Genomic DNA, 144,179 nt, shown 5'->3' with positions numbered 1-144,179 from the left:
AACGCAAGACAACGCATGTCCATGCGCCCCCCATGTTAAATATAGGGGTGCATGACGCATGCGTCGCCGCAGATGAGCCCGACGCTGCCCCGCACAGCGCTAATGTGAACGTAGCCTAAGAATGTTAACTCTCACACGCCTTGACTCTTTAAACTACATTGTATTTGACTGAGAATCAATAACTTCCATCCTGTTAACATCATTATGTGTAAATGTTACGTTTTTTCTGTGTAAATAATTAATAAAAAGATGTTTAAAACAAAAAAGAAAAACTGAAATATCACATGGTCATAAGTATTCAGACCCTTTGTTCAGTATTGACTAGAAGCACCCTTTTGAGCTAGTACAGCCATGAGTCTTCTTGGGAATGATGCAACAAGTTTTTCACACCTGGATTTGGAGATCCTCTTCCATTCTTCCTTGCAGATCCTCTCCAATTCCGTCAGGTTGGATGGTGAACGTTGGTGGACAGCCATTTTCATGCCTCTCCAGAGATGCACAGTTGGGGTTAGGTCAGGGCTCTGGCTGGAACAGTCAATAATGGTCACAGAGTTGTTCTGAAGCCACTCCTTTGTTATTTTAGCTCTCTGCTTAGGGTCATTGTCTTGTTGGAAGGTGAACTTTTGGCCAAGTCTGAGGTCCAGTGCACTCCGGAAGAGGTTTTCATCCAAGATATCTCTGTACTTGGTCGCAGTCATGTTCCCTTCAATTGCAACTAGTCATCCTGTCCCTGCAGCTAAAAAACACCCCCATAGCATGATGCTGCCACCACCATGTTTCACTGTTGGGATTGTATTGAGCAGTGCCTGGTTTTCTCCACACATACCACTTAGAAATACCACAAAAAGGTCTATCTTCGTCTCATCAGACCAGAGAATCTTATTTCTCATAGTCTGGGAGTCCTTCTTGTGTTTTTTAGCAAACTCTATGCAGGCTTTTATACGTCTTGCACTGAGGAGAGGCTTATGTTGGGCAACTCTGCCATAAAGGCCCAATTGGCGGTGGGCTGCAGTGATAGTTGACTATGTGGAACTTTCTCCCATCTCACTACTGCACCTGTGGAGCTCAGCCACAGTGATCTTGGGGTTCTTCTTTACCTCTCTCACCAAGGCTGTTCTCCCACGATTGCTCAGTTTAGCTAGATGGCCAGGTCTAGAAAGACTTCTGGTGGTCCCAAAGTTCTTCCATTTAAGGATTATGGAGGTCACTGTGCTCTTAGGAACCTTGAGTACTGAAGAAATTCTTTTGTAGCCTTTGCCAGATGTGTGCCTTGCCACAATTTTGTCTCTGAGCTCCTTGGCCAGTTCCTTTGACCTCATGATTCTCATTTGGTCTGACATGCACTGTGAGCTGCGAGGTCTTATATAGACAAGTGTGTGCCTTTACAAATCAAGTCCTATTAGTTTAATTTAACACAGCTAGACTCCAATGAAGTAGAACCATCTGAAGGAGGATCTCATGGAAATGGACAGCATGTGACTTAAATAGAAGAGTCTGAGCAAAGGTCTGAATACTTATGACTATGTGATATTTCAGTTTTTCTTTTTTAATAAATTTGCAAAAAATTCTACATTTGTTTTTTTCAAGTCAAGATGGGGTGCAGAGTGTACATTAATGAGAAAAAATGAACTTTTTTGAATTTATCAAATGGCTGCAATGAAACAAAGTGAAAAAATTAAATGGGTCTGAATACTTTCTGTACCCACTGTATATCAGCAAATAAAATAATGAAATGCATATTATACACACGTGGTCAAAATTGTTGGTACCCCTCATTTAATGACAACAAACCCACAATGGTCCGAGAAATAACTTGAATCTGACAAAAGTAATATTAAAAGATCTATGAAAATGAACAAATGAAAGTCAGACATTTCATTTCAAACATACTTCCACAGAATAAAAAAAAACAAAAAAAACAACTCATGAAATAGTCCTGGGCAAAAATCATGGTACCCCTGAAAATAATGTGACAAAAGGGACACGTTAAATCAAGGTGTGTCCACTAAATAGCATCACAGGTGTCTACAATCTTGGAATCAGTGAGTGGGCCTGTATATAGGGCTACAGATACTCACTGTGCTGTTTGATGACATGGTGTTCCTGTGACTACAGTTGCACATATTATTCAGAAATGTAAGATCCATGGGACTATAGCCAACCTCTCTGGATGTGGCCGCAGGAGGAAAATTGATTACAAATCAAAGAGACGGATAATACAGTAACAAAAGAGCCTGGAAAAACTTCTAAACAGATTAAAGGTGAACTTGAAGCTTAAAGGGAACCTGTCACCTGAATTTGGCGGGACTGGTTTTGGGTCATATGGGCGGAGTTTTCGGGTGTTTGATTTACCCTTTCCTTACCCGCTGGCTGCATGCTGGCTGCAATATTGGATTGAAGTTCATTCTCTGTCCTCCATAGTACACGCCTGCACAAGGCAAGATTGCTTTGCGCAGGCGTGTACTATGGAGGACAGAGAATGAACTTCAATCCAATATTGCAGCCAGCATGCAGCCAGCGGGTAAGGAAAGGGTGAATCAAACACCCGAAAACTCCGCCCATATGACCGAAAACCAGTCCCGCCAAATTCAGGTGACAGAGTCCCTTTAAGGAGCATCAGTGTTAGATCGCACCATCCGTCGTCTGAGCCAAAGTGGACTTCATGGGAGACGACCAAGGAGGACACCAATGTTGAAAAAAAATCATAAAAAAGCCAGACTGGAAATTGCCAAACTACATGTTGATAAGCCATAAAGCTTCTGGGAGAATGTCCTATAGACAGATGAGACAAAAATGGAACTGTTTGGCAAGGCACATCAGCTCTATGTTCACAGATGGAAAAAAGAAGCATATCAAGAAAAGAACACTGTCCCTACTGTGAAGCATGGAGGAGGCTCTGTTATGTTCTGAAGCTGCTTTGCTGCATCTGGCACAGGGTATCTAGAATCTGTGCAGGGTACAATGAAATCTCAAGACTATCAAGGGATTCTAGAGAGAAATGTGCTGTCCAGTGTCAGAAAGCTTGGTCTCAGTCGCTGGTCATGGATCTTGCAACAGGATAATGATCCAAAACACACAGCTAAAAACACCCAAGAATGGCTAAGACGAAAACATTGGACTATTCTGAAGTGGCTTTCTATGAGCCCTGGCCTAAATCCTATCATTTTGGAAAGAGCTGAAACATGCCATCTGGAAAAGGCAAACACGAGACAACTGGAGCAGTTTGCTCGAGGAGTGGGCCAAAACACTGTCACCCCTTTGATTAAGCAGGCACACGAAACGCACGTCAGGAGCCGCAAGGAGGGGGACAGTGGTCGAGACCTATTATGGGTTAGCAGATATGATTCCTTTATGGCAGGCTTGACTTTTGATGCACACTATGCACTTTACTTTTGAGTTCACTTACATGCTGCCGCTGATGCTGTACTGGCATATGCCACAGTGACTTTGATGATCTGCTTCCTTTGGTCCTACATTGTATTTCTGTCTATTCCCTCTCCTTGCCTACTTCCATGTCTCCCCCACACGTTTCTATTATATTCTTGTATATGTTTTCTATTTTAACATGTTTCTTATTTTTGTACTAATAAAATTTGCCTTGCGTACAATTTTAAGCAGTTTATGGCTTACTCCACTTTTCTAGCCTTGCACTGATAATAAGTAGCCTGCTTAAAACTTCTTCTGAAAGCTAGGAGTAGGAGTCTAAGAAAGCCCCAGTGACTAATGTGAAAATTGCAAGATTACCATTTCAAAATTTATCCAAAAACACATGCCATACGAAAACCTGATTTAAACAATACATCATTTTCTGATGATAGCTTCTTACATTTGCTGTGATCTCTGGGGGTTTAGAAGTCATGCCCATGGTGAGCAGATTGATGCGCAAACTTATACTGTGTCTGTTAATTGCCACAGTGTGATTGTGCACTTACACATTGTCTATTTTGTTAGTTTTGCTAAACTTATACTGTTGTTCATTGCTGCTCCACACATTTGCCTTCATGCTGCTTACTCTGTTAAATTATAAAATGTAATAAATAGAAGATACAGTGGCATGTAAAAGTTTGGGCACCCCTGGTCAAAATTATTGTTATTGTGAACATTATGCAAGTTGAAGAAGAATTGATCTCTGAGAGGCCTAAAGTTAAAAATGACACATTTCCTTTGTATTTTAGGCAAAAAAAAATATTGTCATATTTTACATTTTAACCCCTTTACCCCCAAGGGTGGTTTGCACGTTAATGACCGGACCAATTTTTACAATTCTGACCACTGTCCCTTTGTGAGGTTATAACTCTGGAACGCTTCAACGGATCCCAGTGATTCTGACATTGTTTTCTCGTGACATATTGTACTTCATGACAATGGTAAAAATTCTTTGATAGTACCTGCGTTTATTTGTGAAAAAAAACGGAAATTTGGCGAAAATTATGAAAATTTCGCAATTTTCCAACTTTGAATTTTTATGCAATTAAATCACAGAGATATGTCACACAAAATACTTAATAAGTAACATTTCCCACATGTCTACTTTACATCAACACAATTTTGGAACCAAAATTTTTTTTGTTAGGGAGTTATAAGGGTTAAAAGTTGACCAGCAATTTCTCATTTCTACAACACCATTTTATTTTAGGGACCACATCTCATTTGAAGTCATTTTGAGGGGTCTATATGATAGAAAATACCCAAGTGTTACACCATTATAAAAACTACACCCCTCAAGGTGCTCAAAACCATATTCAAGAAGTTTATTAACCCTTCTGGTGCTTCACAGGAATTTTTTGAATGTTTAAATAAAAATGAACATTTAACTTTTTTTCACAAAAAATTTAATTCAGCTCCAATTTGTTTAATTTTACCAAGGGTAACAGGAGAAAATAGACCCCAAACATTGTTGTACAATTTGTCCTGAGCACGACAATACCCCACATGTGGGGGTAAACCACTGTTAGGGCGCATGGCAGAGCTCGGAAGCGAAGGAGCGCCATTTGACTTTTCAATACAAAATTGACTGGAATTGAGATGGGACGCCATGTTTCGTTTGGAGAGCCACTGATGTGCCTAAACATTGAAACCCCCTACAAGTGACACCATTTTGGAAAGTAGACCCCTTAAGGAACTTATCTAGATGTGTGGTGAGCACTTTGACCCACCAAGTGCTTCACAGAAGTTTATAATGTAGAACCGTAAAAATAAAAAATCATATTTTTTCACAAAAATTAACTTTCCGCCCCCAATTTTTTATTTTCCCAAGGGTAACAGGAGAAAATAGACCCCAAACATTGTTGTACAATTTGTCCTGAGCACGACAATACCCCACATGTGGGGGTAAACCACTGTTTGGGCGCATGGCAGAGCTCGGAAGCGAAGGAGCGCCATTTGACTTTTCAATGCAAAATTGACTGGAATTGAGATGGGACGCCATGTTTTGTTTGGAGAGCCACTGATGTGCCTAAACATTGAAACCCCCCACAAGTGACACCATTTTGGAAAGTAGACCCCTTAAGGAACTTATCTAGATGTGTGGTAAGCACTTTTACCCACCAAGTGCTTCACAGAAGTTTATAATGTAGAACCGTAAAAATAAAAAATCATATTTTTTCACAAAAATTAACTTTCCGCCCCCAATTTTTTATTTTCCCAATGGTAAGAGAAGACATTGGACCCCAAAAGTTGTTGTACAATTTGTCCTGAGTACGCTGATACCCCATATGTGGGGGTAAACCACTGTTTGGGCGGATGGGAGAGCTCGGAAGGGAAGGAGCGCCGTTTGACTTTTCAATACAAAATTGACTGGAATTGAGATGGGACGCCATGTTTCGTTTGGAGAGCCACTGATGTGCCTAAACATTGAAACCCCCCACAAGTGACACCATTTTGGAAAGTAGACCCCTTAAGGAACTTATCTAGATGTGTGGTGAGCACTTTGACCCACCAAGTGCTTCACAGAAGTTTATAATGTAGAACCGTAAAAATAAAAAATCATATTTTTTCACAAAAATTAACTTTCCGCCCCCAATTTTTTATTTTCCCAATGGTAAGAGAAGAAATTGGACCCCAAAAGTTGTTGTACAATTTGTCCTGAGTACGCTGATACCCCATATGTGGGGGTAAACCACTGTTTGGGCGGATGGGAGAGCTCGGAAGGGAAGGAGCGCCGTTTGACTTTTCAATGCAAAATTGACAGGAATTGAGATGGGACGCCATGTTGCGTTTGGAGAGCCACTGATGTGCCTAAACATTGAAACCCCCCACAAGTGACACCATTTTGGAAAGTAGACCCCCTAAGGAACTTATCTAGATGTGTGGTGAGCACTTTGACCCACCAAGTGCTTCACAGAAGTTTATAATGCAGAGCCGTAAAAATAAAACAAAAATTTTTTCCCACAAAAATTATTTTTTAGCTCCCAGTTTTGTATTTTCCCGAGGGTAACAGGAGAAATTGGACCCCAAAATTTGTTGTCCAATTTGTTCTGAGTGCGCTGATACCCCATATGTCAGGGGGAACCACTGTTTGGGCGCATGGGAGGGCTCGGAAGGGAAGGAGCTCCATTTGGAATGCAGGCTTAGATGGAATGGTCTGCAGGTGTCACATTGCATTTGCAGAGCCCCTAATGTACCGAAACAGTAGAAACCCCCCACAAGTGACACCATTTTGGAAACTAGACCCCCTAAGGAACTCATCTAGATGTGTTGTGAGAGCTTTGAACCCCCAAGTGTTTCACTACAGTTTGTAACGCAGAGCCGTGAAAATTGAAAAAAAAAATCTTTCCCCCAAAAATTATTTTTTAGCCCCCAGTTTTGTATTTTCCCGAGGGTAAGAGGAGAAATTTGACCCCAAAAGTTGTTGTCCAATTTGTCCTGAGTACGCTGATACCCCATATGTTGGGGGGAACCACCGTTTGGGCGCATGGGAGGGCTCGGAAGGGAAGGAGTGCCATTTGGAATGCAGACTTAGATGGAATGGTCTGCAGGCGTCACATTGCGTTTGCAGAACCCCTAATGTACCTAAACAGTAGAAATCCCCCACAAGTGACCCCATATTGGAAACTAGACCCCCATGGAACTTATCTAGATGTGTTGTGAGAACTTTGAACCCCCAAGTGTTTCACTACAGTTTATAACGCAGAGCCGTGAAAATAAAAAATCTTTTTTTTCCCACAAAAATTATTTTTTAGCCCCCAGTTTTGTATTTTCCCAAGGGTAACAGGAGAAATTGGACCCCAAAAGTTGTTGTCCTATTTGTCCTGAGTACGCTGATACCCCATATGTTGGGGTAAACCCCTGTTTGGGCACACGGGAGAGCTCGGAAGGGAAGGAGCACTGTTTTACTTTTTCAACGCAGAATTGGCTGGAATTGAGATCGGACGCCATGTCGCGTTTGGAGAGCCCCTGATGTGCCTAAACAGTGGAAACCCCCCAATTATAACTGAAACCCTAATCCAAACACACCCCTAACCCTAATCCCAACAGTAACCCTAACCACACCTCTAACCCAGACACACCCCTAACCCTAATCCCAACCCTATTCCCAACTGTAAATGTAATCTAAACCCTAACCGTAACTTTAGCCCCAACCCTAACTGTAGCCTTAACCCTAGCCCCAACCCTAACTTTAGCCCCAACCCAAACTGTAGCCCTAACCCTAGCCCTAACCCTAACTTTAGCCCCAACCCTAACTGTAGCCTTAACCATAGCCCTAACCCTAGCCCTAACCCTAGCCCTAACCATAGCCCTAACCCTAACTTTAGCCCCAACCCTAACTGTAGCCTTAACTCTAGCCCTAACCATAGCCCTAACCCTAGCCCTAACCCTAGCCCTAACCCTAGCCCTAACCCTAGCCCAAACCCTAACCCTAGCCCTAACCCTAGCCCTAGCCCTAACCCTAACCCTAGCCCTAATCCTAGCCCTAACCCTAGCCCTAGCCCTAGCCCTAACCCTAGCCCTAGCCCAAACCCTAACCCTAGCCCTAACCCTAGCCCTAACCCTAATGGAAAAATGGAAATAAATACATTTTTTTAATTTTTCCCTAACTAAGGGGGTGATGAAGGGGGGTTTGATTTACTTTTATAGCGGGTTTTTTAGCGGATTTTTATGATTGGCAGCCGTCACACACTGAAAGACGCTTTTTATTGCAAAAAATATTTTTTGCGTTACCACATTTTGAGAGCTATAATTTTTCCATATTTTGGTTCACAGAGTCATGTGAGGTCTTGTTTTTTGCGGGACGAGTTGACATTTTTATTGGTAACATTTTCGGGCACGTTACATTTTTTGATCGCTTTTTATTCTGATTTTTGCGAGGCAGAATGACCAAAAACCAGCTATTCATGAATTTCTTTTGGGGGAGGCGTTTATACCGTTCCGCGTTTGGTAAAATTGATAAAGCAGTTTTATTCTTCGGGTCAGTACGATTACAACGACACCTCATTTATATCATTTTTTTATGTTTTGGCGCTTTTATACGATAAAAACTATTTTATAGAAAAAATAATTATTTTGCATCGCTTTATTCTCAGGACTATAACTTTTTTTTTTTTTTGCTGATGATGCTGTATGGTGGCTCGTTTTTTGCGGGACAAGATGACGCTTTTAGCGGTATCATGGTTATTTATATCTGTCTTTTTGATCGCGTGTTATTCCACTTTTTGTTCGGCGGTATGATAATAAAGCGTTGTTTTTTGCCTCGTTTTTTTTTTTTTCTTACGGTGTTTACTGAAGGGGTTAACTAGTGGGCCAGTTTTATAGGTCGGGCCGTTACGGACGCGGCGATACTAAATATGTGTACTTTTATTGTTTTTTTTTTATTTAGATAAAGAAATGTATTTAGGGGAATAATATATATATATTTTTTTTTCATTATTTAGGAATTTTTTTTTAATTTTTTTTTACACATTTTGAAATTTTTTTTTTAACTTTTTTACATTGTCCCAGGGGGGGACATCACAGATCAGTGATCTGACAGTGTGCACAGCACTCTGTCAGATCACTGATCTGACATGCAGCGCTGCAGCCTTCACAGTGCCTGCTCTGAGCAGGCTCTGTGAAGCCACCTCCCTCCCTGCAGGACCCGGATCCGCGGCCATCTTGGATCCGGGGCTGGAGGAAGCAGGGAGGGAGGTGAGACCCCCGGAGCAACGCGATCACATCGCGTTGCTGCGGGGGGCTCAGGGAAGCCCGCAGGGAGCCCCCTCCCTGCGGGAAGCTTCCCTATACTGCCGGCACATCGCGATCATCTTTGATCGCGGTGTGCCAGGGGTTAATGTGCCGGGGGCGGTCCGTGACCGCTCCTGGCACATAGTGCCGGATGTCAACTGCGATAAACAGCTGACACCCGGCCGCGATCGGCGGCGCTCCCCCCGTGAGCGCCGCCGATCGCGCTGGACGTACTATCCCGTCCGTGGTCATGGGGGCCCACCCCACCTCGACGGGATAGTACATCCCATGTCAGAAAGGGGTTAAAAATTACAAAAAGGAAAATGGGCAAATGCAAAAGTTTGGGCACTTGTGCACCCTTGGAGATTTGTGTGCTCGGATAACTTTGACCAAGGTTTCAGAACTTAATTCGCCTGTTAGGGTTATGGATTGTTCACTATCATAGCTAGGAAAGGATAGGTGATGAAAATGTCCCAGCTTCATAAAATCCCAGCCTCCTCTAACCTTGTGCCAAAATCAGCAGCGATGGGTTCTTCTAAACAGCTGCCTAGCACTCTGAAAATGAAAATGGTGGGAGCCCACAAAGCAGGAGAAGGCTATAAGATGATAGCAAAGCGTTCTCAAAATTTCCCTTTCAAAATGTAATTAAGAAATGGCAGTTAACAGGAAAAGTGAAGGCCAAGTTAATGTCTGGAAGGTCAAGCAAAATTTCAGTGACAGCTGCTCATAGGATTGCTAGAGGCAAAACAGAACCCTATTTGAAAGTATAAGACCTTCACAAATATTTAGCAGACTCTGGAGTTGTGGTACATTGTTTTATTGTTCAGAGACACCTGCACAAGTATGGCCTTCATTGAAGAGTCATCAGAAGAAAACCTCTTCTGCGTCCTCATAAAATTCAGTGTCAGAAGTATGCAAATGAACAGATAGGACCACAGAAAAAGAAACGATGATCAAAACGTCAGTTTTCATCAAAAATCTATATAAATTTTATTAAATCACAAAGTTTAAAACACATATCACCAATTAGGGAAGAAGGTGAAATAGAACAGCTTGTTCACATTGTGCAGTACATAGTAAGCGGCGCCATCGTCTGGACCCACGGTTTACTTAGGTGATATAACAATCGGGTAATGCTAAATATATATATATATATATATATATATTTATATATATATATATATATATATATATATACTGCTCACAGCCACAATTATTGAATTATAAAATTCAGTGTCAGAAGTATGCAAAAGAACAGATAAACAAGCCTGATGCATTTTGGAAACAAGTGCTGTTGACCCATGAGGTTAAAATAGAACTCTTTGGCCACAATGATCAAAAGGTATGTGTGGAGAAAAAGGCATAGAATTTCAGGAAAAGAACATCTCGACAACGATTAAGCATTGGGGTTGATCAATCATGCTTTGGGATTGTGCTGCAGCCAATGGCACAGGGAACATTTCATGGGTAGAGAGAATAGATTCAATGAAATTTCAACAAATTCTTGATGCAAACATAACACCATTTGAAAAAATAGGTATTAGTCCTACCGGTAATTATGTTTCCAGGAGTCCATACTGACAGCACCCTGGAGGACGTCCTTCTCCTCCTTGCAGGGACAGGAAACACACGAGAGTTCAAATATCCGGTTCCACCCACCAATCCTCAGTGTTGTAACAAGAACCAAATCATGGAATAATGCAAATAAAATATTTTAATGACAGAATCATATTACAAAATAGTATATAGGCACAAATCTGAATATACCTGAGTTTATTACATACATGGGGGGGAACTACCGGTGCTGTCAGTATGGACTCCTGGAAACATAATTACCGGTAGGACTAATACCTATTTTCCAGGACGTCCCTCCTGACAGCACCCTGGAGAGTACCAAAGCACCTCCTCAGGGTGGGATTACCGCTTGGAGAACCTTCCTCCCAAAAGCCGTGTGCTGACCAGACGTAACATCGAGCTTATAATGTTTACAGAAAGTGTCAGCCCTGGTCCGGTCCATGTTGCGGCCTTACAGATCTGTTCTACAGAAGCTCCTGCACACTCCGCCCAGGAGGCAGACACCCCACGGGTAGAGTGGGCTTTTAAGCCTAAAGGAGGGGACATACCATCTGACTGATAAGCATCTAAAATCACATCTGTGATCCAACATGCAATTGAGGCCTTAGAGGCCTTCTTACCCTTATTCTTTCCCCCGAACAGAATAAAAAGGTTTGGATCTGTACGCCAAGAGTCTGTGGCTTTTAGATAGTCCAAAACCCTGTGTCTAACATCCAGTGAATGGAGGACCCTTTCTTTCTTGTTAGCAGGGTTATTACAAAATGAAGGGAGTATTATTTCCTGATTCCTATTTTTAATAGAGGCTACCTTCGGGATAAAAGCTGGATCTAATTTCAGAATTAGGCAGACTTCCCTGATCTGTAGATAAGGATCTCTGATGCATAGAGCCTGAATCTCTCCAACCCTCTTGGCCTTAGTGATCGCCACTAAGAAAGCCGTTTTACGAGTGAGAATAGAAATAGGCATATTATCCCCCGAAGAGTAGACGCCCTTACATAGGGCCCTAAGAACCAAGTTAAGGTCCCAGGATGGGGACAGCTGTCTAATGAGTGGCCCGAATAAACCTTATTTTCCATGGGTGAGATGCCAAAGGATAGTCTAGGAATGAGCTTAGCGCAGACACCTGGACTTTTAATGTGCTGGGACGAAGACCCAAGTTAAACCCTTTCTGTAGAAAGTCTAAGATACCAGGGATGTCCGGAGAGCCTGATACAACATCAGACCTGCCACCCTCTAGACAAAAACGTTTCCAGATTTTTTGGTAAAAGGCTGAAGTAACGGGTTTTCTACTACCCTGGATAGTAGATATGACCTGGTCTGATAAGCCTTTTGACTTCAAGATGTCCCTTTCAGTATCCAGGCTGAAAGACAGAGTTTGCTTGGGTCTGGATGATACACTGGACCTTGGTGAATGACTCTTCCCCTGATGGGCAATTCAACTGGATTGTCGATTGCTAACATCCCCACACAGAAAACTAGCTTCTTCTTGGCCAATGCGGGACGATCAGGATGACCGTTGCCTGATCTTCCTTGATCTTTCAAAGCACAGCTGGAATTAATGCCAGGGGTGGAAATGCATATGACAGAGGTTGATCCCATTGCTGGCTCAGAGCATCTACCCCTTCTGGCAGATCCGAGGGGTTCAGGGAGAAGAATCTTGGGGTCTTCGCGTTCCTCCTGCTTGCGAATAGGTCGATGTTGGGTGTTCCCCATCTGTGACATAATCTTCGGAAGATGCTCTGCTCCAATTCCCACTCTGTTGGACACAGGTTCCGTCTGCTTAAGTAATCCGCTATCACGTTCTGGGATCCTTCTAGATGCATAGCCGTTATAGATAGCACAGTGTCCTCTGCCCAGCTGAAGATCATCTCTGCTAGATCCTGCAGTGGTTGATATCTTGGTCCTCCCTGATGGTTCAGGAATGAGACTGTTGTTACATTGTCGGAGAAGATTCTTACATGGTGATCTGAGAGCATGAGCCGATTGTGTCTCAATGCTTGCCATACGGCGTAGAGCTCTCTGAAGTTGGACAATCTGTTTCTTATGCTTTCTGGCCACTTGCCTTGCAAGATTCTGCCTTTGAATCAAGCCAGAACATATAAAAAAATAATATATTACTTTTATTTTTGTATAGTAACAGACAGTATAGTAACTGATGAAGGAACTTTTTGGGTCCGAAATGCGCGTCGGGGTGCACATAGTCTCACATTGGCGGTCCTGGAAATATCTCCCCCAGCTCTATAAGTAGCATTGGATCATATATTCATTTAATATTTCTTCTATGGAGATTATGCATGGCATACATAGCAAGCCGTCCCCTATATAACCTGCACATTGCACCTTCAGGTTTGCATTTCTTGCATACTCTATATACATAGAATTTGCATAGCAACTCATTCCTTATACAATTTGCACGTAGCACTTTCTTTTTTGCATCCTCTGCATGTTATATGTTATATTTAGCACAAATAAAATCACTTCACTTGTGGGGTAATATACACCTCTATAATATTTTTCCTGTTTTTTACTTACATTTTTTTTTTATACATTCAGGTTCTGCTTTGTATTTTCATATATATATAAACTTTTATATATTTTTTACATATGATCCCTACTTTTATACAATTTTATTTACTGGGGTATCCAGTTTATCTAAAGAAAATATTTTTTGACCTGCCTAGTGCAAATTGGAAATTGCACTAATATATATATATATATATACTAGCTGAAGAGCCCGGCGTTGCCTGGGCATAGTAAATATCTATGGTTAGTTATAGCACGTCACTTCTCTTATTTTCCCATCACGCCTCTCATTTTCCCAATCACAACTTTAATTTTCCCCCTCACATCTCTCATTTTCTCCCTCACACCTCTCATTCCCGCCTAACACTTGTCATTTCGACCTCACATCTGTCATTTTCCGATCACTACCCTATTTTCCCTCACTCCTCTCATTTTGCACTCACACCTTTTCATTTTCACCTCACACCTCTCATTTTCACCTCAGTATATACATGTTTGTCATCTCCCTTATATGTAGTATACACCTGTATGTCATCTCCTGTATATAGTATATACCTGTATGTCATCTCCCCTGTATATAGTATATACCTGCTGTGTGTCATCTCCCCTGTATATAGTATATACCTGTATGTCATCTCCTCCTATATATAGTATATACCTGTATGTCATCTCCTCCTATATATAGTATATACCTGTATGTCATCTCCTTCTATATATAGTATATACCTGTATGTCATCTCCTCCTGTATATAGTATATACCTGTGTGTCATCTCCCCTGTATATAGTATATATCTGTGTGTCATCTCCTTCTGTATATAGTATATACCTGTATGTCATCTTCTATATATAGCATATACCTGTATGTCATCTCCTCCTGTATATAGTATATACCTGTAGGTAATCTGCTCCTGTATATAGTATATACCTGTGTGTCATCTCCTCCTGTATATAGTATGTACCTGTATCTCATCTCCTCCTTTATATAGTATATACCTGTGTGTCATCTCCCCTGTATATAGTATATACCTGTGTGATCTCCTGTATTAGACCTCGTTAACACGTTATTTGCTCAGTATTTTTACCTCAGTATTTGTAAGAAATTGGCAGCCTGATAAATCTCCAGCCAACAGGAAGCCCTCCCCCTGGCAGTATATATTAGCTCACACATACACATAATAGACAGGTTATGTGACTGACAGCTGCCGTATTTCCTATATGGTACATTTGTTGCTCTTGTAGTTTGTCTGCTTATTAATAAGATTTTTATTTTTGAAGGCTAATACCAGACTTGTGTGTGTTTTAGGGCGAGTTTCGTTTGTCAAGTTGTGTGTGTTGAGTTGTGTGTGGCGACATGCATGTAGCGACTTTTGTGAGATGAGTTTTGTGTGGCAACATGCGTGTAGCAACTTTTTGTGTGTCGAGTTGCATGTGACAGGTTAGTGTAGCAAGTTGTGTGCAGCAAGTTTTGCGCATGGCGAGTTTTGCACGTGGTCAGTTTTATGTCTGGTGCCTTTTGAGTATGTGCAAGTTTTGTGTGAGGCAACTTTTGCATGTGTTGCAAATTTTGTGCATGTGGCAATTTTTCCGCATGTGCAAGTTTTGCGTGTGGCGAGTTTTCCATGAGGTGAGTTTTGCACTTGTGGCGAGTTTTGTGTGAGCCTATTTTTTCCATGTGGCGAGTTTTGCGCGTGGTGAGTTTTGAGCGGCGACTTTTGTGTTTCGACTATTATGTGGCGAGGTTGGTGTATGTGTGGTGAAATGTGTGCTGAGGGTGGTATATGTGTTCAAGCTCGTGGTAGTGTGTGGCGCATTTTGTGTGTGTGTTCATATCCCCGTGTGTGGTGAGTATCCCATGTCGGGGTCCCACCTTAGCAACTGTACGGTATATACTCTTTGGCGCCATCGCTCTCATTCTTTAAGTCCCCCTTGTTCACATCTGGCAGCTGTCAAATTGCCTCCAACACTTTTCCTTTCACTTTTTTCCCCATTATGTAGATAGGGGCAAAATTGTTTGGTGAATTGGAAAGCGCGGGGTTAAAATTTCACCTCACAACGTAGCCTATGACGCTCTCAGGGTCCAGACGTGTGACTGTGCAAAATTTTGTTGCTGTAGCTGCAACGCTTCCAACACTTTTCCTTTCACTTTTTCCCCATTATGTAGATAGGGGCAAAATTGTTTGGTGAATTGGAATGCGCGGGGTTAAAATTTCACCTCACAAAATAGCCTATGACGCTCTCGGGGTCCAGACGTGTGACTGTGCAAAATTTTGTGGCTGTAGCTGCGACGGTGCAGATGCCAATCCCGGACATACACACATACACACACACACACACACACATTCAGCTTTATATAGTAGATATATATATATACCGTATATACTCGAGTATAAGCCGACCCGAGTATAAGCCGACCCCCCTAATTTTGCCACAAAAAACTGGGAAAACTTATTGACTCGAGTATAAGCCTAGGGTGGAAATGCAGCATTTACCGGTGAATTTCAAAAATAAAAATAGATCATTATTGCCCCATAGCTGTGCCATATAGTGCTCTGCACCGTTCATATTTCCCCATAGCTCTGCCATATAGTGCTCTGCACCGTTCATATTTCCCCATAGCTCTGCCATATAGTGCTCTGCACCGTTCATATTTCCCCATAGCTCTGCCATATAGTGCTCTGCACCGTTCATATTGCCCCATATCTGCCCCATATAGTGCTCTGCACTGTTCATATTGCTCCATATCTGCCCCATATAGTGCTCTGCACCGTTCATATTGCCCCATATCTGCCCCATATAGTGCTCTGCACTGTTCATATTGCCACATATCTGCCCCATATAGTGCTCTGCACTGTTCATATTGCCCCATATCTGCCCCATATAGTGCTCTGCACCGTTCATACTGCCCCATAGATGCTCGGTATAAATCTGTGCCGCTGCTGCAATAAAAAGAAAAGCCATACTCACCTTTCTTGATTGCAGCTCCCAGCGTCCGGTCCCGGCGTCTCCCCGCTCTGACTGATCAGGCAGAGGGCGCCGCGCACACTATATGCGTCATCGCGCCCTCTGACCTGAACAGTCAGAGCGCAGATAGACGCCGGGAAGACAGAGCGGCGCCCGGCAGCTGGAACGCGGACAGGTGAATATTACATACTTACCTGGTCCCGACGTCCTGCTCCCCCTGCCGTCCCACGGTCTTCTGTGGCGCAGCCTCTTCCTCTATCAGCGGTCACCGGCACCGCTGATTAGAGAAATGAATAGGCGGCTCCACCCCTATGGGAGGTGGAGCCGCTTATTCATTTCTCTAATGAGCGGTCCCACGTGACCGCTGAAGAGGGGAAGAAGCTGCAGCACAGAAGACCGTGGGAGGGCAGGGGGAGCACCAGGATCGCTGGGACTAGGTAAGTATACCTCAGCGCCCTCTCCCCCTCACCCGCCGACCCCACCGCTACCGTGACTCGAGTATAAGCCGAGAGGGGCACTTTGAGCCCAAAAATTTGGGCTGAAAATCTCGGCTTATACTCAAGTATATACGGTATATATATATATATATATATATATATATATATACATATATATATATATACCAAATAGCAAAAAGAAGGCAGCACTCCAAAAGTTTCAGATGAGAAAGAGGTGAAGTTTTAATCGACCCACATCACTGCGCGACGTTTCGGCTCACTGAGCCTTTTTCAAGCCTATAGCTATTTTACTTTAATATTTTATTGGTTACTGTCTGTTACTATACAAAAATAAAAGTAATATATTTAAATATTCCCTGACATCTTTCTTCTGTTCTGGCTTGATTCATGTTCGGTGCATGTTTTCTCTGTTTTATTAGTGGTTTCACTATACTACTTTGACACAGGTGGTGGCCGGGTTTACTATTAGATATTTATTTATGGGTGGTGTAACATTGCTCTTACTAACGGGTAGAGGATTACTCGCTTGGCACGGGATTAACACACAAGACCGTATTTTCTTCTAAAAGTTCAGCTGGGTTTATTACCCCATAAACCCCAGTGGCAGAAAACACAAAACAACAATCTTCATATCACGGCAAAACAAAATAACAATGTTCACAGCGTGACTCTGTTCCATCAAGACGGTGACCATACACTCTTGGTCGAGTCCAATATTCAGGCTCGCTCTGGAGCCAAGCACACAGTCTGGTATTACCTGCTTGTCAGTGCTGCAGGTTTTCCACTGGCAGTACCACACGGGCTGTTTCTGGCTCTGCAGAGCAAAGTCCCACCACGTGCTCTTCAGGGCTTAGCACACCCAACACTGAGATATCTGCCAGGACCTTGCACATAGACCATGCAGGTCCCCTCACTCAGACAGCATACAGGAATGCTCTGTAGTGTCCTGCCTGGACACATGGAAGTCTGTCCATCCTGACAGACTCACCAACACTCTCCCCATGTGCTAACACACCTCCTTTAGGTAGCCTGTAACCACACCCACAGGTGAGGTAACATCACATGCACTGGTCACATGACCATGACATCACTGCAGGTCCTCAAACTCCTGCAGGGAAAAAGATACAGTGAGCACCCCCACTCAGAGTGAGGTATGTGGGTAGCCAGACCCTCCCATCTCTCATAGCTACCCGCAACCCGGACCCAGGTGCACTAAATGACATCTTCAGTGCTCACGTGCTCTAAAGACAAGATACTCCGGGTTGCATCGCAGGGAGCATCCATCCCTGTGACACATACCTCCCATTAACCACAATGCCAGGCACTGTCTCACTATCACATCCATGCACACAATTGCCACGCACTGTCACGGCCTCAATACACCTCCGTGCGCATACTGGGGAGACCATGCAGCGCCCCCTACCTGTTACCTGTTGACTATTGATACATTGGCTATTCCTTTATATGTAATACCTGGTTTTACTCCTGTGTCCACTTTGAATAAGATTCTGCCTTGTAGATGAGCTCCCCAGCCCCATGCGCTGGCGTCCGTAGTAATAACTACGTAAGGGGAGGTGATCCACAGAACTCCCACCTTTAGGTTCTCTGACCGTGTCCACCAGAAGAGAGATCTCCGTGTTAGACCAGTCAGCCTCAATGGAGCCTCTAGGGAAGACTGACGGCGATCCCATTCGGACAAGATCTGCTTTTGTGGATGTCTTGAGTGTGACTGCGCCCACCTGAGGCATGGTATGCAGGCTGTCATTAGGCCTAGAACTTTCATAGCCATCCTTATGGTAACTCGATGTTCCAATAGATACCGGACTCGAGTCTGAATAATCCTTCTCTTGACGTCGGGTAGTGAAGATATTCTGCGTCTGGAGTCCAGATGCACCCCAGGAAGGTTTTCCTTTGTTCTGGTAGAAGATCGGATTTCTGCCAGTTTAGTACCCATCCGAGATGCTCCATTAGTGCGATAGTCCGCTCTCTGTGATCTTCCAGGAGCTTTATGGAATCTGCCACGAGAAGGAAATCGTCCAGGTACGGAATTATTATGATGCCTTGTTTCCTTAGGAAGGCCACCATCTCTGATACAAGTTTGGTAAAAATACGAGGAGCAGAAGCCAGACTGAAGGGGAGGCCCTGAAATTGATAGTGGCAGGTCCAGGTTGGCAGAGCTACTGCAAACCTCAGCAGGTTCTGAGACAAGGGATGTACTGGGACCTGGTAGTAGGCCCTCTTTAGGTCGATAGTACACATGACCGCGACTTGGTTTAAAAGCAGAATTGCTGAACGCATGGATTCCATGCGGAACCTTTTGTATCTCACCCAGGCATTTAAAGGCTTTAAGTTTATTATTGTGCGGGTGTCGCCCGATGGCCGTGCGATAGTGAATAGGGAAGAGTAGTGACCTTTCCCCAACTCTGACTGAGGGACAGGAATTATTACCTCTGTCCTGAGCATGTCCTGTAAGTCTTTTAGTATAGCCGAATCTGCCGTGACTATCGTAAGTGTAATGTACCTTTCTGGGGGAGGAGAGTAAAGTTCTATGCTGTATCCCTCGGAAACAGTACTGAGAACCCACTGATTTTGAGTAATCTGAGCCCAATTTTCTGCAAACATCCGAAGCCTCCCCCCGATGCAAGTGGCTGGAGAAGAAACCTCTCCGAAAGGGCTGAGAATGTTTAGGTCTGTCCTCCGGAAAACCTTTCTTTTTATCACAAGCTGACTCAAGGATAGAGTCCAAAGCAGGTCCAAACACCCTTATGTCCCGAAAACGGAATAGAGCAGAGTTTGGATTTAGATGCATTGTCACCTGACCATGACCTTAGCCACACCGCCCTCCTAGCCGCATTAGATAGTGAACTATTACGGGCTGTCATATCCAATAAGAAAGCCATTACGGACTTCATTATGGGAAGGGAATGCAAAATATCTGATCTGGGGGTCTTATTGGATAATTGCTCTTCCAACTGCCCCATCCATAAGTACATAGATCTGGCCACCGAAGTGGCCGCTGTTTGTTCTAATCAGGGCTGCAGAAGCTTCCCAAGCCCTTTTAAGAAGGATGTCGGCCTTCCTATCCATAGGATCACGAAGACTAGAGGAGTCTTCGAAGGGTATAGCAGTCTTTTTTCTTTTGCGACGGGAAAGTCAATTTTAGGGATCTCTTCCCATAGTTTGACTTCCTCAGGATCGAACGGCAGGCAACCTTTAAAGTCACGAGATAACACTAATCTGCGCCAGAGGTGTAGCTAGAGCTTTTGCCGCCCGGGGCTGTTCCCGAGTTTGGCGCCCCCCCCCCCCTCCCCCGGCTCAATACACACAAAGGTTACCAAAAATGGTTTTCCTGTTTTGTAGAACTTAAACTGGGCCTAATGGTGTCACCCCCACATGCCAAACCTGTGACTTAATACCACCACACCATGACCAGGCCACATAGTGACCGAATAATACTACATACAAGGGACAAATACCACAACACCATTTCCAGACCACATATTACCACCACATAGTGACTGAATACTACAATACTGATCAGTAATAAAAAAACAACAACACAATACTATCACCATAAGTGCCAGTATTCACAGGAGATCTGTACTTAGTATGCAGTGTCTGTGTAGAGGTAATACAGAGATCACTGGTGACATTATACACAGGACCTCTATATAGTATACAGTGTATAGTGTCAGTGTATAGGTAACACTGACTCACCAGTGACGTCTCTAGGTGAAGTCCTTCATCTTTCATCCAGCACAGACCGCCATCATTCCTTCCAGCCAGGACTCGTTTCTGCAGGAAATAACACAGTTATCTCGAGCTCCGCGTGCAGAACACATTACTTAATTTTTCACAACTTCTACATTACATCACATGAAGAAAAAAAGGTGATATAGTGTCACTCTGCACAGTAACAGGACCGCCCCCCCATTTAAAACAGTATACTCAAAAAATAAAATAAATACATCACTGCAGTAATAATATCCCTTAATTAGCCCCTATGGTAACACTATTCCCCACTCTGGCCCCGTTTATCTCATTCCTGGCTCCAGCCATAGGTTCTCGCATCCTGCCCTCATGAGTATCCATTCTACCCCATATGATCTCCCCATCCTGCTCCACCAGCCTCCATCGTATCCGTCCTGCCCCATGATCCAATCCTGCCCCGTGTCTCCAATCATGCCCCGTATCTACATTCTGCCCATGCCTCAAGTCCTGCCCCCAGTGTGTCCAGCAATCTGCCCCAGTGTGTCCAGCATATTACCCCCATGTTGTCCAGCAATCTGCCCCAGTGTGTCCAGCATATTACCCCCAGTGTGTCCAGCAATCTGCCCCAGTATGTCCAGCACTGCCCCCAGTGTGTCCAGCAATCTGCCCCAGTGTCCAGCATTGCCCCAGTGTGTCCAGCAGTCTGCCCCAGTGTGTCCAGCATATTACCCCCAGTGTGTCCAGCATATTACCCCCAGTGTCCAGCATTGCCCCAGTGTGTCCAGCATATTACCCCCAGTGTGTCCAGCAATCTGCCCCATAGTCTCCTGTATTGCCCCAGTGTGTCCAGCATTCTGCCCCATGGTCTCCAGTATTGCCCCAGTGTGTCCAGCAATCTGCCCCATGGTCTCCAGTATTGCCCCAGTGTGTCCAGCAATCTGCCCCATGGTCTCCAGTATTGCCCCAGTATGTCCAGAAGTCTGCCCCAGGGTCTCCAGTATTGCCCCAGTGTGTCCAGCATTCTGCCCCATGGTCTCCAGTATTGCCCCAGTGTGTCCAGCATTCTGCCCCATGGTCTCCAGTATTGCCCCATTGTGTCCAGCATTCTGCCCCATGGTCTCCAGTATTGCCCCAGTGTGTCCAGCAATCTGCCCCATGGTCTCCAGTATTGCCCCAGTGTGTCCAGCATTGCCCCCAGACAGAGTCAGACATAAAAAAAAAAAAGTAAAATCCTCACCTCTCCCGTTCCTAGCGTAGGTCCGGTGCAGTAGTCAGCGTCTCTCCGGCTCTGCGACGCTCAGGACAGAGAGGCTGAGCGGCGCGCACAGTAGTGACGTCATCGCGCCCTCTGCTCTGAGACGTCGCAGAGTCAGAGGACGCTGCAGCTGCCGGCGCCGCAGGAACCAGGAGAGGTATTAGAGCGGGGGGCGGGGGCCCGGGGGTGGGGGGAGCCTGGTCGTGGCGGCGGACGGCGCCGCCCGAAGATTTAAAGGGGCGTCTTTTTTTTTTTTTTCTCTTTCTCCTCCTGCAGCGCCGGCCGCCCCCCGCATTGTGCCGCCCGGGGCGGACCGCCCCCCCCGCACCCCCCTTCCTACGCCACTGATCTGCGCTCAGCCTCCTTCCATTCCTCTAGGACCATAGCTTTGATATGATCACTAATGGGAAACACAGTCAGGTTTCGTGCCACAAGTCCCCCGAACATCAAGTCCTGTCTGGACTGTGGCTTAGCAGTGTCTTCAATCTGCATCGTATTCCTAACCGCCTGGACAAGTTCATCTGTCTCTTCAGATTGGAAGAGATACTTCCAGGCTCGGTCCTGGTTTTCTACAGGAATTTCTCCCTCCTCCTCTGATGGCGAGTCCCTGAGCTCGGAACCTTCATCAGAAGAATATTCTGGCTCCTCATGGGCTTCCTCCTTCCTGGCACGCTTGCGACCAGCTATGGGACTGGCAGGCCGAGAATGCGAGAGGCTGGATATAGAAGCCTGCACCTCTTCCCGTATAAGGGATCTCATCTCGGAAAACAGTGATGACTGCTCGTCCTTCATGACTTTAGACGTGCAGGTGGCACAGAGGGTCTTGCCATGGGAGTCTGGTAGTTTAGTATGGCATACAGGACATCTGTTGCTCTTCACGGTGACCTTCCCAGGTCTTTTAGCCGTGGCCGGAGGAGCAGCGGGGTTTCCCTTATCCTAAACAACATAAGATAGGGAGTAATAGGCTAGAGGGAGCGAGGTATTTCCTGGGTAAAAGGGTGTACTGCCCTGGGCAGACTTACCCCTTCCTCGTCGTTTCTGTTTTCTATAGCCGGTCCTGAAGCAGACGATACAACCCCCTTTGCAGGTGCTGGACGCTAGCACAGTAGCGACCGCTCTGTCAGCGTTCTCCTGGTGGAGTCTGCTTTCCCCGCTCATAGAACGCCACCGGAAGTGACGTTTCGCCGCCTCTGATGAGACCGGAAGTGATGTGGCTCCCCAGACCCGGAAGTGCCGGCCGGCTGTAGCGTCTCCAGGACTACGCGCTCTGCAGGATGCAGGTCTGCCTGGATCGCCGCCGGGTCCTAAACCGAGAGCCCCCCACCGGGAGGAGCGGTTCAATCCCAGAGCATCATACCACTCCGGGCCTCTGGGGTAGAAGGACTGCCCCCCGGTGAGTTTCGACCCTGAGCCGCTTGACAGGTGGAAGGATTGGATGCTCGCCCGATCCCCCTGAGCTCAGTAAGCCTGCTGCTTCTCTACATGTGTCCCTCCATGCAGGGACAGGAAAAACACTGAGGATTGGTGGGTGGAACCGGATATTTGAACTCTCGTGTGTTTCCTGTCCCTGCAAGGAGGAGAAGGACGTCCTCCAGGGTGCTGTCAGGAGGGACGTCCTGGAAAAAACTGAATTTGAAAAGAGGATGGCTTCTACAAATGGATAATGATCCTAAACACACGTCAAAATTCACAATAGACTACCTTAAAGAGGCACAAGCTAAAGGTTTTACAATGGCCCTCACAGTTCTCTGATCTGAACATCATTGAAAATCTGTGGCTAGACCTCAAAATAGCAGAGGATGCAAGATGACCCAGGAATCTCACAGAGCTGGAAGAATTTTCCCAAGGAAGAACGATGAAAATCCCTCAAACAAGAATAATCTTTATTTTTATATTGCGCTAACATATTCTGAAGCGCTTTACAGACATTATCATCACTGTCCCAAATGGGGCTCACAATCTAAATTCCCTATCATTATGTCTTTGGAATGTGGGAGGAAACCAGAGTACCCGGAGGAAACCCACACAAACATGGAGAGAACATACAAACTCTTTGCAGATGTTGTCCTTGGTGGGATTTGAACCCAGGACTCCAGCGCTGCAAGGCTGCTGTGCTAACCACTGAGCCACTGTGCTGCCCGAATTGAAAGACTTGGCTGTTATGATAGGCAATTCAGTAACACAATGTACATAGCGATCAGAGCACATACAGTGATCTGACAATAACCCAAAATAATAGAACGAGCTCTGAGACGTGGAAACTCTGTAGACCGCAATTCCTGATCCTCTCCAAACACAACTAGAGGCAGCTGTGGATTGCGCCTAACGCTCCCTATGCAACTCGGCACAGCCTGAGAAACTAACTAGCCTGAAGATAGAAAAATAATCCTACCTTGTCTCAGAGAAATACCCCAAAGGAAAAGGCAGCCCCCCACATATAATGACTGTGAGTAAGATGAAAAGACAAACGTAGGGATGAAATAGATTCAGCAAAGTGAGGCCCGATATTCTAGACAGAACGAGGATAGGAAAGATAACTTTGCGGTCTATACAAAACCCTAAAGAAAACCACGCAAAGGGGGCAAAAAGACCCTCCGTACCGAACTAACGGCACGGAGGTACACCCTTTGCGTCCCAGAGCTTCCAGCAAAACAAATAGACAAGCTGGACAGAATAAATAGCAACAAATAGCAAAGAAGCACTTAGCTATGCAGAGCAGCAGGCCACAGGAATGATCCAGAGAAACACAAGTCCAACACTGGAACATTGACAGGAAGCATGGATCAAAGCATCAGGTGGAGTTAAGTAGAGAAGCAGCTAACGACCTCACCAGATCACCTGAGGGAGGAAACTCAGAAGCTGCAGTACCACTTTCCTCCACAAACGGAAGCTCCCAGAGAGAATCAGCCGAAGTACCACTTGTGACCACAGGAGTGAACTCTGCCACAGAATTCACAACACTTTGCTGGCCACAAAAAGCAAGATGTGACACTTTCAAAAGGGGGTGTGTTGTGAATTCTGTTTTCGAACTCCCTCCTGTGGTCATCAATGGTACTTCGGCGAGTTCTGTTCATGGACTCCCTCTGGTGGCTGTGAGTGGAGCTGCTGCTTCTGAGGTTCCTTCCACAGGTGATGTAGTTTATTCTTTGGCTGGCTGTTCTATTTAACTCCACTCAGATCGTTACTCCATGTCAGCTGTCAATGTTCTTGTACTGGTTCAGTTCGCTCTTGGATCTTTCTGGTGACCTGTCTACTCCAGCAGAAGCTAAGTCGCTGCTAGTTATTATTTGTTCATTGTTTCCTTGTCCAGTTGACTATCATGATTTTGTCTTGCTAGCTGGAAGCTCTGGGATGCAGAGTGGCACCTCCGCACCGTGAGTCGGTGCGGAGGCCTTTTTGCACACTCTGCGTGGTCTTTTGTAGTTTTTTGTGCTGACCGCAAAGATACCTTTCCTATCCTCAGTCTGTTTAGTAAGTCTGGCCTCCCTTTCCTGAAACCTGTTTCATTTCTGTGTTTGTGATTTTCATCTTTACTCACAGTCAATATATGTGGGGGGCTGCCTTTTCCTTTGGGGAATTTCTCTGAGGCAAGGTAGGCTTTATTTTCTATCTTCAGGGCTAGTTAGCTCTTAGGCTGTGAAGAGGCGTCTAGGTCATGTTAGGTACGCTCCACGGCTATTTCTAGTTGTGTGATAGGATTAGGGGTTGCGGTCAGCAGATCTCCCACTTCCCAGAGCTTGTCCTGTGGTAGTTTAACCATCAGGTCATTCCGGGTGCTCCTAACCACCAGGTCCATAACAGTACAGCTGGCCCAAAGTATTAATGCATCTCAATAGAGGGATAAGAGAAGTTCTGAGACCATTTTTTTTTCTCTGCAGTGTTTTTTGTCTTTCTTTTCCCCTTAACCTCTGGGTGGTTCTGGACACAGGTGGTGATATGGACATTCAAGGTCTGTCCTCTTGTGTGGATCATCTCACTGCAAGGGTACAAAACATTCAAGATTTTGTGGTTCAGAATCCGATGTTAGAGCCTAGAATTCCAATTCCTGATTTGTTTTCTGGGGATAGATCTAAATTCCTGAATTTCAAAAATAATAATTGTAAACTGTTTCTAGCTTTGAAACCCCGCTCCTCTGGTGACCCCGTTCAACAAGTAAAAATCATTATTTCTTTGTTGCGTGGTGACCCTCAAGACTGGGCATTTTCCCTTGCGCCAGGAGATCCTGCATTGCGTGATGTAGATGCGTTTTTTCTGGCGCTTGGATTGCTTTATGATGAACCTAATTCAGTGGATCAGGCAGAGAAAATCTTGCTGGCTTTGTGTCAGGGACAGGATGAAGCGGAGGTGTATTGTCAGAAGTTTAGAAAGTGGTCTGTGCTTACTCAGTGGAATGAGTGTGCCCTGGCGGCTATTTTCAGAAAGGGTCTTTCTGAAGCCCTTAAGGATGTCATGGTGGGATTTCCCACGCCTGCTGGTCTGAATGAGTCTATGTCCTTGGCCATTCAGATCGATCGGCGCTTGCGTGAGCGCAAAGCTGTGTTATGAAAGGCAATTCAGTACCACAATTGACATAGCGGTCAGAGCACATACAGTGATCTGACAATAACCCAAAATCATAGAACGAGCTCTGAGACGTGGGAACTCTGCAGACCGCAATCCCTAATCCTCTCCAAACAACACTAGAGGCAGCCGTGGATTGCGCCTAACTCTGCCTATGCAACTCGGCACAGCCTGAGAAACTAACTAGCCTGAAGATAGAAAATAAGCCTACCTTGCCTCAGAGAAATACCCCAAAGGAAAAGGCAGCCCCCCACATATAATGACTGTGAGTTAAGATGAAAAGACAAACGTAGAGATGAAATAGATTCAGCAAAGTGAGGCCCGACTTTCTTAACAGAGCGAGGACAGAAAAGGTAACTTTGCGGTCTACACAAAACCCTAAAGAAAACCACGCAAAGGGGGCAAAAAGACCCTCCGTACCGAACTAACGGCACGGAGGTACACCCTTTGCGTCCCAGAGCTTCCAGCAAAAAATTAGACAAGCTGGACAGAAAAAATAGCAAACAAATAGCAAAGAAGAACTTAGCTATGCAGAGCAGCAGGCCACAGGAATGATCCAGGGAAAAGCAAGTCCAACACTGGAACATTGACAGGAAGCCAGGATCAAAGCATTAGGTGGAGTTAAGTAGAGAAGCACCTAACGACCTCACCAGATCACCTGAGGGAGGAAACTCAGAAGCCGCAGTACCACTTCCCTCCACCAACAGAAGCTCACAGAGAGAATCAGCCGAAGTACCACTTGTGACCACAGGAGGGAGCTTTGCCACAGAATTCACAACAAAGCTGTGCACCATTTGGCGGTATTCTCTGAGCATAGGCCTGAGCCTATGCAATTTGATAGGACTTTGACCAGAGCTGAGCGGCAAGAACACAGACGTCGGAATGGGCTGTGTTTTTACTGTGGTGATTCCACTCATGCTATCTCCGATTGTCCTAAGCGCACTAAGCGGTTCGCTAGGTCTGCCACCATTGGTACGGTACAGTCTAAATTTCTTTTGTCCGTTACTCTGATTTGCTCCCTGTCGTCCTATTCTGTTATGGCATTTGTGGATTCAGGCGCTGCCCTGAATTTGATGGACTTGGAGTTTGCCAGGCGCTGTGGTTTTTTCTTGGAGCCCTTGCAGTATCCTATTCCATTGAGAGGAATTGATGCTACGCCTTTGGCCAAGAATAAGCCTCAGTACTGGACTCAATTGACCATGTGCATGGCTCCTGCACATCAGGAGGATATTCGCTTTTTGGTGTTGCATAATCTGCATGATGTGGTCGTTTGGGGTTGCCATGGCTACAGGTCCATAATCCAGTATTGGATTGGAAATCTATGTCTGTGTCCGCCTGGGGTTGTCAGGGGGTACATGGTGATGTTCCATTGCTGTCAATTTCGCCTTCCACTCCTTCTGAAGTCCCTGAGTTTTTGTCAGATTACCGGGATGTATTTGAAGAGCCCAAATCTGGTGCCTTACCTCCTCATAGGGATTGCGATTGTGCTATTAATTTGATTCCTGGTAGTAAGTTTCCTAAGGGTCGTCTGTTTAATTTATCTGTGCCAGAGCACGCCGCTATGCGGAGTTATATAAAGGAATCCTTGGAGAAAGGTCATATTCGCCCGTCGTCATCACCGTTGGGAGCAGGGTTCTTTTTTGTGGCCAAGAAGGATGGCTCTTTGAGACCTTGTATTGATTACCGCCTTCTTAATAAGATCACAGTCAAATTTCAGTACCCTTTGCCGCTGCTGTCTGATTTGTTTGCTCGGATTAAGGGGGCTAGTTGGTTCACCAAGATAGATCTTCGAGGGGCGTATAATCTTGTGCGAATTAAACAGGGCGATGAATGGAAAACAGCATTTAATACGCCCGAGGGCCATTTTGAGTACCTGGTTATGCCATTCGGGCTTTCTAATGCTCCATCTGTGTTTCAGTCCTTTATGCATGACATCTTCCGAGAGTACCTGGATAGATTCATGATTGTATATTTGGATGATATTTTGGTCTTTTCGGATGATTGGGAGTCTCATGTGAAGCAGGTCAGAATGGTGTTCCAGGTCCTTCGTGCGAATTCATTGTTTGTGAAGGGGTCGAAGTGTCTCTTTGGGGTTCAGAAGGTTTCATTTTTGGGTTTCATTTTTTCCCCTTCTACTATCGAGATGGACCCTGTTAAAGTTCAGACCATTTATGATTGGACTCAGCCGACATCTGTGAAGAGCCTGCAGAAGTTCCTGGGCTTTGCTAATTTTTACCGTCGCTTCATCGCTAATTTTTCTAGTGTTGCTAAACCGTTGACTGATTTGACCAAGAAAGGTGCTGATGTGGTCAATTGGTCCTCGGCGGCTGTAGAGGCTTTTCAGGAGTTGAAGCGTCGTTTTTCTTCTGCCCCTGTGTTGTGCCAGCCAGATGTTTCGCTCCCGTTTCAGGTTGAGGTTGATGCTTCTGAGATTGGAGCAGGGGCTGTTTTGTCGCAAAGAAGTTCTGATGGCTCAGTGATGAAACCATGTGCCTTCTTTTCTAGAAAATTCTCGCCTGCTGAGCGCAATTATGATGTTGGCAATCGAGAGTTGTTGGCCATGAAGTGGGCATTCGAGGAGTGGCGACATTGGCTTGAAGGAGCCAAGCATCGCGTGGTGGTCTTGACGGATCACAAGAATTTGACTTATCTCGAGTCTGCCAAACGGTTGAATCCTAGACAGGCTCGATGGTCGCTATTTTTCTCCCGTTTTGATTTTGTGGTTTCGTACCTTCCGGGCTCTAAGAATGTGAAGGCTGATGCCCTGTCAAGGAGTTTTGTGCCTGACTCTCCGGGTGTTCCTGAGCCGGCGGGTATTCTCAAAGAGGGGGTAATTTTGTCTGCCATCTCCCCTGATTTGCGGCGTGTGCTGCAGAAGTTTCAGGCTGATAGACCTGACCGTTGTCCAGCGGAGAAACTGTTTGTCCCTGATAGATGGACTAGTAGAGTTATCTCTGTGGTTCATTGTTCGGTGTTGGCGGGTCATCCTGGAATCTTTGGTACCAGAGATTTGGTGGCTAGATCCTTTTGGTGGCCTTCTTGTCACGGGATGTGCGTTCTTTTGTGCAGTCCTGTGGGACTTGTGCTCGGGCTAAGCCCTGCTGTTCTCGTGCCAGTGGGTTGCTTTTGCCCTTGCCGGTCCCGAAGAGGCCCTGGACGCATATTTCCATGGATTTTATTTCAGATCTCCCTGTCTCTCAAAGGATGTCGGTCATTTGGGTGGTTTGTGATCGCTTCTCTAAGATGGTTCATTTGATACCCTTGTCTAAACTGCCTTCCTCCTCTGATTTGGTGCCATTGTTTTTCCAGCATGTGGTTCGTTTGCATGGCATTCCGGAGAACATCGTCTCGGACAGAGGTTCCCAGTTTGTTTCGAGGTTTTGGTGGTCCTTTTGTGCTAAGATGGGCATTGATTTGTCTTTTTCTTCGGCTTTCCATCCTCAGACAAATTGCCAAACCGAACGAACTAATCAGACTTTGGAGACATATCTGAGATGCTTTGTTTCTGCTGATCAGGATGATTGGGTGTCCTTCTTGCCTTTGGCTGAGTTCGCCCTTAATAATCGGGCCAGCTCGGCTACTTTGGTTTCGCCTTTTTTCTGTAATTCTGGTTTCCATCCTCGTTTCTCTTCAGGGCAGGTTGAGCCTTTGGACTGTCCTGGTGTGGATACGGTGGTGGACAGGTTGCAGCAGATTTGGACTCATGTGGTGGACAATTTGACATTGTCCCAGGGGAAGGCTCAATGTTTCGCTAACCGCCGGCGCTGTGTTGGTCCCCGACTTCGTGTTGGGGATTTGGTTTGGTTGTCATCTCGTCATGTTCCTATGAAGGTTTCCTCTCCTAAGTTTAAGCCTCGTTTCATTGGTCCGTATAAGATTTCTGAGGTTCTTAATCCTGTGTCATTTCGTTTGGCACTTCCAGCTTCTTTTGCCATCCATAATGTGTTCCATAGGTCGTTATTGCGGAGATACGTGGCGCCTATGGTTCCCTCTGTTGATCCTCCTGCCCCGGTGTTGGTCAAGGGGGAGTTGGAGTATGTGGTGGAGAAGATTTTGGATTCTCGTATTTCGAGACGGAAACTCCAGTACCTGGTCAAGTGGAAGGGTTATGGTCAGGAAGATAATTCCTGGGTTTTTGCCTCTGATGTTCATGCTGCCGATCTAGTTCGTGCCTTTCATTTGGCTCATCCTGATCGGCCTGGGGGCTCTGGTGAGGGTTCAGTGACCCCTCCTCAAGGGGGGGGGGGTACTGTTGTGAATTCTGTTTTCGAACTCCCTCCTGTGGTCATGAATGGTACTTCGGCGAGTTCTGTTCATGGACTCCCTCTGGTGGCTGTGAGTGGAGCTGCTGCTTCTGAGGTTCCTTCCACAGGTGATGTAGTTTATTCTTTGGCTGGCTGTTCTATTTAACTCCACTCAGATCGTTACTCCATGCCAGCTGTCAATGTTCTTGTACTGGTTCAGTTCGCTCTTGGATCTTTCTGGTGACCTGTCTACTCCAGCAGAAGCTAAGTCCCTGCTGGTTATTATTTGTTCATTGTTTCCTTGTCCAGTTGGCTATCATTATTTTGTCTTGCTAGCTGGAAGCTCTGGGATGCAGAGTGGCACCTCCGCACCGTGAGTCGGTGCGGAGGTCTTTTTGCACACTCTGCGTGGTTTTTTGTAGTTTTTTGTTCTGACCGCAAAGATACCTTTCCTATCCTCAGTCTGTTTAGTAAGTCTGGCCTCCCTTTGCTGAAACCTGTTTCATTTCTGTGTTTGTGATTTTCATCTTTACTCACAGTCAATATATGTGGGGGGCAGCCTTTTCCTTTGGGGAATTTCTCTGAGGCAAGGTAGGCTTTATTTTCTATCTTCAGGGCTAGTTAGCTCTTAGGCTGTGAAGAGGCATCTAGGTCATGTTAGGTACGCTCCACGGCTATTTCTAGTTGTGTGATAGGATTAGGGGTTGCAGTCAGCAGAGTTCCCACTTCCCAGAGCTTGTCCTGTGGTAGTTTAACCATCAGGTCATTCCGGGTGCTCCTAACCACCAGGTCCATAACAGGGGTGCTACTAGATACTAACCATGCAGGGTGCCTAAACTTTTCCATCTGTTCATTTTCATTTTTGCAATGTTTAAAATCTAAAAGATGATAATACATATTACTTTCATGAAATATAAAGGAAATGTATCATCTAAAACTTTAGGCCTTTTAGAAATCAATTTATCTTCAACTTGCTTAACTGTTCACAGTAACAGTAATTTTGACCAGGGGTGCCCAAACTTTTATAAGCCACAGTAAGAAAAATAACTGACAATATTTTTTATTTAGCGATTAAAATAAATATAATTATCTCTTAACCAAGCAATCGGAAAGAAACCAGAGTTAAGTGTATAAAGGTGCTGACATTTCAAGCACTTAAACCTGTAATATCATTTTACAACTTAGGCCTCATTCAAATGCTCATGAGTCACATATGTATTTCATCTGTGACTTTCATGATTAGAACACGTAAGCATTAGAATTTATGATTTATTGTGTTCTTTTGTGGAACACGTGAACAAAAAAATTAAGGAGACATGTCTGTTTTTGATCGGAGTCGCAGATCAAAATTACCCATACGAGTCTGTTGGTCTGGGAAAAAGACTGACTTGTGTATGTGAAAAATCACTGATGTCTTTATGAGGATTAGGAACATAGAATAAATCCAAAATAATTCCTTATTCTGCGCTGATTCTAAGTTAGAACCATGGGACTTGAGTACTGCAGACAATAAGAGACAGTGGGACCAGTGCCACTGAGCACTGGACCCGGGGAGGATGAATAAAGATTAGAATTTTTTATTTTTTTTAACAAAATCTGTGCCTGGGGACAGCGGTTTTATGAAACCAGCAAACTCCTTTAAATTTTGGTGCCTCTTTAGACAAAAGACACTCATTGGACCGGACTGTATGTGGGTATAATAAAAAACCTTTTTTGTGCTTGGCAGATGGGATTGGGGACTTACATTGATTACTAGACTGCTGTAAAGAAGGCCATACATTATACTGGGAAAACCTGGTGACAGGTTTCCTTTAAGGTCAGGGCTCTGTGTAGGCTAGTCAAGTTCTTCCAGAGTAAAAACCCAAACATGTTTTTATGACAGTCGCTTTGTGCACTGGGGTACAGTCATGTTCCTACAAAGTTGTAAACAAGTAATTGTCTTGGTATACTGATGTATTAAGATGTGCCTATGTTATTCCCTGAAAAATAACATTATTTCTCCCCCACCAAACTTTACAGTTTGCATGACGCAGCCAGGTAGGTAAGGTTCTCCTGGTATTCTCCAGACACAGACTAATCCAACAGACTGCCAAATAGAGGTGTGATTCATCACTCCACAAAAAAAAGCATCACCACTGCTGCAGAGTCCAATGGTGGCGTGTTTACACCACTCAATCTGACACTTAGTATTGTGCTTGGTGATGTAAAGCTTGCATGCAGCTGCTAGGCCATGGAAATCCATTCCATGAAGCTCCGAATGCAGTTTTTGCGCTAATGTCAGAGGAGGTTTGGACTCTGAAGTCATTGAGTCAGCAGTGTTGTGATTTTCATGCACTATGGGAGAACTACAATACCCAGATAGATTAGCGAAATTAGGATTATTTAGTCTAGAAAAAAGACGACTGAGGGGCGATCTAATAACCATGTATAAGTATATAAGGGGACAATACAAATATCTCGCTGAGGATCTGTTTATACCAAGGAAGGTGACGGGCACAAGGGGGCATTCTTTGCGTCTGGAGGAGAGAAGGTTTTTCCACCAACATAGAAGAGGATTCTTTACTGTTAGGGCAGTAAGAATCTGGAATTGCTTGCCTGAGGAGGTGGTGATGGCGAACTCAGTCGAGGGGTTCAAGAGAGGCCTGGATGTCTTCCTGGAGCAGAACAATATTGTATCATACAATTATTAGGTTCTGTAGAAGGACGTAGATCTGGGGATTTATTATGATGGAATATAGGCTGAACTGGATGGACAAATGTCTTTTTTCGGCCTTACTATGTTACTATGGGTCACAGCACTTAGAGACTTGAACTATAACTTTCATGGACAAGTTCCTGTGGTTCCTAGATGCTTTCACTTTAAATACCACTCGCAGGAGATTTTGAAATATCTAGGAAGAAATCTCACAACCGTGGCACCCTGTTACAGGACCATGCTTGAATTCAAAGTTTTTTTAGAATGACCGATTCTTTCACACACAGGCACATTGAAGAAATGTCCCATATAGCTTATTCTCAAAATAACCTTATTCTGATTTATAGAACATATTTGCAGAAATATCTGAATACTATCTCCTTATAGTGTCAGTGAAACATAAAAAGTATAGTGTATTTGTAGAAAGAAGAACCAATAAGATCTCATTACAATAGTTCATTTGACACAAAATTGATACATGTATTATATTTATTTTTATTTAAAGGCAACTATGGTTCTTTTACAATTCATTTTCTGGTATTTATAGTTAAATCAAACTGTAGATTTTGCTTTGTCCAAAATAAAGGAATACAATGACAGCTCTGAAAGCTGTAAGACTAGTGATTTATCTTCAGTAGATACCAGGGAAGGGAGGGCTGTGAGCAGTTAACTGCTGTATAGAAATCAATGGGCTTGAGAGGGTCAGCTGGGATGTCAAGAGTTAACCCCTTTCCTGGAATGTAACTACTGCACACTGTTTGCCAGGCACTAGAGGCTGGGCTCCATTCAAACCAGCTGTATACTACAAAAAATAAAAGCAGTCAATAATCCTTAAAAAGGGACTCCTGTAAAGCTTTTTAGTAACTATACATGGCTATATGGCGCTTGATACTGGAAACATTAACACACACATTTTTCACAAAACTCGCATCATTAGGGAATGGCTGCTAGAGACTGGGGTACCTCAAATGGACATGACTGCACTGTCTCCAGACCGGAATAGAAAGAAAACCTATGGGATGAGCTGAGTCGCCCTGTAGAGTGTCGTAACTCTGTAGCCCAAAACATCAATGATTTGAGGGTCACCCTTCAAGAAAAGAGGGAAGCCATCCCTCAGCAGACAATAACTCGACTTGTGAACAGGATGAAACATCGTTGTCAAGCTCTAATTGATGCTCAAGGCCAAATGACAAGTTATTGAGGCATTGACTTTTTTTTTTTATTTTTGAGGGGGGGGGGGTGGGGGGAGTTACACCCACCACTGTTGTTGCCATATGTTTCAACAAATTGTTTGAGATCAGGAAATCACCTTTGCATGCTTTGACTTAAATGCTCTAATTTCATGATAAAATATCACTGCAGCGTGAACTTTTTGTTTTCCATAAATTCCACCAGGAAGCCAAATATCTCTAACTTTTTATTAGTATATATTGGTGTGGGCGTATATGACCTTTTTAATGGGAATCTGTCAGCAGGTTTTTGCTGTGTAATGTGAAGACAGCAAAAAATAAACTCTGAAACACAGAATTCAGTGTGGTGTCACCTCTCAAAGTGCATGCTATTGTTTACTATATGGGAGGGATTTATTAAGAGATTAACATTGCCAGGCCAGACTAGTCCGGCAACTAAACACTTCACAGACTATGGATTTAGAATATACATAATCTGATGTGTGCAGGGGCAGGTTTCTCAGCTCTGCTTCAGTTTCAATCTGAAAGCTCCGATTGTGTCAGAACGGCTGTGCCCAGTAATCTAAGTGATACATCATTGAATTCAGTGTCTCTTTGACTATATCATGCTCAGCGATGTCACTAGAGTGAGATGGGCGCCGGGGCAAAATTTGGATCAGGGCCCCCCCATCCTTGTATATATGTCCCTCATTGTGTTATATATCCCTCATTGTGTTATATATACAGTTAAGTCCATATATATTTGGACAGAGACATTTTTCTAATTTTGGTTATAAACATTACCACAATGAATTTTAAACAAAACAATTCAGATGCAGTTGAAGTACAGATTTTCTGTTAGGTGTCGATTTCCCGCTTCTGCACAAGGGGAATCTCGAGCCATCTCCGCTGCAGTCTCCCATTCTTATCCAGCCGCAGTGGAATCTGCTCAGCAGAGACATCGGTCCCAGCATCTTGCTCAGTCTCACTCTGTACAAAGAGTTACTACTGCTTTTCCTGCTTCTGCCATTGAAATCAGTGTTGGGCAGCGGCAAGCAGATGCTTTTGGGGCTAAGTCCTGCTTTTCTCTTTCTGAGCATGCCCAGGGCAAGATCTCCCATTGGAGATCGAGGGTCACATGCTCAGGTACTGCAGCACATCCCATTGGTCCTCCAGGAAGGTCCTGAAAGGGCAAAACTTTTGTAGCAGCTTCCCATTGGTCCTTTATTGGAAGGTCCTGAACGTGCTGCAACTATATAAGCTGCGCATGACCGCACGGCCATGCGCTAGTGTACATTTGTAAATGTGTGTGTCGTGAGTGAAAGTCGCTCTTTAAATAACCCTCCCTATTGGATGACTGTTCGCGGAAGGTGTATGTTTGCTATCTAGCGCCCGACTTAGCCATCAGCACGTAAACACACAATACAGCGTCTTATTGCTGTGACCGCCAGTGCGGCGCATTGTGCTTTCACAGCGCTTTCCTGACCCAAGCCTGGGTGGTTAGTGGCGTTCGCCAGTGTGGCACTGCATGCACTCTCGTGCTTCTATTGCTGTCACTCTGACACCTCAGTAGCAGTGTCGAGCGCATGAGGTCTATGTACTCAAATCCTGTGTCTTGGGATTGAGTTCTGAGACTCGTTGCTTGCGCTCTTGGTGCGGTACCACGGCCCTGTGACGTAACAGGGTTCGCTTCCTTCACACAGGGTGAGGTTAGCCCATGTGTGTAATCACTTTGTACCGCCATATAGTCCGTCATTACTTGGCAGCAGGTTCCATCTCTGCACGGTGGACCCCGGGCTGCGAACGCACCATACTCTGTCTTATTACTTGGTGCGTTCCGCTAGCCCTAACATTTTCAGCTTTCATTTGAGGGTATCCACATTAAAATTGGATGAAGGGTTTAGGAGTTTCAGCTCCTTAACATGTGCCACCCTGTTTTTAAAGGGACCAAAAGTAATTGGACAGATTAAATAATTTTAAATAAAATGTTCATTTTTAGTACTTGGTTGAAAACCCTTTGTTGGCAATGACTGCTTGAACTCATGGACATCACCAGACGCTGTGTTTCCTCCTTTTTGATGCTCTGCCAGGCCTTCACTGCGGTGGCTTTCAGTTGCTGTTTGTTTGTGGGCCTTTCTGTCTGAAGTTTAGTCTTTAACAAGTGAAATGCATGCTCAATTGGGTTGAGATCAGGTGACTGACTTGGCTATTCAAGAATATTCCACTTCTTTGCTTTAATAAACTCCTGGGGTCCTTCGGCTTTATGTTTTGAGTCATTGTCCATCTGTAGTATGAAACGACGACCAGGAGTTTGGCTGCATTTGGCTGGATCTGAGCACACAGTATGGCTCTGAATACCTCAGAATTCATTCGGCTGCTTCTGTCCTTTGTCACATTATCAATAAACACTAGTGACCCAGTGCCACTGGCAGCCATGCATGCCCAAGCCATCACACTGCCTCCCCTGTGTTTTACAGATGATGTGGTATGCTTTGGATCATGAGCTGTACCACGCCTTCGCCATACTTTTCTCTTTCCATCATTCTGGTAGAGTTTGATGTTGGTTTCCTCTGTCCAAAGAATGTTCTTCCAGAACTGTGCTGGCTTTTTTGGATGTTTTTTAGCAAAGTCCAGTCTAGCCTTTTTATTCTTGATGCTTATGAGTGGCTTGTACCGTGCAGTGAACCCTCTGTATTTACTTTCATGCAGTCTTCTCTTTATGGTAGATTTGGATATTGATATGCCGACCTCCTGGAGAGTGTTGGTCACTTCGTTGGCTGTTGTGAAAGGGTTTCTCTTTACCATGGAGATTATTCTGCGATCATCCACCACTGTTGTCTTCCGTGGGCGCCCAGGTCTTTTTGCATTGATGAGTTCACCAGTGCTTTTTCTTTCTCAGGATGTACCAAACTGTAGATTTTGCCACTCCTAATATTGTAGCAATTTCTCGGATGGGGTTTTTTCTGTTTTCGCAGCTTAAGGATGACTTGTTTCACCTGCATGGAGAGCTCCTTTGACCACGTTTACTTTACAGCAAAACCTTCCAAATGCAAGCACCACACCTCAAATCAACTCCAGGCCTTTTATCTGCTTAATTGAGAATGACATAACGAAGGGATTGCCCACATCTGCCTATGAAATAGCCTTGGAGTCAATTGTCCAATTACTTTTGCTCCCTTTAAAAACAGGGTGGCACATGTTCAGGAGCTGAAACTCCTAAACCCTTCATCCAATTTTAATGTGAATACCCTCAAATGAAAGCTGAAAGTCTGAACTTCAACTGCATCTGAATTGTTTTAAAATTCATTGTGGTAATGTCTATAAACAAAATTATAAAAATGTTGTCTTTGTCCAAATATATATGGACTTAACTGTACACTGCATGTCACTCATTCTGGTGTATATACAGGTGCTTCTCACAAAATTAGAATATGATCAAAAAGTTAATTTCCCTTCTTCAATACAAAAATTGAAACTCAGAGTAATTACAAACAGAGTGATCTATTTCAAGTGTTTTTTTTCTGTTAATGTTGATAAATTAACTTTTTGATATTTTAATTTTGTGAGAGGCACATACACAGCTCTGGCAAAAATTAAGAGACCACTGCAAAATGTTCAGATTGTCTGATTTTTCTCTTTATAGGTATATTTCTAAGTAAAATGTTAATTTTTCATTTATTCTATAAACTACTGACATGTCTCTGAATTTCCAAGCAATACATTTTGAAGAACACACACGCAGCTGAAACGCGCGTAAGGGCCGTGGCACCATGAGACCAGAGATAACTATTACCAACTTATACTCACCGTAACCATGCCACCTGCTTATTAGTCGTTGTGTGACTTTTACATAGCGTTTTCGTCCTTCATGGCATTGCTTATCAATTGGCCACACTATGTGTTTATTTGTGGTGGTACGGCTTATATCTTCTGGACATAACCTTCCTCTGGTCTGTGGTGCCTTTTTCAATTGGTACTGTTCACCATTTGTTGATACTGTCTATGATTTTAATTATTATTCAATAAAATTATAATTTTTTAATTCTAGTTCTTATGTGCAAAATTTTTCTATAGGGTAACTTCTTAATAGTTAGATTGTCCATCAGGTCATAAAAATGAAATGTGGAAGTCGCTTCTGAAAGCATGACAAAAGCTGCAGTTGATCAGAGGCTGCAGCGGTCATAAGACAATTATTAGGGATGAGCAAATCTTTTGAAATTTGAAAGCTTCACTGAATTTCAGGCAAATCACAAGTACTCTAGTCGCTCTCAAAGGACTGTTACCAACGCTCTTCAAATACTTTAGCAAAAACACAACCTTCGCAATGTCAAAATGATTTCAACATAAATGACTATGGGTAAAGAGATGGTAACCGTTCTTCACAAGTGTGATATCACACGTACAATTCTGTACAGTTTCTTCAGTGTTTTATCACTTTATTTCCTTATTTCAATGGCTAAGCTGTGATGTCCTTTCACTAGCCAGATTCACCACAAAATGGCTGCTGTACTGCCTACCTCTGCTTTTATACAGGCTATGACAGTCCTTCCTGATTGGCTGTGCTGTACTATGTGATGGTCAGCTCCTAAAGTCATGTGATCTCTCTCTAGCTGAAGCTGACATTTTTTGCAATGTGTAAAATGGTGATTTTAAGTGATTTGTTCAAATCAAAAATTGTTCAAATTGGCCGGGTTCAGAAAATTCCTAAAAATTTTACACAAATTCAATTAGAATGAAATCGATTCACTCGCAATAATGTCCCTTGACAGCTAGAAGATACAGAGCCAATACTGGAGGAATGGCGCTGGTCGGAAGGTAAGTACCGTATTTTTCAGGTTATAAGATGCACTTTTTTTCCCCTCAAATTTGAGGGGAAAATGGGGGTGCATCTAATAATGCGAATATACCTTATGGGCCGCGGTGGAGCAGAGTCACTGCTGGAGGAGGCAAGAGTAGAGCGTTGCTGCAGGCCGTAGGCTGGGAAGAGGGGGTGTTCGGATGTGTGACGCAGCGGGTGTTAGATGGTGCGGGAGATCCGCCAACATTTTGTGAAAGCCCGGAGCTCTCGCACTTCCATGGTTTACTATGCGGTGGACTCCGAGAAAATGGCTGCCGGGGGCGGCACATGCACAGATGGAGATCTCGGCACCACGGATTCAGCGTTTCACAGAGAAACCTACCTGGCTGAGCGGATTCAGCCACTGCCCGATACAGCAGCAACCCTCCCCATCAGTCCGAGCGGGGCGAATGGATGTGGATTGTGATACCTGTTTTAAATCAACCTCATCTATGCAAATGTCCATGAAAAAAAGCAGATGCCATCCGTGTGCTGGCAGTTTTTTATGGGTAGATGATACTTGTGAGGTTTTGTATTGTTTTTGCGTACGAGAAAAACAAATGAAACCGTGAATGTAAAAACTGACTTATGGCCCAGAAAGGGATGAAAATCGGCTCCAGAAAAAATAAAAACGCCTTTTTCTACATGCAAGACAAACACCCAAACAAGTGATGGCGGCCTCGCGTGCGCCGTCTACAGAGCTGCTGGGTGTGATGGAGACTTGGCGCAGATCCCACCACATACATCCCCCCCGGACACTACACTGCACGTGCAGTATAGTCCGTCTGATGTACAGTCCAAGCAGAAGATCTGCAGCAGAAGATCTGCAGCAGAACCCGGAGCACCAGGTGTGAACGAATCCCAATACCAGCACAGCCCGCGGAGCAGTGACTATGAGGTATACACTAGTACACTGCTGCCTACAAGTCTCCGAGTAATGGAGCCTGACAGGAGCAGCTGCCGACCATTCTCCTGACGGGGTTCGGTCCTCGGAGCTGCGGCCTGGCTTCCAGGTGATGCCTAGTGCCACTGTAGCCCCCACAGAGGGCAGTGCCCGGCGCCCGCACTGCTCGGAGCAATGTGACACCCGGCGCTATCGTACAGCGCCACTTCCGAAACATTGCGCCTTCCCAATTCCCGGCAAGCTGTGCGGCCAATGCGGCGCATGCGCAGGGACAGCAGGCCACCCGCAGACTGTGCTCAGGCCGCGGTGCTTCCCGGCAGGCTTAGCGCTGCGCTTAGTGCTCGGCCTGGCGCTCCGCTTTCCCTCTCGCTTGGAAGTAGTGGCCGGAGCTGCGTCACGATCGCTCCCAGAGGCCGGGACCGGCGGCGGCAACAGTGGGGGCCGCAGTGGTGGAAGAAAAAGAGGAGGAGGAGGGGGAAGGAGGAGCCGAGGCGGCAGCTGCCTGTTAGGAAGGCGGCGAGAGACGGCGGGCGGCGTCGCCGTGCTCAGGCGCTCGGTCGGTCTGCGGCACCGGGAGACGCCGCTGAGCTCCCACTAGCGGCCGCCAGACACACAGCGGTCACGGCCCGGGACTCTGCTGCAGGCGGCTTAGGCCGCCGCAATCAAAGGAAAACCGGTGAGGAGGAGGAAGTGCTGGGACTTGTGGTTCCCCTCAGGAGCCGGTACATGCCCTATTGGCGGATAGTGAGTTGTGTGTGGACCTGCAAGCAGTCGAGAGCGGTGCAGCCCACAAGGCTCTGCCCAGTCAGCAGCCCCCGGGAGTGTGGCGGAGAACGGCCATGCACGTGCCTATAAAGCCGGTGTCCGCGGCATCATGAGGGTCATCCCCTGCCCCCACGTCACTGATTGCTGGCGGGCCATATACCTGGGAATTGGGCTACTTCCACACATCAGGTTTCCGCTGTCAGGCTCAATCCAGCTAAATAAAAAAAACACGGATTCTGCAAATGTTGCCACCGGATCCGTTTTTTCCCCCAATAGACTTGTATTAGTGCCAGATGACATTGCGTTTCGTCTGTTTTTTTCTAGATCCGGCAAATCTGCTGTTTCTGGAAAAAATGTCCATATCAACGTTTTTTGTCTCCGGTGAAAAAGCTGGAAGCGCCACATCTGGTGCTACTGGCTGTTTGCTAGACTGGAAGCCTATGGGAGCTGGAAGGTGCCGGATCCGGAAAATGACAGATTCTGGCACTGGATTCTCTTTTTTCTTAAACTGAGCATGCGCCAAATTTTTTTTTTATCCAATAATCTAGATATGCTAGCCGGATCCATCGAAAAAATGTATACATCTCATCAGTTTTTCACAATCTGCGCCGGATCCGGTTTTTCCAACATTTGCCGGATTGTGCCTGATGCAAAAAACCTGATGTGTGAAAGCAGCCTGAAAGGGATCCTGAGATTTGGTCACCTGGGACCTTGAATGTGGCGGAGGTGCGCGTGCGCCATGTCTGCACCAGTGAATGTGGCGGAGGTGCGCGTGCTCCATGTCTGCACCAGTGAATGTGGCGGAGGTGCACGTGCTCCATGTCTGCACCAGTGAATGTGGCGGAGGTGCACGTGCTCCATGTCTGCACCAGTGAATGTGGCGGAGGTAGACGTGCTCCATGTCTGCACCAGTGAATGTGGCGGAGGTGCACGTGCTCCATGTCTGCACCAGTGAATGTGGCGGAGGTGCACGTGCTCCATGTCTGCACCAGTGAATGTGGCGGAGGTAGACGTGATCCATGTCTGCACCAGTGAATGTGGCGGAGGTAGACGTGCTCCATGTCTGCACCAGTGAATGTGGCGGAGGTGCGCGTGCTCCATTTCTGCACCAGTGAATGTGGAGGTGCGTGTACTCCGCGTCTGCACCAGTGAATGTGGCGGAGGTGCGCGTGCTCCATGTCTGCACCAGTGAATGTGGCGGAGGTGCGCGTGCTCCATGTCTGCACAAGTGAATGTGGCGGAGGTGCGCGTGCTCCATGTCTGCACCAGTAAATGTGGTGGAGGTGCGCGTGCTCCATGTCTGCACCAGTGAATGTGGCGGAGGTGCACGTGCTCCATGTCTGAACGAGTGAATGTGGCGGAGGTGGACGTGCTCCATGTCTGCACCAGTGAATGTGGCAGAGGTGCACGTGCTCCTTGTCTGCACCAGTGAATGTGGCGGAGGTGCACGTGCTCCATGTCTGCACCAGTGAATGTGGCGGAGGTAGATGTGTTCCATGTCTGCACCAGTGAATGTGGCGGAGGTGCACGTGCTCCATGTCTGAACGAGTGAATGTGGCGGAGGTGCGCGTGCTCCATGTCTGCACCAGTAAATGTGGTGGAGGTGCGCGTGCTCCATGTCTGCACCAGTGAATGTGGCAGAGGTGCACGTGCTCCTTGTCTGCACCAGTGAATGTGGCGGAGGTGCACGTGCTCCATGTCTGCACCAGTGAATGTGGCGGAGGTAGATGTGTTCCATGTCTGCACCAGTGAATGTGGCGGAGGTGCACGTGCTCCATGTCTGAACGAGTGAATGTGGCGGAGGTGCGCGTGCTCCATGTCTGCACCAGTGAATGTGGCGGAGGTGCGCGTGCTCCATGTCTGCACCAGTGAATGTGGCGAAGGTGCACGTGCTCCATGTCTGCACCAGTGAATGTAGTGGAGGTGCGCGTGCTCCATGTCTGCACCAGTTAATGTGGCGGAGGTGCGCGTGCTCCATGTCTGCACAAGTGAATGTGGCGGAGGTGCGCATGCTCCATGTCTGCACCAGTAAATGTGGCGGAGGTGCGCGTGCTCCATGTCTGCACCAGTGAATGTGGCGGAGGTGCACGTGCTCCATGTCTGAACGAGTGAATGTGGCGGAGGTGGACGTGCTCCATATCTGCACCAGTGAATGTGGCGGAGGTAGACGTGATCCATGTCTGCACCAGTGAATGTGGCGGAGGTAGACATGCTCCATGTCTGCACCAGTGAATGTGGCGGAGGTAGACGTGCTCCATGTCTGCTCCAGTGAATGTGGCGGAGGTAGACGTGCTCCATGTCTGCACCAGTGAATGTGGCGGAGGTAGACGTGCTCCATGTCTGCTCCAGTGAATGTGGCGGAGGTAGACGTGCTCCATGTCTGCACCAGTGAATGTGGCGGAGGTGCGCGTGCTCCATTTCTGCACCAGTGAATGTGGAGGTGCGTGTACTCCGCGTCTGCACCAGTGAATGTGGCGGAGGTGCGCGTGCTCCATGTCTGCACCAGTGAATGTGGCGGAGGTGCGCGTGCTCCATTTCTGCACCAGTGAATGTGGAGGTGCGTGTACTCCGCGTTTGCACCAGTGAATGTGGCGGAGGTACACGTGCTCCATGTCTGCACCAGTGAATGTGGAGGTGCACGTACTCCGCGTCTGCACCAGTGATTGTGGCAGAGGGGCACACATGGCTGCTGCTGGGTTCAAGAGCCCCAAATTCTTGGGATTGCTGGGTGGGGGGTCCTGGCTGTCTGACCTGCAGTGATCACTAAGTTATCCTCTATTCCCAAGATAGTATCCTGTGTATAGAGGATTACTTACTATCTTGGGATCTTTATTATCTTTAAAACCTAACTAGCCCATACTAGACACATTAGATGTACGGTATATATCGTGTATTGAGATGCAATATGTATATAGGGGGGTTGGGAGAAATGGTGACAGCTCTCTGCTGGGTATGGCCAGTCTTCGGAGCCCTGTGCACAATAGATGGATGTCGCCTGAGCGATGGCTGGTAGGTGTCGCTCCCATACATAGGAGCCCTTGCTATGCTGACTGCTCCAGCGATTCCTTTGCGAGAGCTGCTGCCCAGGCTCCTGGAGGTAGTTACCTTGCTGAGAATAAAATGATCGTCAGTCTGAAATTGAACATACTGGATCCTTCATCCTTCTCTTCCCAGAGAGAGACAGACAGCCACCACTCATTAGATAGTTGTCCGAGCCCACCGTATTGGCTGGTTCAGCCATCGTTGGTTTGTGTATGGGTGCCTTTACTCGCTGCTCCTAGAGCTAGGATGTCTATTCCCACTGCAGAAAGGTAGAGTTCCGGACATGCAGATGGAGCTTTGCTAATGCCATTCATGCATGTTGATACCCAGTTAGCCAAGCCCTCTTGCCCTTCTCTTTACGGTAGAGTCAGAACACCACCATAATTGATGGCTTCAGAAGATATTTGTGTATATGGCAACTTTTTAGTGTTCATGTTTGTTAGGCCAATTTCACATTGCTGACATAGTCTGATTATAGGCTGCAGTGTCCGGATCGACTGTGACTCGTGACCAAACTTTTAGGTATGAGAATGTTTAAAGGGCATGTGTCAGTAGGATCAACCCTCCTAAGCCGCAGGTCATAGGAAGCTGAATTAAATGAGACATTGATATCGGTGTTCCAATGTTTTATTCCAGGGAAATCCATGTTATTTTATGGGCCGGTTACTAAAATCACTGTAAATGACAGTGTGAGACATGTAATGACTGACAGTCTGTTCTGCTGATCTACATGTACACGGTAAAGCCCCCTTTTATTTTAAATAAGCACTGGAGGCAGATTTTTATGCAGATCTGTGACAGGCCCATTTGCATATATGAAAAAAATGTAGATTTCTCTAGAACAAGATGTCAGATTGCAGATATTAAGGCATCATTTTATTCACCTTCTCACGACCTACATGTCCATATAGACTGCTTAGGAGGGACGATACTACTGACAGATTCCTTTTAAAATGTATTCAGATTATAGTTTGTTACTATGTGATCAGGTCCTAGAAAGCATGCATTCCATCTAATATGCCTAAGGCTACTTTCACACTAGCGTCGGTACGGGGCCGTCGCCATGCTTCGACCCGACGTAGCGATGCAAACTGCGAAAAAAATGAACAACGGGGGCAGCGGATGCAGTTTTACAACGCATCTGCTGCCCCATTGTAAGGTCCGGGGAGGAGGGGGCAGAGCTCCGGCCGCGCATGCGCGGTCGGAAATGGCGGACACGACGCACAAAAAAAAGTTACATGCAACATTTTTTGTGCCGACGGTCCGCCAAAACACGACGCATCAGTCGCACGACGGATGCGACGTGTGGCCATAGGTTGCAATGCGTCGGCTAATGCAAGTCTATGGAAAAAAAAACGCATCCTGCGGGCAACTTTGCAGGATGCGTTTTTTTCTCCAAAACGACGCATTGCGACGTACGTCACACAACGCTAGTGTGAAAGTAGCCTAATAAGTGAAATAAGTTTACAATTATATTACCTGGCATTTCTTGAGCCAGTTCTGCATTGCAACCTTTCTTATGTCCCCGAGCACCAGTCAGAGTTCTGATGGCTGCTGATGGAAACTAGATCTTGCTATCAGTCCTAACACAGGAGATGACAGATTTCAGCTCTGGAGCCTGAAGATCTGGACTATAATACAGATGAATGATGTAATGTGATTACAGAGCTACTCACGTCTTCATGTAAACTGGGGTTTATAGGTGACCATACACTTTTAAGATTTCAGATGTGCAGAATTAAAGAAAAAATCTTTACCTTTTAATAGGAAAGAAAAAGAACAAGATGTCAAAAATCCGACGGAAGGTTACAGTAGAAAATACCAAGACCATATCGGATAGCACATCACGTAGACCAAGTGTTTTTGAGAGGCTTGGACCTAGCACAGGGAATAGTGCAGAGGTAAGAGCAGACTCGTTTTCTAATACACAGAATATTCCCAAAAGTCTGTTGGCCGAAGAACAAGGCCGAGATAAAGAAAAGCTTCACCTTGCAGCTACTTAATGCCGGTGATGATTAGTTTAGACTAGATTGCCATAGACTCACAGCATCCTGAGTCAGCGCTGTGGTAGCTGTAGAAGTTCTCCCTCATTGTATAAAGAAGATACGGCTGGTCAACTTTAGGGCTGCAAAGTGCTCTACTTTCTAGCTGCATAGTGATGGTTATATAGTCATTGTATAACTGCAGTTCACATCATAGATGAATAATTTCAGATTCCCTGAGCAGACACCTAAAATGTATTCCTTTTTTTTTTTTTCTTGTTTCAGACTCAGTGTCGTAACTGGATGAAAACTGGTAGCTGTGTGTATGGTAATACTTGTAGATATATTCATGGCCCATCACCAAGGGGAAAAGGTTACAGCAGTACTTACAGAAGGTGAGTAACAGCAGTCGTGTAACCTCATATCTGCTTAAGACCGGAGTCACACTACAGCGAGATACAGCAGAGTCTCTGACGTTAAAAACAAGCTCTGGCACCGGCACTCCGGAGCGGAGCGTGCAGCTCCATGTATTGCTATGCGGCCTCACGCTCCGCTCTGGAGTGCCAGTGCCAGAGCTTGGTTTTATCCTGCGAGACTCGGCTGTATCTCGCTGTGTGTGATCCCGGCCTTACTTCCACTATTCCCACCTTAGATGTCTGGGCATATTCCTCCTCGGGACCCCCACTCCACTGCAGGAGTTCTGAAACCTTCCCATCTCAATCTGGTTTGGGTTCTCCAGTTCTGAAGTTGGGTACTGCTCTCTTGTCTGGAACCCGCTCTGATCTCCAGAACCCACCACGTCTTGCCAGACTGCATTTTCAGAGATAGGTGTAGGTGCCACATACTCTGTGGATTTGTGATGTGTGTTAGGGGGAACTACCCCTTTAAGGCTACGTTCTTACACGGCTCTTTTGATGATGCAGATTTTCTGCACCATTTCTGCTCCCGTTAATTTAAATAGGTTACTTGCACTTTTTTCAAAAATATACAGCGTAAAAAAACTCATTGTGGGAACATAGTCATAAGGCTACGGTCAACAGGGTCTGTCACTTTTTGGGGATTTTGTTTCCTCTAAATTCTGTGTGCTATTTTCAGGATGATTTCCTCTCCTCCTCCTGCATTTTATCTTTACAGAACTTACCCATAAAAACAAGAAAATAGTTTAACAAGTGGAAAATTAGAGGAAAGGAGTAATGATGCATCTGCCCATAGTAATCAGTCAGGTCACTCCATTTTCTGAAAAGTCACCAGCATCATATTCTGTTTGCCCCAGCATTAATGCATTTTCATCAAGGTTTTTTTCCACCCTTTACTGATCACATTTTCATTATAGGTCATTAAGTAAAGAATAAAGCCGGCTCGAGCTGAGCCTCCTCCATACCAGACAGATGCTGACTGTGTTGCATAGCCTGGCGCCTGCCTGCAACTGGAACACACATTGGTTGTTGCCGTTTAACCACTTAAATGCTGCTGTTAATCTGACAGTGGCACTTAACTGATCTCACTTCCAATGCTCATCACTCCGCTACCATCAGCCCCCGGCGACACGATTGTGTGGAACTGATGGGCTGCCATAGCACCCATTGCTGAAGGCACCCATAGCTACCATCAAACTCTTTCTGGTGTCAGGTACATACTGAGCTTTATAGGAGAATTGCAATTTCTCCATATAATGCAGTACATTGGTCCCTCAAAAAACAAGCTACATTGTCATAAAAATAAAAAACGTGATTCTTGGATCAAGAGAGGAAAAACAAAAGTGCAAAAAATGAAAGAAATTCCAAGAGTTTCAAGGGAATAAAGAGAACCTTTCACTTGCCATAAACCTGTACATTTTTCACTGCTGTCTTCCTGAATTTTCTTTTTTTTTTTTTCTCTACCTGCGTCTTTCTGTTCCTAAGCTACAGTTCCTGGATATACACCTGGTCTTTTTAACCCTGAGGGTGTGGTCCTCAGTTTCTGTCGGCCTCCATCTGAGGATCACACCCACCTAACTAACGAGGCCAGAATTCTATACAGGGAAGGGAGGGCCGTGTCTCAGGATCCAGAGGAAGGCAAATGATGCCAGATTCAGGAGAACAGGCGCATATTTATGGTGACAGGTCCTCTATAAGATAAGTGAGTGGGCGCTCTATTCCTTGAGGTACAGGGTCATTTCTCAAAATGGCCACCTCTGAGACATCTTTCTGCTAAAGGCCAGACTTTTCGTGACTCCCATTAGATTCCCTTATATTATATGTACCAGTATATTGTTCTCTTCCAATGGACATTTCCTCTAAAAAAAACAAAACAAAAAAAACAAAACATTTTTTAGTGTAGTCTTCGGTAGCAGTCTCAGACTACGTTTCCTATTATTTTCATTTTACAAAAGCGCAACCTCTACTCTCTGAAGCAGATAATAAGTTGTATGTGCAAAGGATCCTAATCTATTTGTATGTGGGATCCGTTAATCCTGACAGTAGCCTGGGATGCCGCAGGGCCACAATCCCACATACCTACAGAAGCCGATAAACCCTAGGCTTTCTCAGGGTTTGCCGCACTGTATACAAAGCAGCATGTATAGAACAAGAGAATTTAGTGTCTGCTGCAGAAATGGGCGCAAAAGTCTCTTCAATTCCCTGTAAATATTAATGCGCGTTTATAATAAAGCACAGTATAGGAATATTACCATAGTAGTTTGGTCGCCTTTGTAGGAAAGTAATCTTTTGGTTTTAATATATACATGCATCTAGAATAATTGTATAGTTTTACTATCCAACTTTTTTTTTTATAAGTATTACTAATAAAACTTTTTTTTTTCTCAGGTCCCCAGAAAGACCCACTATAGATTTGCGTGATAGAATGAAAAATAAGCGTCAGGAGGTAGAATCAGAGCCACAGAAACGCACAGCCGAAGAACAAACTTCTCCTTCCAGGGTAATTTCTTTCGGATAGTAGGGTGTTAGGGGGTACTCCGGCTCTGCCCATTTCATTGGGAGGTGAGAATGGCTGGTGACGTTAAGTCTTTTGGAATGTATGTACAATGTTTGCAAATTAGCGATATATAGCATAAACCGCCCCAAAAGGTCACTATGTCTTATTATGCTCCCCTATGTGAACTAGAATGGAGAGAAACTCTCCACATCTGGCCCTTCCATGCTTTACGTGGTTGGCTGTTGACTTAAGTGGCTTGCATGAAATGATGCTTTTTCACTTCCAAAATCTGATAGTATCTGTTATAAAGCCTTATTAATTGTTTGCCCCCAGTAGATATTACATGTGGAAGTCTATGGTGTCCCCTCTGACCATTGGGTCTGCCTGCTCTACATACACATTGTGTTATTAAGTGCTGGTAATACCTATGAAATAACAATTCTGGGACATCTTTTCTTAGAGTAGTGTTGTGTAGTTCCCCTGTTCTTCCTCCTGTAAATATGAATGAAAATACAATTGGGTGTTACATTTTTCCTTGTCAAAGTGGATTTTCCCAATACTGGCAGCGGTGATTTAAGTGCCCAACTCAGAATGGCCACTTGTCTAGTAGGAATAATAGAAGATTGGCTAGCTGTAGACTTCTAAGGTGCTCAGAATTGTATGACCATAGAGGCTACAAAACAGACATGCGTTCAGTGTTAATGGGTCCTTTTTAAAGGGATTGTGCAGGCCTTTGATATTGATTGCTTACGCTCAGGATAGGTCACTAGTATTAGATCAGTAGGTGCTCTGCACCTGATGGATGCACACGGTGTCCGGAGCCATAAGACCACAGCTGCGTGCACTGTGCAGTGGCTGTTCTGCAGCTCAGCGCCTTTTGATTGTATGCGATCTAAGCTACAGTACCTGGCAGCAGCCACTTCACATTGTATGGAGTTGTGGTCTCGAAGGGTATGTGCACACGCTGCAGATTTTGCTGCGGATGCGCAGCGTATTGGCCGCTGCAGATTCCCAGCAGTTTTCCATGCGTTTACAGTACCATGTAAACCATGGAAAATAAAATCCGCAGTGCACATGCTGCAGAAAAAAACACGCGGAAACGTAGCGTTTATTCCGCAGTATGTCAATTCTTTGTGCGGATTCCACAGCGTTTTACATTTGCACCATAATAGGAATCCGCAGGTGTAAAACCGCAGGTGAAATCCGCACAAAAACAGCAAAAAAACCTGCGGTAAATCAGTCCGGAAAAATCTGCAGAGTAATCCGCAGTGTGTGCACATAGCCGAACACTGTGCATCAGGTTCTGCCGGACCTGTTAATTGCTTATTGTTGGGGTGTTGAATGCCTACCAGTTGACCATCAATTCAAACGTCCTAGACAACCCATTAAATAATGGCATCACATTTGCTGTTCACCTTTCCTGTGAAATGGAGCACGTTCTTGTATATTACAAGTAAGTGTTTGACTTTTCCATCCCTGCAGAACTTTGAGATTTTTGCTATGTGGACCCATTAATTTGTTTATTTTAGTTTTGTTTTTATCCCTAAATACCATCTAAATATCCCTTCTACACTACACGGAGATTATCATAAAAAAGCGGAAAAAAACGTAAGTGTGTCAAATAATTTACTAAATAATAATATTTATTAAGGATATGCAACATCATGGGGTAAAGGAGGAACAAAATACCAAAGAAAGGGCACAATAACGGGACGACAAAGTAAACTACAAAATGATGTGGTAACACGTGAGAATTACCGTAATTCTCATGTGTTACCACATCATTTTGCAGTTTACATTGTCGTCCCCCGGTATTGTGAACTTTCTTTGGTATTTTGTTCCCCCTCTACTCCATGTTGTTGCATATCCTTAATAAATATTATTTAGTAAATTATTGGACACTTTTTTTTTCCCGCTTTTTTATGATAGTAATTGCCGAGTTGTCACATTGTCCATTTGGTATACATAGTGGTGATGGTTTTAGAATTTTTCCTTTATTTTTTTTCTGATTTTTTTTTTTTCTTATTTATTTCAATGTATACCTTGCCTTGAGATTTGTGTCTAACTGAGATTATCAGTAGAGATTGGTGAACCCAAACAGTAAAGTTCGGGGTCCTTACCGAACACTTACTGTTGAGGCACAGACCTTGAACACGGACTTCTGCAGGAAGTCCATGTCACTGATTGGGTTTAGCACCCCGAACATCGGGTGTTTCCTAAACTGTCATGTGCATGACAGTGTGAGAAACAGCGGCAGTTTGATCAGCGGTAAGATTATTGCCACCGATCAGAGTGCTGCAGCTCACACGCTGTTAGATGACAGCGTGAGCAAGCAGCTCTGACAGGCGGTAAAAAGTTTACTGCCGGTCACAGGTGTTGGCTGATGGGAGTACTATTTCCATCAGCCTGCTGCTGCTAATAACAGAGCAGATGGAGGATGATAGGATTATTCATCAGCTGGCGCCTGCATTATAAATAAATAATAATTTAAAAAAACGGTGTGGGTTCTCCAATATTTTTGATAACCAGAATGGCAAAACTGTGAGCTGCGGGCTGCAACTTTCAGCTGCCAGCTTTATCATGGCTGGCTATCAAGAATAGAGGGGCCCCTCACCCCATTTTTTTAATGATTTAAATAAATAATTTAAGAAAATGGCGTTGGGTACTCCCATTTTTCACCACCAGCCAAACTATAGCAGACAGCTGGGGGCTGGTATTCTCAGGCTAAGTGGCCATGGATATTGCCCCCCCCCCCCCCCCCAGCCTAAAAATAATAATCCGCAGCCGCCCTAGAAAAGGTGCATCTATTTTATTTATTTCTATTTCAAATACAGGACTTTATTCTGGCTGTATGGGAGCTACTGCTCTCTGACTGGCAGTAATGATCTTACCGCCGATCAGAGCCAGTGTTCGCTGCGCTGTCATGCAGATGACAGCATGGCAAATCATGGATGTTTGGGCCCCCCATTCATCTGAATGGGGTGCAGGTGCTGTCCAGTACCCCAACCAAACTTTTTGGAACTGGTTGCCCGGTCCCAAACATCCAGGGATTCACTCATCACTAATTATCAGCAATCCATAACCCTTCAAATAGCCTATGTAATGTAGAAAGCTAGGGTGGGCATGTTTCACCATCTCGGTCATGGGCACAAATTCTATATGGAAAGAGTCTTCTTTTTTGGCAGCTTTTACCTTCTTCATAGATTTTCATTAGGTGTGTGATATGTCTGCTAATACTTCTGTTTGTAATTTTTTTTATTCCTTTATAGAAAGAGTCCTCCAGGGGAAGACGCAGAGAAAAGGAAGATATTAAAATTACTAAGGAGAGAACTCCAGAAAGTGACGAGGAAGCTGCTGAATGGGAAACTACCAGAGATGGTGAGCAGCACACCGGCCTTTAGGCTGTAGTCCTTTATTTTTTTCTGTCTCTTTTGACTTTCTGAGGCACTTTGCAGATTCATGATTTTATTTTGATGCAGTTGACCAATGTGGAAAAATGAGTAAGTACAAACCTAAGGATAGCAGAAGAGATCCTCCCTGTTTAGGTGTTTAGAAGTAACTAGAATTAGGCGCCTCCTCATTAGAATTAGTATGTGTCCTTCTTTGATCATGGCTGCTATCACATGAGCTGTGTATGATGTGTTTTGCCAAGCTAGGGGTGAAATGGACATAGGAAGGATTTATGTTCCATTGCAAACCTCCTAATCCCCTGAGCCAACTCCAGCTCTGGGCCCACTTCACATGTGGCACATGCTAGCTGTATTATGCAGCCAAAATCTACCTTTAACAGCAGCGCACTGGAGCAAGCTGCTATTAACCTTTTATACGCCACTGTAAATCACTCATAGCAGCATTAATCCTATGCTATCCTGCCCGGAGGTTTGTTAGCTGCGATCGCGGGGTGACAATGACTTGCCATGGCAGCCAGAGTCCTTGAGAAGGCCTTCGTCCCTGCCATATTGCTATGTCTGTGAGGCTCAGGCTATGGGAGCTGAGACAGATCAATAGCCTCTTGCTTGCTTTTTGTAATTTATAGTGCCCCTTACAGCTCTATTTAGCCATAGTGGTTTCCTCCTATTTCTCCCTTGTTTATTCCCACAGAATACATATTGTGCACAGGTCCTATTCAGGTTGCTTTTAACCCTTTCACGACAGAGCCTATTTTCATAGTGATAAAATTTGTTCAATGTATCTTGCGTTTATTTCTTAAAATATCGGAAATTTGGCAAAAATTTTAAAAATTTAGCAATTTTCAAACTTGTAATTTCTCACTTTGTATGCCCTTTAATCAGAGAGTTATGTCACACAAAGTAGTTAACAAATAACATTTCCCGCATGTCTACTCTACATAAGCACAATTTTTTAAACAAAATGTTTTTTTGTTAGGAAGTTAGAAGGGTTAAAAGTTGACCAGCGACTTCTCATTTTTCCAACAAAATTTCCCAAACCAAATTTTTTAAGGGACCGTATCACATTTAACCCCTTCATGACCCAGCCTATTTTGACCTTAATGACCTGGCCGTTTTTTGCAATTTTGACCAGTGTCCCTTTATGAGGTAATGACTCGGGAACGCTTCAATGAATTCTAGCGGTTCTGAGATTGTTTTTTTCGTGACATATTGGGCTTCATGTTGATGGTAAATTTAGGTCAATAAATTCTGCGTTTATTTGTGATAAAAATGGAAATTTGGCGAAAATTTTGAAAATTTTGCAATTTTCACATTTTGAATTATTATTCTGTTAAACCAGAGAGTTATGTGACACAAAATAGTTAATAAATAACATTTCCCACATGTCTACTGTACATCAGCACAATTTTGGAAGCAAAATTTTTTTTTGCTAGGAAGTTATAAGGGTTAAAATTTGACCAGCGATTTCTCATTTTTACAACAAAATTTACAAAACCATTTTTTTTAGGGACCACCTCACATTTGAAGTCAGTTTGGGGGGTCTATATGGCTGAAAATACCCAAAAGTGACACCATTCTAAAAACTGCACCCCTCAAGGTGCTCAAAACCACATTCAAGAAGTTTATTAACCCTTCAGGTGCTTCACAGCAGCAGAAGCAACATGGGGAAGGAAAAATGAACATTTAACTTTTTAGTCACAAAAATTATCTTTTAGCAACAATTTTTTTATTTTCCAAATGGTAAAAGGAGAAACTGAACCACGAAAGTTCTTGTCCAATTTGTCCTGAGTACGCTGATACCTCATATGTGGGGGTAAACCACTGGGCGCACGGCAGGGCTTGGAAGGGAAGGAGCGCCATTTGACTTTTTGAATGAAAAATTGGCTCCACTCTTTAGCGGACACCATGTCACGTTTGGAGAGCCCCCGTGTGCCTAAAAATTGGAGCTCCCCCACAAGTGACCCCCATTTTGGAAACTAGATGCCCCAAGGAACTTATCTAGATGCATAGTGAGCACTTTAAACCCCCAGGTGCTTCACAAATTGATCCGTAAAAATGAAAAAGTACTTTTTTTTCACAAAAAAATTATTTTAGCCTCAATTTTTTCATTTTCACATGGCCAATTGGATAAAATGGATCCTAAAATTTGTTGGGCAATTTCTCCCGAGTACGCTGATACCTCATATATGGGGGTAAACCACTGTTTGGGCACACGGCAGGGCTCGGAAGGGAAGGCGCGCCATTTAACTTTTTGAATGGATGATTAGCTCCAATTGTTAGCGGACACCATGTCGCGTTTGGAGAGCCCCTGTGTGCCTAAACATTGGAGCTCCCCCACAAGTGACCCCATTTTGGAAACTAGACCCCTCAAGGAACTTATATAGATGCATATTGAGCACTTTAAACCCCCAGGTGCTTCACAGAAGTTTATAACGCAGAGCCATGAAAATAAAAAATAATTTTTCTTTCCTCAAAAATGATTTTTTAGCCTGGAATTTCCTATTTTGCAAAGGGTAATAGGAGAAATTGGACCCCAAATGTTGTTGTCCAGTTTGTCCTGAGTACGCTGATACCCCATATGTGGGGGTAAACCACTGTTTGGGCGCACAGCAGGGCTCGGAAGGGAAGGCACGCCATTTGGCTTTTTAAATGGAAAATTAGCTCCAATCATTAGCGGACACCATGTCACGTTTGGAGAGCCCCTGTGTGCCTAAACATTAGAGATCCCCCCACAAATGACCCCATTTTGGAAACTAGACCCCCAAAGGAACTAATCTAGATGTGTGGTGAACACTTTGAACCCCCAAGTGCTTCACAGAAGTTTATAACGCAGAGCAGTGAAAATAAAAAATAAATTTTCTTTTCTCAAAAATGATTTTTTAGCCCGCAATTTTTTATTTTCCCAAGGGTAACAGGAGAAATTTGACCCCAAAAGTTGTTGTCCAGTTTCTCCTGAGTACGCTGATACCCCATTTGTGGGGGTAAACCACTGTTTGGGCACATGCCGTGGCTCGGAAGTGAAGTAGTGACGTTTTGAAATGCAGACTTTGATGGAATGGTCTGCGGGCGTCACGTTGCATTTGCAGAGCCCCTGATGTGGCTAAACAGTAGAAACCCCCCACAAGTGACCCCATTTTGGAAACTAGACCCCCCAAGGAACTTATTTAGATATGTGGTGAGAACTTTGAACCCCCAAGTGCTTCACAGACGTTTACAACGCAGAGCCGTGAAAATAAAAAAATCATTTTTCTTTCCTCAAAAATGATGTTTTAGCAATCAATTTTTTTTTTTCTCACGGGTAACAGGAGAAATTGGACCCCAGTAATTGTTGCGCAGTTTGTCCTGAGTACACTGATACCCCATATGTGGGGGTAAACCACTGTTTGGGCACACGTCGGGGCTCGGAAGTGAGGGAGCACCATTTGACTTTTTGAATACAAGATTGGCTGGAATCAATGGTGGCGCCATGTTGCGTTTGGAGACCCCTGATGTGCCTAAACAGTGGAAACCCCTCAATTCTACCTCCAACACTAACCCCAACCAGGGTGGATTTGATTTAAATCACGATTTAAATCACTAGTCAGTAAGGCTTGATTTAAATCAAAGTTTCTACCTAAACTAGTTCTTGCTACTTTAACATGCAAGTAGATGAAGATTTTTAGAATCACTTTTTATATTACTTTTTTCTCCCCAGTTTAATGGGTTAAGCATTTATATTTGGACACCACTGTTCTGTTGTACTTAGGAAGGAGAAAAATAATCCTGACCTTAATAACAATTTAAATAGATTTATTCAACTGAAAAAATAACAACATTACAGTATAAGTTATTTGCTTAAACAAACATCCATGTTTGTTAACTAATTTGGCTAAACAAAATATATATATATTATAAGAAACTTAGACTGTCAGCCCAGCCGACACATGAAAAACTTAAATACTACTGTCCCTGCTGTCCTCTGTAGCTCACTTGTCGTCATCTTCATCATCATCTTCTTCTTTGTTCCTATTCATAATCTGGAAAAGAAAAACAAGCTTTCCTGCTTTATTGGGTCCCAACCGATTTCTCAATTTAGAATGAATGAGTCCAAAGGAAGAGAATATTCTTTCAACGACTGCAGAAGAAGCTACTGCTGTTAAAAGTGAAATCATTACTTGAACAGTCTCTAAATCCAAGCGCTTAAGTGACTTCCACCAGTTTACTGGTGTGACCTTCCTTAACCCCTTACCGGCATCGGACGTACTATACCGTCCGATGCCGGCTCCCCTGCTTTGATGCAGGGCTTCGCGGTGAGCCCGCATCAAAGCCCGGGACATGTCAGCTGTTTTGAACAGCTGACATGTGCCCGTAATAGGCGCGGGCAGAATCGCGATCTGCCCGCACCTATTAACTAGTTAAATGCCGCTGTCAAACGCAGACAGCGGCATTTAACTACCGCTTCCGGCCGGGCGGCCGGAAATGACGTCATCGCCGACCCCCGTCACATGATCGGGGGTTGGCGATGCTTGTATATTGTAACCATAGAGGTCCCAGAGACCTCTATGGTTACCGATGACCGGTGGCTGTGAGCGCCACCCTGTGGTCGGCGCTCACAGCACACCTCCATTTCTGCTACATAGCAGCGATTAGCAGATCGCTGCTATGTAGCAGAGCCGATCGCGTTGTGCCTGCTTCTAGCCTCCCATGGAGGCTATTGAAGCATGGCAAGTTAAAAAAAAATGTTTAAAAAAATGTGAAAAAAATAAAAAAAAACAAAAGTTTAAATCACCCCCCTTTCGCCCCAATCAAAATAAATCAATTAAAAAAATATCAAATCTACGCATATTTGGTATCGCCGCGCTCAGAATCGCCCGATCTATCAATTAAAAAAAAGTATTAACCTGATCGCTAAACAGCGTAGCGGGAAAAAAATTCGAAATGCCAGAATTACATTTTTTTTGGTCGCCGTGACATTGCATTAAAATGCAATAACGGGCGATCAAAAGAACGTATCTGCACCGAAATGCTATAATTAAAAACGTCATCTCGGCACGCAAAAAATAAGCCCTCAACCGACCCCAGATCATGAAAAATGGAGACGCTACGAGTATCGGAAAATGGCGCAATTTTTTTAGCAAAGTTTGGAATTTTTTTTCACCACTTAGATAAAAAATAACCTAGTCATGTTAGGTGTCTATGAACTCGTACTGACCTGGAGAATCATAATGGCAGGTCATTTTTAGCATTTAGTGAACCTAGCAAAAAAGCCAAACAAAAAACCAATGTGGGATTGCACTTTTTTTGCAATTTCACCGCACTTGGAATTTTTTTCCCGTTTTCTAGTACACGACATGCTAAAACCAATGATGTCGTTCAAAAGTACAACTCGTCCCGCAAAAAATAAGCCCTCACATGGCCAAATTGACGGAAAAATAAAAAAGTTATGGCTCTGGGAAGGAGGGGAGCGAAAAACGAACACGGAAAAACGAAAAATCCCCTGGTCATGAAGGGGTTAAAATATCTTCAGCAAACATATATTTCTTGAATGGTTCCCCCTTAGCTCTGAAGTTTATTATAGTTGGCATTAAAGATGGATGATTGCTGGATACCCATGTCATAGCTAACTCCTCTTCCTCAGCACTTAGGTTTTGACCCTGATATTGGATATTGACATTATTTGCCAAAAAATGAGCTGGGGTCAGTGCTTGTCCCAATCGTTTGTTTACTGCTTGTAATTTAATTCTGTCCATGTGTAGTTCTGTTTTTAAGTGTTCACTCAGTTCCTTCCAAATTTCAACAGCATCCGCAATAAAACAGCTATTTTTCTGTATTTTGTTTAAAGCTTGAGAGATGGGTTTCAGGAAGCTCCGCATATGTTCAACATTTCTCTTAAGCCCAATGTTGAGGATTTTGGCCGTGACAGTGCCATCTATTTTATCTTGATTTTCTTCACAAAGTGTCATCAGAATAGGCCAGTTTTTGATATACTGCTCAAAACAGTCCACCACAGAGTTCCATCTAACATCTTGTGGGAGCGTTAGCTTGGTTCCACCCATCCTTTTCAGAGCTGCTGCAGCAAAATGATTATTACGGAAGTATTTAGCAATTTCAACAACATTAGCCTTTATTTCTGGAACACTTAAGTCTTTGGCTAAGAGGTGCAGCAAATGAGCACTGCAACCATATGTTATTAGCAGCTTTGTATTCCCTCCCTGCTCTTCTAAATCTCTTCTCATCTTGGATACGTTTGCAGCATTGTCAGTGACCAAACTGCGTACTAGACATTTGAATTTTTGTTCACATGTCGTTATAGCTTTTACTGCCACTTCTTGTAAGTATTCTGCTGTGCTGTGGACATTACTCCACCCATCAATACTTAGGTTAACAATTTTACCCTCCAGAGCTGTTGCACATTGCTCCATTTCTCTGTCATACACTTGATCCAGCAGTTTCCCTGCAACATCAGCTCTGCTGGGTGGACTGTATCCTGGTCTCAGTGACTGAACCATATTAATGAAATGTGGGTTCTCAGTCAGACGGAAAGAAGAGTTCGTTGCATAAATAAACTGGGCAATTTTTTCATCAATCAACTCTTTTTCTAATCTGCTAGTTCTTATCACAAACCTATCTATGGTGGTTCCAGGAGGTAAAGGTTTTTTCTTCCTTTTGGGTGATGGTGATATGTGGCTGTGGGTATCTGATGATGATGATGCTGCTGCTAATGAAGCACTATCCTGGATGGATAACTCTGAAACTGTAGAACAGGATGATGGTGATCTTGGAGGTGGATAGTTTCCAGAATCCATGAATTCCCCCTAAACAAAAAAAGTCAATGCTGTTATTTTATTGTTTATACAATTTCTTCTTATTGTACACAACACATCACTGCCCCTGCCCCAAAAGGAATATTTGTTTTTCTTCATAACTGTACCAAATGACAGTAACATGCAGTAATAATAAGAAACATAATTTTTCTCACACATGACAGTTCAGTCTTTAGAAATAGGATTCAATAAAAATGTTTACCAACCTGAAGATCCTGCCTGTTCAGAAGTGTTTCTTTGGTCATCTTCATCACCGCACTTCTCATGATGTTGCCTCATTCGCGCCACCAGGCCTTGCATCTCTTTGTTGCATCGTTTGCATTTTGCACGCATGCCTGCCTTACCGATAGGCGAAGGAGCTTCATTAAAATATTCCCAAACTGGGTCTCTTTTACGGCCTGCTGCCATTATAAGGAAAGAATGTAATAAACCTCAGATCGTACACACAAACAGATCCAGACTTGTCTGTCTGTGGCTATGCTGCAGTATTGTGCTCAAAGTTTCACTTTCATTTTCTTGTCTGCTTGCCCTTCCTCCTCCTCACACTTAGATTCACATTCTTCTTGTGTTGTGCAGATCTTTTCCACTCCAAACAATCAGAAACATATTGTCTAACTTCTTGGACTTGGCACTGAAGGGGTTGATTCTGTATTCATAGGTTTGTAGAACAATAGGATTAAGGTCTTTTTCTCAACTCTGTTCATGTTGTAACATTTTTGCCGTGAAGAAGAGGCTGGGACCTCTGCGGAGTCAAATTCAGTTTTGAGAACTGCGTAAGCAAAGCGAGCGTCTGTGATAATATAGGAGAGAAACTGCCCACTAATCCTACAGAAACCTCTGGAAGAGCATGGCATTGTGAATGTTACACATATACAGCCTTTATTCTACTGAGTTAAACAACTCAGCTTTATCTCATGATGGAAGAACCTTTGGATGGTAAAATATTTTCCTCAAAAAGCAGTTTATTGAAAAAAATCCGATTTTAAATAAAAAAATCTGATTTAAAAAAACAAAAACAAAAAAAAAACATTGATTTATTCGGATTCCCATGACAGCACTACGAGAGAGGGGATCCGCCCTCCAGGAGCAGGAAACCTACAGATACAAAAGGGCGGCACCTCTCCCTATGCATCAGTTGGTTTCCTGTTCCTGAAGGGACAGGATCCTACAGATGAATCTCGTAATGGATCCCAGGCCGGCCGGACCGAATCAGGTAGCGGGGGGGTCTCCTACCTCGGCCGGTGCGGAAGCCCCTGGAAGACGTCACGGTGGTCCTGGCTGGACTGCACGTCAGTGACGTAGACAGCAGGGAGCAGAGTCCGGAGGATTCCTGATCTCCTCCGGCGCCGGTAAGTATAGCGCTCCTTCGGTTCATGTGGTGGTGCAGCGCGGTGGTGAGGTAGCGGTGCCAGAAAGGGAACGCTATCCGGAGCGCTGCTGCGTGCTCTTCGGCGTTCTGCATCGCTCTCAGCGTTAGCTAGAGCGTTTCCGGGTGCAGTGACGTCGAGGGGGCAGAGTCAGCAGGCGCTTCCGGGTCACTGGGGAACTGCGCATGCGCAGTTCATCCAAGATGGCGGCGCCCATCGATCCTGAACGCCGAACTCCTCACACACTGCGCTGACCCCCCAGCTGTAGCCTCATCAGCAGGAACCAATGAGAGTGGCGCCAGGCAGCCTGCTGACCGGATCTGAGGGGGATTTAAGCAGGAGCTGGATTTAGAGCTCTGCCTTTGGTCACATCCACATCATGGAGAGTGATGGTGAGCGGCAGCTTCAGCTGTCGGAGGAGGTGCGACAAAAGCCCACGGAGAAGGAGCATGCCAGGAGTGACCAGTTCAGCCGTAAAAGCTCGTCCAAGCAGGGATCTAGAGCATCGACTGGCAAAGAACCCCCTCGTGTTCCGGTACCTTTGTTGGCGTTCACTGGTAAGAGATCTACGTGAATGCTCACTCAGTGACGCGGGCCCCTTATACTTTGTCATTCTAGGGGAAGAAAAGTGCAAAGTCGAAACATAAGGAGTGTGCCCTGTGTGAAGTCCCGTTACCAGATTCTTATACTAAAAAATTATGCGCCTCCTGTATACAACAGACGGTGAGGTCTACAGGAGTGGAGGGGTTGAGTGACATCAGGCTAGATAGATGGTATCACCCTTATTGTCCTCCCCTAGGTAGCGGAAGAATCTGCTTCTACGGCTAATCTACGTGAGATGATCCGTACAGAAGTAAGGGAATCCCTGCGGTCTATGTCCCAGGCGGGAAGTTCAAAACAGAGAGCCTCGGTGATCTCTGATTCGTCAGAGGAAGATAAAGAGGAAGGTTCTTATGGCTCAAATCTCTCTTCCTCGTCATCAGAAGAGGAATCTGGCCGATTCTGTCTGCCTCTGGACCGGGTGGATAAATTAGTTAAGTCGGTCAGAGCTACGATGGGCCTAGAAGAACCTAAGACTCAGCTTTCCCGTCAGGAGCTAATGTTCAGTGGCTTGGAACACAAGAAGCGTAGATCCTTCCCGGTGAATGATAAAATTCAAGATCTGATTCTCCGAGAATGGAAGAAACCGGAGAAGAAAGGCTCATTACCACCAGCTTTAAAACGCAGGTATCCCTTTGAGGATACGACTGTGGATACCTGGGACAAGGCCCCTAAATTAGATGCCGCGGTGGCAAAGGCATCAAAGAGAGCCGCATTACCTTTCGAGGACATGGGATCCCTTAAAGACCCTCTTGACAGGAAGGCGGATACCTTCCTTAAAGGTACTTGGGAGATGGCAGCCGGATCCTTGAGACCGGCAGTGGCTGCGACTTGTACAGCCAGATCCCTAATGGTCTGGCTGGAACAGTTGGAATCCCAGCTTAAAGAAGGCGCTTCCAGAAGTTCTATTCTAAGTGCGCTTCCGGTGATTCAAGATGCTGCGGCTTTCCTGTTGGACGCGTCGGTCGATTCGGTCAGAATGGCGGTCAGAGCAGCAGGACTCTCCAACGCGGCTCGTAGAGCCCTGTGGTTGAAGTGTTGGTCGGGTGACATTCAATCAAGGTCCAAATTATGCGCTATTCCATGCAAAGGGGAATATCTCTTTGGGCCAACCTTGGATGAGCTGCTTGAAAAGGCTGGAGATGACAAGAAAAAATTCCCTAGTTTGTCATCAGCCTCTTATCGGCGTCCATTCAACAGGAGGAGATTTGGTCGCGGAAGGAAGCGCGCATCCTCGCCCTCTAGAGTGAATTTTAGATGGGAGGATAGACGCAGGAGAGGTACGGGTTACATGTTCCGCCGTTCCTCAAAAGAACGTAAGAAACCGGACCAATGACTAGCAATCCCTGTGGGAGGGAGATTGTCAGCCTTCTCTTCCGCATGGACTAACCTCTCAAATAGTGACTGGGTCCGAGGTATTATTTCAGAAGGCCTGAAATTGGAATTTATTCACTGGCCTCGAGATAAGTTTATGCTAACCCCCTTACGTTCCTCCACTATTGAACAGACGGCTTTAGAGGCAGAAGTTGTGAGTTTATGCCTTAAAAACGTGCTGATTGAGGTCCCAGAGTCAGAAAGAGGGAGTGGATTCTACTCTCCTCTATTTCTGATTCAAAAACCGGACAGGTCATTTAGGACTATTATTAACCTTAAATCCCTTAATGAATACCTGGTTAAGGCCAAATTTAAAATGGAGTCAATCAGCTCTGCAATAAAAATGTTGTTCAAACACTGCTTCATGGTAGTTGTGGACTTAAAAGATGCGTATTATCATGTTCCTATCCATGAGAACTTTCAGAGGTTTCTACGTGTGGCAGTGTCTATGGGGGGTATTGTTCGACATTTTCAATTTAGAGCCCTTCCCTTCGGCCTCTCAACGTCTCCCCGAGTATTCACTAAAGTTGTTGCGGAGGTCATGGCGCACTTACGTGAATTTGATATCCTCATAATCCCTTATCTGGATGATTTCCTGATAGTTGGAAACTCAGCAGACCATTGCCTTGCTCAGGTAAAAACGGCTATGTCTAAACTAGAGCATCTGGGCTGGATTATAAACTATGAAAAATCCCGATTACAACCCCTAAAAACCCAGAGATTTCTAGGGCTGCTGTTAGATTCCGAGTCCCAACAATGCTGTCTTCCACCTGATAAACTGCTCCATATCCAACAACAGGTATTAAAAGCAATTAATAAACCAACCATGACTCTTAGACAGGCTATGTCTTTGTTAGGTTCCCTAACTTCCTGTATTCCGGCCGTCCGTTGGGCACAGTTCCACTCCAGACCTTTACAGTTTGACGTACTGAATTATGATAGAGTCTTACAAGGTTCCTTGCAGGGTCAGTTGACATTGAGTCCAGAGGTTCTGACATCTCTTAGATGGTGGCTGAAGGAAGACAATCTGTCAGCAGGAGTTCCCTGGGTGACTCAAGTGACTCGGGTAATTACGACGGACGCCAGCCCCACGGGGTGGGGGGCACACATGGGTGACGTAGTAGTCCAGGGTTTATGGGATCCCCAAACATCAGCCTCTTCCAATCAGAGGGAGTTAATGGCAATTGAATTCTCAATTAAAGAACTCCTCGTATATCTACAGGGTCACCATGTCAAAATCCTCTCCGACAACCAGGTGGCAGTGGCCTATGTGAATCACCAGGGTGGAACACGCTCCAAGTCCCTGATGGAAGTAGCGGATCGCCTGCTCCAGACAGCAGAAAACCATTTTCTATCTTTATCCGCAGTTCACATAAGAGGGAGAGACAATATAAGAGCAGACTTTCTAAGTCGAAGCACCTTAAAACAAGGAGAATGGTCTCTGAACTCAAAAATCTTCAACCGGATTGTCCGCATGTGGGGTCATCCAGAAGTGGACTTATTTGCCACCAAGCACAACAGAAAGACGATAAATTTCTGTTCCTTAAATCCCAGGGAATATCCACTGGCAGTGGATGCCTTCCTGATCAGATGGGATTTCCGATTGGCATATGCGTTCCCCCCCGCTCAATCTATTGCCGCTGGTGGTCAGGAAGATAAGAGAGGATCAAGCGAGAGTCATACTGATCGCTCCGTTTTGGCCCAGAAGAGCTTGGTTTTCCTGGCTCAGGACCATGTCCGTGGAAGACCCCTGGGTACTGCCGGACATTCCGGACTTACTTCATCAATGTCCGATCAACCATCCACAAGTGAAGGGTCTCCATTTGACGGCATGGTTTTTGAGAGGTCATTGTTGAAAAACAGAGGTTTTTCTCCAAATCTAATTGATACCCTTATGAAGAGTAGGAAAAACATAACAACTAAGATCTACTCTAGAACTTGGAGGAAGTTTCTGGCCTCTTCAAATTTTAATATTGAAGAGGGTATACCAATCAACCAGATTCTAGAATTCCTGCAGAGGGGGCTAGAGCTAAATCTATCCACAAGTACTCTAAAAGTACAAGTCTCAGCCCTGGGGGCTCTATTTTCTTGTAACATTGCGGGTAACTACTGGGTATCAAGGTTTATCAAAGCAGCTAGTAGATCCAGACCTATACACAGGAATAGGTCAATGCCTTGGGATCTCAATCTAGTCCTTTCAGCCTTGACTAAGGAACCATTTGAGCCCTTACATTCAGCCTCACTTAAATTACTATCCCTCAAAACAGCGTTTTTGGTGGCAATTACATCTGCTCGTAGGGTAGGAGACATACAGGCTCTTTCTAGGCTGTCCCCTTATACAGAATTTCTACAGGACAGAGTAGTCCTCAGACCAGATCCAGCTTATTTACCAAAAGTGGCCTCAGATTTTCACAGATCTCAGGAGATAGTGTTACCGTCATTTCTCCCTAATCCTTCTAATTCCAAAGAGGAGTTACTCCATACATTAGATGTTAGGAGATGTCTATTAGAATATATATCAGTCACTGATGCTTGGAAGAGAGAGGATGCGTTGTTTCTATCCTTCCAAGGTGCCAGGAAAGGTCTTAGAGTTTCAAAGTACACGCTAGCGAAGTGGATTAGGGAGGCTATCTCTCTGGCTTATACTGCAGGTGGAGGTCCAGCTCCGCAGAATCTGAGGGCACATTCCACCCGCGCCATGGCTACATCCTGGGCTGAAAGATCTGGAGTGTCGATCGACCAGATATGTAAGGCAGCTACGTGGTCATCCCCTTCCACCTTTTTCAAGCACTATAGGTTGGACTTGGGGTTCTCTTCTGATCTCACCTTCGGGTTAAGGGTGCTGCAGGCTATAGTCCCTCCCTAAGGTAGTTTACATCTCTGTAATTCTCTCGTAGTGCTGTCATGGGAATCCGAATAAAGCATTAAGCTACTTACTGGTAGCGGCATTTTTCGGAGGCCCATGACAGCACCCTTAGTTCCCTCCCTATTCACGTGCGGGTTGCACTTCCTATAGTATATATAATGAGATAATAGATCTCACGTGTGGTATATAGTTCAATATGATGGATTATTTTTGTAAATAAACTGTATATATTGTATATTTGTGTGCTACTAACCGCGGTAGTCCTCTCAGGCTCTGAAATACAACTGATGCATAGGGAGAGGTGCCGCCCTTTTGTATCTGTAGGTTTCCTGTTCCTGGAGGGCGGATCCCCTCTCTCGTAGTGCTGTCATGGGCCTCCGAAAAATGCCGCTACCAGTAAGTAGCTTAATGCTTTTTATCCACCCTCACCCCAACACACCCCTAACCCTAATCCCAACTGTAGCCATAACCCTAATCACAACCCTAACCACAACTCTAATTCCAACCTTAACCCTAAGGCTATGTGACAACGTTGCGGATTCGTGTGAGATTTTTCCGCACCATTTTTGAAAAATCCGCGGGTTAAAGGCACTGCGTTTTACCTGCGGATTTACCGCGGATTTCACCTGCGGATTCCTATTGAGGAACAGGTGTAAAACGCTGCGGAATCCGCACAAAGAATTAACATGCTGCGGAAAATACAACGCAGCGTTTCCGCGCGGTATTTTCCGCACCATGGGCACAGCGGATTTGGTTTTCCATAGGTTTACATGGTACTGTAAACGTGATGGAACACTGCTGCGAATCCGCAGCGGCCAATCCGCAGCGGATCCGCAGCCAAATCCGCACCGTGTGCACATAGCCTAATTCTAAAGGTATGTGCACAGGCTGCGGAAAACGCTGCGGATCCGCAGCAATTTCCCATAAGTTTACAGTTCAATGTAAACCTATGGGAAACAAAAATCGCTGTACACATGCTGCAGAAAAACTGCACGGAAACGCAGCGGTTTACATTCCGCAGCATGTCACTTCTTTCTGCTGATTCCGCAGCGGTTTTACAACTGCTCCAATAGAAAACCGCAGATGTAAAACCGCAGTGAAATGCGCAGAAAAACTGCGGTAAATCTGCCATAAATCCGCAGCGGTTTAGCACTGCGGATTTATCAAATCTGCTGCGGAAAAATCCGCAGAGGACCAGAATACATGTGCACATATCGAAACCCTAACCCTAGTTCTAACCCCAACCTTAGTGGAAAAAAAAAATTCTTTATTTTATTATTGTCCCTATCTATGGGGGTGACAAAGGGGGGGGTCATTTACTATTTTTTTTATTTTGATCACTGTGATAGGTTATATCTCAGTGATCAAAATGCACTTTGGAACGAATCGGCCGGCCGGCAGATTCGGCGGGCGCACTGCGCATGCGCCCGCCATTTTGGAAGATGGCTGCGCCCATGGAGAAGACGGACGGACCCCGGGAGGATCGGTAAGTATGATGCGGTGGGGGGGAGCACGGGGGGTGGATCGGAGCATGGGGAGGTGGATCGGAGCGCGGGGGGGTGGTGGATTGGAGCACGGGGGTGGATCGGAGCATAGGTGGGTGGATTGGAGCACAGGGGGGGTGGATCGGAGGGCAGGGGGGTTGGATCGGAGCACGGGGGGTGGGATTGGAGCACGGGGGTAGCAGAGCACAGGACGGAGGGGAGCGGGGCAGTGTGCAGGACTGATCGGTGGCTTGGGGGGGCGATTGGTGGGGTGGGGGGGCACATCAGTGTTTCCAGCCATGGCCGATGATATTGCAGCATCGGCCATGGCTGGATTGTAATATTTCACCAGTCATAATAGGTGAAATATTACAAATCGCTCTGATTGGCTGTTGAAAGTGAAACTGCCAATCAGAGCGATCGTAGACACCCCCTCCCCCCCCCCCCCCCCCCAGGGCTGTACTACCACTCCCCCTGTGCCTGCAGATCGGGTGAAATTGGAGTTAACCCTTTCACACGATCTGCAGGGACGCGATCTTTCCATGACGCCACATAGGCGTCATGGGTCGGATTGGCACCGACTTTCATGACACCTACGTGGCGTCAAAGGTCGGGAAGAGGTTAAAGTGACTATGACAGGAAATACCCAAAAGTGACACCATTCTAAAAACTGCACCCCTCAAGGTGCTCAAAACTGCTTTCAAGAAGTTTATTAACCCTTGCGGTGCTTCATTGGACCTGAAGCTGTTAAAGGAAAAAAATGAACATTTTACTTTTCCCACACAAATTTTACTTCAGCCCTAAATTTTTCATTTTCACAAGGGTAGCAAGAAAAATTGGACTTCGTTTTTTTTGTGTGCAATTTCTCCTCCGTATGCTAATACCCCATATGTGGTGAAAAGCTACTATTTGGGCACACGGCAGGGCTTGTAAGGGAATGAACACCATTTGACTTTTGGAATGCAAAATTGTCTGGAATCAGTAGCGGACGCCATGCCGCAATTGGAGAGCCCCTGATGTGCAATGGACACACCCCACAAGTAACCCCCTTTTGTAAACTAGAACCCTCAAGGAATTTATCTAGATGTGTGATGAGCACGTTGAAGCCCTAAATCATATTTTTCCCACAAAAATGTTGTTTTAGCCCCAATATTTTTATTTTCACAAGTGTAACAGGAGAAAATGGACACCAAAATTTGTTGTGAAGTTTTTCCTGAGTTCGCTGGACTCCATATGTAGTGGAAAACTACTGCTTGGCTGCACGGCAGGGCTTGAAAGTGAAGGAGTGCTATTTTGGCTGGAATAGGTTGTTGACACCATGTCGCATTTGAAGAGCACCTGACATCCCAAAACAGCAGAAATCCCCACAAATGACCTCATTTTGGTAACTACACCTCTCAAGGAATTAATCTAGGGGAGTACATACATGCTAGCCACCTTAGGGAGAGACCCAAGTTGGGCTAAATGTAGCGGGACGAAAGAGACCGAAAAGCCCTCTACTCAAAGGAAATACATAGTGGATGCTTTCCTGAAACGGAAAGTACTTGCAAGCAGCATAATACAAAGAATAGCAGGTTTACCCAGAATCCTTTGCAGTAGGCGGAGCTATGCAAATCATCTCTTTCTAGGGGAGTAGTGAGTATTTTTAACCCTCAGACGATTCACAAGTGTGTATAACATTAGGCTCAGTAAATGAAAGATTACTATTTTTTTTTTCCCTAAATGTTGCTTTGACTGCAAGTTTGTAATTTTTAAAAGTGGTAGTAGGAGAAACCAAAACCGTACAATTTGTTACACAATTTTTCCTCAGTATACTGATACCCCTTAAGTGGTCGAAAACTACTTTTGAGGCACTGTGCAAAGCTCAGAAGGGAAGAGGCACCATATCGGAGTTCAGGTTTTGCTGGACTGGTTTGAAGGTGTCATGTCACATTGGCAGAGCCCTGAGGTCATAGAACAGCAGAACCCCCCATAAGTGACCCCATTTTTTAACAAACTACACCTCTCAATGAATTAATATAGGGGTGCCATGATCATATTGACACCACAGGTGGGTTCCAGAATTTTTTACCATTGGGCGATAGACAAAATATTGTTTTCGCCCCAGATTTTACATTTTCACAATGGGAAATGGATAAACATGGCACCAAAATGTGTTATACAATTTCTGGCGAACGTGGGAATACCCCATATGTGGCTGTATGGCAAGACTCGGGAGGGAAGGAGTGCTATTTGACTCTTGGACAACAAATTATCGTAGAATAGTTTGTGTGCTCCATATACTGAGCTTCTAAGTTTTAAAAGAGCAGATTCTCCCAACCCCCTACCCCCCTCAATTGACCCTATTTTGACTCCATGGGTGTTTCCCTGAAAAAAAATCAACGGATATTGCAGAATAAAAATGGCAAATCTTCCATTGTATTGTCCAGTACATTGCAGTTACCAATACATTGTAGTGCCCGTACATTGTGCATCTTGTAAAGCGCTCAGCACAGAACGCAGGAAACATGTGAGCTGAACCTTACTGCGATCTTTGGGAGGCAGAATGAACAAATCAACAGCAGGTGAAGAATTGGTTTTAATTTTTACACCGTTCCTCGTTCGGTGTAAGTGAATAGATGACTTTATTCTTTGTATTGTTGCTATTTACATAGGTTTTTTATGCTTGTCTGCTGTCGCACACTTAACGCTTTTTATACAAAAAAAAGTATTGCATCGCCATATTTTGAGAGCTATAATTTTTCCATATGTGGGCTGACAGATTAATGAGGACTTGTTTTTTGCAGGACGAGTTGACTTTATTAGTACCATTTTTGGTCATATATCGTTCTTTGATCGCTATCTATTCTGATTTTTGGGTGGCAGAATTAATAAAAACCAGCAATTCAGGATTGCTTTTTTTTTTTTTGTTAATGCCATTCTGCGTGTGATAAAATTGGTGACACAGCTTTATTTTTTGGGTCAGTACTAGTGATGAGCGAGTGTACTCGTTGCTCTGGAACCTCAGGAATTGGCCAGCTTGATAACGTGGGGATTCCCTAGCAACCAGGCAATCCCCACATGTACTCAGCCTGGCTCATAGCTGTAAATCATTCAGCTGCGGAGATGAAAACTTAATCTCCGAACACTAACAAATACTCGGAGATCACCCGAGCGTGCTCAGGAAAACCCGAGCAGCGAGTATACTCGCTCATCACTAGTCAGTACGATCACAGCAATACCACATTTATTTTTTTTAATGTTTTGGCGCTTTTTACACACAAACTTTTATAAAAAAAAATTGTTTTTGCATCACTGTACTCAGAGAGCTATAACTCTTTTTTACATTTCTCCATTTATAAAGCTGTATGGTGGCTATTTTTTTGCGGGACAAGATGACGTTTTCAATTATACCATTTCCATTCAACTTTTTGATCACATTTTATTTCACTTTTTGGTTGGCAGTATGATGAACAAGGCGTCCTTTTCGGAGACAACAACAGTACCGCTTTCAATCCTTTCACTCCAACCTGGGTTGGTACACAGCCACTACCTCCCCGGGTCAGGTCTCTCCCCACACAGGGACAGCGGTTCTCGAGTCTCCTACAGACCTAGTCAACAATGGAAATCTCGTCCTAAGCAGTCGACATCTAAGGGACCTATTTCTCGGAGATTTTCCACCCGCTGACTATTGGCGCTGTCCGGTCGACACCGGCAGGATGGGCGACCGCCTACTTCTGTTAAGTCAAGCCTGGCTGTCCTTCGTTCACGACGAATGGGTCAGAGAACTGGTGTCATCCGGATACAAGATTGATTTTTCTACACGTCCCCCAATGCATTTCTTCCGTTCTCGTCCTTCAACATCAGAGGCAAGGGCAAAGGCCTTTTCAAGAGCCATAGATGCATTGTGTCACGATGGCGTCATTGTCACCGTTTCCGGAAAACGAAAGGTTTCAGGGTTTCTACTCGAACCCTTTCGTGGTCCCAAAAAACTACGGAAAAGTGAGACCCATTCTAGACCTCAAACTTCTAAACAAGTTTGTCAAGGGTCGTCATTTTCGCATGTAATCTCTGCATTCAGCCATCGCTTCTATGGGAGAAGGATAGTTTTTGGCATCCATCGACATCCGAGACGCTTACCTGTAAAGGAGAAAATGGCTAATGAAATCAATTATTAAACCTTATATTTTCGCATGTAATCTCTGCGTTCAGCCATCGCTTCTATGGGAGAAGGATAGTTTTTGGCATCCATCGACATCCGAGACACTTACCTGTAAAGGAGAAAATGGCTAATGAAATCAATTATTAAACCTTATATAAGTCAGTTCAGATATGGTGTAGCAAGATGGAGTCTATTTCCTGATTAGCAGCACACTGGAAGGAACTTTTGGAATGTGAAGACGTCACTGAATATTGGACAACTAGATGGTGGCCCGATTCTAACACATCGGGTATTCTAGAGTATGTATGTATGTATATAGCAGCCACATAGTATATAGCACAGGCCACGTAGTATATAGGAGTACTAGAGTCATGGACAAAAATTTTGAGAATGAGACAAATATTAATTTTTCCAAAGTCTACTGCTTCATCATTGCAGTCCTGCCTTAAAAGGAGCAGCTAACATCGTTTTAGTGATTGATCCATTAACACAGGTGTGGGTGTTGATGAGGACAGGGCTGGAGATCAATCAGTCATGATTAAGTAAGAATGACATCATTGGACACTTTAAAAGGAGGCTGGTGCTTGGTATCATTATTTATCTTCAGTTAACCATGGTTATCTCTAAAGAAACACGTGCAGCCATCATTGCACTGCACAAAAATGGCCTAACAGGGAAGAGTATCGCAGCTACAAAGATTGCACCTCAGTCAACAATCTATCGCATCATCAAGAACTTCAAGGAGAGAGCTTCCATTGTTGTCAAAAAGGCTCCAGGGCGCCCAAGAAAGACCAGCAAGCGCCAGGACCGTATCTTAAAACTGTTTCAGCTGCGGGATCGGACTACCAGCAGTGCCGAGCTTGCTCAGGAATGGCAGCAGGCTGGTGTGAGTGCTTCTGCACGCACTGTGAGGCGGAGACTCTTTGAGCAAGGCCTGGTTTCAAGGAGGGCAGCAAAGAAGCCACTTCTCTCCAGAAAAAAACATCAGGGACCGACTGATATTCTGCAAAAGGTACAGGGAGTGGACTGCTGAGGACTGGGGCAAAGTCATTTTCTCTGATGAATCCCCTTTTCGATTGTTTGGGACATCTGGAAAACAGCTTATTCGGAGAAGAAGAGGTGACCGATACCACCAGTCTTGTCTCATGCCAACTGTAAAGCATCCTGAAACCATTCATGTGTGGGGTTGCTTCTCAGCCAAGGGAATCGGCTCACTCACAGTCTTGCCTTAAAACACAGCCATGAATAAAGAATGGTACCAGAATGTCCTCCAAGAGCAACTTCTCCCAACCATCCAAGAGCAGTTTGGCGCCCAACAATGCCTTTTCCAGCATGATGGAGCACCTTGCCATAAAGCAAAGGTGATAACTAAATGGCTCATGGAACAAAACAGAGATTTTGGGTCCATGGCCTGGAAACTCCCCAGATCTTAATCCCATTGAGAACTTGTGGTCAATCATCAAGAGACGGGTGGACAAACAAAAACCAACAAATTCTGGCAAAATGCAAGCATTGATTATATGCAAGAATGGACTGCTATCAGTCAGGATTTGGTCCAGAAGTTGATTGAGAGCATGCCAGGGAGAATTGCAGAGGTCTTGAAGAAGAAGGGTCAACACTGCAAATATTGACTTGCTGCATTAACTCATTCTAACTGTCAATATAACCTATTGGTACTCATAATATGATTGCAATTATATTTCTGTATGTGATATAAACATCAGACAAACACAAATAAAAACCAGAGGGCAGCAGATCATGTGAAAATATAATTTTGGTGTCATTCTCAATACTTTTGGCCATGACTGTACGTGGCCTGTGGTATATACCATGTGGCTGCTATATACATACATACATATTCTAGAATACCCGATGCGGTAATATAGGCCACGCAGTATATAACACAGCCCACGCAGTATATAACACAGCCCACGCAGTATATAACACAGCCCACGCAGTATATAACACAGCCCACGCAGTATATAACACAGCCCACACAGTATATAACACAGCCCACGTAGTATATAACACAGCCCACGTAGTATATAACACAGCCCGTGTCCTCTGTCAGTCGTCCCTTCATTCCATCCGGTTTGCCATGAGGGTACTGAGAAAAATGGTGGCAGCAATGGAAGCGGTCCCTTTTGAGCAGCTGCATCTTCGTCCCCTTCGTCCTGCTCTTCTGGAGGCCTGGGACAGGAACCTGTTCTCCCTCGACCGCCACTGCCGTTTTCCGCTGTGGGTCAGACGGGCTCTCAGATGGTGGACATTGAACTCTTCCCTCAATCAGGGGGAAGTCCTTTCTCCCGGTTCATTGGTTAGACCGATGCCAGCCTTCTCGGCTGGGGGGCAGTCTTTCACCATCACACCGCCGCTGGTCCATCCAAGAATTGAAACTCCCGATCAATGTACTGGAGATTTGCGCAATATGGCGGGCCTACATCAGTTCCATTATCTCCTAGCAGGCCACCCCATCCGAATTCAATCGGACAATGCCACTGCCGTGGCATACATAAACCATCAAGGGGGTACCTACGCGGCTATGTCCGAGGTCTCACAATCTCTGATGGGCAGTAAACAACCACTCTGTAATCTCAGTGGTCCACATTCCAGATGCTGAAAACTGGACAGCAGACTTCCTCAGCCGCCAGGATCTCGTCTCGGGGGAATGGGAACTTCATCCGGAAGTGTTTCAACACATTTGTCGTTGTTGGGGGACTCCAGATGTAGATCCGATGGCATCCAGATTGAACACTAAAGTTCCTCAGTTCATTACTTGGTCTCGAGACCCAAGAGCAATCGGAGCGGATGCTCTAGTCCTTCCGTGGTGCAAATTCCATCTTCCATACATTTTTCCCCTCGTTGCCATTACTTCCGAGAGTCATAAGGAAGATCAAGGCGTACAGAGTCCCCGTGATCTTGGTTGCCCCAGATTGGCCACACTGCGCGTGGTCTGCGGAGTTGGTGCACCTCTTTACCGACGTACCCTGGCGATTTCCACATTATCCAGATCTGCACTCCCAGGGTCCGATTTGCCACCAGAACTCGGGGGCTTTGTGTTTAACGGCATGGCCGTTGAATCCTGGATTCTGACCAGGCTGTTTTTTTCTAAACTGGTTGTTTCCACAATGGTCAGGGCTCGTAAACCGGTGTCGGTACGTATTTATCATCACACCTGGAAGGCATTTTTTCCTTGGTGCAAAGATCGAGGTCTTCCCCCTCTCGTCTTCTCCCTTCCCAACATATTGCAGTTTCTACAGGCCGGTCTGGACTCTTGCCTGGCACCTAGTTCTCTCAAGGATCAAATTTCAGTCTTATTTCAAAGAAAGATCGCGACTAGGCTTCAGGTGGAGACTTTCATGCTAGGGGTGTCACACTTGGTACCCCCTATCGCATGCCCTTAGAGCCTTGGGATCTCAACTTGGTACTGAGTGTCCTACAGGAACCGCTCCAGGACATTTCGCTGACTTTCTTGTCCTGGAAGGTCGCTTTCCTGGTAGCGATCACGTTAATCCGGCGAGTCTCAGAACTAGCCACCCTGTCTTGTCGGGTGCCCTTCCTCAATTTCCATCAGGACAAGGTTGTCCTCAGGCCATCCCAGTCTTTCTTGCCCAAGGTCATCTCGTCCTTCCATGTGAACGAAGACCTTGTTCTTCCTTCACTTTGTCCGGCTCCCCTTTACAGAATGGAAAGAGCTCTCCACACTCTGGATCTGGTCAGAGCCCTAAGAAGGTATGTCTCGAGGATGGCATCTTTCAGAAGGAAGGACACTCTGTGATCCTGAGGGTCATAAGAAGGGCTTCGCTGCTTCAAAGGCCACGATAGCCAGGTGGATTCGTTCCTCCATTCAGGAGGCCTACCGTGTCAGAAGCTAGCCCATTCCAGCGGGGATCAAGGCACACTCCACTTGAGCAGTGGAAGCTTATTGGACCTTTCGACATCAGGTGTCGGCGGAACAGGTCTGTAAGGCTGCGATTTGGTCCAGCTTTCATACGTTCTCAAAGCATTTTAATATTCGCACTCGGGCTTCCGCGGATGCGGGTCTTGGCAGAAGAATTCTGCAAGCCGCGATTGCGCACATCTAGGCAGTTGTTACATAAAGCCTACTGTTATGTTGTTATCCCACCCAGGAACTGTTTTGGGACGTCCCATGGTCCTGTGTCAGTCAATGAGGCGATAGAGAAACAGGGATTCTTGTGAGTACTCACTGTTAAATCCTTTTCTCCGAGTCACTCATTGGGAGACACAGCACCGACCCTGTTAGCCTAATAGTTTGGCCTGTTCTTTGGGTTGCCATGTTGTACTCTTTTATGTTCTTAATGTTTTCCTACTGCTTTTGCACCGAACTGGGCTTTCTTGGAGACTGCACGAGGGTGTATACTGCAGAGAAGGAGCTAAATTTTTTTTGTATTAACTTGGTGTCAGCCTCCTAGTTGCCATATACCAAAAAAAAACGCACACTCAGGCTTGATATAATGCAAAAGTGTTCAACAAATTTATTGCCATAACAAAAAAGGTTGCCACAGGATAGCAAGAGCAGTATGTGTAAATCGAAACCCAACGTTTTGACCCACCAGGGTCTTATTCATGGGGTTACTTGGTTTCCAGATGTGCGTACACAAGTGGCAAAGGAGGAGAGCAGGACGACAATCCTTTTAATATAAATTCTGTCACTTGGTATAAGGCGTTGAGAGGATGTAAAAATCCTAATTAGTAGTGGACATCCAGGGTTATGGCCGTCACATCCGTGATGGGCCTGTGGTGTTCTGAATAGCATAACGGCGGCGCTCCTGTGCCCAGTTAGATGAAGTGTTCTATGATGAGGGGAGATGGCGGATTTATATGTTGCCAGGAGTATAGTTGTACCAAAAATGCGGGGCGTGCGGTGTCCTGGAATAGTGGCGCATCCGTGCCAAGTTCGATAAGGTGCAGGGGTATGGCGGGTCTATGTGCCCCCAATAGTATTGCTGCACCAGAAGTGCTGGACCTGCGGTGTCCTGGATCCCAGTAAGAGCGGCGCTCCCATGCCCTGCTTGAAGTGGTGTCTCCTAGTGGCAGCAGCATAACACCCATGGTCCTGTGTCCCTCAATGAGTGGCTCGGAGAAGAGGATTTTACGGTGAATACTCCACAAAAATCCCTGTTTTTCTGATCACTTTCTCATGCATTGCAATACACACACATTGCAATGCATGACACCTGTCAGTTTTACAAAGCAGATGAGTCTAACAGTCCAATGTAGCTGGCACACCCAGAGGTCATCATATGATCTCTTGACTGCCATGACAATCCTTGGCTCACCTGATATCACATTACGGGGGCACCAGAGAGGTAAGTGAAGGAGTTGTCCACCTCTGAGTCTTCCAAATGCTGCAATCGCGGCATTTAGAAGATAGCTAAAGGTTAACATTATTGGGACCTGATCCAATAAGGTCCTGATCATGTCACATGTCAGTTATTGCTCTGTTCCGGAATCTCAGCACTTGCAGGACCCTGGGAGTCCTGAGCGCTTTGAGACTGCTGACGGTAGAAAAATGTTGGCGCTGCTCAGAGCCCAGCAAGCGCCAACATTTGTTTATGGTGGGCGGTCGCGAGTCAATTAAAGACACAAGATGACTGATTAAATCAGTCATCATGTGCAGGAAAAGATGCGAGCTCAGCGTGTGAGCCCGCATCAAAGGCAGAGACACGACGTACATGTACGTCATATGTCGTGAAGGAGTTAACATTTTATTTATCCAGATTCTTGTATACTGCATTTTAGAGATTCCCTCTATTTTAAAGCAGGCTGTAATGGATCCATGTGCTTCTGCTTTATAATCTGCTCTATAATGGTCTCCTCTTTCTAAATCACTAATGCGCCTTGTAGAACTAGGAGGCAGAGTCAGTAAAATCTTCTCTTTTTGTCATTAAATGTAGTTGGCCACAATCTCTGGCACAGTACGTGGATCTGTGCTCGCTGTCTGAATTAGAGCATGCAAGCAGTGTGATCAGCGCATAATCACTGGTTTAGGTCGTAGCCCATGGGCTAATTCTAGGGAGCTGTGATGTGCCTGCTGTGTACTAGTCTGAGGTGAAAGATCCATATGTATTTTATGCACAGCTTGTGTGGCCTAAACAGCGAGAAATCTACTTATTGTGTGATCGTGGAATAGTTAATATCATGGGAACAAAACAATAAGAGGCTATGTTGTTCCATAGACCTTTCTAGTGCTCGGTAAGAAGCCCTGTTTCCTCCAGAACAGCATGGATCCAGCGAGGTGCTGAAAACCTTCCTCACAGTATCGTTCTTGTCATTTCCGTTATAGATTCAGAAAGTGGTGATGTGAATTACGACTATGACCACGAATTATCTTTGGAATTGAAACGTCAGAAGATCCAACGCGAGTTAATGAAATTAGAGCAGGAAAATATAGAAAAACGAGAAGAGATTGTAATTAAGAAGGAGGTAAGAATAAAGTGTTGGAACTATGTGCATCATCCTATCACTTCTCTGCATGAGGATGCCATGGTGGGCATTATAGGGGTCAGATGGAAGCCTCTCCGGACTTGCTTTACAATTGCTACTGGCCCCTTGTGTACACACGAATAAAAGGCTTGGTCTCAAGACAATCCTTGTATAAGTGTCTCCTCGGGGTATATGGACATCATGGAGGGGATATCTACTCAGGACTCTCTCTTTGCCTTTTATAAGTCAACTAGATGGTGGCCCGATTCTAACGCATCGGGTATTCTAGAATATGTATGTAGTTTATTTATGAAGCAAAGCGTGGTTCAAATTCCACGCCAATTCACGGGCGGACTACGCCTGTCGCTGATTGGTCACGCCCGGCCGCGAACAATCAGTGAAGCCAGATCTAGGCTTTGGAGGGCCCCGGGCGAAAGAGTCTCAGTGGGCCCTCCTCTTTAACACATACCACGATACATGATGCACAGATACAGCAGAGAAATATACCACAGCCAAGTAGCGTATAACACAGCCCATGTAGTATATAGCACAGCCACGTAGTATATAACACAGCCACATAGTATATTGCCCAGCCACGTAGTATATAGCACAGCCCAGGTTTTTGAGGGCCCCGGGCGAAAGAGTCTCAGTGGGCCCTCCTCTTTAACACAAACCATGATTCATGATGCACAGATACAGCAGAGAAATATAGCACATCAGAGAAATATAGCACAGCCAAGTAGCGTATAACACAGCCCACTTAGTATATATCACAGCCCACGTAGTATATAGCACAGCCCACATGGTATATAGCACAGCCCACGTGGTATATAGCACAGCCCACGTGGTATATAGCACAGCCTACGTGGTATATAGCAGACACGTAGTATATTGCCCAGCCACGTAGTATATTGCCCAGCCACGTAATATATTGCACAGCCACGTGTTAGATACTGCGTGGTTTATTATTTTTAACATTAGATCTTTTTACTATTGATGATGCATAGGCAGGGTTAATAGCAGCGTTAATGGAGTGCGTTACATAGCGGCATAATGTGTACCGTTAACCCTGCCATTAACCCTGTGTGAGCACTGACTGCAGGGGAGTAGGGAGCGGCCATTTTGCCACCGGACTGTGCCCGTCACTGATTGGTCGTGGCCGTTTTGCCGCGACCAATCTGCAACTTGGGATTTCCGTGACAGACAGAAAGATGGAAGTGACCCTTAGACAATTATATAGTAGATATTATGAGTGCCTTTCGTTTAGCTAGCCTATGGCCTTCTCAGTATTGCAGCCTGGAAAATCAGCTGTTTGCCAAAGTTGCAACATTTTGACAGGTAGACAGCTTTGCTGCAATTTTGCGTTTTCATCAAGGCATTACATTCAATGTTTTCCCCTAAAAACCTGTCGTAAGCTCACTTTTCCATTATAACACCCCAGTTTATAGTCTATTCTACTATTTTTTGTATTTTTATCACATCATTTTGGCCGCTCCCCAGCATCATGTCTCCATCAAAACATCATGTCTGCCTAAGATCTGGGATTTCCTAACCATAGTATGGATTTTTTCCAAGTTCTATGATTGATCACATGGTCACAAGGGCAGCAAGGTGGCTCAGTGGTTAGAACTGCAGCTTTGCAGCACTGGGGTTTCCTCCGGGTACTCGGGTTTCCTCCCACATTCCAAAAACATACTGATAGGGATTCTAGATTGTGAGCCCCATCGAGGACAGCAATGATAATGTGTGCAAACTGTAAAGCGCTGCGGAATGTTAGCGCTATATAAAAGATTATTATTATAAAGATTATTATTGCATGGTATGTGGAGTTGTGACAAAATATGGCTAATATCGTTCAGATCTACTCGTTCTGGATTTATAACTGTAAATGCAACCAAAGGATTTTGCTGAATTTTATTTTTATTTCTTTATCGCTTCATTGGGGGACACAGGTAACCATGGGTGTTTGCTGCTGTCGCTAGGATGCTGACATTATGCAAAAAAAGGAAACTTGCTCCTCCTCCGTAGTATACACCCACCGACAGGCACAAAGTACCTCAGTTTGTGCTTAGTGTCTGTAGGAGGCAGACCTGGATCGTCAGATCCGCTGCTAACCTTTGTTCCCTTACAGGTTTTATTGTTTTTAGTAACATTCTCTTTTTGTCCTTCAGATACAGCATTTCAGGGAAACAGGGTGTTATTCCCACTCTGCTTTCCCAGGAGAGGCGGCTGAGTGAGCAGTGTGGGGTCGCCCACATTGTTGCAACTCTCAGACTGCCAGCAGGACATCATCCCCTGTCACCTTCACAGGTGCTCCAGGGTCTAAGTGGTGGCGGACCTAGCCAAAAATGTCCCCCTCACCCCTCTCCTCAGAGAGGGCTGAGAAGGAAGACTGTGGTCACCGGCGGTGACCTTCTCCCTGCGCTATAGGGGTTGATGCCGTCTTCTGGATGAAGGATTCCTGATTCAGCGACCCTCTCTATCATGGGCCCCTGGACGATCCTCATATCATGTGGAGCCGGGTTTCAAGGAAGGTAATGGATCATCGTCCCTTAACTCCGCAGCGCCCGGGAGGTTTGTTCCCTTATAGACTCCTCCTGCTCCCCGCAGCAGTATTCTAACATTACCGGGTGTCCCTGCGCGCCTCCGGTTGTCTTCCTTCCCGACATCTTACTTTCACTTTCGCCGCCCCCCGCATCGGGCGCCCTTTCTCCTCCACTTACCTGCGAGAACGCTGCACAGAACATGACGTCACTGAACGACAGCTTTTCTTCGTTAACGCCCCCGCATTAAGCGCGCATATTTATCGCGCGCTTTTTCTCCCTATCAAGGGGCCTCCTCTCCCTGCCCGGTGCACTCCTCTGGCGGCACAGCCAATAGGAAGGACTCCTAACTAGGATCTTCGTTAATGCCGTTTCCGGCCCTGTCACTGCGGGTGCCGAGACTTCGCATAATTCCATGTCCTCCGTTAATTTTGCCCCCGGCTTTGGGCCCCTACTACCTAATACCGTCAGACGTGGCCAACTTTCATACCAGACCTGGACCTTGGTTAATGCCATTTTCCGGTCCTGTCATTGCAGGCGCCGAGGCTTCGCATAATTACATGTCCTCGGTTAATTTAGCCCCCGGCTTTGGGGAATCTCCCGGACTGTGTGTAGCCACGTTACAATTACTGGGTCCCCGGCCAATAAGCGGTTGCCCTCCAGTTAGCCACGCCCCCTTACTGGACTCTCGGCTAACTAGGGCACGCCGTACGCTGAGGCCCTGTCTCCTGGCCTGTGAGAGAGTGTCTTTCTCTATCCCTCTCTCCTGAGACGCTCTCCGCAGATGGGACATAGTGTGTCTCTGTCTGCAAGGTGTGGGAAGATTTGAAACCGTATGAAGATTCGTACAGTCACCATAGTCTTCCAAAGGGCACAACAGGCGTCCACACTGGATCTGGAGGACACTGCAGCCTGAGCAGGACAGCGTCGTCTCTGTTATCAGGTAGGGCCAGCCCTGGCTGGTTAATTTCTTTCTTCATAAGGGCTTAGCTCTCTCTAGCCTTATCCCTAGTCTATCACTTATGCCCAATCTCAGGGAGGCCCATTCCTGTCCCTGTAATCCGCGACCCCTGTGCCATCTGTAAAACAGAAGTGGCATTCAGAGAAACCCTCCAACGCCCGGGACGAGAGCACTCCCCTCCCTCCGGAGTGGGCTGTTGCCATGTCACAGTCGGTCTCAGATCTGACTAAAGTCCTGCAGTCCCCAGTCCAGGTCCTCAAACGACATCAACATTCTTCTTCTGCCACCAGTGCTCCTAACACCTCTCACGGTGATTCGCACGCACCTGACCGCGACCTTCACAGGGACAAATCGGGTATAAAGTAAAGGAACCTGCGGGCCCCTCTACCTTCTCCTGGAGGCACTCCTCATCCCATGCCCATCCTCGAAGGCGGCTTTCGGGTCAGATATGGATTCCCAGTCTCGGTCTGAGTTTGGTACGGATCAGACCTGGAAGATGCAAGATGTGCTCTATAGCCTCATGGGAGGACGAGGCACCTGCTCAAGAGCATTCCATTGCTTTCAATGGGTAAAATGTTCTTCCAGGAGTTTTCCCTAATCACAGGGAAGTTGTCATGATTATGTCTAAACACTGGGAACAACCTGAAAAGCGCTTCCTCGGTAGGAAGACGCTACACATTAAATGGGCAGAATCTCTAATGTGGATCCGCCGGCTTCTCGCCTGTCCTCCAAGACAGCTTTATCTTTACTGATCAGTGCATCGCTCACGGATTCTTAAGATGGACAGATTGAACCCTTGGCTAAGTCAGCCAGATCTGGCAGATATGGCGGCATATCTCGTGATCGCTCCCTTTTGATGCAGCTGGTTCATCTGCCACGGCTACCAGCAACATCATTGCTATACGCTGCACTCCCTGCCTTCACTAGCTTTGCTTTCCTTTCCAAGACTGTAGACCTTTGGATCCGAACTGGGTCAAATATTTTCAGATGCCACCGGCGGGAAAAGCACCTTGATTTCCCGGTCCAAGTTTAAATGTCCTTTTAATAGGAAAAGGTTGCTTCATTCTTGAGAGAGATAGCCGCCTCGCCTGCTAGCAACATCTTTGCTCTATGCTGCATTCTCTGGCCTCACTGGCTTTGCCTTCCAAAGTTCTAGTCCTTTTGGATCCAGGCTGGATCAAATAATTTCGGATGCCACCGACGGAAAAAGCACCTTGTTTTCCCGGTCCATTTCTAAATGTCCTTTTAACCCCTTTCTGCCAGCTGACGGAATAGTACGTCAGCTGGCAGATCCCCTGCTTTGAGGTGGGCTCCGGCGGTGAGCCCACCTCAAAGCCGCGACATGTCAGCTGTTTTGTACAGTTGACATGTGCTCGCAATGAGCGCGAGCGGAATCGCGATCCGCCCGCTCCCATTAACTAGTTAAATGCCGCCATCAAGCGCTGACAGCGGCATTTAACTAGCGCTCCCGGCCGCGTGGCCGGAAGTGCTCGCACCGCTGACCCCCGTCACATGATCGGGGGTCAGCGGTGCATTGCCATAACAACCAGAGGTCTCCTTGAGACCTCTATGGTTGTTGATGGCCGATTGCTTTCAGTGCCACTCTGTGGTCGGCGTTCAAAGTGCACCTGCATTTCTGCTACATAGAGGTGATCTGTACTTCACCTCTATATAGCAGAGGTGATCGTGTAGTGCATGCTTCTAGCCTCCTATGGAGGCTATTGAAGCATGCCAAAATTAAAAAAAAAAAATGTTTAAAAATATTAAAAAAATAAAAAATATATAAAAGTTCAAATCACCCCCCTTTCGCCCCAATGAAAATAAAACAATTAAAAAAAAAATCAAACATACACATATTTGGTATCGCCGCGTTCAGAATCGCCCGATCTATCAATTAAAAAAAAGGATTAACCTGACCGCTAAATGGTGTAGCGAGAAAAAAATCAAAACGCCAAAATTACGTTTTTTTGGTCGCCGCGACATTGCATTAAAATGCAATAACAAGCGATCAAAAGAACGTATCTACACCAAAATGGTATCATTAAAAACGCGAGCTCGGCACGCAAAAAATAAGCCCTCACCTGACCCCAGATCACGAAAATTGGAGATGCTACGGATATCGGAAAATCGCACAATTTTTTTTTTTTTTTTTAGCAAATTTTGGAATTTTTTTCACCACTTAGATAAAAAATAACCTAGACATGTTAGGTATCTATGAACTCGTAATGACCTGGAGAATCATAATGGCAGGTTATGTAAAGAAGCTGCGGAGACACCATCACATGTTTCTCGACGCAAGCAGTGAATAGCCAGGCCTTTCCCTGGGAAGGAACAACCACGGGAAGGGCAGCATCCTATGAAGGAAAGCCACCTATGCCAAGCATGGTATCCATCCACAGACAGCTGTTTCGGGGTTTTTGCCCCTCATCAGTGTGGAGTAGGAATCTGGCTATTAGGAGCAGTGCCTAGTAAAAAGGCTATAAAGGCACAGATGATTGGCCTCGGGGAGACCAAAACATCCAACACCGCGGAGACACCATCACGTGTTTCTCAACGCAGTGATTCCAGAACACTGCCCCCATCCCTTATGGGAAATATGCTGATGCATGTAAAGAAGCTGCGGAGACACCATCACGTGTTTCTCGACGCAAGCAGTGAATAGCCAGGCCTTTCCCCGGGAAATGGCAGGTTAGTTTTAGCATTTGGTGAACCTAGCAAAAAAGCCAAACAAAAAACAAGTGTGAGATTGCACTTTTTTTTGCAATTTCATCACACTTGGAATTTTTTTCCCGTTTTCTGTTACATGGCATGGTAAAACCAATGGTATCGTTCAAAAGTACATCTCGTCCCGCAAAAAATAAGCCCTCACATGGCCATATTGACAGAAAAATAAAAAAGTTATGGCTCTGGGAAGGAGGGGAGCGAAAAACGAAAATGAAAAAATGGAAAAAGCTCCGGGGGTGAAGGGGTTAATAGGAAAGGTTGCTTCAATCTCGAGAGAGATAGCGACTTTCGGCTACAAAATCGACCTTTCTTCTTCTCCAGGAAGAAGTTTCCTTCTGTTTTTGCCCGCCAAGACATACATCGCAGGTTCCAGGAGTTCTTCAGGCTGTCCTTTACCTACCATGCACAGGAGTGATCGTACCCGTTCTCAGGAACGTACGGTTTTCAGGGTTCTACTCTATTCCTTTAGACGGACCGCTCCCTTCCTTTTTGGACCTCGAGCGGTTTACCTGAGACGTTCGGTGCTGTCTTTACAGCTATGGTCTGCGATCCAGGAGGGTCTTTATCAGTTCTCGACCCTTTCTTTCGACCTAGCCTCTGCTCCCAGACTATTCACGTCATGGCAGCTGTCAGGGATATCCTTCTCTCCAAGGGGTTTTTTCATATTTCCCTACTTGAACGATCTTCTGTTCAAGGAGCCGTCCCGCCGAGACTGCAACCAGAGTCTTCAGTTTACTCTAGATATCCTGGTCCATCTCAGCTAGATTATAAACAGAGAGAACTTCTCCCTCGCCTTTGCTCAAAGCCTGGGTATACTAGGTATAAGGTTCTACACGACCCAAGCCCGTGTCTTCTTTCCAAAGGAGAAGGTTTTCATTACTGTGCCAAGGGTTCCATACTCTAAAGCGACTCTCTGATACGGTCCTGCATATGAGTTCTAGGGGAAAGAGAGTGTCGTCACGGAAGCCGTTCCTTTTGCCTTGTTCCATGCCCGTCCTCTTCAGTTGGCCCTCTGGTACTCTTCCCGGATGATCCCGTGCTTCTACCTCTTAAGGTGAGGCAGTCCCTCACCTGGTCACGCTGTCGGCATCAGTCCTATGGAGGAAGTCCTTCCTTCCTCTCTGGTGGCAGGTCTTCGCCACTGACGCCAGTCTCCTCATTTGGGGAGCCGTTTTTTCTTCGTCACACAGCACAGGGCCACTTGAATGCAATCTCCTGGAGATCAGGGCAATTTTCTATGCTCTTTACCACTGGCATTCTCCCTTTCCGAGAGTCGTGAAAAGGATAAAGGAAGAAGGGGCCCCTATGATTCCTGATAGCTTTGGACTGGCCAAGAAGAGCCCGGTGAACATGTTCATGGACGTCCCCTGGAAGCTTCTAGGCCGTCCAGATCCTCTCACTCAAGGTTCCCTCTTCCTCCAAAGTTCAAAGTCTCTGAGTTTAACAGCATGGCCGTTGAGGCCATAGTCTTAGGGAGGCTGGTTTTTCCCATCTGATCAATGAGGCCAAGATTGGGGCCAAGAAACCAGCATCCTGGTGTATCTACTACAAATACTAAAAAGCCTTCTTCTAGTGGATTATGGTCTGGGGTTGGTCCCCATGTCCTTTTCTCTTCCTTTCATTCTCGGTTTTCTTCAAGGTGTGGCCCACCTGGCGCCTCCTTCTTGTCTTCCAATAGATCTATGGGTTTTTTATCCTCGTCTTTTACGCGCTGCAGCGCGCCACTGTTGAGTCCGTTCAAGACATCACATTTTTTCTCTTGTCTGGGACAGTTGTCTTCTTAGTTAAATTACGCGTTCAGGACAAACAGCCTCTTGAGGCGGTGCAGGCTCTTCTGGGGGTGAAGGCTCACTCCGCTCTGCGGTGGGGGCCTCCTAGGTTTTTTGTTACCAGGTTTTTGCTTCCAGTATGTAACCTGGTCATCTTTACCCTCTTTTGCGAGTTTTTTGTGGGATTCATACCCATGCCTCATCTGATGCAGGCCTGGGAAGGAAGGTGCTGCAGGCGGCGGTTTTCCACCAACCGACCTGAGCTCATTTATTCCTTGGATCTTCCTGTTTCCCACCCTATGGACTGATTTGGGAGGTCCCATGGTTACCTGTGTCCCCCAATGAAGCGATAAAGAAAGAGGGATTTTTGGTACTCACCGTAAAATCTCTTTCTTGGAGCCTTCATTGGGGGACACAGCACCCTCCCTAACTGTTTGTACCTTTATTTGGTCTATGTGCCTTTTTTGTTGGATTGGTACATATGTTGAGCTTTTGGTTGCTTCTCCTACTGCTTTAACACTAACTGAGGTACTTCGTGCCTGTCGGTGGGTGTATACTACGGAGGAGGAGCTAGTTTCCTTTTTATGCATAATGTCAGCCTCCTAGTGATAGCAGCATACACCCATGGCTACATGTGTCCCCCAATGAAGGCTCCAAGAAAGAGATTTTACGGTGAGTACCAAAAATCCCTCTTTTTTTGGCCCCATAAGATAACAGTAATTATTTTTTTTAGTTGGGGGCATAGGTGAAAATAAAATGTGTATATGCAAAGGAAATGTTGGGTTGAAAAGGCAATCATCATATCTATGTGTCTAGATTTCACCTGAAGCTACAGCTAAAATGTCTCCATCACCAAGTAAATCCAGCAAGTCTCCTAAACGGAAGTCCAGTCCAAAAGCTGGCAATCCTACAAGTAAGAAGGAAAAGAAAATGGCAGCTGGGGCATCATCTCCTCAAACAGAGCTACCAGTGAGGTAGGCAGAGACTAATGGAACAGTTATGTGCCCTTCCCATCCTCTAACGTGTCATCAGGAAATAAACTATTACTTAGATCAGGTTTTTGTGTTGCATGTATTTTTTTTATTTATATGTATATATCAAAAGCAGCGCTGTGTTTGTGTGTATGTGTGTGTTTATATATATATATATATATATATATATATATATATATATACACACATACACACACACACACACACACACACACACACTCTCTCTCTCTGCACGCCCCCCTCCCCACACACACACACACACACACACACACACTCTCTGCAACCCCCCCACACCCCAAAAAAAAAAAAGAAAACACAAATGGTAATCTTGCAATATTCACGGCGTACACTTTTACTCATTTTAGACTCGTACTTCCTGTTCTTTCATGTAGAATTTTTAGCAGGTTAATTATCATCAGAGGCAGGAATGTGACCGGTAACACCTGTTAACAGAGCTGATAACAAAGGATCCACCATTCACAATCGTTGATGTACCTGCTCTCCCTTTGTTCACAGTGACTTTTGCACATGCGCATTAGATGCTTCAGTACAACAGACAGGGTCAGTCTGTTCATTGTTGTTAATGACAGGAAGTATGAGTCTAGGATAGCCGTAGTTTATAGTGTGAGGATTGCAATATTTTAAGTTTTTATTTGTATTCTAGATTGTGATCTAGAAAAAAAATTACATAAATACTCACACTGATTTAAAAATAAAAAAGTGTTTTACCAGAAAATGACCCACTTTTCTGGTAAAACATTCCTTTTTTTTTCTTTTTATCCCTGTAGAATGATGGGACTGTGCAATCTTTGTTATGTGCTGAGGTTTGCATGCACCTGCATTTGATAATTGTAACGTGATGTGAGTATAAGGGATGAATGCCATTCCTAGGAATCTCACCTGTCTACTTTTACAGACATTCCAAAGTAGGACAAAGCAAGAAGAAAGGACCTCGGACACCAAGTCCTCCACCACCTGCTCAGGAAGAAGTTTCACTCTCAAAGAAGCACAAAGATAAACATAAAGCCAAGGAGCGCAATGAGGAAAGAGTGAAAGATGTTAAAGAAAGAGGCAGGGAGGCTGAAAAACACCGAGACAAAAAAGACAGACAGAGGTCAGTACCAGGAAATCCCACATTACTAGAGAAATCGTAGAGCTGTAAAACAGTAAACTGGCCACTGCTTTGTCTACTATGTGGAGCCAGCAGGTATAATCTTCTCTTTCCTTACAAGACTAGCTGCAAATTGGAGTTATGTCTATGAATACCAAAAAGACTTTTGATGGAAAATTTAATTTTTACCTGGAATGAAACCTTATTTGTGCGCACAGTACTTGTTTTTATATACATTGTCCATATACTCATCATTACTCATTGAGTTTATATTCGTTTTCTGCGTAGGTCCCTATCTGGGGGATCACATCGGCAGAAGCGGTCACCAAGTCCAGCTGGCCGTTCTCGCAGCAATTCTTCCCATTCAAGAGAGTATTCACCTGTTGTTTCAAGGAGACGACATACATCTTCACCAACACCCGTGAAATCCTCTTCGCACAAACATGCAATCTCACCTTCCCGCAGGTACAAACTGAATATTTTGGATTTTGTTGTACACTAAAATAATTGATATTACACAGTATAGGCTCGTTTTGTTGTTGCGTTTTTATCCTAGGAGAATTTCACTGTTAATTTAAATTATAATTCAATAGGTCTATTACTCCTGCACGTCACCATTCTCCCATCTCCTCAAGACACCACTCCCCATCCTCACAGTCCGGCTCATCAGTTCAGAGGCACTCCCCCTCTCCTCGTCGTAGAAGATCACCGTCCTCTCATTATCAAAGAGCCTCTTCGCCATCCGCCAGACGGTCATCCTCCTCACCTTATACCACCCATACATCATCACCACAGAGGAGGAGAAGTCCATCCAAACATCGATCCCCAGTCAGGGAAAAAGGAAGACATGAAAGGGAAAGAACAACTTGTTCGCAAGACCGACGTAGGGACAGGAGGGACGGTACGTGCACTATATGCATGCTTTATATGATGCCTCACTGTAATAAATCTAGGTTTAAGAATAATTTACAGGACACTCATTAACTAAAAAATAGGGTGATGTTGGCTTCATTGCTTCAAACATAGCACATACTGGAATGTATTATGTCAGGTGTGAGTGTTCAGGAGCTGAGCCCGCACCACATATAGTGGGTATGGGCTGTGTCATACAGCCATCACCTGACTCCAAAGGCAGAAATTGGAGCTGGCTCTGATGGCGGCAGCTGTTCAACTCCTTAAATGCTACTGCCTGTTTCTGACCACGACTTTAAAGTGGTGCGATCTATGTTAGGATGGCAGTTGGGAGCCTTCTGAAACATATTTGGCAACGCCGTGTCCATGAAAATCTGATTTAACAAAATAACCCATATGGTAAATGAGTTATTGCTACAGAATAAAACAAAATTATGGCTCTTAAAAGGGGAAAAAAAGCACATAAAGATGAAAATGTATCACGTAGGAGCTAATGACTTTCTAGATTTGGTACTTTTACAATTAACCTTCTTTTTTTTTAGATAGTAGAGGAAGAAAAGATAAGGAAAGAGAAAGAGACGACCGGGAGCCAAGTGGCTCTAGAGACCACAGAGATGAACGAGAATCTCGTGATGGCCGTGATCGTAGAGACATCCGAGATAACCGTGACCGAAGGGAGACTAAGGACACCCGGGAGGGCCGTGAGGCTAGAGATACTCGTGACTATAGAGATACTAAAGAAAGCAAAGAAAGCCGAGAGCAGAAGGATTCCCGTTCTACTCGTGACACTCATGATTATAGAGAGCGGGACAATCGTGAGTCTCACCGGAAAGATGAGCAGTATGATGAACGCAGCTACAGAAGAAGTCACGGGAGAGATGAATCTTCGAGATCTGAAACCAGAAATGAATCTAGGAATGACACCCGTAATGAATCCAGAAGTGAGGCCAGAAATGATCGTAATGGCCGAGCACGGGGTCGTGCACCTGATCCCCCTGAAAAAGGTATTTATTTTTTATTTACTCTAACTCTTGCTACCATCATAAATCTCTTCATTGCTGACATTATGCCACAAAAGTTAGCTCCTGCTCAGCTCTTGTTCTCGCTTTGTCACACTGTGAACCCAAAACATTCTGTGCTGTGGGTAAGATTGGTGTTAATTGGCTTTGGGGAATATTTTTCATGGATTTCCAGGCTGTCGGGTGCAGGGCAAAGGGACTTTTTAATGGGTTTTGTACTTTGAATTTGTTCTCAGGAAGAAACATTTTGCAGACAAGAGCAGGTTATGTAGTTTGTGTCTGGAATTATTGTCCACGTTTTCTCATTGCTTACATTTTAATAGGTGGTCGGGGAAACAGAAGCTCCCAGGTGGATAGCCACAGCAGCAGCAGTTACCACGAAAACTGGGATTCAAGGAGCAGTTATACCGAACGCGAGAGATATGACAACCGCGAACAGGGGAGAGATTCCTCATTTGATCGCAGACATGGGGAAAGAGAAAGAAGGGAACGAGAGCGAGGTTAATACATACCAACGTTTCCACTATCAAACAGTGTGCTGCATCTGAAACAATGAACAGCCAAACCTTTTTTGCCTTTTCTGGTGTCATATTTAGTAATTCCTAAAAGGCTGTTAATAGACTTCCCATTAAAGGGGTTGTGCAGGATTGGAAAAACACGGCTGTCCATAGGTTGTCCCTTCTATTGCTGCTTCTCTGTTTTGCACTAAACATGTCTGCAGTACGACAGACAACCTGTGTATAGTTGTACAGTGTTTCGTTCATGTTTTTCTAAACTTGCATAACCACTTGTTAAAGGGTGGTCCAAAGGCGTGTTTTCCTGAAGTGGCTTTTTTTCTTTACTACAGATCAAAGACAGACATCCCCAGCACAACATCGGGGAAGAAATGATGATGAACGAGAAGAAAGAAGAGATGAGCGTAGAGTAGATCGGTCAGATGATAGAAGAGATGACCGGGCTAGGGAGCGAGAACGGGAAAGGGAGCGCGAGAGAGAACGGGAAAGAGAGCGAGAAAAGGAACGCGAGTCAGAAAGGGAGCGAGCTCGTGAGAGAGAGAGAGAAAAAGAAAGGGAGCGAGAGCGTGAAAGAGAGAGGGAAAGGGAACGAGAGCGAGAAGAACGAGAGAGAGAAAGAGAGCGTGAAAGGGAACGAGAGCGAGATCGCGAACGGAACCATGAAAGAGAAAGAGACCGTGAACGAGGCAGGGACAGAGAGAGAGAACGTCCTAGAGATTGGGAAGACAAAGATAAAGGTCGAGAAGATCGCAGAGACAAAAGGGAGGATATGCGGGATGAAAGAAATCAAAAAGAACTACATGATGATAGAAAACCAAAGTGAGTATGATACTGCACAGCCGAGAAGCAGATCTATCTACTTATATTGTTATTAATCTAAGGCAGGGGTGGGGAATCTTTTTTTCTGCCAAGGGCCATTAGGATATTTATACCATCCTTCGGGGGCTTTACAAACCACCCACAAAGTACATCCTGACTGTTGCACTGGTTTCCAGACATATTATTTCACTGCATGCCCTTCAGTGTTCAGTAGTGAACACTGCGTGTGTGTGCTAACAGAACAAGAAGAAATGAATGAGCTGGTTGTAATACACCTCACTGCACAAGAATGTGGTCCCTGAGAATCTACTCGGGGGGGCCTGATGAAAGGCCATCGAGGGCCGTAAATGGACCTGGAGCCTGAGGTTCCCCACCCCTGGTCTAAGGGGATTGGAGATCTCGCTTTCAAATATTTTAGAACTTGTGTTCCGAGTTAACTTGAAGAGTGTGTACTATATGGCAGCTCATTGATTTCGAGAGGTACAATGCAATGTTTTGTTTCCTGTGTTGGAAATTGAACACTTAAAGAGACCCTGACGGCTTATACATGCTTCCCAATCCACAGGCAGCATGTATCAGGCACTGTCTGTATAAACTCAGCCAGGTATGCTTGAGTCTGAAACGCTGCATTGTTTCAGGGAAAAACGTATGTGAAAGGATGCAGAGAAGCCTCCTTGAATCCTCCTGTCTGGCTCGGTACCTGGTTTGACAGTTCTCTGCCTATAAGCGCATGAAGCCAGAGGCCTGTCAATCTCAGACTAGAGACCCACCTGTCCAACTAGACTACCGGGCAGCTCGGTCCCCATCATGCGCAGGTGCCGCCGTGGTTTTAAAATTCCCTTCTGAACATATATTTGTTTTTGGAGGTGGATCCACTTTTTCACCTGCAAAACTGCATGGATGCCAGGTTGAAGACTACAGTTACGCAGACACATGTTACATCTGACAAGACACATGCACCATCAGCAGACATCATGCAGTTTTCATGATCATTACACTAGGAAATTGTGCAGTGTTTGTAATGTAACTGGCCTCCTCTACAGAAGTGAATGCCGCTGGACAACCCCGCACCTTGTTATAGCTTGTCAAGATCTACACATCTCTCACATACAAGGTGGTCATCACTAGCTAGTTAGCTGATGACCAATTACCCTTAAAATTATATAGTTGTAAGACAACAATATTAAGAGCGGGGTTTCAGTGAAGAGTCACATTAAATAAGGGGTCTTTGGCGTTTTTTTACTCTGTCGCCTCATTGGGGGACACAGGACCATGGGTGTTATGCTGCTGTCCACTAGGAGGCGACACTATGCATAATCTGAAAAAGATTAACTGTGGCTCCTCCTCTGCGGTATACACCCCTGGACGGCGTCCGCCTTCTCCAGTTTTTGGTTAGTGTCGCATAGGAGGCACACCTATGATTTTTTTACTCCGTTTTTTTTTAAAAGTGGGTCTCCTGTGAGACTCCCGGCATGGCGCCTTCCACGGCCCCCTACTATGGGGTGCCCGGTTGAAGTCTAGATGGTTTTTCCCCATGTCGCTCCTTCCCTAGTCCCTCGGGTGCTGGTTCGAAGTCGAGACCCCCCCCCCTCCTTCCCCAATTCCTTTTGGTTTCTGGGTTGAGGTCGAGTTGAGGATAAAGCCCCCTGAAGGTCATAGCAGCACCCTCCCTAATCCCCCTCTGGGGGCATTAGGTTGAGACGCCTCAGGTAGGGCCTGTACAGGCAGCACTCTGCAGCTCCCAGCATGGGCCAGCACTCTGCGCCTGCATCCAGGGATCCCAGCCCAGCTGCGGGCTCCTGTTGGGGACGGGGTGAGTGCAGGAAGGCATGGCACAATAGAGACGCATGGCACAATAAAGACACAGGGCTCACTGCGCCCCTGTCTCTGCGGCAGCACCAGCTCTATACTGCCTCGGGGACCCCTTACAGGGCCTCTGCTTATAGCTCCACCGCTATCCAGCTTTTAAATCCAGGGCGGTCCAGTTCAGATCCAACCCGCTTCCGGACTTCCACGTCGGCCTGGAGCCTTTCTCGGCATCAAACATCTAATTTAGGCCGCGGCTTCTGCCTAGCTGAAGCCGCCGCCTCCTCTCCGCCCCCCGGATGACAAATATGACACTCTACAGTGTCATAGAGGGGGCGGATCGAGACAGAAAGGACGTGTTTTTACACAGCTTTGCCGCCTTTTTTTCTTAGCTCTTCGCCCCCTTCTCCCCATTCCTCTTCTCCTCGGCGGCCATTTCTACTGCAGGAAGGATTAACCCTGCATCTCCCGGTCAGCAAGACCAGGCCAGCCAGTCTCCGGGGGCGGCACAGGACTGTGGATCTTCGGCTCTGGACCTAGGGGCAAACTGGTGGGGTAAGATCACAGCTGGGTTGTTTCACTCGGCTGTGAATCCATATTCCCTATAAGGCTCCCCTATAGGTTCCTCTGCATAGCTACCCCTGTAAGGTCCTCTGCATAGCCAGCCCTTCTGCACTCTGTGCACTATGCTGGGCTCAAGGTCCAAAAGAACCAGGCAGGACTGCTATTATGCTTTCTGCATAACCTGCACGACGCTCTCCCCAGTGGCAGCACATACCCGCACTGCCAGGACTGCACTCAGACTATTGTGTCAGAGCCCCAAGAAGCCCCTGCCAATGCTTCGGTGTCTTATGCCACGCCGGATTGGGTCACTCAGATATCGCAATCTATGACGCAGTCTATAGATAACCTAACCTCCACATTGCTTCAGGCTCTGCAGAGTCATGCCTCGGCTATGACTGTTGCTCAGCAACGGGAGAGCTTGACTCAGGGACAGGACGACCCTGGCACATCCACATCTAGGTCGGGACGCAAGCGGACCCTCAGGTCACATTCATCTGCGTCATCCCATAGCACACAGTCATCCCCTTCTAGGGAGAGACACCGTAGTTCCTGGTTATCTAGACCGTCCCCTTCCAGGGGCAGACAATGCAGATCTCCGCAATCCCCGACCAGAGAAGGCCTCCGCCCCAGCTCACACAGCAGGGGACGCCTCAGTGATACACAGGATTCGGAAGGCATCTGTGACTCTGACTCGGACAAGGAAACGGAGGGGTCCCTGATCCCAATCCCTCCTAGCAATACAGCGCTAGTTGAGGACTTAATCTTTTCCATCCATCGGGTGCTGGACATTTCTGATCCGCCACCAGAGGCCCCCGAAACACAAGATTTCCTTTGAAGGACCTCTGAAGCGCCTAAGGTTTCCTCTAACCACCCAGAGTTTAAGGCAATCCTTAAAAAGCAGCTCTCACAGCCTGAGAAAAAATTCGCTAATCGCAAATATCTGGAGGCGAGGTACCCCTTCCCGCAGGATACCAAGGAATGGATAGACCCACCTGAAGTGGACCCCCCAGTCTCTAGACTAGCAGCACAGACACTCCTTTCACTGCCAGATAGCTCAACCCTCAGGGATACAGCAGACCGGCAGGTAGAACGCATGGCTCGTTCAATTTTCGAGGCTGCAGGGGCATCCCTGGCTCCTGTGTTTGCTTCAGTTTGGGCTGCCACGGCCATTCTGGCCTGGGCCAAAAATTTACAAGCTGGCCTCCAAGCATCCGCTCCTGAACTGTCGGACCAAGCGGTTCAAATAGCAGTCATAGCAGATTACATGCTTCATGCAGCTCTGGATTCAGCAAGGGGTGTAGCGGGGATAGCATCAAACGCCATCACAATTTGGCGTATCCTCTGGCTGCGGGAATGGAAAGCGGAGCCAGCCTCAAAGAAGTCCCTCATTCACCTCCCCTACCTCAGTGGGTGACTTTTTGGTGAACAGTTGGACACGATGATATCCAACGCCACCGGGTGTAAGAGTACCTCTCTTCCCCAACTGAAACCTAAACGCACTTAAAAGAAGCGTAACCAAACTCGATTCCGATTCTTTCGGATTTCTTCGGGCTGGTCCGTCTCGCGTCCAGCACAAAATCGTAACCGTTCCCCACGCAAGGACAACTCATGGTTGACGCAAAGGTCGGACAAGACCTGGCAGTCATAAGCAGCCCAGTCTAAGCCCAGAGAAGGAAAATCTCAGACTTTCTCTTCATCATGACTCACGGACTCCAGAAAACACCACACCCGTAGGCGGACGACTTTTGCTCTTTTATCAAGTCTGGCTGCCTAGCCTATTACAGAAGACAGGTGGGTCAGGGAACTAGTGTCTTCCGGATACAAGATAGAGTTAACCTCCAACCCACCGGACTGATTCTTCCTCTCTGTCCCCCCAAAACCACCAGTTAAGGCTCGTGCCTTCCGACAAGCGGTCTCCTCGCTTTTTCAAGCAGGAGTCATAGTACCGGTCCCACGGCCGAGTGCTTCCGAGGGTTCGTAGTCCCCAAGAAAGGAGGCAGCATGCAGCACATACTGGACCTAAAACAACTCAACAAATATGTACGGGTCCGTCACTTCCGCATGGAGTCCCTTCGGTCCATCATTGCGTCCATGGAGAAGGGAGAATATCTCGCCTCCGTAGACATACAAGACGCATACCTGCATATACCGATTGCACCTGCCCATCAGAGATTTCTCAGGTTCGCAATCGACCGGGACCACTACCAGTTCGTGGCTCTCCCATTCGGACTCGCCATGGCTCTGAGTGTTTACCAAAGTCATGGCAGCCACCATGGACGTCCTGCACTCCAGAGGCATAGTAGTCGTTCCATACTTGGCTGATCTACTCATCAAGGCTCCCACGTTCAAAGACTGCGAGCTCAGCGTCTCAATCACAATCCACACTGAGTCGCATAGGCTGGTTAGTCAACTTACAAAAGTCATCACCAACCCCGAGTCAGTCTCTGACCTTCCTGGGAATTCTATTCAACACCTCCAGGGGTCTAGTGCTCCTTCCCAAGTTCGCACCCTCCTCCGCAAACCCCCTTGATCTCTCCAGTTTGCCATGAGAGTCCTCGGCAGGATGGGGGCATCAATAGAAGCCGTCCCATTTGCCCAGTTTCGCCTCAGGCATCTCCAACTAGCCATCCTCAAGTCCTGAGACAAGAACCCTTTCTCTCTCGACAGGGAGTTCCGGCTAACGTCGTCAACCAAGAGGTCCCTGCACTGGTGGCTCAAGCCAACCTCGCTAGCTAAGGGGAAATCCTTTCTCACAGGTCAATGGAAGGTTCTGACCACCGATGCGAGCCTAACGGGTTGGGGTGCAGTGCACCTACACCACAGGGCAAGTGGTCCCCAGTGGAAGCGACCATGCCCATCAACATCCTGGAAATTCGTGCCATCCTCCTGGCATTGAGGGCCTTTCATCACTTTCTGGCAGCCTCTCACATCAGAATACAGTCGGACAATGCCATGGCTGTGGCATATGTGAATCACCAAGGGGGGGGACCCGCAGTACCCAGGCGATGCAAGAAGTGTCACATATCCTCCACTGGGCAGAGGACACAGGGTCGATTCTCTCGGCGGTCCACTTTCCAGGTGTGGACAACTGGGAAGCAGACTTCCTCAGCCGACAATGAATAGACTCGAGAAAGTGGTCTCTCCATCCTGAAATTTTTCGCCAGATATGCCATCGCTGGGGGACCCCGGATGTGGACCTAATGGTATCCCACTTCAATGCCAAGTTCTCCAACTTCATGGACAGAACACACGATCCGCGGTCGCTCGGAGCAGACGCTTCGGTTTAGGACTGGACCCAGTTCCAGCTTCTGTACATTTTTCCACCTCTCCCTTTGATATCCAGGGTGGTGAGGAAGATCAAGCAAGAGGGAGTTCCAACCATCCTAATCGCACCGGACTGGCCCAGACGTACATGGTACGCCGACATCGTACAACTTACAGTAGACGCCCTCTGGCGTCTCCCCGACCGCACTGATCTTCTATCACAAGGCCCATTCTACCACCAGAACTCAGGGGCCCTCAATTTGACGGCGTGGCCCTTGAGACCTGGGTTCTAACCCAGGCAGGGCTCTCGCCGACGTCATTGGAACCATGATCAGGGCACGGAAGCCATCCTCTGCCAAGATTTATTACCGTACCTGGAAAGCTTTCTTTACCTGGTGCGAATCTCATGGCCAGACCCCACTCCCTTATTCCCTACCCAAAGTACTTGGTTTTCTCCAATCGGGTCTGGAGGCCAGGCTGTCCCTGGCCTCGCTTAAGGGCCAGGTGTCAGCCCTCTCGGTGCTTTTTCAAAGGCGCATTGCTACCAAGCTGCAAGTAAAGACTTTTCTTCAGGGGGTTTCCCGATTGGTTCCCCCCTACAGACGACCACTAGAAACGTGGGACCTCAACCTGGTCCTGACAGCATTGCAGAAACCACCCTTCGAACCCCTTAAGGAGGTCCCGCTCCGCCTTCTGTCCCAGAAGGCGGTTTTCCTGGTGGCAATCACCTCGCTACGCAGGGTGTCTGAATTGACAGCACTCTCCTGCAGACGGCCCTTCCTGGCCTTTCACCAAGACAAGTTCTCCATACGGTCCCATCCTTCCTTCCAAATGTTGTGTCCCACTTTCACCTCAATGAGGAAATTTCACTGCCATCCGTTTGTCTGGTCCCGGTTCATAGAGTGGAGAAGGCTCTGCATCCGCTTGAACTTGTCAGGGCATTGCGTATATATGTGTCTGGGACTGCGTCCTTCCGGAGGTCTGATTCTCTTCATCTTCTGGAAGGCGGCCACAAGGGTCTGCCAGCTTCCAAAGCTACCCTTGCCAGGTGGATCGAATCCACCATACAATAGGCCTACCACCTTAACAATTCTCCTCTTCCAGCCGGTATTACAGCACACTCTACACGGGCGGTAGGGGCCTCCTGGGCAATTCGGCACCAGGCTTCGGCACAACAAGTGTGTAAGGCGGCCACTCGGACTAGCCTACACATGTTTACTAAACACTACAGGGTTCATACCCAGTCCTCAGCGCAGCCTGGGTAGATGTGTTCTACAGGCGGCGGTGCACCAAGTGTAGGGGCCTGTCTGCACAATATTCGTCCATTGCTTCCCACCCTGGGACTGCTCCCATGGTTCTGTGTCCCCCAATGAGGTGACAGAGTAAAGGAGATTTTTGTGTACTCACCGTAAAATCTCTTTCTCTTAGCCTCTAATTGGGGGACACAGCTCCCACCCTGTTGCCCTTTCCGGGCCGTTGTTACTGTTGAGTTCTCATGTTGTTTTTTTGAGCTCGTACATAGTTGCCTTCTTATAGGAATGGTTATGTTATTCATGTTATGTTCCTGCTAATGCTTTTGCACAAAACTGGAGAAGGCTGACGCCGTCCAGGGGTGTATACTGCAGAGGAGGAGCCACGGTTAATCTTTTTCAGATTATGCATAGTGTCGCCTCCTAGTGGACAGCAGCATAACAAAAGAAAGAGATTTTACGGTGAGTACACAAAAATCTCCTTTTTCTCACACCTTGTAGAAATATCTTTAGTGACCACAGACTGGATATTTGTGACTATTGACTGTTATTATGGGATACTGTAGTTGGTGGTGATTTTTGGATTTGTTTGCAGTATTTTGCTATTCTACTTTGGGTCTCTTTATGTGTTTTTTTTTTTTTTGTAAACCTATTTCACCTACAGGAAACGACATAGAAACGAGAACAGTCCCAGCCCACGTCAGTCCCCGAAGCGTCGCAGAGACCATTCCCCAGAGAGCGATGCCTATAACAGCGGCGACGAGAAGAGTAAGACATTATAGTGCCTGGCAGAATATATTAATAACATTTTCTATTACTAAATTAATGGTACCATAATTAATGAGTAGGTAGAAGCAATCGCTGGTAGCTATAATCTGTGGAGAGGTCATTTATCAATTGTGCCTTCAGGCTTGTGATACAAAGCTAATTTCTACAGGGATTTTTCTTGATGCCATAAAGTTAGCACGCAATAGATGCAGATGAGTATAATTTTCAAGTATTTTACTTTCTGATTTTACGTGTGTATGATGCAAGGGAGGGAGTAGGAAAACTGCAGGTGAAATCTGGTAGAAAGATCACATGCATTACTGTCTTCTCTGTGATCTCAGGAGGGGAGGATATATTATGACATCTAGATTAGGAACTGTATTCATTTTTAGAAATAAATGTGAATTGAATACCATAGCAGGGTTTATAGCACATTATATATTTTTTTCTGTACTATTTATTTTCAGATGAGAAGCACAGGCTTTTAAGTCAAGTCGTCAGACCACAAGACACGCGTTCCGTTAGTCCTGCTGTTACAGAAGAAAAGCCGACCCGTTGGAAGGAAGAAGAACGTAAACCTGAGAGGAAAGATGGTTCCAGGCGTTACGAGGAGGTAGAGGCTAAGGAGCGGCCATCGACTTCTGAAAAACAGAGAGAGCACTTAGAGACTGAAAGCTCAAAGGTAAAAGAGACCGATAGTGCCGTACAACATAAAATAGATGAAAGAGAGGTTACAGACAAACTACATGAAGAAAAAGTCAAAAAGAAAACGCTGAAGAAAACTGGAAAGAAAAAGAAAGAGGAGGAATCTGCAGTTGAAAAATGTCCAGCAGAACCGCCACCAGAAGAAGCTAAAGTATTTTCTCCCAAGAAAGTCCAAAAAAAGAAAAACTTGGAGAAAAAGAGAAAGAAGGGCGAATCTGACATATCTGATGAAGACAGTATGCCGCAAAGCAAGAAGAAAAAGGGTCCGAGAACGCCCCCAGTAATAACTGCATCAGTCACAGCCTCAGTGGTTGTTAAAGAGGAAATTCCAGTGGTAGTACCAGAGAAGATGGCTGTTGAAACCCTTCAATCAAAAGACTCAACGTTCAGTGACTGGTCAGATGAAGATGTTCCTGAAAAGACAGAACCTTTACTAACCGAGAGAACTCTAGAAGAACCCATTAAAAAGCCCATCAAGGTGAAACCTGAAAAAGAGGATCATCGACCTTCATGTGTGGATGAACCCCCAGCTCGCAAGCCCGCTGAGCAGAAACGCAGCAGTAGTATATCCAGTAACCAGAGCCGTACATCAAGCCGTCTACGTTCACCATCCATTGATTCTGTTCATCGTGGCGGCGATGACCAGGCAGTTAGAAGAAGACTATTGCCTGGCAGCTCTAAAGATCGAGAACGAAATAGAAGTATTGAGCCTTCTGGAGAACGCAAATCCAGAATTGACCAGTTGAAAAGAGGGGAACCCAGCCGAAGCACTTCTTCAGGTATTGTTGTTTTGTCTTTTTAATTATGTTTCTTCTCATTGTTTAGATGCTTTAGTCTTTTTCATAAATGGGTACCGTGGACAGGTAATGGCCACTTATATAGGTGGAAGTCTGATCGCTTTAGGTCGCTGCGTCCCTGAGTAGGTCATAAGTGGATGCGTCAATCAAGACTGCCTGTATAGCCTGTCATAATCTAGAGAGTGGAGAAGGTAAGTAAAGAAAACAGACTTCTGTGAGTTGAGCCTGCCTGTGTGTCCGCTGCAGTGCTGGAATGAAGAGGTGTCAAGGTAAGTACCGGTATATATCCTAACACCTTTTATTTTTTCACCCCCAGGACTGTGCTCATCATATTAAATACAGAATCAACACCTATTATGTCTCAAAGAACTTTAGTGGTGTTTCTCTTTAATGATTGTTATCACCACACTGTTAAAGGGGTTGTCCACTACTCTGACAGCCCATTCGCAATTGCAATATTCCCCTATATAAAATAAAAGCGGCCTATACTCGCTGGTGTCGTTGCAGCGATGACTCCATTGGGACTTGCGTGACAGTATCGCATTCGAGCCCTGCATTTAATCAGTAGCCGCTTCTGGAAGAAAGTGAGAGCTGCTCTGTCTTCCTGCGAATGACTGTTACATCTGAAGGACGTGAGAGTGAAGCGGCCACTGATTGCACTCGGATTGTGCTGGCGTCGTAGGCGAGAATAGGCTGTTTTTATTTGATATGGGGGATTGGAGCAATTGAGAAGGGGTTGTCGGAGTAGTGAACAGCTCCTTTAATGCATTGAGCAGTGATTGTAAACCACTAACTGTTGAAATTTTGTAATTGTCAAAATCTAAACAAAATGTTTCCCATACTGTCCTCGCATTACTGAAAACTCGTTTTATTTTATTCTCTGACGATGATGAAACCATATTGCTTTTTAGATTATACCAGTTAAATATTGCAAATATCCATTCTTCATCTGTAAAGCTCTAATTTGTGCATTCCACATACAGGACACCCAGTCGGCATGCAGCCACACATCTCAACACTGCATACAGGTGTGTAGTTATTGAGTAGGCCACTAGGAAGCGCTTTGCACATTTTTACAGTGATTTCTTTTGTTCAAGCGTTGTGCAGAAATGGCTAGAAGGAAGAAATAATTTAGAATTCTGGCTTACTGTAATTTATTTGGCTATCTGTGTCTTTTGGTACATTTTTGGAATGTCGTCGCCCACAGAAACGCATAAAAAGGCAATCTCCAATACACTCTCTGTTTAAAATGAATAAAATGTCTCTCTTGTAGTCGCTCCTAATGCAATTCCAGCTACTATCCTCTTCGTTCCTCTCTTGTGTTGCATATTTGTCAGCTACATGTTCATTGATGTAAGAATTAGGACTATTTTTTTTTTCTTTTCTTTGGATAAACTTTCTATGTGGTTCTAAACAACAAATGTGTGTTGTAGAGTTTCCTGCAGTTTTAATTGGGCACCGCAGCTTGTGGTCATTAGCCCTGAAATATAGAGCGGAGAGCTGGAGGAATGTGTGTATTAAGATTTCATTTCCAAATTCTCCTTATCTGCAGATCGAAGGGACTCCAGAAGTCACAGTTCACGAAGAAGTTCACCCGAGTCTGATCGGCAAGTTCAGTCCAGGTCTGGGTCATTTGACAGCCGAGAGAGAGCACCTGAAAAAGAGAGATATGAACATGACCGGGAGAGAGATCGAGAAAAGGAAAGAGATCGTGATAGACGAGATATGCGGCAAAGAGATTGGGACCGAGAAACTGATAAAGACTGGCCAAGGAATAGAGATCGGGAGCGACTACGAGAGAGAGACCGGAGGAGAGACTTTGAAAGAGACAGAGAGAAATTAATTCCTGACAATGGAGAAAAAGAGAGAGTTCGACTTCTTGATATTCCCTCGCTTTTAGAGCAAAAACGTGGTGACACAAAAGAGAGAGATGGTGAGAAAACTTATGAGGCCACAAGTCGGAACACCTCTACTCTGGAGAGACCAGAAAAGGAAGCAGAAAACCTTCAAGACCTTGTCAGTAGTCGCAAAGTAGAAAAAGCTGAGAGTGTTGACGGTAGGTTCAAGAACAAAGCTGGTATCTGTCTTCTACCCTTACTTGTCTTATTTTTTATTTACAAACCTTTAGCTTCTTTTTGTTTGTTCTTGCACAATTGCGGAGTAGAGTTTAAACAGGGTTGTCCAGTCTTAAGCAATAAGTCTGCAGTTACGTTATGTGGCTGCAGACCTGTGAATCCTTATATTGCACGCTGGTGCCTGGAGCGGTGGGTACGTGACCGCTAGTTTCTTTGATCTCTTTTAAGATCCGTTTAATTTCCTCTTCTAGGTCCTGAAGAGGAGTTATCCAAGCTTGATGATGAGCAGTCTGTCGACTCTGTGGCTGGAGAAGAATATGAGCCCATCAGTGATGGAGAGCTGGAAGAGATTCTAGCTGATGATGCTGAAAAGAAGGAAGACCAGCATGATGAGGAAAAGTCATCTGGTAAGGATCACATGGTTTACTCCATCACAGCAAGTACTCAGTCTATTAATCTACGTTAAGTAGAGGATACAGATTCTGAAGTGTTCTGGTGTTACAGGACAAAAGTCACTGGTATATTGTGGAGTGTTACTTTGTCATTGTAGGGATATTCATAAATGGGTTCAGCAATGCTTCCATGTCTTCTTCCTGGGCAGTGGACAACATTCTTGTGCTCCTCTAAAGACGGACAAGCACTCAAAATGAGTATGTTTGAGCACTGTCTCTTTATACTGAATACCTCCACCCGGTATTCAGGGATCCAGATGGAGGCCATGAAAGCTCTACCTGATGGTGTATGATTGCAGGACAGCTTGATTGGCATTGTTTGGCGATTGTCTGTGAGTAATGCTGCTGATTGCCAGTGCACATGGTCGTATCTCTGGATTTTATGGCAAGACATTTTTTTTGGCGATCATTGCATTAGGCTATGTTGTTGTTCTCTTGATTTTATGTTCACAAAGGCCCTCTATAATGATGGGTGTCACACTGTATACCATCATAACAAAGCCATCCATAACCTGTGTCCTCCACAACCTGTCTCCTCCATACATCGCTGAACTAATCTCCTGATATCTTCCCTCACATAATCTCTGGTCCTCCCAAGACCTCCTTCTCTCCTCCACACTTATTCGCTCCTCATCCAACCGCGTCCAAGACTTCTCCAGAATATCCCCCATCCTCTGGAATTCTTTGCCCCAACACCTCCGACTATTAACCACATTCAGATCCTTCAGACGGAACCTAAAAACCCACCTCTTCAGGAAAGCCTACAGCCTGCACTGACCCCGCTGCCTCCTCACCACTACTGAAGCTACCGCCTCACCAACACTGGAGCTCCTGCAACCCTCAACCTATTGTCTCCTTCCCCACCATCCTGTAGAATGTAAGCCCACAAGGGCAGGGTCGTTACTCCTCTGTTTCAGTCTGTCATTGTTAGTTTGCTTACTGTAAGTGATATCTGTAATTTGTATATAACCCCTTCTCATATGCAGCACCATGGAATCAATGGTGCTATATAAATAAATAATGATAATAATCATAGACATGAAATCCACACTGATAAATTGTAATCCTGTTAGTGTATGCTTTATAACACTGCTCTTATTTGTTTCGCGCAGACCCTCTTGATGTTATTGACGTGGACTGGTCCAGTTTGATGCACAAGCAGGCGAACGAACCACGAGAATCTGGCGCTGCGTTGTTAAAATTCACACCTGCTGCTGTTTTACTCCGTGTTGGCATTTCTAAACGATTAGCAGGACCTGATCTATTCAGCAAGGTGAAAGAGACATGCCAGCAATCAATAGAAAAGCCTCATGGTAGGTCTTTTTATTCCCTTTACCCCACACACAATTCTTTTTTATTTACTTTTGGTGTATTTTCCTATTTAGTTTATACCATGTTAAACCATAGCAGTGTTCGATGCACTAGGGATTTGTAGAGGATATATCAATATTATTTGTGAGTGATACAAGGTGCTTTGTGCATGGGACACAGCAAAGAACACATTTACATCCATCCACAGAGGCCAAGGAACATGATTGCAGTTATTTTTCTGTGTGATGCCCCCTTTTTTCCATCCTTGTGACATCTCATTGTGTTTTGGTAACAGCGAATTCTAGTGTTCTAACACCCCTAACTTTCTTGGTCACAAACATATCACTTGGCGACCTGGACGAGAACGGGGGGAGGGCTCCTCCCAGAAAGCCAAATTAAGTAATTGAAGTGAGGACCAGGGCATAGAATGCTGATATGTAGAAAGAAGGTATTAATGCCCATAACATTAGATGTTGTGTTACACTTTTAAAGGAGAGTTAAAGGGGTTGTTTAGCCTTTGGCTACAAGTTTGCGCACAATGTGACGATTCACAAGTCTGACTGCACTGTGCGTTGAGGATTCTTTGGTGCCAGGAGCGGTGGGTACATGACAGCAAGTTTGTGATTTGGATACCTGTCCTATGCCGACTAGATGGACACAGCCTCAAACATTGCAGGTGTATCGCACATTTGTGGTCCCATGACCGGCCGGCGCTGGAGAATCCTCACAGTGCGAGTAATGTGAGGATTCACAAGTCTGCAGTCACAAAGCAGACTTGTAGCCTAAGGCCAGACAACCCATTTAATATTCAGGAATTGGGACTTTAAAATTTTATTGAGATCCAACAAAATATTGAATTGTGGCTTGTAACCATTTCAAATGATGATTACATCATATTTTGAGCAGTATGCCTGTTTTATGTTCTTCTGGCAAGTAAAATAGCTTTGGTGATTTTCCATTACTATGCTCTGTTTCCGGTAGCTGCCTTTTCTGTTGTGTGGAATTGGAATTGCTGCTCTAAAGGCTACATTTACAGTATACCCTGCTGTGATTAAAACTGCCATATGCTGTTGGGTGGAGTGCTCAGAGGGCCTATGTATACAAATATCAAAAGACTGGCTGTCATTTCCAAACAGAACAGGGGTGATTAGTTGCATGCTAAGACTAGCCATCTCCATACATAACTAAAAAAGTTCTACTCTGTGAAGCTATAGCATGCAAACTTGAAATATATGAAATTGGAATTGCGTTACCTCTGTTTAAGATACTTGGCACATAAATTGGCCATTTCATGTATGCCTAGGAGCCAATACAAGGCAATCTTCTTTGCGGGGAACCTAACCTAATTTAATGTGACTTCCTTTCCTGGGCTGTTAATCTAAATATTTGTATACAGGCTTCCTGATCGAGCACGCCATCTATCAGCAATAACAATTTTAATCACAGCAGATCCTACCTACCCATAGAAAGGTATGCTATCAGCCCAGGAGAGGAGTCACATTAGATTAGGTTCCCAGCAAAGATCATCACCTTGTGGTTGTTTTATGTTTGCATGCTATGGCGTTAGAGTGCAACTTTGTTAGTGTGTATGTATGTCTATCTATCTGTCTATCTACACTGCTTAAAAAATATAGGGAACCCTAAAATCCCACATCCTAGATATAACTGAATGAAATATTCCAGTTCTAAATCTTTATTCATTACATAGTGGAATGTGTTGAGAACAATAAAACTTAAAAATGATCAACGTAAGTCAGAACTAATATCCCACAGAGGTCTGGAGTTGGAATGATGCTCAAAATCAAAGTGGAAAATGAAGTTACAGGCTAATGCAACTTCAGTGGAAATGCCTTAAGACAAGGAAATGATGCCCAGTAGTGTGTGTGTGGCCTCCAGGTGCCTTATGACCTCCCTACAACACCTGGGCATGCTCCTGAGGCTGCGGATGGTCTCCTGAGGAATCTCCTCCCAGACCTGGACTAAAGCATCCGCCAACTCCTGGACAGTCTGTGGTGCAACGTGACGTTGGTGGATGGTGCGAGATATGATGTCCCAGATGTGTTCAATCAGATTTAGGTCTGGGGAACGGGCGGGCCAGTCCATAGCTTCAATGCCTTCATCTTGCAGGAACTGCTGACACTTCAGCCACATGAAGTATGGTATTGTCTTGCATTAGGAGGAACCTAGGGCCAACCGCACCAGCATATGGTCTCACAAGGGGTCTGAGAATCTCATCTCGGTACCTAAAGGCAGTCAGGCTACCTCTGGCGAGCACATGGAGGGCTGTGCGGCCCTCCAAAGAAATGCCACCCCACACCATTACTGACCCACTGCCAAACCGGTCATGCTGAAGGATGTTGCAGGCTGCAGATTGCTCTCCACGGCGTCTCCAGACCCTGTCATGTCTGCCGCATGTGCTCGGTGTGAACCTGCTTTCATTTGTAAAGAGCACAGGGTGCCAGTGGCAAATTTGGCAATTGTGGTGTTCTGTGGCAAATGCCAATCGTCCTGCACGGCGTTGGGCCGTGAGCACAACCCCCATCTGTGGACGTCGGGCACTCAGACCACCCTCATGGAGTCGGTTTCTAACCGTTCGTGCAGATACATGCACATTTGTGGCCTGCTGAAGGTCATTTTGCAGGGCTCTGGCGGTGCTCCTCCTGTTCCTCCTTGCACAAAGGCTGAGGTAGCGGTCCTGCTGCTGGGTTATTGCCCTCCTAAGGCCCCCTCCACGTTTTCTGGTGTACTGGCCTGTCTCCTGGTAGCGCCTCTGGATGCTACACTGACAGACATAGCAAACCTTCTTGCCACAGCTCACATTGATATGCCATCCTGGATGAGCTGCACTACCTGAGCCACTTGTGGGGGTTGTAGAGTCCGTCTCATGCTACCACGAGTGTGAAAGCACAACCAACATTCAAAAGTGACCAAAACATCAGCCAGAAAGTATTGGTACTGAGAAGTGGTCTGTGGTCCCCACCTGCAGAACCACTCCTTTATTGAGCATGTCTTGATAATTGCCAATAATTTCCATCTGTTGTCTAGTAACATAGTTAAGGTTGAAGGAAGACTTTAAGTCCATCTAGTTCAACACATAGCGTAACCTAACATGCCCTAACATGTTGATCCAGAGGAAGGCAAAAAAAAAAACCATGTGGCAAAGAGTAAGCTCCACATTGGGGAAAAAAATTCCTTCTCAACTCCACATACGGCAATCAGACTAGTTCCCTGGATCAATGCCCAGCAAGGAATCTAGTATATATAACATGTAACATTATACTTTTCAAGAAAGGCACCCAGTCCCCTCTTAAATTTTAGTAATGAATCACTCACTACAACATCATACGGCAGAGAGTTCCATAGTCTCACTGCTCTTACAGTAAAGAATCTGCGCCTGTTATTATGCTTAAACCTTCTTTCCTCCAGACGTAGAGGACGCCCCCTTGTCCCTGTCTCTGGTCTGTGATTAAAAAGATCATCAGAAAGGTCTTTGTACTGTCCCCTTAAAATAAGATCACCCCTTAGCCTTTGTTTTTCCAAACTAAATAGCCCCAAATGTAATAATCTCTCTTGGTATTGCATACCCCCCAGTCCTCTAATAACCTTCGTCGCTCTTCTCTGCACCCGCTTCAGTTCAGCTATGTCTTTCTTATTCACCGGAGACCAGAACTGTACACAGTATTGTAAGGCTATGTGCACACGATGCGGATTTGCTGCGGATCCGCAGCGGATTTTACCGCGCAGAAACGCTACAGATAGTCTATGGAAGAAAAAAAAGCTATGCAGAAAAATCAGTGCGGAATTGCTGCGGATTTCAAAGAAGTGCATATCACTTCTTTTGTGCGGATCTGCAGCGGTTCTGCACCCCTCCATGTTAAAATTCCGCAGTGGCCCAAAATCGCTGAAAATCCGCACAAAATCTGCATCAATTCCGCATAAAAACCGTGGCAAATCCACGGCTGCGGATTCTGCCAGGAGATGCGGATTTTGTGCAGAAAATTCTGCACCTCTTTTCCTACGTGTGCACATACCCTAAGTATGGTCGAACTAGTGACTTGTATAGAGGTAAAATTATGTTCTCCTCATGAGCATCTATACCTCTTTCAATGCATCCCATTAATTTATTTGCCTTTGTAGCAGCTGCCTGACACTGGCCACTAAATGTGAGTTTGTTGTCCACCCATACACCCAGGTCTTTTTAATTGACGGTTTTGCCCAGTGTTTTACAATTACGCACATAGTTATACATCTTATTACTTCTACCCAAGTGCATGACCTTACATTTATCCCCATTAAAGCTCATTTGCCATTTATCAGCCCGAGCTTCTAGTTTACATAAATCATCCTGTAATATAAAATTGTCCTCCTCTGTATTGATTGCCCTGCAGAGTTTAGTGTCATCTGCAAATATTGAAATTCTACTCTGAATGCCCCCTACAAGGTCATTAATAAATATGTTAAAAAGAAGAGGGCCCAATACTGACCACTGTGGTACCCCACTGCTAACCGCGACCCAGTCCGAGTGTGCTCCATTAATAACCACCCTTTGTTTCCTATCCCTGAGCTAGCTCTTAACCCACTTACACATATTTTCCCCTATCCCCATTATTCTCTTTTAAGGATCAACCTTTTGTGTGGCACCGTATCAAAAGCTTTTGAAAAGTCCATATACACTATGTCCACTGGGTTCCCTTGGTCCAGTCCGGAACTTACCTCTTCATAGAAGCTGATCAGATTAGTCTGACATGAACGGTCCCTAGTAAACCCGTGCTGATATTGGGTAATGAGGTTATTCCTCTTCAGATACTCCAGTATAGCATCCCTTAGAATGCCCTCCAGGATTTTACCCACAGTAGAGGTTAAGCTTACTGGCCTATAATTTCCGAGTTCAGTTTTTGTCCCCTTTTTGAATATTGGCACCACATTTGCTATACGCCAGCCCTGTGGTACAGACCCTGTTATTATGGAGTCTTTAAAGATTAAAAATAATGGTCTATCGATGACTGTACTTAGTTCCTGCAGTGCTCGGGGGTGTATCCCATCCGGGCCCGGACATTTGTCAATTTTAGTGATTTTTAGACGCTGCTGTACAGCCTGCTGGGTTAAGCAGGTGACATTTATTGGGGAATTTTTGTTATCACTGATCATTTTGTCTGCCATGGGATTTTCTTGTTTAAATACTGATGAAAAAAAAGTAATTTAGCATATTGGCTTTTTCCTGATCCTCATCCACCGTTTCGCCCAGACTATTTTTAAGGGGCCAACACTATCATTTTTTAGTTTCTTACGTAGTTAAAGATTATTTTGGGATTATTTTTACTCTCTCTGGCAATGAGTGTCTCTGTCTCAATTTTTGCAGCCTTGATTTGCTTTTTACAGACTTTATTTAATTTTCTGTATTTAATGCCTCATCACTACCTACTTCCTTTAATTCTCTAAATGCTTTCTTTTTGTCACTTATTGCGCCCCTTACAGCTCTATTTAGCCATATTGGTTTCCTCCTATTTCTAGTATGTTTATTCCCATACGGTATATACTGTGCACAGGTCCTATCCAGGATGCTAATAAACGTCTCCCATTTTCTTTGTGTATTTTTATGTCTCAGGATATCGTCCCAGTTAATTGCACCAAGATCATCTCTCATCCGTTGGAAATTTGCCCTCCTGAAGTTTAGTGTCCTTGTAACCCCTCTACTACACATCTTATTAAAGGATACATGAAAACTTATTATTTTGTGATCACTATTCCCCAAGTGACCCCCAACCCTTATATTTGATATGCGGTCTGGCCTGTTGGTTAATATTAAGTCTAGCAGTGCCCCCCTTCTTGTTGGGTCCTGAACCAGTAGTGAAAGGTAATTGTCCCTCAAAAACCGATTACCTTTGCTGGAACTGCAGGTTTCTGTTCCCCAATCTATTTCAGGGTAGTTGAAGTCCCCCATAATAATGACTTCTCCTTGAGTCGCAGCTTCATCTATTTGCTTTACGAGGATATTCTCCATTGCTTCCATTATTTTTGGAGACTTATAATAAACCCCTATCAGTAATTTTATTATTTTTTCCCCCTCCCCTTATCTCCACCCACAAGGACTCTACATTTTCATTAGATTCACCTATATTATCATGCACGATGGGTTTTAAGGACGATTTTACATATAGACACACCCCACCCCCTCGCTTATCCGTTCGGTCATTTCTGAACAGGCTACAGCCCTGCAAGTTAACAGCCCAGTCATGGCTCTCATCCAGCCACGTTTCAGATATCCCCACCATGTCATAATTATGCTCCAACAACATTAATTCTAATTCGTCCATTTTGTTGGCGAGGCTTCTGGCATTAGTATACATACATTTTATGTATCTCTGTACCTCTATTCTTTCTTAAATTATTAATTGATCTAACCCCACCCCCCATGCCACCGCCACCCCCATCTTCCTTATTTGTGCCCAGGTCTCTACCTGCACTATCTTCCCCTCCTGTAAACTAAATACCCTCCCCTATTCCATTTGCACAACCGCATGTGAAATTGATTGTCAAACAGTGTTGCTTCCTATGTATGTAAATATATACCGTATATACTCGAGTATAAGCCGACCCCCCTAATTTTGCCACAAAAAACTGGGAAAACCTATTGACTCGAGTATAAGCCTAGGGTGGAAATGCAGCATTTACCGGTGAATTTCAAAAATAAAAATAGATCATTATTACCCCATAGCTGTGCCATATAGTGCTCTGCGTGTTCATTATTGCCCCATAGCTGTGCCATATAGTGCTCTGCACCGTTCATTATTGCCCCATAGCTGTGCCATATAGTGCTCTGCACCGTTCATATTTCCCCATAGCTCTGCCATATAGTGCTCTGCACCGTTCATACTGCCCCCATATCTGTGCCCCATATAGTGCTCTGCACCGTTCATACTGCCCCCATATCTGTGCCCCATATAGTGCTCTGCACCGTTCATACTGCCCCATATCTGTGCCCCATACAGTGCTCTGCACCGTTCATATTGTCCCATAGTAGTGCCCCATATAGTGCTGTGCACCGTTCATACTGCCCCATATCTGTGCCCCATACAGTGCTCTGCACCGTTCATATTGTCCCATAGTAGTGCCCCATATAGTGCTGTGCACCGTTCATACTGCCCCATAGTAGTGCCCCATACAGTGCTCTGCACCGTTCATATTGTCCCATAGTAGTGCCCCATATAGTGCTGTGCACCGTTCATACTGCCCCATATCTGTGCCCCATACAGTACTCTGCACCGTTCATATTGTCCCATAGTAGTGCCCCATATAGTGCTCTGCACTGTTCATACTGCCCCATATCTGTGCCCCATACAGTGCTCTGCACCGTTCATATTGTCCCATAGTAGTGCCCCATATAGTGCTCTGCACCGTTCATACTGCCCCATAGCTGTGCCCCATATCTGCACCGTTCATATTGTCCCATAGTAGTGCCCCATATAGTGCTCTGCACCGTTCATACTGCCCCATATCTGTGCCCCATATATGCTCTGCACCGTTCATACTGCCCCCATATCTGTGCCCCATATAGTGCTCTGCACCGTTCATGCTGCCCCAGAGATGCTCCACATAAATCTGTGCCGCTGCTGCAATAAAAAAAAAAAAAAGCCATACTCCCCTCTCTTGATTGCAGCTCCCAGCGTCTCGTTCCGGCGTCCGGTCCCGGCGTCTCCGCACTGACTGATCAGGCAGAGGGCGCCGCGCACACTATATGCGTCATCGCGCCCTCTGACCTGAACAGTCAGAGCGGAGCGGAGCGACGCTGGGAAGATGGAGCGAAGCCCGGCGGCTGGAACGGGGACAGGTAAATATGCGATACTTACCTGGTCCCGACGTCCGGCTCCGTCTGCCTGTCCCACGGTCTCCGGGTGCCGCAGCTTCTTCCTTTATCAGCGGTCACTGTTACCGCTGATTAGAGAAATGAATAGGCGGCTCCACCCCTATGGGAGGTGGAGCCGCCTATTCATTTCTCTAATGAGCGGTCCCATGTGACCGCTGAAGAGGGGAAGAACTGCAGCACCGAAGACCCGTGGGACAGGCAGAGGGAGCGTCAGGATACCTTGACTCGAGTATAAGCCGAGAGGGGCACTTTCAGCCCAAAAATTTGGGCTGAAAATCTCGGCTTATACTCGAGTAACATAGTAACATAGTTAGTAAGGCCGAAAAAAGACATTTGTCCATCCAGTTCAGCCTATATTCCATCATAATAAATGGCCAGATCTACGTCCTTCTACAGAACCTAATTGTATGATACAATATTGTTCTGCTCCAGGAAGACATCCAGGCCTCTCTTGAACCCCTCGACTGAGTTCGCCATCACCACCTCCTCAGGCAAGCAATTCCAGATTCTCACTGCCCTAACAGTAAAGAATCCTCTTCTATGTTGGTGGAAAAACCTTCTCTCCTCCAGACGCAAAGAATGCCCCCTTGTGCCCGTCACCTTCCTTGGTATAAACAGATCCTCAGCGAGATATTTGTATTGTCCCCTTATATACTTATACATGGTTATTAGATCGCCCCTCAGTCGTCTTTTTTCTAGACTAAATAATCCTAATTTCGCTAATCTTTCTGGGTATTGTAGTTCTCCCATCCCCTTTATTAATTTTGTTGCCCTCCTTTGTACTCTCTCTAGTTCCATTATATCCTTCCTGAGCACCGGTGCCCAAAACTGGACACAGTACTCCATGTGCGGTCTAACTAGGGATTTGTACAGAGGCAGTATAATGCTCTCATCATGTGTATCCAGACCTCTCTTAATGCACCCCATGATCCTGTTTGCCTTGGCAGCTGCTGCCTGGCACTGGCTGCTCCAGGTAAGTTTATCATTAACTAGGATCCCCAAGTCCTTCTCCCTGTCAGATTTACCCAGTGGTTTCCCATTCAGTGTGTAATGGCGATATTGATTCCTTCTTCCCATGTGTATAACCTTACATTTATCATTGTTAAACCTCATCTGCCACCTTTCAGCCCAAGTTTCCAACTTATCCAGATCCATCTGTAGCAGAATACTTTCTTCTCTTGTATTAACTGCTTTACATAGTTTTGTATCATCTGCAAATATCGATATTTTACTGTGTAAACCTTCTACCAGATCATTAATGAATATGTTGAAGAGAACAGGTCCCAATACTGACCCCTGCGGTACCCCACTGGTCACAGCGACCCAGTTAGAGACTATACCATTTATAACCACCCTCTGCTTTCTATCACTAAGCCAGTTACTAACCCATTTACACACATTTTCCCCCAGACCAAGCATTCTCATTTTGTGTACCAACCTCTTGTGCGGCACGGTATCAAACGCTTTGGAAAAATCGAGATATACCACCTCCAATGACTCACCGTGGTCCAGCCTATAGCTTACCTCTTCATAAAAACTGATTAGATTGGTTTGACAGGAGCGATTTCTCATAAACCCATGCTGATATGGAGTTAAACAGTTATTCTCATTGAGATAATCCAGAATAACATCCTTCAGAAACCCTTCAAATATTTTACCAACAATAGAGGTTAGACTTACTGGCCTATAATTTCCAGGTTCACTTTTAGAGCCCTTTTTGAATATTGGCACCACATTTGCTATGCGCCAATCCTGCGGAACAGACCCTGTCGCTATAGAGTCCCTAAAAATAAGAAATAATGGTTTATCTATTACATTACTTAGTTCTCTTAGTACTCGTGGGTGTATGCCATCCGGACCCGGAGATTTATCTATTTTAATCTTATTTAGCCGGTTTCGCACCTCTTCTTGGGTTAGATTGGTGACCCTTAATATAGGGTTTTCATTGTTTCTTGGGATTTCACCTAGCATTTCATTTTCCACCGTGAATACCGTGGAGAAGAAGGTGTTTAATATGTTAGCTTTTTCCTCGTCATCTACAACCATTCTTTCCTCACTATTTTTTAAGGGGCCTACATTTTCAGTTTTTATTCTTTTACTATTGATATAGTTGAAGAACAGTTTGGGATTAGTTTTACTCTCCTTAGCAATGTGCTTCTCTGTTTCCTTTTTGGCAGCTTTAATTAGTTTTTTAGATAAAGTATTTTTCTCCCTGTAGTTTTTTAGAGCTTCAATAGTGCCATCCTGCTTTAGTAGTGCAAATGCTTTCTTTTTACTGTTAATTGCCTGTCTTACTTCTTTGTTTAGCCACATTGGGTTTTTCCTATTTCTAGTCCTTTTATTCCCACAAGGTATAAACCGCTTACACTGCCTATTTAGGATGTTCTTAAACATTTCCCATTTATTATCTGTATTCTCATTTCTGAGGATATTGTCCCAGTCTACCAGATTAAGGGCATCTCTAAGCTGTTCAAACTTTGCCTTCCTAAAGTTCAATGTTTTTGTGACTCCCTGACAAGTCCCCCTAGTGAAAGACAGGTGAAACTGCACAATATTGTGGTCGCTATTTCCTAAATGCCCAACCACCTGCAGATTTGTTATTCTGTCAGGTCTATTAGATAGTATTAGGTCTAAAAGTGCTGCTCCTCTGGTTGGATTCTGCACCAATTGTGAAAGATAATTTTTCTTGGTTATTAGCAGAAACCTGTTGCCTTTATGGGTTTCACAGGTTTCTGTTTCCCAGTTAATATCCGGGTAGTTAAAGTCCCCCATAACCAGGACCTCATTATGGGTTGCAGCTTCATCTATCTGCTTTAGAAGTAGACTTTCCATGCTTTCTGTTATATTTGGGGGTTTGTAACAGACCCCAATGAGAATTTTGTTACCATTTTTCCCTCCATGTATATATACGGTATACCGTATTTTCCGGCGTATAAGACGACTGGGCGTATAAGACGACCCCCAACTTTTCCAGTTAAAATATAAAATCTTCTCAAAAGTCGGGGGTTGTCTTATATGCTGGGTGTCGTCTTATAGGGTGGGTGCGAAGCAATCTGCGGTCGACGTATATAGTGGGGGTAGTGGTCCCGATGACGAGGTGAGGGAGCGTTTCACCAGGAAGGTGTAAGTGAAGCAAACTGTCAGTGTCTGGGATGCCAGGGGTATGCAAAAAGAGAGAGAGCGGTGCTGTGCCTAGAAAAACACTCCTCTTTCACTAATCTGGCTCGCCCTTGTATCCTATTGTGAAGGAGAAAATGTCTAATAAAATCAATTATTAAAGCTTATAGAAGTAAGTTCAGATATGGTGTAGCAAGATGGCGATTGTGTCTTTAAAACTGTCTTGAAGATCCTTGAAGACTTGGAAGGAATCTTTGGAATGCAAGAGTGAAGACACGAATACACCGTATTTGGAAATGAAGCTTGGAATGAACCAATCAGAGTGACACTAACTATTCAGAAGTTGTGGGACCTCCCCCATTTCCTGTTTTAAGTATCATCCTTTGTTCAGAATAAAGTCAGTTGGGAAAACCTTCACTGAGAGAGGCTGTCTGTATCGTATGTGTGTCCGATGCATTCCTAGCCCCTAAGCTAGCACTCAGTTTATATTTGGTCAGGTATAAGCAATCATATTGATCTCACTTTGAGATCACCCTCACACTATTATCTCCTTCTCTGCGTCTGCTTCACTTACACCTTCCCGGTAAGGTGCCCGCTCACCTCGTCATTGGGACTGCTCCCCCCACAATATGCGGCGACCGCAGATTACTCCGCATCTGCCCTATAAGATGACACCTGACGTATAAGACGACACCTGACTTTTGAGAAGATTTTCAGGGGTTAAAAAGTAGTCTTATACGCCAGAGAATACAGTGTGTGCATGTATGTATATGTGTGTATATATATATATATATATATATATATATATATATATATATATATATATATATATATATATATATATATATATATATATATATAATGTATATGTATATATAGAGGGAGAGAGAGATGGGCAGTCTTAGCAGGTGCAACTGTTCTATTTGGAAGTGACGGTCAGTCTGACATTTTTATATCGCGGCTGTCTAGGTAACAAAGATAGCAGTTCTTATAAATGAGTCTTTAAGGAGGATATGCAGAAAAGGATTCCACAAAGTGAAGTCCTTTACCGATATTCTAGCAACTTCAAATGGATATGATGTTTATAATGGCTGGAAATACCGGACTCCTGCATCATGGAATGGGTGTCGATCACAATATTACCTTCAAATAGTATTAAAGGGAACCTGTCACCCCGAAAATCGCGGGTGAGGTAATCCCACCGGCATCAGGGGCTTATCTGCAGCATTCTGTAATGCTGTAGATAAGCCCCCGATGTTACCTGAAAAAGGAGAAAAAGACGTTAGATTATACTCACCCAGGGGCGGTCCCGCTGCTGGTCAGGTTGGATGGGCGTCTCCGGTCCGCTGCGGCGCCTCCTATCTTCTTTCCATGACGTCCTCTTCTGATCTTCAGCCACGGCTCCGGCGCAGGCGTACTTTGCTCTGCCCTCTTGAGGGCAGAGGATAGTACTGCAGTGCGCAGGCGCCGGAAAGGTCAGAGGCCCGGCGCCTGCGCACTGCAGTACTTTGTCTGCCCTCAACAGGGCAGAGCAAAGTACGCCTGCGCCGGAGCCGTGGCTGAAGATCAGAAGAGGACGTCATGGAAAGAAGATGGGAGGCGCCGCAGCGGACCGGAGACGCCCATCCGACCTGACCAGCAGCGGGACCGCCCCTGGGTGAGTATAATATAACGTCTTTTTCTCCTTTTTCAGGTTACATCGGGGGCTTATCTACAGCATTACAGAATGCTGCAGATAAGCCCCTGATGCCGGTGGGATTACCTCACCCGCGATTTTCGGGGTGACAGGTTCCCTTTAATGTAATCCAAATTTAAAGCAAGTGTAACTTTTATAAAAATGTGAATAAAATTTATTTTTACTTAATTTTTTCCCATATAACTGAGTTGTATATCTGTTCATTAGAAGCCGAAAACCTATTTGAACATGAGCTGGGAGCACTGAATATGTCTGCACTGTCACGGAGGCAAGAGCGAGCCGGCTTACTCAGTAATCTCGGTCCTTGTTGCAAAGCCCTGTGTTCTAGGCGGGACCTGGCAATTCGCAAGCAACTTGTGCAAAATGAGAAGGTAAGTGGACTAACTTTAGGTAATCCTGTACAAAAAATCCTCTTCCTGCAGTTACGGCTTTGCTGCATATGTATTTTTATTGTTCCTAATGGCAGCTATTTGTACATTACATTGTAGATTGTAAGCTCACGAGCAGGGTCGTCTTATTTTGCTTTAATTATTGTATTGTTAGCATAGTTACTTATGCCTGTAATGTTTGAAATTGTTAAACTGTAAAGCGCTGCGGAATATGTTGGCGCTATATAAATAAAGATTATTATTATTAGATATACTGTATATGCAGAGATTGCCCTTTAGAGGCAGCGGCAGGCAGATATTTCCAGTTTAAATGTTATGTATGTCAGTGTGCATTACATTGTGACAATCCATCTATAGCCACACTAATATTGACTTTATTTTATTGGAGAGAGAATTAAATGGAGTCAGCAAAAAAATGATTGTTCAAACCAAACACAAGCGTTTGTTGGTTTGGTAATACAGGTTAGTGCACCAACTACTTGCTTTCCATGTATCTCTGTTAAACTTGACAGTTCTGGAATAAACCCCTTAATCCCATATGACGTACTATCCCGTCAAGGTGACGTGGGACTTAATTCCCAGTGATGGGATAGTATGTCATATGCGATCGGCCGCGCTCACGGGGTGAGCGCGGCCGGGTGTCAGCTGACTATCGCAGCTGACATCCGGCACTATGTGCCAGGAGCGGTCACGGACCGCTCCCGGCACATTAACCCCCGGCACACCGCAAACAAACATGATCGCTTTGTGCTGGCGGTACAGGGAAGCATCGCGCAGGGAGGGGGCTCCCTGCGGGCTTCCCTGAGACCCCCACAGCAACGCGATATGATCGCGTTGCTGCGAGGGTCTTTTACCTCTCCTCCCTGCAGCAGGCCCGGATCCAAAATGGCCGCGGCATCCAGGTCCTGCAGGGAGGGAGGTGGCTTACCAAGTGCCTGCTCAGAGCAGGCGCTTGGTAAGCCTGCAGCCCTGTAAGTCAGATCACTGATCAGAGTGCTGTGCAAACTGTCAGATCAGCGATCTGTGATGTCCCCCCCTGGGACAAAGTAAAAAAAAAAAAAATTCCTAAATAAGGAAAAGAAAAAAAATATTATTCCCATAAATACATTTTTGTCTAAATAAAATAAAACAAACAATAAAAGTACACATATTTAGTATCGCCGCGTCCGTAACGACACGACCTATAAAACTGTCCCACTAGTTAACCCCTTCAGTAAACACCGTAAGGAAAAAGAGGCAAAAAACAACGCTTTAATTATCATACCGCCAAACAAAAAGTGGAATAACACGTGATCAAAAAGACAGATATAAATAACCATGGTCCCGCAAAAAACGAGCCGCCATACAGCATCATGAGCAAAAAAAAAGTTATAGTCCTGAGAATAAAGCGATGCCAAATTAAATTATTTTTTCTATAAAATAGTTTTTATCATATAAAAGCGGCAAAACATAAAAAAAATATAAATGAGATATCGCTGTAATCGTACTGACCCGAAGAATAAAACTGCTTTATCCATTTTACCAAATGCCGAACGGTATAAACGCCTCCCCCAAAAGAAATTCATGAATAGCTGTTTTTTGGTCATTTTGCCTCACAAAAATCGGAATAAAAAGCGATAAAAAAAAGTCACATGCCCGAAAATGTTACCAATAAAAATGTCAACTCGTCCCGCAAAAAACAAGACCTCACATGACTCTGTGGACCAAAATATGGAAAAATTATAGGTCTCAAAATGTGGAGACGCAAAAACTTTTTTGCTATAAAAAGCGTCTTTTAGTGTGTGACAGCTGCCAATCATAAAAATCTGCTATAAAAAAACGCTATAAAAGTAAATCAAACCCCCCTTCATCACCCACTTAGTTATGGAAAAATAATAAAATAAAAAAAAAAATGTATTTATTTCCATTTTCCCGTTAGGGTTAGGGCTAGGGTTGGGGCTAAAGTTAGGGTTAGGGTTGGGGCTAAAGTTAGGGTTAGGGTTTGGATTACATTTACGGTTGGGATTGGGGTTTGGATTAGAGTTAGGGGTGTGTCAGGGTTAATGGTGTGGTTAGGGTTACTGTTGGGATTAGGGTTTCAGTTAGAATTGGGGGTTTCCATTGTTTAGGCACATCTGGGGCTCTCCAAACGTGACACGGCGTCCGATATCAATTCCAGCCAATTCTGCGTTGAAAAAGTAAAACAGTGCTCTTTCCCTTCCGAGCTCTCCCATGCGCCTAAACAGGGGTTTACCCCAACATATGGGGTATCCGCGTACTCGGGACAAATTGGACAACAACTTTTGGGGTCAAAGTTCTCTTGTTACCCTTGGGAAAATAAAAATTTGGGGGGCTAAAAATCATTTTTGTGGGAAAATAAAAGATTTTTTATTTTCACGGCTCTGCGTTGTAAACTGTAGTGAAACACTTGGGGGTTCAAAGTTCTCACAACACATCTAGATAAGTTCCTTGGGGGGTCTAGTTTCCAATATGGGGTCACTTGTGGGGGGTTTCTACTGTTTGGGTACATCAGGGGCTCTGCAAATGCAACGTGACGCCTGCAGACCAATCCATCTAAGTCTGCATTCCAAATGGCACTCCTTCCCTTCCGAGCTCTGCCATGCGCCCAAACAGTGGTTCTCCCCCCACATATGGGGTATCAGCGTACTCAGAACAAATTGGACAACAACTTTTGGGGTCCAATTTATCCTGTTACCCTTTGTGAAAATACAAAACTGGGGGCTAAAAAATCATTTTTGTGAAAAAAAGAATTTTTATTTTCACGGCTCTGCGTTATAAACTGTAGTGAAACACTTCGGGGTTCAAAGCTCTGAAAACACATCTAGATAAGTTCCTTAGGGTGTCTACTTTCCAAAATGGTGTCACTTGTGGGGGGTTTTAATGTTTAGGCACATCAGGGGCTCTCCAAACGCGACATGGTGTCCCATCTCAATTCCAGTCAATTTTGCATTGAAAAGTCATACGGCGCTCCTTCCCTTCCGAGCTCTGCCATGCGCCCAAACAGTCGTTTACCCCCACATATGGGGTATCGGCGTTCTCAGGACAAAGTGTACAACAAGTTTTGGGGTCCATTTTCTCCTGTTAACCTTGGTAAAATAAAACTAATTGGAGCTGAAGTAAATTTTTTGTGAAAACGAGTTAAATGTTCATTTTTAATTAAACATTCCAAAAATTCCTGTGAAACACCTGAAGGGTTAATAAGCTTCTTGAATGTGGTTTTGAGCACCTTGAGGGGTGCAGTTTTTAGAATGGTGTCACACTTGGTTATTTTCTATCATACAGACCCCTAAAAATGACTTCAAATGAGATGTGGTCCCTAAAAAAAAATGGTGTTGTAAAAATGAGAAATTGCTGGTCAACTTTTAACCCTTATAACTCCCTAACAAAAAAAATGTTGGTTCCAAAATTGTGCTGATGTAAAGTAGACATGTGGGAAATGTTACCTATTAAGTATTTTGTGTGACATATCTCTGTGATTTAATTGTATAAAAATTCATTTTTGCCAAGTTTTTTTTCACAAATAAACGCAGGTAATATCAAAGAAATTTTACCACTATCATGAAGTACAATATGTCACGAGAAAACAATGTCAAAATCACCAGGATTCGTTGAAGCGTTCCAGAGTTATAACCTCATAAAGGGATAGTGGTCAGAATTGTAAAAATTGGCCTGGTCATTAACGTGCAAACCACCCTCGGGGCTTAAGGGGTTAAAGGAGCCAATCAAGGACAAGGCATTTGTGCATAATTTTTGGCACAGAGTGACTTTTCTCAATCCTTTTTTTAAATTTTTACTACCCCCACTGTGCAGCCTTTCAGATCTGATCAGTGACGCCCATCACTGATCCGCATCCGTGCTCAATTGTTGGCCAGGACTTTCATTTCAGCGTTCTCATTATCTGTGTGTGCAGCCTGCGGCCACAGTAGTGCTCTGATCGGTGTTGCAACCCACTGATCAAAGTCCGCTGCAGATGTAAAATTTTTTATTTCAAAAAGTGTAAAAAATAGTGTAGATTTAGGGGCAGCATAATGTGTAGTAAAAATGTACTGTAATAATTAGCTTATAACTACAGTATTTTATTTGTGTTTTGCTAAAACGTAGAATTACTGTTGGCATCAGTTGCGATCACTCAGCAATTGTATTTACTGATGTCCGCCCAATAAAAATAATCTAGGGTAGCTTCAGAATTTTAGTAGAAAATTTTTATAGTACAGTTTTTTTTTTCTGCTAAAATCCAGTAATTTTTTATTTGACCGATGTCTGTTCACTGCGGTTTATATTTAGTGTAGCTTCAGAAATTTTGTGCACCTCTACATAGATAACTTCTACACTAACGTCCCACTCTTCAAGAACATCCATGTCAGAGCTACCACAGCATGCGGTGCTGTCTGCAAAAATCAGAAAGGCCTCCCTAAGACGCTAATTGGGCAGCTGCTCAGAAAGGGCGGGAGCGGAGTTCAAGGAAGTGACAACATGCTGTTGGTCAAGTACAAGATGGATGTTTTTTTTTTTCTTGACCACCATACATTGTGATTGCAGCACCCCCCACCACAGTACAAGTCTCCAAGCCAAAGTTTGTCCTGGGGTACAACAAGAACATTGGGGGAGTTGATCTCTCTCTGATCAAGTCATAGTAACATAGTTAGTAAGGCCGAAAAAAGACATTTGTCCATCCAGTTCAGCCTATATTCCATCATAATAAATACCCAGATCTACGTCCTTCTACAGAACCTAATAATTGTATGATACAATATTGTTCTGCTCCAGGAAGACATCCAGGCCTCTCTTGAACCCCTCGACTGAGTTCGCCATCACCACCTCCTCAAGTCCTCCAGCCCTACAGTGCCAGACGAAAAGCTACGGTGTGGTACAAGAAGCTGGCCATTCACATCGTACAGATGGCGATCTATAATGCTTTTGTGCTATTGAAACGCTCGCTAGGGCTGTGGGGTACTCGGGATGTGTCACGGGGGCGGCGACCCGGTCCGTGGCCCTGGGCGCCCATGTTAAAGGGACGGTCTTTAAAGGGGTTAGTTGAATAATAAAAAGTTTGTGACGCCTCGTGTTATTCGGTCAGGGGTGACCGACGCTGCTTAAAGGGGTCCACTGGGATGATGTTATGGCAGCAGGGATGGTATGGCTTCCCACAGGTGAAGCTGGGTCCCCAGGGCTCCCAGTGTAATAGATGAAGATGGTGATAGGTGGTTTAGTAAGAAACGGAGGACACAGGGTTGCAGTCTCTTTACCTCTTTACTGTATGATTCAGGCATCCACAACCCAGGGTACCGGATCACAGGTGCTGGTGGTGGTCCGGCTGGCTTGGAAGCGTCTCAGTAATCCCTCTAACCAGGTGGAGTTGGAAGCCTTCCTTCTAACGCTGTGTTGTTGTAGTCCCTTGCTGCCTTAGGCCTCACACACGGTCCTCACGTTCTCTCTCTATTCCCCTTTAGGTAGGACACTATGCCGTACGACAGGTAACTCGAGCCTTTTTACAGGATCTCTATCATGACCCAGGCTCTATCTGTTACTTTGTCCTCGGGTATTAATGGTGGACAGATAACTTGAAATCTAGCTGTCTGCTGGTTTGTGCCGTGGGGCATAAAGTTACCCCCACAACCTCGGTCTTCCGGCTACCGGTATATGCGCTCAGTGTGGAGGAAGTTCAGTCACAACTTCTCTCTCCAGCTCTTCACTTCGCCTTTGCTCCTTCCTCCTTTCAGTCTCTTTACAAGTTGCTCTGCTCTCTTTTTCCTTCCCAGGAGCTGCAGAATCACTCGTCTGCACGGCCTCAGCTTTTCTTCCTCGCTCTCCTCTCACCAACTGTTTTAACTCCAACTGCCTAGCAACTGACTCCTCCCGACCAGAGAGAGCAGCTCCCCTGAAGTTGGGTGTAGAGCTCCCCCTTGGCCTGGAGTCAGAACGGTGTTGTATGTGCTTAATACCTGTTAAAGGGATCCTTCCTCGCCTCCAAGAATGACCTCACTCTACCCGTGAGGAAAGCAATACCACTGTAACAACCGGTTTCCTGGGGTGTTACACTATCACGATGTGCAGACCTGACAGGGTACTTACCTTGAGTGCCAGGAGGTAGTAGTCAAGGTCCTAATATTTGTTGGTCAGGAAGGAGCGGGCCCCATTACTTCTGGAACTGGAGGTGCCTGTATTGTACCAGGGCAACTTTTTCCCAGCGAGGTCCCCCCAAACTGCAAGGACGGTCGCAAAAAAGGTGGACTGTGCCTGCGTTACAAACGGGAGATAAGAAAGGACACCACTTTGCAATGTAAAACCTGGCTTATGCATAAAACACGGCTTCAAAGTGTACTACTAATCCATTACTCTACCACCACATTATAAATTCACATACTAGTAAAAAAAACACTCCTAAATCAATTGTAAACTAGGGTCACTTGGTAGAGGGTTTCCACTGCTTAGGCACATCAGGGGCTCTACAAACATGACATGGGATGCTCGCAGATGATTCCATCACAGGTCACTCCTTCCTTGCAGAGCTCTGCAATGTGTCCCAAACAGTAGTTTCCCACCATACGTGGGATATCTGCTTACTCGGGAGAAAAAAAAATCTTGTGAGAAAAATCTTAGATTTTTTTTCATTATCACTCTTTAACCTTGTAAAATTCTGGGAAGCATCTGTGGGTTCAAGGTGCTCACCACACTTCTAGATAAATTATTTGATGGGTTTAGTTTTCAAAATGGCTCTGCAAACATGCCATGGCTTCCACTCCCATTTTGTGCTTTAAAAGTCAAATTGCTCCTTCGCTTCCAAGCCCTGCCCGTACGTCAAACAATTTTCCACCACATATGGGGGTAGAACAAATTGTACTGTCTATTTTCTCCTGGTACCCTTGGGAAAATGCACTATTTGGGACTAAAGCCACATTTTTATGGGAAAAGGTAAAATTCTGAATTTTTTTCTTAATTTTTTTATGTGGTCCCTAAAAAATAAATAAATACATTTTGGTTTTGGAAATTTTTAGTTGGAAAAATTATAAATTGCTGATAAACTTTTAACCCTTCTAACTTCCTAACAAAAAAATGTTTAGAATATGATGCTGATGTAAAGTAGAAATATGGGAAATGTTATTTATTAACTATAGCTCTGGTTTAAGGGCATAAAAGTATGAAAATTGCAAACATTTTTTGGTCAATTGCGAAATTTTCACAAACGTAAGCAATTTCAACAAATTTATTACCACTGACATAAAGTACAATGTGTCACAAAAAACTGTCTCCGAATCACTGGGATCTGTTGAATTGTTCCAGAGTTATTACCACATAAAGTGACACTTGTCAGAATTTTGGCTGGTCACAAAGGTGAAAACTGGCTCAGGGCTGAAGGGGTTAATCTGAGAGGAGCATAATATAAGATAGGAGAGCCTGTTTCCATGGATATGCCACTTGTTAAGCCGTGTGCGCTGTAGTTGCAATACAATCAGTGTTTTATCAGCTGTAGCTAATCACTACCCGACTATGTCTCGGGTGCAGGCCAGTCCTGCTAATGTGTGTAACCCTGCCCTCACCACTGATTGGCAGCTTCCTGTGTACAATGATCATTGTACACAGGAAGCTGCCAATCAGGGCTGTGGACGGGGTTATACACAGCTGAGCATTCTGCCTACTGTTACATCTACAGTGGGGAAAAAACAGGGATTCTATCAAACTGCACCAGGAAGACCAACAGGTGACCCATCACTGGAATCAGGATCTCACTTATATAATGCTTCTCTTGGATTTCAACCTGCTGACAGATTCCTTTTAAATATAGGTGATTTGTCTTAATTTGTCTTGTGACTGCTCCTCGGTAAAACTGAAATACTGTTTGTTTTTTCCCCAGGGCACTGTGAAACAGACTTATTCCAATCCTCCATTGGTCGACAGTGAACTTCTGAGGCTGAGCTTGCGTCTTTTCAGGAGAAGAACTGGCTTAAGTCAGGAAAAGACTGATGAATGCAAACTGTCTGCAGCAAATAAGCAGCCTGAAGTTTGTGTTTCCTGAAGACCGATCATTATTCAGCTTTAAAACTTATTTCAGAGAACTGTTAGAATTTTTTTTTTCTTTTCTTGACATTTGGCTGTTTTATGTATAGGAAAATAATAAATGTTTAGTTTTTGTTTCTTTTTATACAAAAAATGAAAAAGTTGAAACCTATTCGCTGTAGATTGTCAAATATTTTGTATACACAATCTATTGTAAAAGTGTATATATCATGTGTCTGTACCTTTTACCTGCCATTGCTGACTTTGTATGTAATTTAGTAGCTTTATTCTGTTCCATCATAGGAGCAGGAAAGCAAAACTCAAAGCTGTGACTGATTCACCAAACAATGATGTGAGCGGCACCTGAGAGATCCTGCCGGTGGCAGTGGGACCTGTTGGGTTTACATCATACCCTGCGTTGCTGATAAAGCCAAACACTATTAGTGGAGGTTCCGTTTAATGTGGGTTGTTGGATCGTCTGTCACAGCCATTTACATTTAAAGTTGGGATTGAATATTTTGGTACAGTAACAATTTCTTTAAATGCTTGTTGAAAGTTGCACACAGTAAAACATACCTACATGTAATCTGTCAGCAGGATTTGTTATGTAATCCTAGGACAGCATGAGGTAGGGGTTAATACACAGAATTTAGTGATGTGTCACTTATCAAGCTATGTGCTGTTACATACCTACAGTGAAGGTTTTATCACTAGGATATTAGCATTGTTGTAACTAGCTGGTGCATGTCTCCAGGTCTGACTCTGCTTCCACTCGTGGTAAGCAGCTCACTGTCTATTGACTATGTACATATAGAGCCTGGTGTGGGCAGGGGCAGCTTTCTCAGCTCTGCTACATTCTAAATCTAAAAACATTTGTGTCACAACTGCTGAATCCAGTAAACTAAGTGACACTTCATTGGAACCGGGGTCTCTCTTCCTACATTATGCTGCTCTCGGATCTGGTAGCAAAAATCCACTGACAGATTCCCTTTTAAAAGTGAAGGAGAAAATCCACTTATCCTTCACTTGGAAAAAAAATACTTTGTATCTCCTCCATGTAAGAGACTGGATTGTATATGTAGATTTGATTAAAATGCCAGCAATTCATCATAAACAATATGGGAATGTAAATAGAGACTATGCATATATCTGATTTCTGCAGCCTTCAATTCTGATTCTAGTTATTCCCCAAAAAATGAATTGGTCACCAGATTTCACAGTATATAAATTAATAAATATCTTAGACCTGATGAGTCATGTGTGTGTACTATGAAAATTCATGTAAAACCACTACATAATCCTCAAATTAACAAGAGCACTTTAGGAGTCCAGCCAGAGCAGAGCGCATAAAATGCTCATTTTAATATTAGAAAAACTTTTCATAAAGGATTATTCAGCCTCCTTGCCGAGTATATCAGCCTCGTCTAGTTTACAGTGTGTGCAGTTTGCAGTGTGAAACATGGTGCCAGATCCGCTCTACACTTTGTATCGCGGACATGGCAAGAAGCTGCCACCAAATATTTGGTGACGTATAGAGCACATACAGTACAGACCAAAAGTTTGGACACCTCATTTAAAGATTTTTCTGTGTTTTCATGACTATGAAAATTGTAAATTCACACTTAAGGCATGCAGACTATGAATTAACACATGTGGAATTATATACTTAACAAAAAAGTGTGAAACAACTGAAATTATGTCTTATATTCTAAGTTCTTCAAAGTAGCCACCTTTTGCATTGATGACTGCTTTGCACACTCTTGGCATTCTCTTGATGAGCTTCAAGAGGTAGTCACTGGTAATGTTCTTCAAACATTCTTGAAGGTGTTCCCAGAGATACTTAGCACTTGTAGGCCCTTTTGCCTTCACTCTGCAGTCCAGCTCACCCCAAACCATCTCGATAGGGTTCATGTCTGGTGACCGTGGAGGCCAGGTCATCTGGCGTAGCAACCCATCACTCTCCTTCTTGGTCAAAGAGCCTTTACACAGCCTGGAGATGTGTTTGGGGTCACTGTCCTGTTGAAAAATAAATGATGGTCCATCTAAGCGCAAACCGGATGGAATACCATTATGCTGTGGTAGCCATGCTGGTTCAGTATGCCTTCAGTTTTGAATAAATCCCCAACAGTGTCAACCGCAAAGCACCCCCACACCATCACACCTCTTCCTCCATGCTTCACGGTGGGAACTAGGCATGTAGAGTCCATCCGTTCACCTTTTCTGCGTCGCACAAAGACACGATGGTTGGAACCAAAGATCTCCAGTTTGGACTCATCAGACCAAAGCACAAATTTCCACTGGTCTAATGTCCATTCCTTGTGCTCTTTAGCCCAAACAAGTCTCTTCTGCTTGTTGCCTGTCCTTAGGAGTGGTTTCCTACCAGCTATTCTACCATGAAGGCCTGCTGCACAAAGTCTCCTCTTAACAGTTGTAGAGATGTGTCTGCAGCTAGAACTCTGTGGCATTGACCTGGTCTCTAATCTGAGCTGCTGTTAACCTCCGATTTCTGAGGCTGGTGACTCGGATAAACTTATCCTCACAAGCAGAGGCGACTCTTGGTCTTCCTTTCCTGGGATGGTCCTCATGTGAGCCAGTTTCTTTGTAGCGCTTGATGGTTTTTTGCCACTGCACTTGGGGACACTTTCAAAGTTTTCCGAATTTTTCAGACTGACTGACCTTCATTTCCTAAAGTAATGATCACCACTTTTTTTTTTTACTTGGCTGCTTTTTTCTTGCCATAATACAAATTCTAACAGTCTATTCAGTAGCACTATCAGCTGTGTATCCACCAGACTTCTGCACAACACAACTCATGGTCCCAAACCCCATCTATAAGGGTACGTTCACATTAGCGTTGCGCCGCTGTTGCGTCGGCGACGCAGCGGCGACGCAGCGGCGACGCGCCCCTATGTTTAACATAGGGGACGCGTGCGTTTTTTGGGTGGCGTTTTTCGCCACGTGCGTCGTTTCCGACGCTAGCGTCGGACGCAAGAAAATGCAACAAGTTGCATTTTCTGTGCGTCCGATTTTTGTCAAAAACGACGCACGCGTCGCAAAACGCGCGCGTTTTTGCGCGCGTTTGCGCGCGTTTTAACATGCGTCGCGCGTTGCGTCGCCGACGCAGGGCGGCGCAACGCTAATGTGAACGTAGCCTAAGAAATCCCACTTATTAAACCTGACAGGGCACACCTGTGAAGTGAAATCCATTTGCGGTGACTACCTCTTGAAGCTCATCAAGAGAATGCCAAGAGTGTGCAAAGCAGTCATCAAAGCAAAAGGTGGCTACTTTGAAGAACCTAGAATATAAGACATAATTTCAGTTGTTTCACACTTTCTTTGTTAAGTATATAATTCCACATGTGTTAATTCATAGTTTTGATGCCTTCAGTGTGAATGTACAATTTTCATAGTCATGAAAATGCAGAAAAATCTTTAAATGAGAAGGTGTGTCCAAGCTTTTGGTCTGTACTGTATGTATGTATATATATATATATATATATATGTATGTATATATATATATATATATATATATATATATATATATTTAGAGTTTTTCCTCCCAAAGAGTATTCTGAAAAGTTGCATGTACCACAGAATGCTCCCAATAAAAATTACAAAATTTATCATGCAAAAAAAACTAAGCACACATACTGCGCTGCTCACAGAAAATTGTACAATTTGCGGCTTTCAGAATATATATTTTTTAGTTTTTTTGCAAATGTGTATTTATTGTACAAAATAATAATAAAAAATAAGTAAAATTCTGGAAATTTTGCTTATTGACATTTTTACTGACCCAAGGAATAAAGTCAACAGTTTATTTGTACAGGTCTGTGAATAAAGTTTAAAGGGAATCTGTTAGCAGGTTTTTGCTACCTCATCAAAGAACATAGAGAGTGAATAAGAAACATAGATGAGTTTAAATATTCTTGTAATAGTATGGATTAACCTCAAAAGAGTGTCTGAATATTAAAGACATGTCAAAAGGTACAAAAAATGTTTATTAATCAATAAATGCACATAATCAAGACAATACTAGTCTGAACAAATCCATACACCAAAATATAGTAAAAAAAAAAATAGGCGGGCAGCAGTGCAACCATGGAGCAACGGAAGGCATACAGTATAAAAGGAAAGATGGGAAAAGACACCCCAGTCAGAATTTGTATCACAGTACATGTTGTTGAATGCAATAATAAATACATATACCGTATATTGTCGAGTATTAAGCTGAGATCTTCAGCCCATTGTTTTAGGCTAAAGGTGCCCCTCTCGGCTTATACTCGAGTCATTTTCCCAGGGGGAGGGGGAGCTGCGGTGGCTGTCACATCATACTCACCTGCTCCTAGCCCTGTCTCTGCTTCTCAGATTATCTTTGACGCCCGCAGCTCTTCCTGTGTTCAGCGGTCATGTGGTACCACTCATTAAAGTAATGAATATGGGCGTGACTCCACTCCCATAGGGCAGGAGCGCATATTCATTACCTTAATGAGCGGTACCCTGTGACCGCTGAACACAGGAACAAGCTGCCGGCGCCAGAGACCATCGCATCAGAGAAGCAGGAACCGCACAAGGAGGGGGTGAGTATGACGGGGGGAGGGTGAGCCATATGATATTCACCTGTCCCCGTTCCACCGCCGGGCTCCTTCCGCATCCTCTGGCTGTGACATTCTGGTCAGAGGGCACTATGGCATAGTGTGCGCCCTCTGCCTGAATAGAGACCCGGAAGACACAGCGGCGCACGATGGTGGAACAGGGACAGGTGAATATTGCAAGTGCCGGGGGCCTGAGCGACGAGAGGTGAGTGTAATTTTTATTTTTAATTGCAGCAGCAGCATATGGGGCATAATATTCTATGGAACATCTTATGGGACCATCGAACTTTGTGTAGCATTATATGGGGCATAATCTATGGAGCATCTTATGGGGCCATCAACCTTTATGGAGCAGCATATGGGGCATAATATTCTATAGAGCATCTTATGGGGCTTTCAACCTTTGTGCAGCATTATATGGGGCATAATCTATGGGGCCATCAACCTTTATGGAGTAGCATATGGGGCATAATACTCTGGAGCATCTTATGGGGCCATCAACCTTTGCGCAGCATTATATGGGGCATATTATTCTATAGAGCATCTTATGGGGCCCTCATTAACCTTTTATGCAGCATTATATGGGGCATATTTTAATATGGAGCATCTTATGGGGCCCATCATGAACTTTATGCAGCATTATATGGGGCTCCTGTTTCAATATGGATATTCAAAAACAACCTACTGATGTCTCAATCAATTTTACTTTTATTGGTATCTTTTTATTTTTGAAGTTTACCAGTAGCTGCTGCATTTCCCACCCTAGGCTTATACTCGAGTCAATAGGTTTTTCCTGTTTTTTGTGGCAAAATTAGGGCTCTCGGCTTATACTCGAGTATATACGGTATCAAGATTATACCACAAAAATTCCTAAAATGAGAAGAGGAAGTATCATGAGGTTTGACAAATTCCAATCCTTATAATTATAAACTAGTCAGTATGTAGATATGGGGAAACTGTCAAACACAATAATAAGAGAACCTCTTACCCATGATTAGTATGCCAAGCTGTTGCGCCAATGCCCCGACGCATGTTTCACTGTTGTTTCTTCTACATCAAAGAACATCATAATGTAGGAAAAGATTTGCCTGCAGACGGTTTGTTTTTTTTCATTAGAAAAGGTACCAGGGAAAGTGGAGTACGTCAATTCTGGCTGACTATTGCTGGAATCTTATTCGAGAAGTATCTGACACGGATTATAAACGAGAGTAGTCTGCAAAACACTTTTGAACAATTGCTTTTGCTACTGACATTGATGCACATGTATGTAGTGTCTCGGACGTCATAATGTAGACTATAAACTGTTGTTTCTTAACCCCTTACTGCCAGCTGACGGAATAGTACGTCAGCTGGCAGTATCCACTGTTTTGAGGTGGGCTCCGGCGGTGACCTCACCTCAAAGCCACGACATGTCAGCTGTTTTTAACAGCTGACATGTGCCTGCAATAGGCGCCTGCGGAATCGTGATCTGCCCGTGCCTATTAAGTAGTTAATAGTTTGACAGCGGGCATTTAAATGCACTTCCGGACGCCAGTCCAGATGTATGCGCAGCGATGACCCCCGTCAGGTGATCAGGGGTCATCGCTGCATTACCATCACAACCAGAGGTCTCCTCGAGACCTCTATGGTTATTGATGGCAGATTGCTATGAGCGCCATCCTGTGGTCGGCGCTCATAGCAAGCCTGTAATTCTGCTGCATAGAGGTGATCTGTGCATCACCTCTATGTAGCAGAGGCGATCGCGCTATGGCAGCTTCTAGCCTCCTATGGAGGCTATTGAAGCATGCCAAAAGTTTAAAAAAAAGGGTTTAAAAGTCTAAAAAAAATAAAAAAACATAAAAGTTCAAATCACCCCTCTTTTGCCCCAATCAAAATAAAACAAGAAAAAAAATTAAACCTACACATATTTGGTATCGCCGCACACAGAATCCCCTGATCTATCAACAAAAAAAAAGAACATGATCGCTAAACGGCGTAGTGATAAAAAAATCAAAACGCCAGAATTACGTTTTTTGGTTGCCATGACATTGCATTAAAATGCAATAACGGGTAATGAAAAGAACGTATCTGCGCAAAAGTGGTATCATTAAAAACATCAGCTTGTCCCGCAAAAAATAAGCCCTCACACGGCCATATTGACGGAAAAATAAAAAAGTTATGGCTCTGACAAAAAGGGAGAGCGAAAAATGAAAAAAAAAAAGCTCCGGTCATGAAGGGGTTAAAAACCTTTACGTGATACAACCATTTGGAGCACATATTCGTGTTCAGCATATCAAAATCTATAAGATAAAATAAAATTTTCTCAGGGGACAAGTACTTCCCTGAAATTTGTTGCGCAGTGTAATTAATTGAAAGGGTGTGTATTCAAAATAATAGCAGTGTGGAGTCCAATTAGTGAGGTCAATCATTCTGTGAAGAAACAGGTGTGAATTAGGTGGCCCTTATTTAAGTGTATTTAAGGACATATTGTACATACATTCCTATGCAGCTGCACACTCCTGTCCCGAGTGCCGGCGGCAGTGGCGCGTATTGATGTGAGAGACTCGCGCCAGTTTCTTGCATCACACTCGCAAGTGTGACCCCGGCCTTATAAAGAAACACAGACAGTGATCGGCTGTTCAGCTAAAATGATCTTTTAAAGGGAAAGACAAACCAGAAGATGTGGAAGAAAACGGAAGACTACCATTCGAATGGATGGATGAATAGCCAGAATGGCAAAGGCTCAGCCAATGATCAGCTCCAGGATGATCAAAGACAGCTTCAAGTTACCTGTGAATACTGTGACAGTCTGGGGTCACACTTGCGAGCTCAATGCGAGAAACTCGCGTGAGTCTCTCGCATCAAGTCCCGGCACTACGGCTGGCACCCGGGACTGGAGCGTGCGGCTGCATAGAAATACATGCAGCCGCAAACTCGCGAGTCCCGAGTGCCGGCGAGTTGATGCGAGAGACTCGCGCAAGTTTCTCGCATTGAACTCGCAAGTGTGACCCTGGCCTTAGAAGATGCCTATGTGAAGCTAATGTCTTAGCAAGAAGTCCCCCGCAAAGTCCCACTGTTTAAAAAAGATGTACTAAAGTTGATACAATTTGCAAAAGAACACCAACTGGCCAAAAGAGAAATGGAGAAACATTTTGTGAACTGATGAAAGTAAAATTGTCCAGTTTGTCAGATGACCCCCAAACTCTGCATTCAAGCCACAGCACACTCTGAAGACCGTGAAGCATGGTGGTGCAAGCATAAGGGCCGGACCCATTTACCGCATTCCTGGGATCATTAAAATTCTTGAAGAGGTCATGTTGTCTTACACTAAAGAGGATATGCTCTTGAAATTCGTGTTTCAAAAAGACAATGACCCTAAATACAAACGAGCAAAATATTGGTTCCATGTTGTGAATTCTGTGGCTGAATTCACTCCTGTGGTCACAAGTGGTACTGCAGCTTCTGGGCTTCCTCCCTCAGGTGTTCTGGTGAGCTCGTTGGCTGCCTTGTTATTTAACTCCACCTGATTCTGTCTTCCTTGCTCCTTGTCAATGTTCCAGTGTTGGATCTGAGCTTCTGGATCTTTCCTGTGGCCTGCTGCTCTGCTTAGATAAGTGCTTCTTTGCTTTTGTTGCTGTTTTTTCTGTCCAGCTTGTCTATTCGTTTTTGCTGGAAGCTCTGAGACGCAAAGGGTGTACCGCCGTGCTGTTAGTTCGGCACGGTGGGTCTTTTTGCCCCCTTTGCGTGGTTTTTTGCTTTAGGGTTTTTTGTAGACTGCAAAGTTCTCTTTGCTATCCTCGCTCTGTCTAGAATATCGGGCCTCACTTTGCTGAATCTATTTCATCCCTACGTTTTGTCTTTTCATCTTGCTAACAGTCATTATATGTGGGGGGCTGCCTTCTCCTTTGGGGTATTTCTCTGAGGCAAGTCAGGCTTGTATTTCTATCTTCAGGCTAGTCAGTTCCTCAGGCTGTGCCGAGTTGCATAGGTAGTGTCAGGCGCAATCCACAGCTGCCTTTAGTTGTGTTTAGGATAGGTTCAGGTATTGCGGTCTACAGAGATTCCACGTCTCAGAGCTCGTTCTATTGTTTTTGGGTTATTGTCAGATCACTGTATGTGCTCTGATTACTGGCACACTGTGTTACTGGATTGCCTTCATAACAGTACAAGGAGCCCAACTAATGATTCTCAATAGAGGGAAAAAAGAAGTTCTGACATCATTTTTTTTTCTCAGCTCTGTGTTCAGTCTTTTTTTTCCCCTAGACATTAGGGTGCTTCAGGACACAGCTGTGGACATGGATATTCAGGCTCTGTGCTCTTCAATGGATAATCTCGTTATAAATGTACAAAAGATTCAAGATACAATTGATCAGAAATCTATGCTAGAACCAAGAATTCCTATTCCTGATTTGTTTTTTGGTGATAGAACTAAGTTTCTGAGCTTCAAAAATAATTGTAAGCTATTTCTGGCCTTGAAACCTCATTCTTCTGGTAATTCAGTTCAACAGGTTTTGATTATTATTTCTTTTTTGCGCGGCGACCCTCAGGACTGGGCATTTTCTCTTGCGCCAGGAGACCCTGCATTAAGTGGTGTCGATGCGTTTTTCCTGGCGCTCGGATTGCTGTACGATGAGCCTAATTCAGTGGATCAGGCTGAGAAAAATTTGCTGGCTTTGTGCCAGGGTCAGGATGATATAGAAGTATATTGTCAGAAATTTAGGAAGTGGTCAGTACTCACTCTGTGGAATGAATCTGCGCTGGCAGCTTTGTTCAGAAAGGGTCTCTCTGAGGCTCTTAAGGATGTCATGGTGGGTTTTCCTATGACTGCTGGTTTGAATGAGTCTTTGTCTTTGGCCATTCAGATCGGTCGTCGCTTGCGCGAGCGTAAATCTGTGCACCATCTGGCGGTATTGTCTGAGATTAAACCTGAGCCTATGCAGTGCGATAGGACTATGACCAGAGTTGAACGGCAAGAACACAGACGTCTGAATGGTCTGTGTTTCTACTGTGGTGATTCCACTCATGCTATTTCTGATTGTCCTAAGCGCACTAAGCGGTTCGATAGGTCTGCCGTCATTGGTACTGTACAGTCCAAATTCCTTCTGTCCATTACCTTGATATGCTCTTTGTCATCGTATTCTGTCATGGCGTTTGTGGATTCAGGCGCTGCCCTGAATCTGATGGATTTGGATTATGCTAAACGTTGTGGGTTTTTCTTGGAGCCTTTGCGGTGTCCTATTCCGTTGAGAGGAATTGATGCTACACCGTTGGCCAAGAATAAACCTCAGTACTGGGCCCAGCTGACCATGTGCATGGCTCCTGCACATCAGGAAGTTATTCGCTTTCTGGTGCTACATAATCTGCATGATGTGGTCGTGTTGGGGTTGCCATGGCTACAAACCCATAATCCAGTATTGGATTGGAACTCTATGTCGGTATCCAGCTGGGGTTGTCAGGGGGTACATGGTGATGTTCCATTTTTGTCTATTTCGTCATCCACTCCTTCTGAGGTCCCAGAGTTCTTGTCTGATTATCAGGATGTATTTAAAGAGCCCAAGTCCGATGCCCTACCTCCGCATAGGGATTGTGATTGTGCTATCAATTTGATTCCTGGTAGTAAATTCCCTAAAGGTCGTTTATTTAATTTATCTGTGCCTGAACACACCGCTATGCGCAGTTATGTGAAGGAATCCCTGGAGAAGGGACATATTCGCCCATCGTCATCACCACTGGGAGCAGGGTTCTTTTTTGTAGCCAAGAAGGATGGTTCGCTGAGACCGTGTATTGATTACCGCCTTCTTAATAAGATCACTGTTAAGTTTCAGTATCCCTTGCCATTGTTATCTGACTTGTTTGCTCGGATTAAGGGGGCTAGTTGGTTCACTAAGATAGATCTTCGTGGTGCGTATAATCTGGTGAGAATCAGGCAAGGAGATGAATGGAAAACGGCATTTAATACGCCCGAGGGTCATTTTGAGTATCTAGTGATGCCGTTCGGACTTGCCAATGCTCCATCTGTTTTTCAGTCTTTTATGCATGACATCTTCCGTGAGTATCTGGATAAATTCCTGATTGTTTACTTGGATGACATTTTGATCTTCTCAGATGATTGGGAGTCTCATGTGAAGCAGGTCAGAATGGTTTTCCAGGTCCTGCGTGCTAATTCTTTGTTCGTGAAGGGATCAAAGTGTCTCTTCGGTGTGCAGAAAGTTTCAATTTTGGGGTTCATCTTTTCCCCTTCTACTATCGAGATGGATCCGGTTAAGGTCCAAGCCATCCAGGATTGGACTCAGCCGACATCTCTGAAAAGTCTGCAAAAGTTCCTGGGCTTTGCTAATTTTTATCGTCGCTTCATCTGTAATTTTTCTAGCATTGCCAAACTATTGACCGATTTGACCAAGAAGGGTGCTGATTTGGTTAATTGGTCTTCTGCTGCCGTGGAAGCTTTTCAGGAGTTGAAGCGTCATTTTTGTTCTGCCCCTGTGTTGTGTCAACCAGATGTTTCTCTTCCGTTCCAGGTCGAGGTTGATGCTTCTGAGATTGGAGCAGGGGCGGTTTTGTCACAGAGAGGTTCTGGTTGCTCAGTGTTGAAACCATGTGCGTTCTTTTCCAGGAAGTTTTCTGCTGCTGAGCGTAATTATGATGTGGGCAACCGAGAGTTGCTGGCCATGAAGTGGGCATTCGAGGAGTGGCGTCATTGGCTTGAAGGAGCTAAGCATCGCGTGGTGGTATTGACTGATCATAAGAACCTTACTTATCTCGAGTCTGCCAAGCGCTTGAATCCTAGACAGGCCCGTTGGTCGTTATTTTTTGCTCGCTTCGATTTTGTGATTTCGTACCTTCCGGGCTCTAAAAATGTGAAGGCAGATGCTCTGTCTAGGAGTTTTGTGCCCGACTCTCCGGGTTTATCTGAGCCGGCGAGTATCCTCAAGGAAGGAGTCATTGTGTCTGCCATCTCCCCTGATTTGCGGAGAGTGTTGCAAAAATTTCAGGCTAATAAACCTGATCGTTGTCCGGCCGAGAAACTGTTCGTCCCTAATAGGTGGACTAGTAAAGTTATCTCTGAACTTCATTGTTCGGTGTTGGCTGGTCATCCAGGAATCTTTGGTACCAGAGAGTTAGTGGCTAGATCCTTCTGGTGGCCATCTCTGTCACGGGATGTACGTACTTTTGTGCAGTCCTGTGGGATTTGTGCTAGGGCTAAGCCCTGCTGTTCACGTGCCAGTGGGTTGCTTTTGCCCTTGCCGGTCATGAAGAGGCCTTGGACACATATTTCGATGGATTTCATTTCTGACCTTCCCGTTTCTCAAAAGATGTCAGTCATTTGGGTGGTCTGTGATCGCTTTTCTAAAATGGTCCATCTGGTGCCCTTGGTTAAATTGCCTTCCTCCTCTGATTTGGTGCCTTTGTTCTTCCAGCATGTGGTTTGTTTGCATGGCATTCCTGAGAATATTGTTTCTGACAGAGGTTCCCAGTTTGTTTCAAGGTTCTGGCGAGCCTTTTGTGGTAGGATGGGCATTGACCTATCTTTTTCCTCGGCTTTCCATCCTCAGACTAATGGCCAGACCGAACGAACCAATCAGACCTTGGAAATATATCTGAGATGTTTTGTTTCTGCAGACCAGGATGATTGGGTGTCCTTTTTGCCGTTGGCTGAGTTCGCCCTTAAAAATCGGGCCAGCTCGGCTACCTTGGTCTCCCCATTTTTCTGCAATTCTGGGTTCCATCCTCGTTTCTCTTCAGGACAGGTTGAGTCTTCGGACTGTCCTGGTGTGGATTCTGTGGTGGACAGGTTGCAGCAGATCTGGACTCAGGTAGTGGACAATTTGACCTTGTCCCAGGAGAAGGCTCAACTTTTCGCTAATCGCAGACGCCGTGTGGGTCCCCGACTTCGTGTTGGGGATCTGGTTTGGTTATCTTCTCGTCATATTCCTATGAAGGTTTCCTCTCCTAAATTTAAACCTCGTTTTATTGGTCCGTATAGGATTTCTGAGATTCTCAATCCTGTGTCCTTTCGTCTGACCCTCCCGGACTCCTTTTCCATACATAATGTATTCCATAGGTCGTTGTTGCGGAGATACGTGGCACCTATGGTTCCATCTGTTGAGCCTCCTGCCCCTGTTTTGGTGGAGGGGGAATTGGAGTATATTGTGGAGAAAATTTTGGATTCTCGTGTCTCTAGACGGAAACTCCAGTATCTGGTTAAATGGAAGGGTTATGCTCAGGAAGATAATTCCTGGGTTTTTGCCTCTGATGTCCATGCTCCAGATCTTGTTCGTGCCTTTCATGTGGCTCATCCTGGTCGGCCTGGGGGCTCTGGTGAGGGTTCGGTGACCCCTCCTCAAGGGGGGGGGGTACTGTTGTGAATTCTGTGGCTGAATTCACTCCTGTGGTCACAAGTGGTACTGCAGCTTCTGGGCTTCCTCCCTCAGGTGTTCTGGTGAGCTCGTTGGCTGCCTTGTTATTTAACTCCACCTGATTCTGTCTTCCTTGCTCCTTGTCAATGTTCCAGTGTTGGATCTGAGCTTCTGGATCTTTCCTGTGGCCTGCTGCTCTGCTTAGATAAGTGCTTCTTTGCTTTTGTTGCTGTTTTTTCGTCCAGCTTGTCTATTCGTTTTTGCTGGAAGCTCTGAGACGCAAAGGGTGTACCGCCGTGCCGTTAGTTCGGCACGGTGGGTCTTTTTGCCCCCTTTGCGTGGTTTTTTGCTTTAGAGTTTTTTGTAGACTGCAAAGTTCTCTTTGCTATCCTCGCTCTGTCTAGAATATCGGGCCTCACTTTGCTGAATCTATTTCATCCCTACGTTTTGTCTTTTCATCTTGCTAACAGTCATTATATGTGGGGGGCTGCCTTCTCCTTTGGGGTATTTCTCTGAGGCAAGTCAGGCTTGTATTTCTATCTTCAGGCTAGTCAGTTCCTCAGGCTGTGCCGAGTTGCATAGGTAGTGTCAGGCGCAATCCACAGCTGCCTTTAGTTGTGTTTAGGATAGGTTCAGGTATTGCGGTCTACAGAGATTCCACGTCTCAGAGCTCGTTTTATTGTTTTTGGGTTATTGTCAGATCACTGTATGTGCTCTGATTACTGGCACACTGTGTTACTGGATTGCCTTCATAACAGTTCCAGTCCAACAAAATTGAGGTTATGGCATGGCGCTGAGATCTCAACCTGCGGATACGCCGCCTTCGGCGGCCACTTTCCCGGAGGCCAGATTGATTCCCCAGGCGCAGATTGAGATCTCGGCAATGAGATCTCGTCCCGAGATCTCGGGGACTAGTTCTCAGAGTCGAGATCTCAATCTGCTCATGCGCTGCCTCCGGCGGCCATTTTCCCGGAGGCCACAGCATTGAGGCAATAGAAGTGCGGGGGCTCTGGGCTTTCACAAAATGTCGCCAGAGTCCCCCGCACCACCGAGCATTGCCGCAACAGCCGCACCAGGCTGGGATGGGAGCGAGATCATCGCCCTGCAGAGTCAGACCACTGGAAAAATCACCTGACTACTGCCACCACGCTAACTGTAAGTAGATTCTGACTATTTTTTGGGAAAAAAGTGCATCTTATAGTCTGAAACATACAGTACTCTGGACTCCATCTAATCTCTGTTCAGCAGTGTTTCTCTTCAGAAGCACACAACACTGTGGCCAACTGTACTTTTATGCAATTCTAAGGCCTGGGTCACACTACAGCGTAATACAGATGAGTGCTAAGCGATAAGAAATCGCATAGCACTTGGCCCAATGTTAATCTATGGGGCAGCTCCCATCACCGGTTTTTTCTCATCTGTATTATACTTGTAAGTGAAATCGCAGCATGTTGCGATTGTCCACGTATCTCAGCTGAGAAACGCCAATGCAAGTCCATGGGTGCGAGAGAAAAAAATCGCACAGCACACGGACCATCAGTGTGACTTGCGAGAAATTCTCAGGCATTGGGCAGGTGACAGGAAATTAGCTCAGCCATTATTTGCTCATTTTGCAAGTGTGTGAAAAAATCTCACCATACGGATCACATACGGATGACACACGGATACTTTTTTGAGAAAAAAACATCCTGGCATTGCACACGGATGACATACGGATCACCATACGGAGAACATTTGTGCGATTCTCGGCAGATAAAATCGCACAGATTTTTTATACATTGTGTGTGACTCCAGCCTAAAAAGATGGACATTGCCGGATCACATATCCTATGGCGTCAACAGTGCCTCCATCTCCTTCATTACAGGAAGCCTTCTGCCAGGGGCTCTGTCTGAATCACGTATTTCAGAGATTCACTAGGAAACCCCGGTGTAAGCGCTCAGCGCAGAGCGCAGGTTAAATGTGTGCCAAATTTTACTGCGATTTTTGGGAGGCAGAGTGAACAAAACGTGAAGAATTGATTTTGTTTATTTTTTACGCCATTGCCTATGAGGTATAAGTGATTAGGCGACTTTATTCTCCAGGTCGGTGCGATTATTGCGATACCATATTTATAGCGGGGTTTTTTGTTTGGCTACTGTCACACACTAAAATAAACTTTTTATTGATAATTAGTTTTTGCATCCCCATATTTTGAGAGCTATCATTTTCATATTTTGGTCCACAGAGTCATGTGAGGGCTTTTTTTTGTGGGAAAATTTGACGTATTTATGGGTATCATTTTCAAACACAGGAAATTTTTTGATCGCTTTCTATTGTGATTTTTGGGAGGCAGAATGAACAAAAATCAGCAATAAAAGCGATACCACAGTTATATAGTTTTTTTTATGCTTTGGCGCTTTCAGACAATAAAAACTATTTCATAGAAAACAATTATTTTGCATAGCTTAAAGGTACCGTCACATTAAGCGACGCTGCAGCGATACAGGCAACGATGCCGATCGCTGCAGCGTCGCTGTTTCGTCGCTGTGTGGTCGCTGGAGAGCTGTCACACAGACAGCTCTTCAGCGACCAACGATGCCGAAGTCCCCTGGTAACCAGGGTAAACATCGGGTTACTAAGCGCAGGGCTGTGCTTAGTAACCCGATGTTTACCCTGGTTACCATTGTAAATGTAAAAAAAAACAAACACTACATACTTACATTCCGGTGTCTGTCCCCCGGCCTCAGCTTCCCTACACTGTCTCAGCGCCGGCCGTAAAGCAGAGCGGTGACGTCACCGCTGTGCTTTACGGCCGGCCGGCGCTCACAGTCAGTGCGGGAAGCTGACGGCGAGGGGACAGACACCGGAATGTAAGTATGTAGTGTTTTTTTTTTTTTAACATTTACAATGGTAACCAGGGTAAACATCGGGTTACTAAGCGCGGCCCTGTGCTTAGTAACCCGATGTTTACCCTGGTTACCAGTGAAGACATCGTTGAATCGGCGTCACACACGCCGATTCAGCGATGTCTGAGGGAGATCCAGCGACGAAATAAAGTTCTGGCCTTTCTGCTCCGACCAACGATGTCACAGCAGGATCCAGATCGCTGCTGCGTGTCAAACACAACGATATCGCTATCCAGGACGCTGCAACGTTACGGATCGCTAGCGATATCGTTGTTAAGTCGCTCAGTGTGAAGGTACCTTTACTCTTAGAGCTATAACTTTTTTATTTTTCTGCTGATGGAGCTTTATGATGGCTTGTTTTTTGTGGGACAAGATGATGTATTCAACGGTACCATGATTATTTATATTTACCTTTTTGATCGTGTTTTATTCCATTTTTTGTTTGGTGGTATGATCATATAGCATTGTTGTTTGCCCTGTTTTTTATTTTTTTTTGGTGTTCACTAAAGGGGTTAACTAGTGGGACAGTTTCATTTTTACAACACAATTTTTTTTCGGTGACCACCTCACATTTGAAGTCGCTTTGAGGGGTCTATATGATCAAGAATACCCAAAAGTGACAAAGTGACACCATTGTAAAAACTGCTCCCCCCAAGGTGCTCAAAACCACATTCAAGATGTTTATTAACCCTTCAGGTGCTTCATAGGAATTTTTGTAATGTTTAAAAAAAATGAACATTTAATTTTTTTTTCACAAAAAATTTACTTCAGATCCAATTTTTTTCATTTTACCATGGGTAACAGAAGAAATTGGACCCCATAAGTTGTGCAATTTGTCCTGAGTACGATGACACCCCATATGTGCAGGTAAACCACTGCGCATGGCAGAGCTCGGAAGGGAAGGAGCACCTTTTGACTTTTCAATGCAGAATTGGCAGGAATTGAGATCGGACGCCATATCGCGTTTTGGAGAGCCCCTGATGTGCCCAAACAGTGGAAACCCCCCAAAATTGACACCATTTTGGAAACTAGACCCTTCAGGGAACTTATCTAGATGTGTGGTGAGCACTTTAAACTCCCAAGTGCTTCACAGAAGTTTATAATGTAGAGAAAACAAAAAATCATATTTTTTCCACAAAAATAATATTTTCGCCCCCAATTTTTTATTTTCCCAAGAGTAACAGGAAAAATTGAACCCCAAAACTTATTGTGCAATTTGTCGTGAGTATGCTGATACCCCATATGTGGGGGTAAACCACTGTTTGGGCACATGGCTGAGCTCAGAAGGGAAGGAGCGCCGTTTTACTTTTTCAACGCAAAATTGGCTGGAATTAAGTTCGGACACCATGTCATGTTTTAACAGAGCCGTAAAAATAAAAAAATATATTTTTTCCACAAAAATGATCTTTTCACACCCAATTTTTTATTTTACCAAGGGTAACAGGATAAATTGGACCCCAAAAGTTGTTGTGCAATTTTTATTGAGTGCGCCGATACCCCATATGTAGGGGGAATACTACTTTTGAAGTACAGTGCAAAGCTCAGAAAGGAAGAGGCACCATATTTGAGTTCAGATTTTGCTGGAATGGTTTGATGTTCCCATGTCACATTGGCAGAACCCCTGAGGTGTCGGACAACAGAACCCCCCTATATGTGAACTCATTTTACAAACTACACTCCCCAATGACTTCATCTAGGGGTGTAGTGATCATATTAACACTACATGTGCCTCACAGAATTTTATACCACCCAGCGGAGAAGAAAGAGAAAGTTACATTTCTACCACTAAAATGTTGTTTTAGCTCCGAGTTTTTAGTTTTTCCAAGGGCTAATAGGAAATTTTTTTTACAAGAAACTGAGGTCCATTTTTTCCTGAGTGTGCCAATACCCTACATGTAATTGGGAAATATTTTTGAGGCACAGTGCAAAGCTCAGAAGTCCGGCAGAGCAGGGGAGAATGATGAAAGCCGTGTTCAGCACCCGGCGCCGAAGAACAGCGCTTACTGTAACGCTTCTTCCCTGGTGCTCGTCCATCTGGTACTGATGCAGCACACGCATGCCACACATGTGCCACAAGTATTAAACACATGGACACTGACATCTCCTGTCCCGGAAATATCAGGACGTGTGAAAGAGGCCTTATAGCGGGTTTTTATGTTTGGCTGCTGTCACACACTAAAAGACGATTTTTATTGCAAAAAATAATTTTTGCATCACCACATTTTTTCATATTTTGGTCCACAGAGTTATGTGAGGTCTTGTTTTTGCGGGTACTATTTTTTGGCACATGACATTTTTTGATCGCATTCTATTCCGATTTTTGGGAGGCAGAATGAACAAAAACCTGCAATTCATGAATTTTTTTTTTTTTTTGGGGGGGCCTTAATACCGTTCCATCTGTGGTAAAATTAATAAGGCCATTTTACTCTTCAGGTTAGTATGATTACAGCAATACCTTATTTATATATTTTTTATGCTTTGGCGCTTTTATACAGTAAAAACTATTTTATAGAAAAAATGATTATTTTTGCATCACTTAAATTCTGAGAGCTATAACTTTTTTATTTTTCCGCTGATGGAGCAGTATGGTGGCTTGTTTTTTGCAGGACTAGCTGATGTTTTCAGTGGTATCATGTTTATTTATATCCATTTATTTATATCCATCTTTTTGATTGCGTGTTAATCCACTTTTTATTCTGCGGTATGATGATAAAGCATTGTTTTTTGCCTCATTTTTATGGTGTATACTAAAGGGGTTAACTAGAGGGACAGTTTTATAGGCCGGGTCGTTGCAGACGCGGCGATACCAAATATGTGGACTTTTATTGTTTGCCTTTGGATCAGAGACCCCACAGCGTGACATGGTGTCCTGATTGTTGCCATGGTGAGCCATATGTCGTCATGATGACATCCGGGTCACCAGAGCAAGGAAATTTGTTGGTCATGCGCAGTGCATGATCAGCAAGTCTCCCTTTCAGTGCAGCGCTAACAGCTTCTATGGCTTGCAGAGGCTGCTTGCTATAGAAGCAATCAGCCTGCAAAAAATGATTGTCCCAGAGTGGGACAAAGTAAAAAAAAGTGTTAGAGAAAAGTAAAAAAAAAAAAATTTAAATCATTGTAAAAATATTTTAAAAAAAAATAATTATAAAAAAATAATTTTCAAATTTCAAATTTGTTTTTTTACAGTATTTCGAAAGTTAAACTCTGTGACTGCTCCTGGCACCTAGTGCCTTGTGTCAGATGTCAAAATCAGCTGTCACCCGGCGACGATCGCCCACATTCCCCCATTACATTTTTTTTTACTTTTTAAAACTTTTTTACTTAGTCCCACTAAGGGAGTTTAATTTTTTGCAGGCTGATCACTTGTGTAGCATTGGGATGCAGCAGCATCTCTATGCTTTGCAAACTGTCAGCTCTGCAGGGACAGATAAAATTGATAATCATGCACTGCGCATGATCAGCAACTTTCCTAGCTCTCGTCATCCGGATGTCATGACAACATCGGGCTACCATGGCAACGATTGGGACCCCACGATGATGTCGCGGGGTCTCCGATCCAAAGGCATTGGGTCTGTCTTCCCTCTGCCTGCTCCTGAAATGCTACTTTCGTGTTCCGTGTGCACGCCATATCACTGGCACGCATCCATATGTCCCAGGTCTGTAAGACTCAGGTCACAGGGACGTATGGATATGTCCAA

General features: G+C 44.9%; 1 protein-coding gene across 2 annotated transcripts; it reads left to right on the top strand.

The window, feature by feature from the left end:
- The first annotated feature begins 40,328 nt into the window (after nt 1-40,328).
- Nucleotides 40,329-125,914, top strand: ZC3H13 (zinc finger CCCH-type containing 13). Of its 2 annotated transcripts, XM_069758269.1 has the most exons (21): nt 40,329-40,728; nt 45,627-45,760; nt 46,127-46,236; nt 48,646-48,757; nt 52,024-52,132; nt 77,107-77,246; nt 86,060-86,217; nt 87,152-87,349; nt 87,635-87,811; nt 87,940-88,247; nt 88,801-89,262; nt 89,601-89,777; nt 90,125-90,611; nt 98,160-98,263; nt 98,731-99,747; nt 100,749-100,793; nt 101,318-101,821; nt 102,092-102,247; nt 103,405-103,605; nt 116,488-116,651; nt 124,522-125,914. In XM_069758269.1, the coding sequence occupies exons 2-21, from the start codon at nt 45,644-45,646 to the stop codon at nt 124,681-124,683; spliced, it is 4,908 nt and encodes a 1,635-aa protein (XP_069614370.1). In that variant the 5' UTR covers nt 40,329-40,728; nt 45,627-45,643; the 3' UTR covers nt 124,684-125,914. The 2 variants fall into 2 exon arrangements, with proteins under 2 accessions (XP_069614370.1, XP_069614371.1); XM_069758270.1 differs by lacking the exon at nt 100,749-100,793.
- Nucleotides 125,915-144,179: the final 18,265 nt, after the last annotated feature.

Source organism: Ranitomeya imitator, chromosome 3 (genome assembly GCF_032444005.1).
Source record: "Ranitomeya imitator isolate aRanImi1 chromosome 3, aRanImi1.pri, whole genome shotgun sequence".
NCBI classification, from domain to species: domain Eukaryota; kingdom Metazoa; phylum Chordata; class Amphibia; order Anura; family Dendrobatidae; genus Ranitomeya; species Ranitomeya imitator.
This window is presented reverse-complemented; position numbering and strand designations above follow the sequence as displayed.

Bases quoted from the DNA above. Each gene is read 5' to 3' on its own strand.
- ZC3H13 (XM_069758269.1), top strand. From the start codon at position 45,644: ATGTCAAAAATCCGACGGAAGGTTACAGTAGAAAATACCAAGACCATA. The intron at 87,350-87,634 runs GTCAGTACCAGG...TTTTCTGCGTAG, and splicing joins GACAAAAAAGACAGACAGAG to GTCCCTATCTGGGGGATCAC. The intron at 90,612-98,159 runs GTGAGTATGATA...TTTCACCTACAG, and splicing joins CATGATGATAGAAAACCAAA to GAAACGACATAGAAACGAGA.